General features: G+C 47.6%; 1 protein-coding gene across 1 annotated transcript; it reads left to right on the plus strand.

The window, feature by feature from the left end:
• Positions 1-41,013: 41,013 nt before the first annotated feature.
• On the plus strand, positions 41,014-121,608 carry RAB31 (RAB31, member RAS oncogene family). The gene is made up of 7 exons (XM_072949262.1): positions 41,014-41,267; positions 72,055-72,134; positions 76,607-76,688; positions 90,185-90,256; positions 91,302-91,408; positions 111,124-111,233; positions 121,192-121,608. The coding sequence occupies exons 1-7, from the start codon at positions 41,229-41,231 to the stop codon at positions 121,287-121,289; spliced, it is 588 nt and encodes a 195-aa protein (XP_072805363.1). The 5' UTR covers positions 41,014-41,228; the 3' UTR covers positions 121,290-121,608.
• The last annotated feature ends 288 nt before the right edge of the window (positions 121,609-121,896 follow it).

The following is a 121,896-nucleotide window of genomic DNA, read 5'->3' on the forward strand; positions in this document are numbered from 1 at the left end:
GTGGCTGGATCACTCAGGAGTCAGAGAAGGGACCTTCGGCCTGGCTCCTATCAATGCCAAGTTGATAGAAGAGGCTCACCATGTAATTCAAGGTCAGAGTGGAACCAACACTCTTCCCTCAGAGTGAACTCACACAAGCCAGCAGGGGTTGGGATGGAGATTTGGGTCCATACGAAAACCAAAAAGGGCAATGATAAACAAATCAAATCTTGCAGTGTGAGCTATGTGTAATTTTTAAAAACCTATCTATCGATCGATCGATCTATCTATCTACCCAAACTACATCTGGAAAGTGGACAATCAGCCCAGCCCCTGCCTCCTGCCCCATCTAACTTTGGGTCCTGTTTCTGTACCTCTCCTCTATTCAGCAGCAGATACAGGCAGAGATGAGAAGAGCTTTGATTTACAACTCCAGGAGGGATCTGGGAAAAGTTCTAAGATGCCAGAATAGGTTTGAGATCTGATTACATCTGCAGGGGGTGGGGGGAATATGGTGCTACCAAGAAATGGAGGAGGCAGGAATTTGGGGAGAAGAGAAGGAATTAAAAAGACCAATGGCATTGGGAGAGGAAAACATGGTGCTCAGGAGAAGAAAGTGTGTTCACCAGATGAACCTCTACTGGGGGCACTCTGGGCAGTGAGGCTGGGCTTTCTAGGACAACACAGAGGTGCACTAGTGACAGCAGAAAGCCTGAAAGGCTGGCTTTACCACTCCCTCCCCAGTGCCTCCAAACTCTGCACCCTGTGGGGTGGGATGCTGGGACCTTGAGTCACTAGTCTGGCTGGTGTGTGCGATGCACAGACGCCCACCCTCCCCTGTTCCCAAACCCGGGGCACTGACGAAGCCGCCTGCGGGGACACAGGTATGCACAGCTCATCAAGGGGGCTTTGTGGGAAGCCTAGCTCTCGGAATGTTATGGCTTCTCACTGGGTTATAGGACGTGTTTAGACGGTATCTAAGCTGTGAGTACGTGAATTCCATTCAGATCTGTCCAGAGATTCTAGTTTGGGAAAAGTTATAAATAGTGTTCTCATGAACACTTATGAGGAAAAAACACACAAGGGAAAACATAGCCATTGGCTAAGACTCTGCAGACAGATCTGAACAAACACTTCTTGGTTGGCACAAAATACACTGGAATCTTTTGAAATAAGCCTCACGCCTGCTTGGCAAAACATGAATGCTGACTGTGTGTTAAACAGGCATATTATCCTCACTTGGCAACACACACACAAAGTGTGCTTCCTGGACAGTAACATTCTGACCTTAACTCTTCTTTTCTCATTTACATTATTTGGTTTAATTAAGAACTGCAATCGTAAGCTTTCCTCGGTGGTCTGGCAGTAACATGGGCATCCGTATCGGACACGAAGCTCTGTGTGGTGCTGGGGCCCAGTTACCAGTCACTCACGTATGCCCAGAGTTTCTTGGAAAGTGAAGGAGGCTCAGTGCTCTTCTTAAACATGGTGACCTACTGGGCTGGGCTGAAGGAAGCAGAGGCGGGATTTGGCCAAGACTCTTCTTGGACGAGGGGAGAACCCTTGAAAAGCGCATGCAGAGGGAGGAAATTGTTGAGCGCGCCGGAAATCATTTCCGGGGGTGGTTTCAGCAGCAGTCTCGTTACAGCTGCAGAATATGGTGAGAACACAGCCTCCATTAAAAACACAACGGAGGCTTTGCGTGTGAGGGTGGGGGCGGGGGGAGTCAACAAGCGGTGTCGACTCTCCTGTTTCATTCAAATTCTTCACTGAAATGAATTCATTAGAGTTAAAAGTTAAGAATAAAAGCAGCAACCGGAAGAAGACTGGAAGGAAACAGAACTGAGTATTAATCAAACCTTAAAAGGGCTTTTTAAGTTTAGAAGAAATCACATAGAAAAAATAAAAATGTGAAAGTATGACATTTTGAAATTTAGTATCTGCAAATAACAAAAAAAAAGTGAAAAAGAGAAGAAAGAGACTGGGAAATACTATCACAGGTCAAGGAGAAACAAGTGATTAATCATTGCCTTCGATCAGGTTCCCTGGCAACAGACCCAGAGGAAGCTTTGTTATTCAAGACGTTATTGGCTCTCAGGGTTTGCTGAGGGAGGGCAGATCAAAGGAGTGTGACAGACGTCACTTATGACCACATGGATGGACTCTGAGGGCATCGTGTGAAGTGAAACAAGCCAGATAGAGAAAGAGAAATACTGCATGACCTCATATATGGGTGGAATTAAAAAAAAAAGTCAAACTCATAGAAACAGAGGAGAAACTGGTTGCCAGGGGCTGGGAGTGGGGAAGTAGGGAGAAGTGGGTAAACTTTCAGCTACAGGAGGAATGTGGTCTGAGGCTCTAACATATAACTTGGTGCCTACAGCTGACAACACTGTGCTGTACAGTGAAATTCACCAAAAAAAAAGAAAAGAAAAGAAAGGTAAATATGAGGTGATGGACGTGCTACTTAATTGGATGAGGAATCCTTCCACAATGTATGCGTACATGAAATCATCATGTTGTACACCTCAGAGCTCAGACAATGTTATTTGTCAGTTATACCTTGATAAAGCTGAAAATAAGAAGTTTACTGGGGAGGGTTCTAGAAACAGCACCCATGAGGGAGTGAGGGCCGCAGAGCTGGGCAGAGGCCTCAGATGGCCATTCAGTGCTGTCTCAGCAGGGGCACGGGGGCTAGTGTCCCCTGGGCTTGTCTTGGGTACCCCCAGGAGGGGGCCTAACCCCAGGCAAGGCCCTCCCACCCCTGAAGACAATCACAAAAGACGGAAGCAGTAGGGGAGAGTCAGCAGCTCTCCTGTCAGGCAGTGGGGTTGAGGGGAGACCCCCGCCTTCAAGGGGGCTCCGGGGGCAGCCATGGAAATGACGGAAAAGAGTTAAACACTACAGAACTCACAACGGCTCTAATGCATCAATTAATAAACGTTGTGAACAGACAGCCCGCTATTTGTAAATGGGAAAACATCCAATGTCACCAGTAATCAAAGAAGGACAAGTCAAACAAACAAAGACCAGAACTGTCGATTACAATATACAGACTATCGCAGGCCCTCGCAGAGGAACCGTGGTGCTTTCTGTATACTTTACTGGTGGGCGTGTAAACTGTCCCAGCCTTTCTGGAAAGCAGTGTGGCATTCTGCCTCAACCCCCTAAAAACGCCCCTACTTCTCTGACCCAGTAATTTCTACCTCAGAAAAATTACCCTAGAGAGATAGTCCATTACTTGAATAGATCATATGCACGAAGATATCTGTCCCAGCATTAAGTGTGAAAAAAGACGATAAAACTAAAATGTGCAACAGAGACAACATTTAAGTAAATAAAAGTATGAAGCTATGTAGCTACAGAGAAAAAGGTTTTAAATATGCTATTTAAAAAGATAATGAAGTTCTATATAGACATGACCTCATTTTAACTCGGTTACCTTTGTGAAGACCCTGTTTCAGGCCCGGTCACATTCTGAGGTCTGGGGGTTAGGACTTCAGCATCTTCTTGAGCGGACACATTTGAAACTGAGGATAGTCATCAGTTAGACCCATTAATCTACAACTTGCTTAATAAATGATAAACTGTAACCTGCCTTCGAGGATCAAGCTTGCTTTTATTGTTTTTACAAGAACTTGCATGTCCTCCAAGAATCACATCACCTAAATAAGTCATAAGACCCCTTCGCCGCCCTGTGGATGGCGTCTCTGATGTAGGAGTTTTAGGATGTTTGTCCAGGTTTTTCAGGAACCTGGAGTCAGCTGTTGTCCAGGTCAAGATCGAGTCAGCTGAGACTGGCTGGGACCACCGACCCTCCCACTGGGCACGAACGATCGGTGACCTTTTGAGGTCAGAGGACCCAAAACTCCACCCTCAGATGGTGCTAACGCCAGGATTTTCTCAACATGCACCCTATAAAGAAGCATGTAGCTAAAGTGCACCAGTGCATAGCGACAACTACCTCATCTTTTTTTGGTTTCCAATCACCTTTGCCAAAGACACTCTCCAGGCCTCCGACCACCCTGCTTATCCCAAAAGCATCCCAAGCCCCTCACATTTGGGGAGGCAGGTTTGAGATCTGTTCTCCCATCTCCTCACTCAGCTGCCTCCTGAATAAACCCTCCTCTGCTGCAAACCTTGACATCTCAGCATTTGGCTTGCTGCGCATCAGGCAAGCAAACCTGGCTCGGTAACACGTTCAACCTACGACACCAGTCCAACCTCGTAACCAGCTGCAGAAAAATAAACAAAGTGCTTCCATGTTATTGCTTATTGCAGAGTGAACTAACTACAACCCTTTCCTTTTTAAAAGAAGTCACCACACTTTGTGCTCTTCCTTTTCCTTCCTCTGCCTGATAACTGGGTGTGATGCTGCTGCCTGAGTGTCCTAACGTCTCCGATGCAGAGCACTGACACAGGGTCTCTGCGGAGCTAGAGGCTCGCAGGCCGGCCAGGATCCCGGCCCTGCGTAATGACTTTCGGGGGCAGCTGCTGAGTCTAACGTGGGGTGACCTCCTCTTGGGGAAAGAAGCTCTCAGATGATAGTTCAGCTGTGTTCGACTGGGGCATCTCTAACGGACGGGGCGGGGAGTGTCTGTGAAACACAGAAGACTCCTCCTCAAGGGCTTTTCCCAGAGGCCATGTCTGAGCTAAGCGATTCTGTATAAACTGGACTAATCAGTTTCTGTTTCTTGTATAATTTTAAGTTTGAAAACGGAGACACCCAATGTATAGTGAAGAATTAATCTTACTCAAAGAGAGGTCTGGCCTTTGCCCTTGGCTACTGGGAGGTGGTCTCCTGCCCCTGCAGTGTCCTGCCTGGTGAGAGCATCTTTGTTTTCCTGGCAGCTCTGACAGCTGGACAGTCTTACAGAGCGATTCATGATGGGGCTTTGGGCTTCATGGTATCATTTTGCCTCTGGAGGGGACTGGAGAGAACAGGTTTCTGCCCAACCTCCAGGAGGGGCTCGAGACTAAAGGCTGGCCGCGAGGTCACACCAAAGGCCCTGGTCAGCTTCCCTGGGTGGCAGTATCCAGCCAGGCGTGACATCACATCGTGTACAGGACATGGATGCCCAGACTGAGGCTCCATGTTGGACTCTCCTGGACTCTGCCCCAGATGTCCCTGCCCTAGCTCATTTTCACTGTTTCTTTTCTCTGTAATAAACCATAACCATCAGTATTATAAAAACTGCAGTTGGTGTTAGAAGGAAAGGCAGTCTCCTGTGGGAGCCGTTCTAACTGGACACGAGGCTCAACTCCTGCACCTGGGCTCTGGGCTTCCATGTCGCTGCATCTCTAAGGAGAACGCCCACGACCGCCTGTTGCTGAGGTGATCCGGGCTGGCCTGACTCCTTTCTGGGGTTAGTTCTTCCTTTGATTCTGTAATAACTAGTATCTTTCCAATAAATTATGTGGTTTTTTTCTTAAGCTTTTCCAAGCTGGGTTCCATTATTTGTAACCAAAAGAATTTTCATCACCTATAGAAGTAGTAAATGCTACGAAGGCATAAGGTGGGGGATGTGACCCACAGACTTCTCCCAGGAGCTCCTCTAAAGGATAAATATAAGTTGACTCAGTGAGGGGACAGGAAGTGGGCTGGCCCCAAGTCTGATATGGCGCTGGTTTGTTCTTTCCAAGGTACAACATAAAGGGGAAGGGCCAAGCATTTCTCCTGCCCCTCCGATGGGTCATGTTTCAGAGTAAACAACAGTTGAAGGGGGAATTTCTTTATAGAAGGATGACTGTGATGACTGTGGGGGGAAAGACAGAATTAGAAAATCACCACGTGTCTCCCCTAGTGAAGCAACAGATGCAGGAAGAGAAGAATGGCTTCTAACACCAGTGGGTGAACAGTTGATGGGGAACATTCTGCTGGATGGTCAGACTGGCCACACCTGAACCACTGATCAGTCTTGACATGACTAAAACTCAGATAATCAGACCTGAGGGCTCCTGCTCATGAGATGCAATAGGAAATGGACAGACCCACCTCTGATGCACATTTGCTCCCAATCAGACTGAGCCTGAATATCAACAAACTTCTGCATCTGAGCGTCAGCTGACAGGGAATACGGGGCATATTAAACGACCAACAGGGACTCAATCAACCAAAATCAGATTGTGAGAAATTCGATAGAAAAACTGTCCCAATATCTTCAACAAATACATGACAGGAATAAAAAGGAGAAGAGAGGTAAATTGTTAAAGACTACAGGAGACTTGAAACTTATCAATCAAGTGCATTGTCTGGACCTAGTCTGAATCCCAATTTCAACAAACTGATTGTAAAAAAAATCTGTAAACAATCAGGGAAATTTAAACCTGACTCTGTATTTGATACTACTAAAGCACTTTAAAGAAAAAAAAAGAGAGAGAGATAATAAGTATATTGTAATTATGTTAAAAAAAGAGGAGAATTTTCATCTGTTAAGAGTATATCCCAAAGTATTTCTGGTGAAATGTTATGTTTCCCAGAGTGGCTAGAAAATAGGTGAGTTGAGGGGGATGGATGAAACAAGCTTGTTCAAATGTTTATAACTATTAAAGCCGGGTGACAGGAAGTCATTTTATTCTGCCTGTAAAATCAACTTTTGTGTCCGTCTGAATAGTTTCACAATAAAAACGTCGTAAGGAAAACTGGGTAACACCCCCTCCCATCTTACACTGGGATAAATAAGCCGCGGTTATAAAAACTGAAGCCAGAAGGGCGGCAGCAGCCCTGGGAGAGCCGTCACTGGAGCCTCAAACGCAGCAGGGTTTTCCAAGAACGCCGCCTTTCCGTTAGTCTTCTCACGTGACTGCGCTCCTTTGGTTCATGTTCTATGAATGCTTTGGTCCTATCACAAATGACATTTGGTGGCAGTTTACTTTTCTGCCTGTTTTGTTAGGTTTTCATATTAGAGTGAGGATAAGAATTGTGACATTTTCCGTCTTTTCTGAAGCTTGGGATTAAAGAAATTTTGGGGGAGCTAGTTCTCCAAAAACTTGTTCATTTTTTCCTAGCAGAATCCAGTGAGCCATTGAGGGTTTCTTCCCCGTCTTTCTCTTGCAGTATCATGATGAACTAATGAGTTTCTACATACTCAGTGTTTCAATCTTCCCTTCAAGTTGGTTCTTATACCCTGTGACATTAACCTCGAAGTCTCTGATGGCTTCCTTGCTTTCTGAAATAAGGTACTTGAGGCTTATCTCACACTTTTCCTGCCCTGGACCTGTAAACAGCCATTCCTCCAAGAAACCCTGGTACCTTTCAGTGGAGAATGGTGTCTGCAGAGCACAGAGAGGATGGCAGATGTCCTCACTGCTGCTCTGTTGTCAATGCTTCAGGCCTTTTCAGCTTAGAGCTACGAGAAGTGTATTATTTTTTTTTGAAAGAGAAAAATACATCATATGTTCATACTTATTTTTCAATGCAAATTAAATATCTCATGGACTTAATTTCATGATTTTATGTCCGTATCTTTTCCCTTATATGTTGAATAGCATAAGTCCTAATAAAATTGGCACAATTACTTTATATAGATATATGACATGTGTGTGTGTGTGTGTGTGTGTGTGTGTGTATACAGCGGTTGCTAAATATGTCACAGTGGTTGCTTAATAATACGTCAACTTGCATGATACTATGTATAGAAAACCCTAAAAGGTCCACACAAAAAGTACTAGAGCTAATGAAGAATTTAGCAAGGTAGCAGGTTACAAGATTAACATACAAAAATCAGTTGCATTTCTTTACACTAATGATGAATCAACAGGAAAAAAGGTAAAGAAACAATCCCCTTTAAAATAGCACCCAAAGTAATAAAATACCTAGGAATAAATCTAACCAAGGAAGTGAGAGACTTATACACAGAAAACTATAAAATACTGATTAAGAAAATTAAAGAAGACAAAAAAATGGAAAGATATCCCATGCTCCTGGATTGGAAGAATCAATATTGTCAAAATGGTCATACTGACCAAGGCAATCTACAGATATAATGCAATCCCTATCAAATACCCAGGACATATTTCACAGAACTAGAACAAATCATAATAAAATTTATATGGAACCACAAAAGACCTAGAATTGCCAAAGCATTACTGAAGAAAAAGAAAGAGGCTGGAGAAATAACTCTCCCAGACTTCAGACAATATTACAGAGCTACAGTCATCAAGATAGCATGGTATTGGTACAAAAACAGACATATGGACCAATGGAACAGAACAGAGAGCCCAGAAATGAACCCACAAACTTTTGGTCAACTAATCTTAGACAAAGGAGGCAAGACTATACAATGGAATAAAGACAGTTCCTTCAACAAATGATGTTGGGAAAACTGGACAGCAGCATGTAAATCAATGAAGCTAAAACATTCCCTTACTCCATATACAAAAATAAACTCAAAATGGATCAAAGACTTAAACATAAGACAAGATACAATAAACCTCCTAGAAGAAAACATAGGCAAAACATTATCTCACATACATTTCAAAAATGTTCTCCTAGGACAGTCTACCCAAGCAATAGAAATGAAAGCAAGAATAAACAAATGGGACCTAGTGAAACTTACAAGCTTCTGTACAGCAAAGGAAACCATAAACAAATGACAACCTACAGAATGGGAGAAAATTTTTGCAGATGAAATTGACAAAGGCTTGATCTCCAGAATATATAAGCATCTTATACAACTTAATAAGAAAAAACCAAACAACTCAATCCACAAATGGCCAGAAGACCTAAACAAGCAATTCTCCAAGGAAGAAATACAAATGATCAATAGGCACATGAAAAAATGCTCAATATCACTAACTATCAGAGAAATGCAAATCAAAACTACAATGAGGTATCATCTCACACCAGCCAGAATGGCCATCATTCAAAAATCCACAAATGACCAATGCTGGAGAGGCTGTGGAGAAAAGGGACCCCTCCTACACTGCTGGGGGGAGTTCAGTTTGGTGCAGCCACTGTGGAAAACAGCATGAAGATGCCTCAAAAGACTAGAAATAGACTTACCATATGACCCAGTAATCTGGGTATATATCCAGAAGGAACCCTCCTTCAAAAAGACACCTGCATCCCAATGTTCATAGCAGCACTATTTACAATAGCCAAGACATGGAAATAGCCTAAATGTCCATCAACAGATGACTGGATAAAGAAGATGTGGTACATTTATACAATGGAATACTATTCAGCCACAAAAATGACAACATAACACCATTTGCAGCAACATGGATGTCCCCGGAGAATGTAATTCTTAGTGAAGTAAGCCAGAAAGAGAAAGAAAAATACTATGAGAGATCGCTCATATGTGGAATCAAAAAAAAAAAACCCCAACATAAATACAAAATAGAAACAGACTCATAGACATAGAATACTAACTTGTGGTTTCCAAGGTGGGTGGGAAGGGACAGACTGGGAGTTCGAAATTTGTAGATACTGATAGGCATATGCAGAATAGATAAACAAGATTATACTTTATAGAATAGGGAAGTATATACAAGATCTTGTGGTACCTCACAATGAAAAAGAATGCGACAATGAATATATGTATGTTCATGTAACTGAAAAATTGTGCTCTACACTGGAAATTGACACAATATTGCAAACTGACTATAACTCAATAAAAAAAATGTTAAAAATAAATATGTCAACTTGGCTAAACAGAACTACATTTTCCAGAATTCCCTTCCCAGTAGATCTCATCTTGGGGCTGGACACGAGAAATCTGTCACAGATTTTTTTCCCTTCTTCTTCTTTCTTTTTTAGATTCCATATATAAGGGATACCATATAATATTTGTCTTTGACTTACTTCACTTAATATGATAATCTCTAGGTCCATCCATGTTGCTGCAAATGGCATTATTTCATTCTTTTTTTGTGGCTGAGCAGTATTCCATTGTGTATATATACCACATCTTCTTTATCCAGTCATGTGTCAATGGACATTTAGGTTGCTTCCAAGTCTTGTCTATTGTATATAGTGTTGCTATGAACATTGGGGTGCATGTTTCTTTTCAAATTAGAGTTTTCTCTGGATATAAGCCCAGGAGTGGGATTGCTGGATCATATGGTAAGTCTATTTTTAGCTTTTTAAGGAACCTCCATACTGTCCTCCATAGTGGCTGCACCAATTTACATTCCCACCAGCAGTGTAGGAGGGTTCCCTTTTCTTCACACCCTCTCCAGCATTTATTATTTTGACTTTTGATGACCGCCATTCTGAGGGGGCTGGGTCTGTGGCAGATTCTGAAGCAGCCGCACTGGCTCTCTGACGCCAGGCAGGCCAGGCTGCTGGAGCTCATGCACGTGCTGTGCACCTGCCGCTCGCCTGCTGGTGTAGGTGCAGAGTCCCCCAGTTCCTGCAGGTTCTTGTCCTTCAGCTTCTCCAAATTCTGAGCCAGGGCTGAGAAGAGAGTCGGAGGGGTCCCTGCTGTACCCCATTCCACACATGTCTCTCCTCCCCTGCAGTGGCCCTGTGACTTCAGGCTTAATACCAGGTGAGGAACACAGAGCCGCAGAGAGACTCATAAGCCAGCTCCTACCAGGGAGTAAGGTCAAATCTCTGGACGTGGATCCTTATTCTACATCATTTCTAGTGGTTCTGCCTCTTCAGCTGAGTCCTGACTGGTACATATAGACACATATCACACATACGTACGTATACATGACCATATATATGCACATGTGTATTTACACATACATGCATGCATGTATGTATGTATGCCCTGCTACATATGTAACTAATTTCAAGACAATACTAACATCATTGCTATCAATATCAATCTAGTTTAAGATTTCTTTGTGATTGTTTTTGTACCCAGAATTATATATTGGATAAAATACCTTTCTTCCATGATGTGAAATGCCACTTGCTTCGTACACTAAATTTTCGTTTCTTTGAGTCTTATCTGGACTTGATGACATTCTGGCCCTTTGACGTCTCTATTCAAGTGTCAGTTGCACACAGGTTTACTCTCTGCAGCTGCCTAATATACCTTAATATTTGACATGTCCCGCTCCTCTTATTTTTTATATCTCAGCTTTTTCCTGGTCATGATTGTTTATCTGTCCCATTAAATTTAGAACCAGCTACTTAACTTTTAAATAGTCCTGTTAATATTTTTATTGGTTCTATCAGTTTTGATCATTTAAGTTTTCTTAGAAAATTATTCTATACACATTAAAATTTTTTTCACACAAATCTCACAAGTTAACTGTGCGCTATTCCCCTACTCTTTCCTAATGAGATGGTGTTTAATTACCTTTCTTTTCTTGCTTACATCTGTCCAAGATTGTCTGTTGCTTTCAGAGCTCCGGATTTTTCTATCAAATGTATTATTTTATGTTCTAATTTATTCATTTTTACTTTTGACTCTATGATTTCTTTCCTTTACTCTCCTTAGAGAAAAAGAAATTAAAAGAAAAAGTGATTCTGTATGAGAAAATGTGTTTTCATTGTAAAAGTGTTTTTTTCATCCCTTCACTGAGTAATTTTTGATGTCTGCTATTTTCTGAGGTAGATACTAGACAAGAAGAAAATAAAAATACCCTTTTTATAGGGAAATAGAAATCACTCCAGCATATAAATGCTATCAGATTCACAGGAATACTCTTCTGGAAATTCTAAACCTGCACTGGCAGACCCTGCCTTCTCTCTGGCTCTGTTTATCACCACCTGGTGGCCTCCCCAGCTACGGCCTCTCTATCATCAGTGGAATGACAGAGCTCTCAGAATCGCAGTTAATAATTCACACGCATTGGCCTGAGATGCCTGGGTCACTGCTCTCTCACACTGGCGTCTCCACACCTGCGCTGCCTCTAAAACCACGTCCATGAGGAAAAGGGCCTTAGAGTCAACAGGACATGCAGTTTTCCAGCTCCCAAGAAAAGGTAAGTGTATACTAACAAAAGGAACAGCCCATCCACATGGCACTCCCTGCTTCTACGTTAAGTGTACACTTCCTCAAACAATTTAACCGTCTCTCTTATGGGTGGTAAATGGATGTCAACCAGAAGTAAAACTTCCTCTTGAGACATCATAAAGCAGTAAAAGATGTCCCTTTCATCTCTGAGTTTCTGTAACACAGGTGGTTCCTTTTCACTGCTCAGCACAGCACAGTGGACCGACAAAGGCCTGCTGGTGAGCGTCACTGCCATCTGATGTCAGAGGTTAGAAACCACCCAGGGGCTCTCCGATCCCTCTGGGCCTGGACATGGGGAGTTCAGGGAAGAGAACGGCTCCAGTCCCAGATCCCTTGGCCTCTGCTCCTCTTGAAATATCTCACTTCCTGATCTGAAACACCATGGCAATCATAATATTGGTAGGTACTATTATTGTATTGAGTATTAACGGTGATAACATATGTAAAGTGCTCCATGCTGGACCGGTATATCACATTTAATAAGTGTAAGCTTAAAATTTTAAAACATTTAACAGATACCTGCACACCCAGAATCTTCAACTCTTCTAGGGTCATAGTGTCCCTGGGTTTCTAGAATTAGATGGTAAAGAACACAGAGCAGTTTTGGATCACAGAATTTTAGGTGCTTTAAACTTATCTCATGAAACCAGTGGGGCTGCAGCATTCTACCTAAGCAGTGTTTACAGGTAATCAGAGTAATGAAATCAGAATTTTGAAAATTCTTTATATAAGCTATCTGCAAGTCATTTATCAGTTACATGATTATAAATATTTTCTCCCAGTCTGTGGCTTATCTTTTCATTTGCTTAACAATGTCTTTTGAAGTGTGGAAGTTTTTAATTCTGCAAAAATCTAATTTATCAATTTTTTCTTTAGAAAGACATGACTCAGACGTTGTATCAAAAAAATCTTTACATTAACTCAAAGTTACAAAAGTTTTATTCTATTTGTTCCTAGAAGTTTAGTAATTTTAGGTTTTACATTTAGGCCTATGACCCATCTTGAGTAAATTCTTATATATGGTGTGAAGTATGAAATGAAGTTCTTTTTTTAATGTGGGTATCCAATTGTTTCAATATCATTTGTTGAAAAGATCATTTTCTTCTCTGAATTGCCATTGTATCTTTGTCAAAAATCAGTTGTTCATATACATATTTCGGTCTATTTCTGGACTCTTTTGTTTTACTGAACTGTTTGTCTATTTTTATGCCAATTCTTTGCTGCTTTCATTGCAGTAGTTATAAAAGAAGTCTTCAAATCAAGTAGCGTTAAGACCTCCAATTTTCTTTTCTTCTTTAAAGTTGTTTTGGCTACATACGTTCTTTGTATCTCCATGTAAAGTTTAGAATCAGCTTCTCAATTTCTACCAAAAAAATGTGTTGGGATTTTGATTGGGATTACGCTGAATCTGAGATAAATCTGCGGAGGACTGACATCTTACCAACACTGAGTCTTCCAGCAAATGAACAAAATATACCTCGCATTTGTTTCAGTCGTAATTAATTTCTCTCAATGTTTTGTAGTTCACAGGTCTTGCACATCTTTTGTCAAATTTATCCTTAAGAATTTCATAATTTTCGATGTTATTGTAAACTGTATTTAAAATTTTCAGTTTCTACTTGTTGCTGGTACACAGAAATACAACTGACTTTTAAATATTGATCTTGCCTCTTGCAACTCGCTAAACTTACTCAGTAGTTTTAGCAGATTCCTTCTGATTGTCTACAGAGATAATCAAGTTACCTGTAAAGAAAGAGTTTTACTTGTTTCCTTCCAATCTGGCTATGTTTATTTTTATTTTATATTTTTCCTTTATCACACTGGCTGGAATATCAATATGCTTATTGAATAGAAGTTGTAAAAGCATAAATCCTTGTTTTACCCTAACCTTCGGGAGAAAGACTTTAGTCTTTCACTATTATGTATGTTAGGCTAAGGACATTTTCTTATGGCCTTAGTCTACCAAGAGTTTTTAAAATCAGGAATGGATGTGATATATTACTTCTTGAAGGTGAACTGTGGTAAGCTGAGTATGTCAGTTGGTTCACTGTGTTTTTCAAATCTTCTGCAAACTTACTGATTTTTTGGTCTACTTTTTCTACCAATTATTGAGAGAGGGTTGTTGGAATCTCTGGCTATAATTTGTCTATTTCTCTTTGTAATTCTATCAGTTTTTATTTCAGTTTTCAACTCTGTAATTATGTGCCTCAACATTTAATATTATTCTGTCCTCTTTGTGAACTGACCCTTTATCATCATGAAATAAACTTTTTCTCTGGTAGTAGTCTTCGCTCTGAAATTTACTTTGTCCAATATTAATATAGCTGCTCAATCTTTCTTTTGACTAGCACAGCATATCTTTTCCCATTATTTTACTCTTAACACTTTGTGTTTTTAAAGTGTTTGTTATAGGCAGCATATAGTTGAATCTTGGTTTTTGTTTTCTTTTAATCCAATCTGAAATTTCTGCTTTTGAATTAGGGTGTTTAGATCATTTATATTTAATGTGATTACCAAAATATTTGGTTAAATTTATCATCTATTTTGTTTTCTATTTGACTTATTGTTTTCTTTGTTCCTTCTTCTTTCTCTTCTGCCTTCTTTTGGATTAACTGAATAATTTTTATTTTTGTGGGGGTTTTTTGGCGGAGGATTAGTTTTTTAAAAATTTTATTTATTTAGTTATTTTAATGATGGTACTGGGGGTTGAACCCAGGACCTGGTGCATGCTAAGCATGTGCTCTACTACTGAGCTATATCCTCCCCGCTAACTGGGTAATTTTTATGATTCCATTCTATCTCCTTTGTTGGCTTATTACCTGTAATTCTTGTATTATTTAAGTAGTTGCTTTAGGGTTTATAGTACTCAACTTTAACTTATCACAATCCACCTTCAAGTGCTATCACACCGCTGCGCGGACAGTACTGCAGTAGTACATGTCTCTCTCTCCCCTTCAGGTGCCATTATACGGCTGTATGCATATACATCTATCTCTCCCCTCAAACTGTGTGTCCTTGTCATCATACATTTTGCTTTTATGTGTTATATTTCCTGCAATACATTGTTCTCATTTTTGTTTAAAGACCCAATTATCTTTAAAATATATTTAAAGAAAAAATACATACTTATTCATGAAATAAACCATATCTGGTGCTGTCTATTCCTTTGTGTAGATTCAAATTTCTACCTGGTATCATTTTTTTTAACCTAAAAAAACACTTTTTATTATGGAAAATTTCAGAGTATGCAAAAGAGAATGGTATAGTGAACCTCCATGTATCCATTACTCAGTTTCAATGATTACCAACAGTTTTGTGCCATTTTTGTTTTCTAGCATGTGCATGTGTTATATGTTAAAACAAATAAATACAATTACAAAAATAGCCATACTACAGAACTATGGAGACAAAATCTTTGGTCGGAGGCCCAGGAATCTGCATGCTAACAAACTTCTTGCCCAGCTGGTATCATTTTCCTTTTGTTTGAAGGGCTTCCTTTATGATTTCTGGTGCTGTAAATGCACTCGTGATGCTGTCTTTCAGCTTTTGTATGTCTGAAGATGTCTGTATTTCACCTTCATTTTTAAGAGATACTATCACCGAGTATAGAATTCTGGGTTGGTAACTTTTTCTTTCAGTGTTCTCAAGAGCCTTCTTAAGTTTAAACTTCCCCACACTGTGTTCCAAATAAAGTCAGTTCCTTCGGGGAGTTTCAGAGCCCTCGGTCCTTATGGCCTGACTATTCCAATGATCAGAGTCTCTGAGTCCCTGCTCCAGAGCTGGGGGCAGGGACAATGGTTGCTTTATGAACAGGTTGTGGACAGGGGTGGTAGCCTCTGGTCTTCCCAGCTTGCCCCTCGACATCAAACCTCTGTCCTATGAGCATACAAAGGCAAGGCAGGGGCTCTAGTGTTCTCAGCCTGCCATGCATAGGGTAGAGTCTCCATCCTATGAGTTGGGTGGCGGGGAGTAAGGAAGCCCCTGACCTCTTGCTGCGCTCACCGGGAACTCTGCCTTTGGAACATGGTGCTGGGGTAGGAGATGAGAAATGCTGGCAACTTTCCCCTCCCAGAGAGATGCCATAGCCCCTGACCTGGAGCTCCTCGGCCACAGCTGCTCAGAAAGAAGCTCCCACTCTGCTGAGCTGAGGGGAGGGAGGGAACAGCTCTGGCTCCAGTGCCACAAGCTCTCACTGTTCTTGCTGAGATTGAGTGGGTTTTCTGGAATAAATGCTTCTTAATTTGCTGCATGCCCTTAAGACAATTTCCAGAAACTTTAAAGGGTCATTGAAAAGATCAATTTTCCCTAGTTATGGTTGTTCCAGTAGAAAATGGATCCATGGAGTCCCCATGTCACCTTTCTGGGAGTCAACCCACTCTGTTCATGTTTAAAAATTCTTTTCCTCTGGGTTTCATTTTTGATCATTTCTCTTACTATGTCTTCAAGTTCAGTAATATTTTCCTGTGTGATGTCTAATCTGCCTTTAACCTCACTCAGTGAATTTTTTGCTTCAGACATAGCAATTTTCATCTGTATAAGCTTTATTTGGGTCTTTTTGGTATCTTCCTTGACTCTACTACTCAATTATTTGAATATATATAGCACAGTTGTAATAATTTTAATGTAAATAATTTAAATAATTATTTTAATGTCCTTATCTCCTAATTTTAACATCTGGGTCACTTTTAATTGATGGATTTTTCTCCTCATTATAAGTTTTATTTTCCTGGGTTTTTTGTTTGTTTGTTTAACTAGTAATTTTTTATTGGATGTCAGACTTTGGGTGCTGACTACTTTTGTATTCCCATAAAGATTTTTCAGCTTTGTTCTGGAACACAGTTAAGTTACTCAGAAACAACTTAGTTCTCTCAGGTCTTGCTTTCTGGGTTAATCTGGCAGGACCAGACTAGTGTTCAGTCCCCTGAACAAGGAATCCACCAGGCTTTGCCTATATTCCCTCCTCTGCACCGTCGTCTGGAAACAGTCTGTTTCCACAGAATGGGACACTCATAGGACTCATCTAATTTGTTTCTCATCTCTTAGGGGTCACTGTCCTTTATTGCCTGAGTGTCTTGAAACATTTTTTAAAAATCCAGTTTCTTTTTTTTGGTGGTGGCGGGTTAGGGGGCTGTTTTAGACAGGAACATAAATCTGGTCCCTGTTACTTCATCTTGGCCAGAAGCAGAAATCTAGAACTCCTTTGTTAATTTCTACATTTCTCTCTGAATCCAGTAAATGAAACCATATTAAATCTACATGCTAATAACAAAATTAAAAAGTATACATTGTAAGGTTCTTTTATGTATAAACGAGAAAAGCATCTGGATACACACATTATTTACAGACATTAAAAATCAAACGCAATAGCTGCTCCAGATAAATTCTAACTTCTCCCAGTAGTTTGCCCTTTGCGGAAAGATCTCCAAAGCCAAAGGAAGAAAAAGGATACAGTGATCACTTAGAACATTCAAGAAAAACAAGCATGTCTGTCCCAAACTTCCTCCTCATTTGTGGTGCCATCTCTAGCCCTCTCTCTCACTCTCCTTCTTTCCTTTCCTCCCTTGAAAACTGCAGTATCTAAACTGGCTTTAGAACAAAAAGGAAGACTAGTTGAAGTGTTTATGCTAGTAGCGGAAAATTTGGTTTTACTTAAAGAGGTACCATTTAAGTAAAATTATACTGAAAAAATAACACATTCAGTATTTCAAAATGTTCCTGTTTCAAAACCCAAACAAAAGCCTTTGAATACTCAGCTTTCATAGTTCTGTTTTTACCAGACGCTGGAAAACATTGAAACCAAACCAATCCCTCAGAAATGTGTTCCTAACCACAACTCCATGTAGGCAGACAGACAGAGTTTATGTCAGTTCCCGGAAAAGACCGGCTTAGGAGCTACATTTAACTCTTTCACCTCCTTTGTTCCTTGGTTCCTGGTCTGCACCTCTTCTTCAGAGGGAGTGAGAGCCAGTGTCACACACATCCCTTCTCTTCCCGCCTCTGTTCTGATTGTGCTTGGGGTTCTCCAGGGTCTGCCCTGACTCGTCCCTTCCCAACTCTGTCCAGAAAACTCGGGTCTCCCTGGGTTCTCTCCATGGCGACCTGACTCAAGCTGAGGCAGAGGCTGAGCAGGCAAACTGTGCCCTCTGTGCTCTACTCCGGGGCTCCTCTCATTGTCCCCGGCCCTCAGTGCTCTGTCCAGGGGATGCCTCCTCATCATGGCCAGGCTGCGGTGAGAGGAGGCTGAGATCCAGCCTCTCCATTTGTGTGTGGTTATCACCGAAGCAGGTATATTTCAGGGGTGCTGGGCTGGTCCAGTCCTGCTGTGCCGATGGGGCAGGCAGAGAGGCCCAGCCCGCAGATAGAAAGGAGAACAAAGCAGATGTGCCAACAGAAGCAAGAAGGAAGGTCCAGCTGACTTTGTTCCTTTCACGTCCAGTCCCTTCCTGAGTCCCATGTGTCCCCACGTCCACATTATGCGACATCCCTGAAGCTGTTCAGTCAACATCTCCCCGTAGCTACCAGTTTTCTCTGACTTGAGGCAGCTCCCAAGTTGGTTCCTATTATGCAACACAAAACTGCTCCAAGATCTGCTTCATTTCAATGTGATCTTGGATTATTAAAAAAAAAAAAATCCATGAAAATTGCTGGAGGAATCTTACTGATGTAGTAATTTTTATATTTTGACAGTTGTGTGTTAAGAGAAGTGCTGTCCAATACAGATATAATGTGAAGTACATATGCCATTTTAAATTACCTAGTAATTCCCCTTAAAAAAGTAAAAACAGGTTCAATTCATTTTAATAATGTTAGGTATTATATATACTATAGCTCATTTCAACATGTAATCAATAAAAAATTAAAAGATTTCTAATTCTTTTTTTCTTACTAAGTCTTCAAGATCTTGTGTATTTCATACAGTTTATCTCAGTTTGGACTAGCCACATCTCACATGTTCAGCAGCCACGCATGATCAGAGGCTACTGGGCAGGAGGATTCTGGTGGCTTTAACTGACAGGAATGACTTTCATAGTGTGCATCTAAGAACACTAATGAATTCATCTACAAAGCAAACAGACTCACAGACACAGTAAACAATCTTATGGTTACTGGGGAAAGAGGGTGGGAAGGGATAAATTTGATTTGCAAATGTTAGCCACTATACATAAAAATAAATAAAAAAACAAATTTCTTCTGTATAATACGGGGAACTATGTTCACTATCTTGTAATAACTTTAACGAAAAAAATATGAAAATGAATACGTGCATGTATATGCATGACTGGGACATTGTGTTGTACACCAGAAATCGACACATTGTAACTGACTATACTTCATTAAAAATCAATCAATCAATGAAATAAAATAACATAAAACAAAATGCCATAGCAAACTGACAGACATTATTTTAGGGGAAGTGGGGCCCATGGTGACCTTCATGTGATACCATAACGCAGAGGAAGGCACCTCTACTCCTTCATAAAGTAGACCCTCTACCGAGAGGGGACTTACCCAAAACTAAGAAGACGACGGAGGATAGCAATGAGGGCATTCATTATTGGTTCAAAAGAGTATCAATTGTATGTCTATTACCTAGGATTATGCTGGGAGTTAAAGTTATATAAATAAAAACATTTTCCACATTCATGGACATTACCATTTCTGGAGGGAGAGAAATACTTATCAGAACCACACAAATAAATGTGCTAAATGCACTGGAGGAAAGGCAGGCAGAACAATGAGAGCAGACCGTGGGACTGGAGCTGGTCTGGAGTTTGGGAAAGCTCCGCTGGGGTGAGGAGATTTGAGCTTAAATATGAAAAGATATGAGAATGCTTAGAAGCAAAAAGGAGGACACCCCAGGATAGGGACCATGTGCCAGGGTTAATAGGAGACAGGGCACACCCAGGCACCTGGGAGACTGAGGTGTGGATGTGAGAAGGGGTCCAGCCCAGGGCAAGGGCCAGGTCACACCCAAGGTGTTAGACCACGTGACACATGTTGGTCTTTATCCCAAGAGCACTGGGAAACCAGTGTTGGGTTTGAAGCAAGGGGCACCATGTAATCAGGTTTCAGTTTTGAAAAATCGTCCTGATTACAGTGCAGAAAGCATCCTGAGCAGGGCAAGAGGTGTCTGAGGGGAGACTGGTCAGGATGCCAGTGCCATAACCTCAACAGGAGATCGTGGTGGCGCTGCCACATGGTGGCAGGAGAGGTGGAGAAGATGACGACTTTGAGAAACGTTGGGAAGGGAAAACAGACAGCTCTTTGTCAAGGCGGGCAGTGCACGGTTCCAATCCTTGCACTAGAATGAGAGTAAGACCGCACTTGGAGAGAAAGATCATGTAGTTTTAGGGGCCCAAGAGACAAGCCAGGCGGCACTGCTGGGTAGGTAGGTAGACATGAGTCTGGAGCTCAGAGGAAATGTCAAAACTGAAGACGACTTTGAAATCATCTGTGTGCACCCCATCCTCCAGCCTCCTGCCTCAGAGAGTCAAGCTCAAGTGGTTCTGCACACGTCTTCATCTCCCCAGTCCTTCTCCCTCTCCCCTTTGCCTAGGGACTCCCTAACTTTTCCTTTAGATTCCAGACCATCTGTCACTTCCTCAGGGTTACCTTTCCTCACCCCCATGCCTTTTGTAGACCCTTACAGCACCATATAGCTCACCTACGTGGTACTTGGAGCAATTACCAACTGCAGTTTCACCTTTATTTGCATCCTCACTTGATTAACAACTGTCTTTGTCACTAGAAGATAAGAACAGGACCAAGGACCAAGTCTTTTTTTTTTTTAATTAGATGGACTTATACTTTAGAGAAGTTTTACGTTCACAGAAAAAGTGAGCAGGAAATACATAAAGTTCCCATGTCCACCAAACACGATCTTCTTCACCGTCAACATTCTGTACCCAAGTGGCACATTTGTTACAATCAGCAAATCAACAATAAAACATCATTATCACCCAGAGAATGCAGTTTACATTAGAGTTCACTCTTGGTGTTATATTTTTGGGTTTTGACAAATGTATGACATGTATCCAGCATTACAGTTTCATACAAAATAGTTTCATTGCCTTAAAATCCCCTGTGGTCTGCCTAATCCCTGGAAACCACTGATCTTTTTAAGGTCTCCATAGGTTAGCATTTTCCAGAATGTCATGCAGTTGGAATCAGACACTATCATCTTTTCAGATTGACTTCTTTCACTGAGTAATATGCATTTATGTTTCCTTCATGTCTCTTCACGGCTTGATACCTCATTTCTTTTTACCGCTGAATAATATTCCACTGTCTGGATGGACCATGGTTTATTTATTCATTTGCCTACTGAAGGACATCTTGGTTGTTTCCAAGATTTGGCAATTATGAATAACGCTGCTATAGACACCCATGTGCAGATTTTTGTGTGGATGTAAGTTTCCAGCTTCTCTGGGTAAATATCAAGGAGTGTGATTACTGGGATCATATGGTAGGATTGTGTCTAGTTTTGTAAGGAAACCATTAAACTGTCTTCCAAAGTGCACCATTTTGCACTCCCACCAGCAGTGAATGAGGATTCCTGTTGTTCCACATCTTCAACAGCATGTGCTGTTGACAGTGTTTTGGATTTTACTGTTCTAATAGGTGTGTGGTGGTATCTTGTTTCAATGTGCAATTCCCTGAAATGTATGATGTTGAGCATCTTTTCATACACCTATTTGCCATCTGTCTATCTTCTTTGGTGAGATGTCTGTTCAGATCTCTTACTCACTATTAAAATGGATGATTTTTTTTTTTACTGTTGAGTGTTAAGGATTCTTCATATATTCCAAGTTTGTTTTTGTTCACCATTGTGTACCAGTGCCTAGGATTATAGCTGAGCTGAAGATAGCAGTACACTAAGTGAATGAAGCAAAATGGCAGATAATTCAAGCTGTGGATAAAGATTAATTATTGAAATAGAGATAAAAGTGAGATGAGAAGAGAATATTAGGACTAAGATTTTGTGGATTTCCCTCATTTAAATGCTGGATAGAAGAGAATATCCATATGGCCACAGAACATAGGGAAAGAGACTCAACCTCCTTAGTCACTGAAGAAATGCAGACTATAACCACAATGAAATCCTACTACACACCCACCAGAAAGGTTAAAATTCTTGAAAAGGATGGAAATACCAAGTGTTGATAAAGACGTGGAGCAGATGGAATGATCTGACTGTACTTGGAGAACTGTGAATTCATGCAACCAACTTGGAAAACTTTGGTGGCAATAATTAAAGCTGAATGTATTTATATTTTATGACCCAGCAATTCCATGATTAGGTATATATCCAACAGACTGATTCAAAGACTTCATGGTCCTATTTATAAAAAATTCTAAAGCAGGCAAAATGAATTTGCTGCATTAAAAGCCAGAATAGTCACTACCTTTAGAGAACAGAAGTAATTTGGAGGAGGGTCAAGGTGAAGATGAGTCTAAGGTTCTGGTATTTCCTGATCTGGGTGTTGGTTATATGAGTGTGTCCAACTTGTGATGATTCATTAAGCTATTCTCTTTATGATTTTTGAGCCTTACTGCATACTTGTTTATACATTAATTACAAATTTAAAGAGAACAAGATAAATCTGTTTGGAGTCCTCCAAAAGAAAGTAGTAAAGGTTTTTTCTCATCCCTTCAGTACCCAAAAGTCTGTGAGTATAAGAGCAAAGGAACCTGTTTATAAAAATTTATCACACATTTTAAATGTTGGTGCTTTAACTTGCAACCTAATACTATGTCAAGAAGAGACTTACTTGATGGTGATGGTTGATAAAAATATTTCGCAAACGGTCTAGAATACTTAATGGGTCATGAGAGAAAACATTTGGGCCTCCAAACTGTGTTCTGCTATTGGTTCTTATCAACATAAATTTGTTTAGCTAAGACAATTATAACATATAAATGAAATGATCTGTTTGCCCGGGTGCTTGCTCTGGTCTTTGTAAATCCATTGTTGTTGATGAGCATTAGAGTCATGAGCTGCTCTCAGCTGAGCTTTAGGTAATTGCTGCGAAATGCTGGGTTAGTTTCCATCCCTAAAACAGGGTTGAATATGGAAAGCTGTCCGTAAAGTTGGGTGGATTCTCGTAAGCTCTCTCTTCCACTTCCTGAACAGAGGCCACTAGGTGATTGTTAGTGCCTTGAATTGTGGAATTGGGGTAAAACAATCAAATTCCATACAGGAAAAAGGGATTCAGGAGAACAGAAGAGCACCAGAATTCTAGTCAGAAGAAACCGCGTGTACCCTAGTCCTGCCCCTTACTGTGTGGCTCTGGGTAATGACTAAGGTTTCTCTGTGCCTCTGTGCCCTCATCTACAACATGGGGAAGATTCACTGGCTTGCTGGGTGGGACAATGACCTCACATATCTGAAAGCATTTAGCAGGTGTTAGGCGCTCAATAAACATTCTCCTTGTTCCTTTCATAACTGAGAAATGAGAAAAAAACACGTGTTATAGTCAATGTTTTTTCAGAAAACATAAACAACTCTATTTTTGTAGAGTTGTTGAATATATAGCTTATCCAATGGTGTCATCTAGTGAAAAGTGCTTCAGCCTCAGGGGACCTTGGTTCAAACCTTGCCTGTCATTTGCTAAATTTTTGACCTTAAATAAGTTATTTAAGGTATCTTAAATTTAGTTTTGGGTTTTTTTTTTTTATCACAAAACAGCAAAATGTTACTAGTTTTTCCACAGGCTATTTGAGGGTTAAGAGTAATGCATATGCTAGTCACGGGTCTTTGTTTGCAAGTGAAACTCAATCTCACCTAGTCTAACTCATAAGAGGGGATGTATTGGCTCTTGCTGCCAAATTTAGGCACGGGCAGAGGAAATCTGGTCTTGGGGATGGCTGTTACCTGGCATCCAGACACTTTAGGTCCATCTGTCTCTTGGATCCCTGTCTCTTGGATCTGTTCTTCTAAAACAGATACCAAGAAAGGGGCTCAAGCTAGGTTCTCCAGGCTTAACATTGTTATTATAAACGCTGTCTCCTTTGGGAGTTTGCCTGGTCAAGTTCAAGTTTGCTCCCCAAGTTAGAGTTTGCGACCCTGAGCCATTTACCTTTCTTCTACTGCAGACATTTACCTTTCTTCTACTGCAGACATCCTCACAGCTCTTTCCCAACTGTCTGAAATGGGGGAAACTGAAGCAACCTTGAGCCTTCTTGGGCTGACTTGGACACATCAATTCTTTCCCGTGAATTCTTTTCCAACAGATACACTGCTGGGAGATTAAGATAATGGGTACCTTTTGGGGGTCTTGGTATTGGGAGACTGGCCTTCAACCCCAATGCATTTAGTCATGCTCTCTCTCTTATAAGGATAAATCCAAATCAACTTGTTCACTTTTCTTTATGCAGATGAGAAATATATATTTACATTGTATATATTTATTTTACATTATTTATAAATGTATACTGCATAGTTTTTCTACAGACTCATTAAAATCCCTGAAACTCTGATTAATCCTTATTAACTGTTATTATTTCTTGAAGTATATCACAGTATTTAAAAGCACATGCTTTGATCTGGGAAGAATGCGACTTTCAATCTTGGTTTCATCCCGACCAGCTCACATTTTAGGCTAGCCTCTCTCTCAGGCTTGGTTTTCCTACCAAATAATCTCCTGTACAGTCTGATTTGCATCAACAGTCCTATGAGGCGTTAATAACCACAACTTATGCAGAGACATCTGATGCACATATGCTCGCCTACTGTTTTTGTTATTTATTTGTATGTTCATTCTAGCCAGGACCCTGACCTTCCAGAAGTGGATGTCTCAAATACAGTTCCCATTTTCAAATACAGTTACGTTGGGGTTAGGGCTTCAACATATGAATTTTGCGGGGGGAGCACAATTCAGTCCATAGCACAAAACAAAACAAAATGGCCTAAAACTGAATATAAACAAAAAGAAAGGAAACTACTGTACACCAAGTAATTACATAACCACACAAAGAAAATAAAAATAATTCAAATTAACTTTTGAACCAAGTATTCTAATTGCATACCCTTAGCAGACAGGAGGAGAAAAAAGAACTGCAGAGAAATCATGAATTTCCTAGTTTTGTTGTATTGATTTAGTGATATTGGAACTATTTTACGAATATTGAGGGATAGACATGTCATGTGTTGTTGGGAACCAGGGGAGAGGGAAATGCAAATAAGTCACGAAGAGGGTGGCAGGGGAGGTGAGAAAGGAGAGCTCTAGTTCTCTTAGCATGAAATCATGTTTATTTGTTTAATCCAGCCCACTGAAAGGATCTACATGCCCTTTCTGATATCACTTAAACACCCAGCACCAAAATCTTGGTGTCTAAATGCTATTCCGTATTAAAAGGAATCAGGGCTCCTTAGAGAAATAGCTGACTGCAGGTCTAGGGCAGGAAGCAAAAGGTGAATCTGAAATCTTTATTGGGTCAGACGAGTTATTAAAATACAAAGGGAAAAGATGCCTTTACAATGAAGACATCCGGTGGACACCACCTGTACAGAGTTAGCATCACCAGTAATGGATAAATTTACATCTGTGCCCTCTGCTATGACGCAATGGGAAGCATGCAACGTCATCTTTGTAGTTTTCTTCCCAAAATGTTTAACCTGAATCTACTTAGGAGGAAAGAATCATTCACATCCATATTGTGGAAGATATTCTACAGGACCACTGGTTCTTCAAAAATATCAAAAATCTCGAAAGACAGAAGGAGACAGGAAAATGTGGACTGTATAGTAGAGATTAATTAACATAAAATTAATTATGATTACTAATGTGATAATCAGTATTATTAATAATTGTTCATCCATGTTAAACACCTCAGGGATGATAATGTTACTGCAGTTTTATGTAAGAATGTCTCTGCTCTTGGGAGATACAGGCTGAAGTACTTAGGGGTGAAATGTGATGATTACTCTAATTTACTTTCAAATGGTTCAGCAAAAAAAATATGGTAAGTGTTTTATACACATACCTACATATATACATATATATGGGTTAGTACTTCCAGACTCTTGGATTTCATGGGCCAAAATAAATTAAAAAATAAAAACATACACACACATACAGAACAAAACAAAAAAATGAGGGAACTGATATAAAGTTGCTAGCTCTGTATTATGTCTAATAAAGACTGATATTAAAGAAGAAAACATAGATAAAACATTCTCTGACATAAATCTCTGCCATGTTCTCCTAGGGCAGTCCCAGGCAACAGAAATAAAAGCAAAAATACACAAATGGGACCTAATTAAACTTATAAGCTCTTGCACAGCAAAGGAAACCACAAGCAAGACAAAAAGACAACCTTCGGAATAGGAGAAAATATTTGCAAATGATACAACTGACAAGGGTTTAATTTCCATAATATATAAACAGTTCATACCATTTAATAACAGAAAACAAACAACCCAATCCAAAAATGGGCAGAAAATCTAAACAAACAGTTTTGCAATGAAGACATACAAATGACCAATAGGCACATGAAAAAATGCTCAATATCACTAATTATCAGAGAAATACAAATCAAAACTACAATGATGTATCACCTCACACCAGTCAGAATGTCCATCATTAAAAAGTCCACAAACAATAAATGCTGGAGAGGGTGTGGAGAAAAGGGAACCCTCTAAAACTGCTGGTGGGAATGTAGTTTGGTGCAGCCATTATGGAAAACAGTATGGAGATTCTTCAAAAAATTAAAAATAAATTTACCACATGATCCAGCAATTCCAGTCCTGGGGATATCTCTGAAGGGAACCTTAATTCAAAAAGATAAATGCACCCCAATGTTCATAGCAGCACTATTTACAATAGCCAAGCCATGGAATTTCAACAACCTAAGTGTCCATCGACAGATGACTGGATAAAGAAGATGTGGTATATTTATACAATGGAATACTACTCAGCAAAAAAATATAAATTAATGCCATTTGCAGCAATATGGATGGACCAGGATGTTGTCATTATAAGTGAAGTAAGCCAGAAAGAGAAAGAAAAATACCTCATGAGATCGCTCATATGTGGAATCTAAAAAAAAAAACCATAAATACAGAAAGAGAAATATGATATATCGCTTATATATAGAATCTAAAAAAAAAAAAAAGACGAACTTATTTACAAAACAGAAACAGACTCACAGACATAGAAAATAAATTTATGGTAACGGGACGGGGATAAAGGGGTAGGAAGGGATAAAACTGGGATTCGAGATTTGCAGATACCAACTACTATACATCAAATAGATAAACAACAAGTTTCTACTGTATAGCACAGGGAACTATATTCAGTATCTTGTATTTATGATGAAAAAGAATTCATGAAAGGGAATATATGTATGTATATGCATGACTGAAACATTATGTTGTACACCAGAAACTGACACAACATTGTAAAATGATTATACTTCAATAAAAAAACTAATCTATTATTTCATCTGTTATCAAACTGATGTCATTAAAAATATCATTTTAATGAAATAATGATCTCAAAGAAAAAGGCAATCTATTATCTCAGGGCGAGAGTTGTTTCAACCAGCTGCATTCATCTGTGTGAACACACACTGTTCTTGTTCACTGTGGACCGGTCAGAATGGTGGCAGCTGGTGTGAGTCACTGGACAGGCACTGGGGACCACTACGGGGTCTAAGGGTCCTCCTGCATGGCCCTGCTTCCAGACTCCAGAAGAGAGAGGAGGAGTGAAATCCTCGCTGCAGAACCCCGTGTCCCTGAACAGCGCTATGTAAGAGTGTCCCCTTCAGGTGAGCTGAAACGGACCGCTGTCCCCCAACTCTGTTACTGTGCCATCTGAAGTACCTCGGAATTTAGCCAGTTCAGTTTTTCCCCTTGTATAGGTAAGATATGAATCCAGAAGAGACAAACTGGGAACCCATCTTTCTCTCTCTTATGAATATGCTTGAAGGGTGCTGTCATGTTTTCCTTAATTGTCTCTGGTCTAACACATCAGTCTTTCAAATATCCTTCTCAAGCTCTGGGTTGGTTACTTGATTTTTCTCCCCCACGATCAAGCTTTCTTTATATAGCACTAAAAAGATAATCACTCCATATGTAATTTCTCAAAGTTCAGACTTTATTTACTTTAAAAATTTAATTAATTAATTAAAGTACAGTCAGGTACGGTGTTTCAGTTTCAGGTGTACAGCACAATGTCCCAGTCCTGCATATACATACATATATTCATTTTCATATTCTTTTCCATTAAAGGTTATTACAAGATATTGAACATATAGTTCCTTGTGCTATACAGCAGAAACTATTTTTAAATCTATTTTTATGTATAATGGCTAACATTTGTAAATCTCTAACTCCCAAATCTATCCCTTCCCACCCCCTTTCCCCAGTAACCATAACATTGTTTACTATGTATAAAGTTCAGACTTCAAGAGCACTCAGCAGTTGTGCCCACAGCTCCACTTAGTGTGTGTGCCTGCGCACGTGTGTGCTAGTCAAATCCCACAGCTGGAAAGCAGGTTTGCTTTCCCTGAAAATGCTCTATGTCATGCCTGCTGGAGACCCTCATCTGCTCAGCACTGGGCCTTCCCCATTTTACATGTCTCTTTCTCTTTGTCAGCTAAGCATTTTGACCTCTGAGCGGTGGCTCTGAAATACTTCCAACAGGCTCTGACATCTGGCAGGGGAGAGCAGCTCTGAAGTTGACTGCAGCCCAGCTATGGCTCCTGAACTGTGCAGACGTCAGGTTCCAGAGTGACGCTGCCAAACCCCCTCTGGCTGAGTTTCTCCTGAGCCCACTATCTTTATGGGCCAGTGGTTCCCAGAAAGAGCAGTAAAATGAGAGTATCTTCTATCTGGTAAGACTTGTAAAAAAGAAAAACAAACTAGAAAATCCAAGCATCCCCCCATTACTACCACCATTCATAAAAGAAAGAATACCTTAATACCCACGAAGTAGCAGAGTCACAATCTCAGGATAACTGGGGAGCCAGGCTTTAAGCCGTGACACAGGAGGGAAGACACAAGAAAGCATCAGATCGCCCTGGGTGCTCGTGCCCAGAATCAGCCAGAGACAACCTTCAGTGTCATCCTGTCCAACTTCCTTTTCAGATGAAATAAATTACACAACTGACGTCTAATAATGGAGATACGACCATGACACTGTAAAAAGTGAGAGGTTCTCTCGAGGAAGTAGGACCACGTCTAATGGGAGGCAAGAGGAGAGAAAGCAGCAAGGTTCAAGGGTGCAGCACAAGCTAGGAGTAATGCGACTTAGACCATGGTTCTCACGTTAGTGCACATATGCATCACCCAGAGGGCTTGTAGAAACACAGCATCCAGACTGACTGAGTAGTCTGGGGAGGGGCCTGAGAACTTGCATTTAGGAAATTTCCCAGGTGATGCTGATGCTGCTGGTCTGGAGACCAGGTGTATAAAGATGCAGAAATTGGGGCTTAGGCAAAAGTGCAGAGGTAAGAAAACAGAGTGGGGTGGCGCAGGTAAGAAGGGCAGGCAGGATGTCGTGGGTCAGTGAGTGCATGTGAGAGAGCTCGGACTTTATCCCAGTAGCACTGGGGACCCTTCCAAGACCCGAGCCAAGGAGTAGAATTTAAAACAGTATCACATAAAAAGGAATGAAGTGCTGATGCATGCTACAACACGGACGGACCTTGAAAACATTATGCTAAGTCACAAGAAAGAAGTCAGTCACAAAAGACCACATATCTCATGATTCCACTTACGGGAAGTATCCAGAGTCAGCAAATCCAGAGAGACAGAAAGCAGATTAGTGGGTGCCAGGGGCTGGGGAGAGGAGGGGTGGGGAATGACTGTTGTGTGGGAACGAGGTTTCCTTTTGAGGTGATGAAAATGTTCTGGAACTAGACAGTGATGACAGTCACAACACTGTGAATGTACTAAATGTCACCAATGATAAATTTTATGCTACGTGTGTTTTTACCAAAATTGTAAAAAAACACCCAGCATATTTCCTACAAAATTAGGTTACATCACAATCAAATACCCTGGATACAATTCTAACAGATAAAACATGCCATTTTATACACAAAGAATGGCTGTAACCATTTCAGGAGACAACTCTATATACAGAAAAAAGATCAGAAATAATTTACTTTGGGAGTATGCACGTGTGTTTTGGATGATGAAAATAATGTGATGTTTCTCTGGCTAGAGATTTTTTTAAATTTTCAGTAACTGTCTAGATATTACTTACCTAATTAAAACATACTTTAAAGGAGGAGAAAAGGGGGTCTCAGACTGGGACTGGAGAAGTCACATGGACATGGGACTCGGGAGGGCACCGGCAGGAGGAAATGAGCTGGCCCGAACAGAAGTGGTGACTGTCTACCACCCACAGGAGCACCATGGTGTCCTCCAGAGCCCTCCTCCTTGGTACCCAGCCCTCCCTCTCGTACTCCCCTCGGGGTTTCCTCACTTGAGCTGTCGGCGTGTCCCAGGGATGTCGCTGGTTCATCCACTCACTTTCTCAGCAAATATTTACTGAGCGTCTACCCCGTGCCCCCCAGTGCTTTATTCACGGAGCCAGGCTGTAAGCACCCGGTCCTGCTAGCCTGGCCAGCTGGGGCTGGTTTGACACGCCAGGGTTTTATATTCTCTCTCTCTTTCATTTTCTAAACACAAGTATTTTCTATTCTTGGTCTCAGCTGCAGCCCTCTCTCTCAATTCCCCTAGATGGTGAGGAAGTAATGCCTTGTTTGTTTCACTTCTCTAGATGGTGCCTTTGGGTCGGGCTGGACACTGCGGCCCAGACAAGTTCTGGACAGCCTGGTGGTGCCCTCTCCTCCCGGTGTCCACATCCACACGGCAGCCTGGCTGTTTCACTCTGAACAACTGATTTCAGCTCTGACTCGTCTCCGTTTCTCCACCAGCCCCTTCTTTCCAGTTCCGACACGTCTTGGTCACTGGCTTCAACCTTACAGAACACGTCTTTTCTGCTTTGGACCTGGATCTGTTATCTCCAATTTTTATTTTTATGTCATTGTTGCCCTCTCCTCACAACATCAATGTGGCCCAACCTGAACGTACGCTCATGAACTCTCACACTCTGGCCACGGCTGTGGAGGTTTGGGAAACAGTCTGTTTTTCCAGAAGGTCAGAGATGAGTTCAGACTGCAGCTTCCTGGTGCCGGGGCTTCCTGGCTGGCCTTCTGCATCTCTAGCTCCTGGGCTCACGTCTGGCGCATGGTGGGTGCCCGATTAGTATCTGGAGAAACTGAGTCAGGACCAGTATGTTTGCACACTGGGTGGCAGATTCAGGGCAAAGAAAAGAAATCAGTTGAGTTTTGTATTAGTTAGGATTCTCTAGAGAAACAGAATCAACAAAATGTGTAAATGTAGAGATTTATTTTAAGAAATCTGTAGGGTGAGCCAGCAGGCTGGAGACTCAGGGCAGAGTTACACACAAGTCTGAAGGCTGTCTGTTGGCAGAATTTGCTCTTCCTCAAGATCAGTCTTTCTCTGTTAAGGTCTCCAACTGACTGGATGAATCCCACCCAAATTATGGTGGGTAATTTGCTTTACTCAAAGTTTACTGATTTAAGGGTTCTTCTCATTTAAAAATACCTTCACAGAAGCATTGATAATAATTTTTTAAAATTTATTTTTAAGGTAACTGGTTTATAACATTATATAAGTTTCATATCTACAACATTATAGTTCTACTTCTGCATACAACATGCTCACCACTAGAATAATGTTTGACAAACATCTGGGTATCATGGCCCAGCCAACCTGACACGTAAAATTTAACTATCCTGAATATTATTGTTGAGTTTATTGTCTGCTCTTTAGGTTAAGAGCTCCAGGGCAGGAAGAATAAGATGCTAAGTGGGAAATTTTGGGTTTCACAGACATGATCTCATGTGTTCAACAAATACTTGTATTATTTTCACTCTTTGGGAGAGACTGCTCAGCCCTACAGAGAGTACCAAGATGCTCCAGATGCTGTCCTGGTCCCCTCGGGGCTGCCAGTCAACAGGCAGTGTGCACGAGGACGCCAGCTGGCATCCAGTCTCTGGTCTTTGCAACTAACTCCTGACTCTCTATGTGCATTCTGCTCATATTTTTGTAGCAGTACCGTATAATCTAGCAGTTACATTCTTTGGTATTCACCCAAAGTAGTTGAAAACTTACATCCACACAAAAACCTGCACACAGATGTTTACAGCAGCTTTATTCATAACTGCCACAACTTGGAAGCAACCGAGGCATCCTTCAGTAGACCATTAGATAGATCAACTGTGGTTCATCCAGAGAATGAAATATTATTTAACACTGAAAAGAAATGAGCTAACATGAGCTCTCATTGTTCTAATTTGCAATTCCCTATTGACATATGATATTAGCACCTTTTCATATGCTTATTTTCCATCTGTATATCTTCTTTGGTGAGGTGTCTTGTTAAGGTCTTTGGCTCATTTTTTTTTATGACTGTGTTCTTATCATTGAGTTTTAAGAGTTCTTTGTATATTTTGCTTAGTTGTCCTTTATCAGAAGTCTTTTGCAAATATTTTCTCCCAGTCTGTGGCTTGTCTTCTAATTCTCTTGACATTGTCTTCCACAGAGCACAAGTTTTAAGTTTTAATGAAGTCCAGCTTATCAGTTATTTCTTCATGGATCATGCCTTTAGGTTGTGTTTAAAAAGTCATCACCATATCCCAGGTCATCTAGATTTCCTCCTGTTATCTTCAGGAGTTTTATAGTTTTGCATTTTACATTTAGGTCTGTGATCCACTCTGAATTAATTTTGTGATGGGTGCAAGGTCTGTGTTTAGATTCTCTTTTGTGCATATGGATTTCCAGTTGTTTCAGCACCATTTCTTGAAAAGACTGTCTTTGCTCCATTGTACTGCCTTTGCTCCTTCATCAAAATCAGTTTATTACATTTATGGGGCTTATTTCCAGGCTATTTGTTTCACTAATCTATTTGCCTATTGGTGAAATAATACCATAATGTCTTGATTACTACAGCTTTATAGTAGCCTTGGAGTCGAATAATGTTAGTCCTCCAGCTTTGTTCTTTTCCTTCAATATTGTATTGGCTATTCTGGGTCTTGTGCCTCTCCATAAAAACTTTAGAATTAGTTTGTCATCATCCACAAAATAACTTGCTGGGATTTTCACTGGAATTGTGTTGAATCAATACACAGATCAAGTTAAGAAGAACTGATATCTTGACAATATTGATATCTCCTATCCATGAACATGAAATAGCCCTCCATTTATTTAGTTCTTTGATTTTGTTCATCAGACTTCTGTAGTTTTTCTCAAATAGTTCTTATAGTTTTTGTTTTAGATTTATACCCAAGTACTTCATTTTGGGTGGGGTGCTAAAAAGTAAATGGTGTTGTGTTTTGAATTTCAAATTCCACCTCTTCATTGTTGGTATATAGGAAAGTGATTGACTTTTGTATATTAACTTTTATCCTGCAACCTTGCTATAATTGCTTATTAGTTTCAGAGTTGGTTTTTTTTTTTTTGGCAATTCTTTCAGATTTTCCACGTAGACAATTGTGTCATCTGCCAACAAAGCCAGTTTTATGTCTTCTTTCCCAATCTGTATACCCTTTTACTTCCTTTTCCTGTTTTATTGTGTCAGCAAAGACTTCCGGTTTGATGTTGAAAAGCAGCAGTGAGAGGGGACATTCTTACTTCATACCTGATTTTAGTGGGACTGTCTTCTCATTTTACCTAATGAGGTCTTAGTTTCTGTTCTTTTTTAATAAATAATAAGATTAATAAATCCTTTCTATATTAAGATAATCAACTGAATCATATTTATTCCAAGTATTCTTCTAGATTGAAATTAAAGGTGTTCATAATATTTTCATAATATTTATAATAAAGTAGGTGTTAACTGTTTGCATTGATCAGTCTTTCTCCTTGTGATTTGTGAAAGTAAGTCTGCATTGTCCTTTCTCCATTTAGGAGAAACAGAGCCAGAGCCCCTTCATCCTCAGCCCCTCCACAGCACACCACTGGATAATACTGGCATACCACTTTAGAACAACTATTGACAGTAGAACCAAGAGAGATCTCATAGTCTGAAATTCAAGGAGCCACATGTGGGCTAAGGGAATGATTGTATGGAGAAAGGTCAACTTCCCAGAATATTTAGGCAAGAAAAGATTCTGCCTTAAAATCCCCTCTACCAGAGGTACAATGTGTTGGTTCTGAGGGTTTCAGTTCAGCAGGAGAATATAACATGGGACACGTGTGGGGAAGGGGTTAGGTGGGGATCAGGAATGAGAATGAGAATGAAGGTTAGAGTGAATTGTGAGCCACCAAAAAGGGGAAGGGGCCTCACCAGAAGGCTGGGAAACTAAGCAATCTTTCCTTATTTCCTGTTTCTTTTTTAAAACCTGGCATGTTATTCAGTGAAATAGTTGTTATTTAGCAGAAGTTATAATCTGCATATTAAAGCCTTTCATGTGGACTGAGTGTAAGATGGAGAGAGAACATAGGTAATTTATATGTTTACAGCTCTGTGTAAGGTAGTGGTGCTGTTTTTTTTTTTTAAAGTCTAGAGTCTTTTCTACGTTCAGAGCTGAAAAACTGAGAAAGTAAGTAAGGATGTTTGGAAATTAACATTTCCCTTCTAAGGGACAGTAGCAACCTAGAAACAGGCTTAAGGAAGGGAATAGCCCACTAATGCGGCTTATCCAGGTCAGACAGGTTTCCAGGATGCGGGACTTTCAGTATTAAAACCTGGACAGTCCCAGGCAAACTGGGAGAGTTAGTCATCTAGGTTTGCTAGTCACTCACATACACACCAAATGTAATTCTCCCCACAAATAATGCAACAGCCTTTTTATGTCCATCTTTGACAGAGTATGAAATTAAAGGGCATTCAGGAACTTTCTTAATTCATGCAAACTAGGATGAATGAGTCTAGATTTAAACTTTGCTCTGATGTCAAAGTAGTCTTTCTACCAACTTGAGACAACCTTTTGTGCTCACACCCTCACTGTCTCATCCACTCACCGACATGTTCAGATGCCAAGTGCACGCTGTGCTAAGGATGGGGCTGCAGATGACTTACAGTGGGCTCTGTCACACAGGTAGATCAAACAAGCCAACGAGTGGCAAAGAAAGTAATAGTTCAGTAAAATAACCACAACGATAGAAACAAAATTTGATTGTTTTGTCTTTTTTGTATGTGTGTGTTTTTCACTGGGGGAGATAATTAGGTTTACTTATTTATTCTTAGAGGAAGTATTGTTTGGTTGTTTTGTCTTTTTTGTGTGTGTGTGTTTTTCACTGGGGGAGATAATTAGGTTTACTTATTTATTCTTAGAGGAAGTATTGGGGATTGAATCCAGGACCTCATGCATCCTACCACTTAAACTATGCCCTCTCTCTGAAACAAAATTTGAAAGAGTTCTGATGTAACTGGAACCTTAAGGCAACTCGGTTAAATCTTAAACTAGGTATTTGGAGCTTTGGAGTAGCATTGGAATTGGAGGATAGTTAGCACTGGGCTATTGCTAGTCTACAGCAGTACTGGGAATTCAGACAGAACAAAGATCTCCGTGTCTCTGTCTGTTTGTCTGTCTATGTCTCTCTGTTTCTCTCTCATTCACACAAACACACAAACACACATATCTCATGGCTGACTAAGTTCAGTCTCTAACCATCTTGATCATCCTCTCCCTTACTTGGGGGCTGCTGTGTATTGCATTGACTCTGGAAGTCATGCCCATTTTTTAAACTGGAAGAGTAAGAAACAGAAACCCAATACAGTACGGCTCAGATATTCACCAGCATGTTGTAGCTGCCTGCTTATCTGTCTGCCTGCTTCCACCACGCCGGCAGTATACTCTATCCCGTTTGGTCTCATGCCCGGTGTCTAGCACACAGTCAGCATTTACTGTTTGCTGAATGGGCTTGTAAATGATTAAAAACAGAAATTCCTGAAGGTATGAGAATTGTTTCCAACATCTATACTCAGTTTTCTAGTTTGGCAATAAATAATATTAAAGCACAAAAAAATGTTAAACTTTTCTAAAGAAAGAAATATACTGTCTTGAACTCCATAGTGTTACTCTAAGCAGTTGCAGTGACATGCCCATGCCTAGCAGAGAGAACAACCTATTGATAAGCTATGAAATGAGGCTGGGTTGGGATAACTCTGGGTTGTATCACTGCAATTTCACTTCCCAGTCTTACAAGTAAGCTAGGCACACGAACAAGACTGACTGGGGAATATATGGTGTCTGGGTTTGGCAAAGTGGTCTCCCAGCTGAATCCATCCACTTAACGTTTTGTGGGAGGTGTTAATACGTATCTTGTACCTTCCTTTAACTCAACCCTTTCAGCTCAACCAGGGATTGGAAAGACTGCAGAGGTTTATGGGCAGGAGTGTCCAGGAAGAGGTCAGTTAGATGAGGAGGCCGGCTTGGTGCCCAGTGCTGAGACTCAGGAAGGTGTGTCTGGAAAATCTAAAAATTATCACCTGACATCAATCCTTTGTGAGAGCCCAACAGAAGCCTCTCTTGTTTTAAGTGAGGGTGCCCTGATTGTTTTCAAACACTTCTGAGTACTTGCATTCAGATGGTGATGGAGAAAATGAAGATGGCAGTCCTCGCCCTCCTCTGTTTCTGTCCTGACAGCTCACTGCCTTCTCTGGCTGCTAATCCTGAGCTTCGGAGAGATGTCACTGTCTTTTCTACACAAAGATGAAGGCAACCAGAGTGGCCAAGAGCATGGTCATTCACAAAGGGACTGGGTCCACTTACCCACCCTCCACCAGGCTGCCCCACTCTCCTCACATGAAGTCCTCCCCTGTTCTCAGGCGTCCCCAGCAACTTGGAATCCCTTATATGCTGCTGTCTCTTTCTCCAGGTCTGTGGGTGAGTTGTGGGGTCCATTCACCTCTGTCTTCCTAAACCCCTCAAGTTCCTCTCTTAACCTGTTGTGTATAGGATCTAGTTCCTCAAAACTTGTTAAAGGGTCTGTGCTACAAACAAGAGAAGGCAACAGATGCTAGTTAGAGGGTGTCTGAAACTTAAGGAAGACAAGAGGGAAGGGAGAGAGAGAGGAAGCAGGTATTCAGAAAACGAGAAATACTAAAAGGCTGTTTAACTAATACTGCATATGCTAAAATCCTATAATAATTAAAAACAAGGTTTTTCCTTGACTGGCCCTTGAGTTGACCAGATGACTCACCACGGGTCTGAGGAGTTGTAGGAAATTGGTATGGCTTAACAGGTAACATGCAGACCCAAGTTTGTGTCGTACTATACTCACAGAAACCTACCTACTACGAACTTCTCTCTAGATCAGCCTCATGTACACATTTCACACAGTACCTAAGTGACAATGACCACTGTGCACCACTAAATACAGCCTCGCAAAGACACCAGTCAGTTTGCTTGTCATCCCCGGACGCGCAGACTCCAGTCTCTCCCCCCTTTCATGCCGCGATCAACGCGGCCGCACGCCTCCATCTCAGCAGAGCCGACTTTTTGTGTCTTTAAGATACCGCTTTGTTTCTTTGTGTCCATGTGTGTTTGTGCAAGAACAGGCAGGTTTATAGTTGCTCACTTTTCTGCGTCTGCTTCTACGCTACTGCCCAAGAGAGGATCTGCTGGATTAAAAATCGTGGCCAGTTTTATGGCTGTTACTGGCTTCTGCTGGATTTAAAGACGGAAGGGGTGGCTTCTCCGGTCACGCGGTAGGCTGTCACTAAACACAGTGAACTGCTCCTTGCAGAAGGAACACCAAGGCCGGGGGGCGCCTCCCGGTCACCGCCCGGCCCGTCGGGAGGACCACCGACCGCGGACCCCAGGCCGACCGGCCCGGGGCGCGAGTCTGGGCCCACAGCCCGAGAGGGAAACGTCCGAGGTGGGCTGAGGTAAAACGGGCCGGTGCTAGCCATTCTTTCTTTTTTCTTTTTAAAAGAGATTTCTAGTCGTTTGAAAACTCTGGTGCCTCAGAGACGATCCTCACTCCATCTCTGGGCACCTCTCACACACACAGGAAACTACGGGGGTCAGCTCCGCCCCCGCCCCGCCCCGAAAGCGACTAAGTGGCTGATTACGCCTGTCACCAGCAAAGCCCATGAACAGTGCCCAGGACATAAACAGAACCTGGGTGATAAAATAAAGTCTGACCTTTCCTCCTCTGCGCCGCACCAGGCTCGCGTCGCTCCAGGGCTCCGCGTCCAGGGCCTCGCACCCGGCGCCTCAGACAAGAGTTCCGCGCCGGACGCCCGCGCACGTGCACTCCTCGTCTGGGCCGTGTGTAGCAGCCCCGCCCACGACCCCCCAGTTCAAGATGGCGGAGGGGGGCTGTGTGCAGAAGCCCCCTCCACAGCGCCGCAGTTCAAGATGGCGGCAGGTCGTGAGCGGGAGCCCCACCCTTGACACCCTATTCAAGATGGCGGAGGGGGTAATGTACAGAGACGCTGTGCCGGGCACTGCGACCTGGAGCATGCGCGGCGAATACCCTGTGCCCAGCCCCGCCCCCGCCTGCTGCCCGGTCCGGACAAAGCTGCCCGGCCCGGCTTGCCTGGGAGCTTGTTCTCTGGAGCTGAGCCCCCACCTTCCCATCCTCTGATCAGAGGATGAAGCTTCCTTGGCTTCTCAACCCAACTCGCTTTCATTTTATAGGCTTAAACGACAAAAAGCAAGAGGACAGGGCCCTTTTGGGGGAACCAGACGGTTGGTGACTTGCTGAGTCAGTCCTAAGAGAAGTGTGAGAAGAGCACGTGCAAGCTCAGGGGAGTGCTTACTGCGGAGGTGGAACTGGAGCAGGTCTGTGAAGGATGATGGGGTTTAAACAGGTGGGCAGAGAAGAGGCTGGCTTGGGCAGGTATTGCAAGGTGTGCTGAAGACTCCGGTTTCATCTTGTATGGTGCTATTAAGGACTTAAAGTTGCAGAAAAGCGTAAGTCTGAATTAGTACAATGACCTTTTGCTTTACAGAATTCTCGTGAGAAAAACTTACATGTTCCAGTTAAAAAATGATAAATTCTCAGTTATGTGCCATAGGATTTTTATCCTTGCTTAAGTTGTACTAGAATCTCTTCCTACTTGCAGAACATTCCAGAGGAGTTGGGATGGGCCCTTGGTATAGTAGTCACAGAGTATACTGACCAAACTCCTAGGGAGCATTATACCTGTAACAAGCTGAGGTCTACCCAGGATATGACTCCCCAAGTACATTTCAGAGCAGCCATCTCCCTCCTTCCCTGGTGAACCTTGTGCGACATGTTGGGGTGGTCACAGGGACCGGATTTCTTGTCAGGCCAGTTTTTAAGCCACCAAGGGTGACCTGGCTAAGGAGGGGTGTAAACCCACGAAGGTGGTCCAGGTGACTGAATAGCATTGGCAGTTTGTGACGCACGTGGCCTGGTCAGAATGAGACACAAGTGATGTGATTGTAATGCAGTAGGTGGGGGGAGAATGAACAGATGGGAGATTCTCAGGGGGGACAGCCTGGATACATGACTATTTCAGGAGAGCCAGGGAACCACACAAGCTTGGTGGACACCTCGGAGGGTGGAGAGCAGAGTGGAAGAGGAAGAATCATGAAGAGAGTCAAGGAACAGGGGAGGAAGTCTCACAGCCCACTCTTGTCTGGGAATGGCCCTCCCCTCATGACCCACTGCAAGTTTAAAGGCCAAGGCTCCCACTCTGGTTTGGCCGACTTTGGGGAAGTGAGAAGAAAGGGGAGGAGAAGCACTCCTACATGGCGATTCAAGTTGTCTGTCCAGGACCGTGCAATGTTCTGGAAGGCCGTCAGAGGAGGCCGGGCCAAGAGCTGCTTGACCACTGTGTGTCTCTGCAGCTGTGCTGCCGTTGCTCCCTGCTCAGCAAGTCAGGACAGTGAGGTCCTGGGACCAAGGCTGGGTGACCCTGGGCCAGCCTCTTTTCATCCTGCCCACACAAAGGACTGTCCTCACTTTAGATACTAAACCAAGGACAGGTACCAATATAATAATCTCCATGCTGAACAGGACCTGTATTTTGTCCGGGGCTACATTTTGAACAATGTAGTCCAGATTTGTGGGCAATCTTCCACAGCCTGCCCAAGCCAGAGGAAGCCCCACTGCCCTGGGGAATTAATTGACAATTGTCAGGGTTTTATTGTGGGGGGGCACAGCTATTTTGATTCCAGCCTTTTAGGGTTTTTCTCTCTATAGGCCTTGATTCCAAAGTCCCCATTGTAGGGGGCGACTTGGGTGCTGGTGGGTGATCCACTGAGGGACCAGAAATGTAATTGATCAAAATTGGCAAGTTAGGACAGCGGCCTGAGAGTTTGGGATAAGGGCTGAAGTTTAAAGAAAAACACTCTTTCCATCTGAAATGCCAGAAATAACTCAGGTACAGGTGTTCAAAAGGCTGACATTTCTCTGGGAGTAACAAATGAGGGGACCTGAGAGGATGAGATCTGTGGGCCACTGTGGAGAAGGGAGGGCAGTCCCCAAGCCTCCCTTGACTGTCTCATGCCGGAGCCTCTCTGTCTCCCGGGTAAGGAAGGAAGCAGACGCTGGGCCTCCAGCTCCGTATTTCTGGCTGTCCTTCTCAGGGCTGGGTGTCTGCCCAGGCAAGTTGTAGCATTTTCTGTGCTGAGCAAGGCAGCTTCCTCTCTAGAACGTGGTTCCCTTTTCAGGCGGGGACACTCCTGTTTTGGAGGGAGGGATAGACCATAGCTTCTAGAACCGTTGTCAGTTACATATAGAAAAACGAGGTAGGAGCGGAGAGTGACCGGCTACGTGGGGATAAACCGAAGCCGCCCCCGACTCCCGCCCCCGTGGTGTTAGGAACTGCGGTGGAGGGTGGGCTGCACAGTCAGACCCTGCTCCCGGTCCTCACAGCTCTCTGTTAAGTGCCACTGAATGGTGGGACTGTCGGTGGACTTCAGAGCAGTCCCTGTAGGTTACCTGGCCTGAGAGCATCACTTTTCCGAGGAGGGTGTAATCTGTGACGCTGCCAGTCGTGGGGACCTGTCCTCCTTGCACCCCACGGGCCTTGCAGCCGGCGGGCCGGAGGGATTCTGCAGAGCGGGATCCGTGGCCGGGCGTGCCCGAGGGAGGAGCCGCGTGCCAGGACGCCGCAGGCCCGCGGTGGCTGACGCCGTCGGGGGCGTTCCTGGGAGCCGGCCGGCGGGGTTAGTCCGGCAGCCCCGGGAGGAGCCGGCAGCGGCCACGTGACCCACGGGCGGCGCGGCCGGCGGCCCAGAAATAGCAGCGGCGGCGGATCCGCCCGCGGGCGGCGCGAGGAGAAGGCGGGGACCCGCGGACGCCGGCTGGCGGGGCGCAGCGCGGCCCCGGAGGATGCTGAGCCCCTGCCCGGCCCCGAGCTCATGATGGCCATCCGGGAGCTCAAAGTCTGTCTCCTCGGGGTGAGTCCTGCGCCGCCGTCCGCCGGGCCCCCGGTCCGTGCGCGCCCCCGTCCGTGCGCCCTCTTAGGACCGCTCTTCCCTGCGCCCCCTCGTCCCCCTCCCCCCCGCATCCTCCCCGCCCTTGCGCCCCCCGCCCCCGGGCCCGGGTCCCAGCCTCCGCGGGAGCCTTCCCACTCGTTTCGCCGCCGCCGCCGGCCCGCGTCCCCAGAGCCGCTCGGGCCTCGCCGTGCCCGGGCCGGGCGCCCGGGACCCTCCGCAGGGCCGGGAGTCCCTGCCCCCGCCTCCGAGCGCTTTCTCCTTCGCCTTTAATAATTTCCTTCCGCCGGAAACTTTAAGTAACTCAGCCGAGGCGCTCTCCTTTTGCCTCCGGGGGCAGTTGGTTTATTTACTTTTTTAAAAGCCCAAATCAGGGCGAAAAGACGCCGGGGACTGAGCGGGCGCGAAGGTGAAGAAAGGACGTGTGGTGGAAAACTGCGCCCAGAAAACTTCAGAGCGTCGGGTAAAGGCAGGTTGAGAAAATCCTCCTCCGTCCCCCCCCCCGACCCCAAGCCGGGTCCTTCTGAGCTTGAAGAAACGTGGAAGAAGCCAGCAACAAAGCCAGAAACAAACACCCGAGTGGTGCGGACCTGTCCGGCGCCGCCGGGCAGCCGCTCTGGGACCGCCCGCGGTCACTTCCCTTTGGGTGCCCACATCACATTCCAGAATCACTTCTTTGGAAAGAGCTGGTTTGAAGCCGTATTTTCAGCAGCGCTTGGCATCGATCCCTAGTGTTTAGTCCTTGGCAGAGCTGGTCTCCCAAGAAAACAATTTCCGAAAAAAAGCAGGGAAACGCTGGACCTATTCTGTTTGTCTCAAAGCAGTGCTAACTGGTCTGTCAAGGCTGAGGTACAGAAGCAGACGGAGAAGTGGTTCTAGGTTAGGATTGGATTGTTCTGGACCCAGGGGCTGTCTGGACTCCCTCTAAGCTCTTCTGGAACCCGGGGCCGGTTCGTGTTCTTGACTGTCTCCCCTCACTGTCCTTTGCTGTAACTCCCATTTGCACTAGGCAGTCGGGTTCATCTAGAATTCGGGGAATCGGGCAAAGGCCCTCCCTTCCCTGTGATCCTGGCACAAGCCCTCAAGCGTTCCTGCTGCCTCCTCGCTCAGCCAGGGCTGGGGTCTGGATAGGGTGCTGTTCTGGTCTTCCTCTGTGGACCTTTATCAGCGTCGCAGGGGTTTCGGTGTCTGCTGGACTCTAACGTAGTCCAGACTTAAATTCCAGGAATCCCACGTTTTCCCTGTGAAGAGTCATTTCAGCCTCAAGGAAGCCCTTCAAAGACTCAGAAGGAAGGTCAGATCCCAAGGAATCCAGGGGCACCTTTGACGTGTGTTGTGTGTCTGGGTTGGCCTGGGGAATAAATGAAGTTGGTAGTGATTCCCACCCCTAGCCCCCAATGTTTTCTCCTTTGTCCTTTACTCAGGTGGTGCAGGCCCTGCCCCATCGCATGAGCTGGTTTCCATTTCGCTGCTCAGGGATGAGTCTGTCTCCTTCTGCAAGGACCAGATCAGGTGGAAAGAGCCTTGCGCGGGGAGGTGGCAAACCCAGGTTCTTGTTCTTCCCCATTCCCTGGCTGTGCCATTTTGGACAAGTACTTTAGTCGCCTCTTATGTAAAATGGACATCGTAATGTTTTTTCCTTTTAAGGCAGAGGACTATAGCAGATAATCTCCTAAGATACTTTCTGCTATCCTGTGATTCCAGTTAGCAAGCCTGGGAGATGAGAAAGCTGAAAGGAATTCCTTTACTTCTTTCCCTTATCTCTAAAAATGGAACCCACTCCTGTCCCATTTTAGTGGCTTCCTGGAGACAGCACCTCCCCTCATTTGCTGGCCCCCTACAGTGGCTCGGCTGGTGGAGTTGAGCTTGGAAGGGGAGCACAGCGTCGAACCAGTGCAGGAAGGTGTTTCTGGGCATACGGACACCTTGAAGCTTCAGTCATTTCACACCGTATCTGTGGCCTTGTTTTGAGAGTGGTTCTAGGTTTCAGTCTTGTTTAGGCCAGAAAACATCTTATTTGAAAGATTGGAAGAGCCGGTGACCTTAATATCACACTGAGTCATATTTAGGTCCTCCCGGGTCTGGCTGGTCCTCTCCTGGGCGAGATGTGTGTGACATGCTCTGTTCTTAGCTGCTCATCCAAGCACGGCGATTCTCTGGGTGAGAGGGCGTTTGGGTGAGGCCAAAGCCGCTGTAACTGCTGGGTTTACTCTCTTGAGTGAAGAGAGAGCCCTGTGGGTCTGTGGCTGGAGGAGGCAGTCAGTGCCAAGTCCAGAATCCTCTCAAGGTTTTGACAGGAGCCCTGGCTGTCTCCTTTGTTTGTGTTTGTTTGTGATTTGAGAGGCCCATCCCTTCTGGGTTAAGTCTTGCACGCAGCTATCACTCAACTTCCTATTTTTTTGGCCCCTGCCACACCTTCCTGAAATCTCGGTTAGACCCTGACCCTAGCAGCCACACCCCGGAAAGAGCCACTTCCTGTTGGGCCCCTTGAAAAGGAGATAGGAATGCAGACCATTTAGCTGAAGTCTTGCTCACTCCTTAGAGAGGCTGAGGGGCAGGCCCTTTTGTGCCTGGTCGATTGTCTCTGTTGCTCAGCGATTGCCTGGGGACGTGTTTCCCATGTAAGGGGCATGATTGTCTCTGACGTGGGCAGAACAGCCTTCTGTCCCTCTGAGCTGCAGTGTCTGGCTCCCTGTGTGGGTGGAGGTGCCCGACAGGAGGGTCGTTCGCAGCAGGTGGCAGTTCCAGCAGGCCCCCTGACGTGGCCTCTACCTGTAGCGGTGCCTTTCCGCACCCTGTTAGGCATGTCTCAGCCTCTTTTGTTGGGGGAGCGCCCCCAGCCTGTGGAACACTCCCTGAATGCTTTGTGTGCTTGGAAACACCATGGACTCAAGCGCTTTGGGTTCATTCAGGTCACCTGTTAGAGATGCTCGGCTCTCCTTGTTTTCAGGGGTGGCCTTTGCTGTGTTTGTCTCGAGCCTTTGTCAGCGCCCTTTCCTGGGCTGAGCTGGGCTGTCGTGGAAGTACGCCGCGCAGGAGGGTGTTGACAGGGGTCCACACTGGACACTTAGGATCCACGAGTCTCATTCTTGCCAGTGAAGTGCCAATTGCCCTGCTTTTTGTAAAGCCCCGCTTATATTATGAAACATGTAGCTTAGAAAACAACTCTGTTAAAAACAGCAAAGTATGTTTTAAAAAAAGCTAACAAAAACAATATTGAGGCAGCAGCTGTTCCAGCCCCAGAGGTGGAAAGCTTCCCAGTGTGCATTTTTAACACACATCACCACGTGGCAAAGGGGGGGTGAGGGGGAGAGAAGGGGGACAGGAGAGGATCTTTCTTTTATTTTATTATTTCCTCTGGGTGTGTACACGTCAAGACTGCTTCCGGATGGGATCCCAGAGAGATTTATATTTGAACTTCGGTTGTCTTGACGACAGTTGAGTGATTTCTGCCGCTTCCTCAGCAGCGGAGCGGCTCGGGTGAAAGGCAGCAAGTAGTACGCGGCTCGGTGAAGTCGCTGCTCGTGGCCTTTGTTAGAGTCTGGATGGGGGCTTGTCTCACAGCAGCCGAACACCTGGAATTCGCTGTGACATCTGGGCAGTGGGGACGTCAGATGTGGACAGGGCCTTCAAAGCCAGGGCTGTGTGACCCCTGGGAGCGCTCACAGCCACGCAGCTCTGTCCAGGCTGTGGGCCCTGTCTTTAGCAAGGGTGAACGTGGGTTCCTGAATCTGTTTGTTTCTTAGTGGTTCCTCTATTAGATTGGAAGCCCTGTGGATGGTGTGGGTCAGCGTCAGGGATTCTGGGGTGTGAGTGAATAGCAGGGTGCAGTGGGGTGTCCCCGGCTGCGCCAGCATGGAGTGGCACTGAGCACCTGGGCCGGGCTGCTGGGACCCACCAGGCCCTCGTGGGCCTCAGCGTGGCCGCAGCCTGCAGTCTCTTGTGTGGCATCAGGACCACTCGTGGGCATTTTCAGACTCCTCATGGTCCCTCCCCACCCCTCGTCTGCAGCTCTCCCGCCCTTGGCCTCACCTCTGACCCGGCTCAGTGTCCCTGTTTCGGTGAGTGTTTTATCCCTCAGATCCACTCCAAGGACGTAGCCATTGGAAAATAGAAAACTGCATCTTAAGGTGCCAGGACGGGAAAAGGTTCCGAGCTCACGCATTAGAAGAGGTCCGGGTCCAGTTGCGTCCAGCAGGTTGGACTAATTTCAGTGCTCGTGTGCCTGCACACGTTACCCTTTCATTTGCTTTGGTTTTTATAATTTGTAATGTGTGTTTGAAAATGGGACAGGCTTCCTTCACTCAGTCATTCACCAATTACCGAGTGCTTCTTCCATGCCGGGAGCTGTAGGCGGCTGCGGGTGGACAGGACGGCCACCATCCCTGCCTTCAAAGCCCTCTGCCTTTCCCGGAAGAGGACATGATGACACGATGACCTAAATGACGTCACCTGTATTCCAGTGCCAGCACTCACCACGGAGCCATGCACAACAGAAGTGACAGAATGATGATAAATATTGGCTGTCATCCGTCTGTTATTAGATGTGAGGACAGGTGAGGGGCAGAGGGTTTTTGCTCAGGGTCTGTTTTGTGAACCTGCTGTGGATGAGGAGCTGTGTTAGCTCTGCAGGAGGTGGAAAGTAGGCAGGGCGGGATCTGGTCCCGGCTTGCGGCTCCTGGTTGGACTGGTGCACAGGTGCCAGCGTAAGTGGCCACGGCGATGGGGGGGATGCTGCAGGGGTCACGTGGTGCAGGGGAGGCCCGGAAGTTACGCTGAAGACAGTGAGGGCTGGGAGCCGAGCTGCCCAGAAGGTCTCTCAGAGTGGGAGGGATCTGCACAGGGCCTTGGAGGTCTGTGAGAGCTTTGATGGGAAAGGAAAGGTGGGCGTGGACCCCAGGCATGCCCTGAATCTCGCGGTTATTTTCTGGAAGGTTGAGGTGGTTGGAGGATGCAGGAAGGTAAAGAACGTCGCCTCCCACCCCAGGCTGATGGCTATCCCGTTGACCCCGTTGTCTCTAGCAGGGGGTCTTTTATTTTAACTCCCTTTCCTGTTTTATTTGGGAAAATACCAAGCTTACAGAACAGTTGAAAGAGCAGTACAACGAATGTCCGCGGAGTCAGTAGGGATAACTCCTTGCCTCTCTCGCCTCTCTGTCTCTCATGCATGCAAACAGTACAGAATTTTTTTCCTGAACCACTCTGAAAGTCAACTGCTGACCCTATGACACTCCACCCCTGCAGACTGCAGTTGTATCTTTGAGGGAAAAGGACGTTCTCCTGCGCACCTGTAAAGCCATCATCTCACCCCCAGTGTTGAACACAGCCAGGGAGTCGAGCATGGGGTTCGCACCCAGGGTGCAGGCAGAGGTCGTGTGTCATATTTGCTGCTCCGTCTCTCATCTAAAACAGTTGCTCTCTTTCTCTTTTTCTCCCCACCACAACATCGGTGTTTTGAAGAATCCAGGCCAGTTGTCTTGTGAGAAGTCCCAGGATCTCAGTTTGTCTGTCTGTTTCCTCGTTGCTTTTCCAGGGTTGAGTGGTGGGAAGACAACATAGGTGATGCTGAATGGTCTGATTTTTTTATGTGCTCACGTATAATATGGGAATAGTCTTTCCACTTACTTCTATGGCCCTCATTCAAAAAACACTCCTAGTTTCTACCAGCGCCGGGCAGTGGTGTGTCTGAACGAAACCAAGGGCTGTGACTCTGTGGACCTCGCGCCTTAGATGGGGCGGATGGGCGGGTCGTGCTCAAAAAACCCCGAACACCCCGTAGTTTTCAGGGAAGAGCTTTTATTGGCAGAATTTGGGGTGAGGGCTGCAGGGTGTGGCTTGCTTCTGACTGGCTGGTGGGGAGGGCCTGGGCAGGCCTGGGAATGCTGTGCTCAGCCTGAAGTCGCCACCCTTCCCCTGGGTAGGGGCTCAGTTCCTGCAGAAGAGCTCGGAGAGAGTGTTCTGTACTTTCCTTGAGGGGGAGCCGGGACCTGCCCCATCACTGCACTGTGGTTTCCTGACTGCCTCGCCTTGTTTCTGTGTTCCCTCACCTCCCTAATTAGCAACTTTGAATCTGCCTCTTGGAACTCAGGATAGGTCTAGGAGACTGAAGTTTTTTTCCTGCAAACAAGAAATGGGGAATAGAAAGGGTTTTGTACCCGGGCGGGCCCCACAGGGTCCTGCTCAGTTTCAGTTCCGTGAGCTCCGGGTGGAAGGTGACAGGCTTCCTGCCTTTGTGCCTCACAGGTCACAGAATGTCATTTCTGACACATTGTGCAGATCAAGCGAGTCACTGAGGCCAGCCCAGAAGCAGAGGGAGGGGAGTGGGATTCCCCTCTTCGTGGGAGGAGCAGCGGGAGTCCGTGGTGTCTTCAGCCCGACTGACAAGTGCGCCGCACACAGCCCGGCGTCAGAGGGCGCGTCAGGGTGATCTCTGTTAGCCTCCACCCGCGGTGGGGGAGCCGGCGCTCAGAGGGTCAGCTCGCAGCACAGAGACTCCCTGCGAATAAAGGACGATTACAGCCAGGGCTGTGCGGCTCCGGAGCTGGTACACAGAGCCCCTTTGCTGGGCAGCGTACTTTGTCAGCCACGGATTTCTTGTTCAGACCAGCATGTAGCAGGGAGAACACCGCGGGGTCAGTGGAATGGGGTCAATAAAAAGATAAAAAGGTCTGTGTTTAAAAAATGATAATTCAACAATTCAAACCAGGTTTGGAGTACTCCCCTGGAAGAAGAAAGCTAATACCCACAGCGTCGGGGTCCTGGCTGGGTGTGGGCCGGCGTCGCCCGTGAAGGGGCAAAGTGCCTTGTCAGCAGGGAGGCTGGATGCAGCCGCGACACCACCACGCACAGCGACAGTGACATCAGTCACACCCTGCGTCTGCTTAGCACGTCACGGAGGCAGCGTGCAGTCTGTGCGTTGTGTCATTTGGTCCTCGGACAGCCCTGTGTAGCGCGCCCCCGTCCCTGGTTTGTGGTGTGACACCAGGCCTGGCAGGTCCAGCGTGTCCCTCAACATCACAAGGCCACGCGAGGGGAGTGGCTGTGAACCCGGCTTGAGCTGTTGCCCATTGTCCAGCTGGTGACCAGGAAGCCCTTTGCTTCCTTTGCTCCCTCAGGGGATACGTGTTAAGCACCGTAACTGGGTTCAGGAAATGTCAGTTTGCAAACTGTAATCAGTCAGTTGGGATGGCCCACCTGCTGGATGGAGTGTCTCTGTCTGCAGTTGGCCTATCACTGTGGCTGGACAGGCCTCCTGCCAGCGGAGCACAGGGGACCATGGTTCAGCCTTGGGCCACAGACGTGGGTGCTGGCTTGACCGCTTGCTGGCGCAATTCCTCTGGCCAGACGTGTAACTTTTGGGCCCGGTGACTCCTTGGTAAAATGCTGCCAAGTTGCACTGACAACCCCGTTAACCCCCTGGCATGTCATGTTGGAAATTTCTCTTACCTCCCTTACCTCCTCCCCCTCAAACCGTTTTACACCCTGATAATCTCCAGGCTTAGGAGAGTTTAAATAGATGCATTCCACAAGAATGCTCTCCAATTCAGAAGTTTTCTTCAATCTGCTTTGCTGTGGAATCTGGCAAGGTGCTAAGTAATAGCTTTTGATTTACTGTGTGATGCTGTAGACCATCCTTTTCATGACTTTGACCACGTTTGTAACATACTCTTCCAGAAGTTTTTATAAATTTGACATTAACATTGTATAAGTTTAAGGTGTGGGCGTGTTACTTTGATACATGTGTAGGATTCAGTGTAGGTGGTGTTTGTCACATCACGCAATCAGTATGGTTTTGCCTGTATTGGTTATACTGTGCCTTAGATCTCTGTAGCTTACTTACTGCCATTTCAGGTTTGTACCCTTAGTGATGTCAGTTTCATCCACCCCCATTCTCTCGTCTGCTTTCCACAGGTTTAGCTTTTTTGGACTCCACATGTAAGTGGTGTCATACAGCACTCCCTTCCTCTGTCGGACTTACCTCACTCGCCATCCTGTGCTCAAGGTCCATCCATGTCACGGGTGGGAGGCTGCCTGCCTTTCTCGTGGCTGAATGCTTCTCCATTGTGTGTATGTGCCGCGTCTTTCTTATCCATTCCTTTGTCCGTGAGCGTTTGGTTTGTTTCCATGTCGGGCTATTGTGAATCATGCTGTGGTGAACGTGGGTGTGCAGATATCTCATTCAGATCCTGTTTTCATTTCCTTTGGGTATATACCCAGAAATGGAATTGCTAGGTCATATGGTAGATCTGTTTTTATTTTTTTTGCCGAACCTCAATATTATTTTCCAGTTTGTTGTGCCGATTTACATTTCCAGCCCAGAGCACGAGAGTTCCCTTTTCACTGCCGTCTCGCCAGCACCTGTTGTCTCTTGTCTTCTTGGTGATGGCCGTTCTAACAGCTGTGAGGTGACAGCTCACAGTGGTGTAACATATTCTTTAAATTTTTGTATTAAAATATAATATTCATACAAAAAAGTGCACAAATCTTAACATAGTCCACAATGGATTTTTACAAATGGAGCAGACCTGCATAAATGCCCAGATCAGGAAACAGAATATTACCAGCCTCCCGGAAGCCCACCCTGTTCCTCCTTCTAGGCATTACATTATCCTTCAAAAAGAAAGGAAGAAAGCGATCCGCTTTCTTGACTTCAAATATTAGAAAATTATTTTTGCTTGTTTTCAAATTGTAGTGCATATACTTCCTGTAGGATCTTCACTATTTTGAAGTCCTTACACTGAAGAGGTCTTGTTTAACAGAAGTTCCAAGGACAGAAGCCACCCGACTAGTGGACCGAGAGCCACCATTGGGTCATGGAGTCCAGACATCAGATGTTGGCCTTGGCACACGGGGCTGGAAGGCATCGGCCATCTGTGCTCACTTGCCCAGTGCCATACAAATCACGTCCTTTTCTGTGACTGCTGGGAGGTGGAGAAGGTTGGAAAGCAGTGTCCTAGGAAGTCTGTTACAATCAGTTACCTGAAATGAGATGCCTTTTAATTGTAGATGAATATTAAGCCTTTTTAGAGTGCTCAAGGGTGTTTGCAAACTATTCTCCCCAATATTCAAAGTATTGTTTCCATTTTTAATGAAGAAAACCTTGCCAAGATCGGTCTTTCTTGAAGTCCTTCTTAATGACCAGACAGTATATACTTGCAAAGAGTGAAGTGGTGCAGAAAGGTCCAAAATGAAAAGCAAGGCTGTCCTCCTCCTCAGTCTCTCGTGTTTCTTATGTTTTTTCTGGATATGGTCCATACGCCAGTGTTATTTTCTTGCCTTTTTACCTGAAGGTGAACCTTGAGTATCTTTCTGTGTCAGTACGTATTGATCCACCTCATTTATTTTAAAAGTCGCATGATGTTCAATCACAGCGATGTGTCACGATTTACTTCATTGGTGCCTTCGTGATAAATTTTTAGATGGTTTTTGTTTCTGGCCATTACAAACAATTCTGCACTAAAAATCCTTGTGCCTGAACATGTGCATGCAGTGTCTCCGTAGGATACTTTCTAGAACAGAATGCTGGGTCAGAGACATATGGAAATTTATATCCTTAAAAAGATAATGCAGAATTAATCTTCCAAAATATTGTACAGTTTACATTCCCGATAAGTATCTGCGATATGATTTTCTGCACCTTTACTCACACTGAATATCATCAAAACTTTTTATCTTCGCTAACATTGTAGATTAAAAATGATAACCTGATTTGATTTCTTGCATCAGTGAATGACAGAGCATCTTTTCATATGTTTTTGACTAACTACAATTTTTCTTACCTACACATTCATAGCATTTACCTGTTTTTCATTGGGTTGTTTTTCTTACTGATTTGTGAGAACTCTTTGTATGTTAAGGAACAAAAGCTTTTGTCATTCGTATTGCATGTACTTTTCTTTAGTTTGTTGTTTTCTAGAAAGTTTCCTTTGTTTCCTGCACTTAGAAAATCATACCAGTATTTAAAAATCTTTGTTAGTCAAATATATCAGTCTTTCCCTTTGTGGTTTTAGTGTTTTATGTCTTGCTTTTGGAAGTCTTTCCACATTCTAATATTAAAAGAAATGTTTGTTGTGTTTTTATTTTACTCTAGTACTTTCATGTGGGATTTATTTCAGTACAAAGAGAGCCAGGTTGTGATTCTGGTTTTTTTTTTACTCAAAATCTCTAGGTAGTTGTTTTAATGCTGTTTGTCCATTAATTTATCATTATTTACTGATCTGGTACGGTATTTTTATCATAATGGAATCCCCATGTGTATGTGCGTCTGTTTCTGGGTTGTATATTGTTCTATTAAAAAATCCATTGATTTCTGAGTCCGTCAGATTCGGGCAGATTTAGAAATGACAGAGAAGTTGGCTTTTGGGGGCCAGATGGTGCAGGGGGCCTGAACACCCGGGGCTGCGAGGTGAAGCTGGTTAAGTGGTTTGCTCAGGGAGCACACGTTTGTGGAGCCCCTGTTAGCACGCACGAGTGCTGAGTGTATTTTGAGTTTTGGTCTTCTGTGGCAGTGTTCATCTTGTGAGAATAATAATCTGGAACGTTGCATGTATTGAATTCATTCAGTGAATGAGAAATTTGAGGGTGGTTGAAAGGAAAGAGTGGTGATGTGAACTGAGCCCTAGCTGGGTGGTACCTGGCTTGGAAGTGCTATGGTTTGTGTGTTTGGACCAATTTTGGAAAAGTAAGCGAGCGGAGTGATGAGTTACAGCCCCACCACCTGCAGCACCTGCGTGTTTTCCGTGCTGTAAATCTTAATTTTTTCCCCCTTCAGTGTGAATGGGATCACTTCCATTGGAGAGTCCAGAAATTGCTACGTCAGTGGGACTTGGGAGTCTAAAAGTTAGGGCTAAATTGAACTTAGCATGTAACATAGTCCATTTGAAATGATCCTGGAGCCTAAGTTCTTCATGTGTGCTGAAGAGCGAGCAGGGCTAGAATCCTCCTTCGAGACAGCTTCAAGCCCTCTGATGCCTGTGGTGATGGACTGTAGGGCGTACGCTCCGGTAAGTGAACGACGGCCCCAGACGACAGCGGGCACGTCAGCCTGGAGTCCAGCCCCACCCAAGCCCCATCCTATTTTCTTGGGCCTTCATCACTTCCAGGAGTCACCCAAGGTGGGAGTGGACAGAACTCCTGGGGCCCCAGGCTGCTGCCTGCCCCCTGGCTCCCAGCCTCTGTCCCTGCTCCGTGGGGCGGGTCCACGTGCCCTCCTGCAGCTGGCCTCCCCTCCCGTCTTCAGACTCACCCTCCCGCACGTGGATCCACACATGGGGATCCGCGCACACGAACACCACCGGTGAAACTGCATGTACGGGAAGCGGGCTCATCGCTCTGACTGACAACCCACTTTGGCTGGAACGTTGTGGCTTTGTGCTCCGTCCTCCTCGAACATCACGGCATGGAAGACACTCTTGGCTTAGTTTCCAGATCTGATGTAGGGAACGCCTCTCACAGCACCTGAGAAGGAGGAGAGAGCCGTGCCCCCTGTGAACTAGGCTGAGCTCGGTCTGCAGTCGAGAGCGGCGCCCGGTCTGAGCTGTCTAAGCCACGACATTAGACGAACGGGATGTGGTAGCTGTTGTCCTTCATTTTAGGAAATTCCTTCGAGCGTTGATTTTGGAGGGAGGCAGATCCTGCCTTCTGAATGAGAGTGAAAAAGGCCAGATACCCCTCTGGCAGCTCAGGGACAGGCATGTGACCCAGTTCGACCAGCCCGAGGCCATTGCCTGGGGGCCAGGATGCGCAGTGACCAAGGGGGGCTGTGCCCGGTGGCCTGACCTGGCCAGCCTGGGGTCGTGGCGTGGTCTTGGCTGTGACCACGACTCTCCAGTTCCCTGACAATCCTGCACGTTGCCCAGTGTGCCTTACAGCCCCCCCAACCCCACGTGTGTTCTCTGGGTGCTGAGGGCTCCGTGGAGCGTCCTCCCTCAGTGCTGGTCTCGTCCCAGGCCCATGTCCATCCTCCCTCCTGCTTTTTAGCTCTAATCAGTTCACCTTCTCTGGCCTTCAACCCATCTCCATTTTGTCTGTGGAGCCTTTTTATCTCTGTGCCGAAATGTTTTCAGTAGATCTCTTTTTGCTTGAATGCCCCACAGGGACCTCCAGCCATGCCTGCAGGCGCGGTGAGGTGGTCGGGCTGGGAGCGGGGCAGGCAGCCTGCAGGTGTGGAGGAGGGAATCCCTCAAGTGCAGGTCACGAGCAGGGGAAAGAGAGGCAGTGATGGGGAAGGGCCCCCAGGGAAGGTGTACAAAAAGGGCCCAGAGAGCCGTCCCCACGGAGGAGACGTTTGCAGAAGTCCTGACTGCACGGCACCTCCCTGGCCTTGCCCCCAGTGGTTCTGTGCGCCCAACCAGGCCCCGTAGGGATGAGGGGTGAGAGGGCACCCAGGTGACCACAGGAATGGCTCAGGGCCTGGAGGCCAGAGAGCAGACCCGGCCTCCATGGTCGACACAGAGAGGCAGTGCACACAGCCGTGGGATGACAGCAGGGGCCTGGGGAGATCCCTGAGGGGCGGCTGCTCTGCGTTGTTCGGCTCTGGGACCCAGGCACTGCGCAGGGATGGACCTGCCATGTGACGGAGGGCCTGTCTCCTGGACCTCCACATCACATGCCTGGCTTGTGTGTGATTCTATTCTCCTTTTTAAAAGGGCGCTTTTTCTCAGTCGTTACCTTCTTGACGTGGAAAGTAAATAGTATCTTCTTGGCTGTTACTGAAACATTTTACTTTAAAACCTGGACCTGAATCTCTAGGACCTCGCCGCCCACCGTTCACTGTTGTGACCACCCTTTCTCCCGCTGGTCCGGGGCCTCCGCGGAGGTGATGCTCAGAGGCACTGCGAGGAGGCGGGCTTCCCTCCTGTTCGCTTGCTGGCTGTTGAAACTCCCCAGTGTCTGTGAGCTTGTTTGTTCATTTAGAAACTCCTTGACAGTGCGGAACATGAGAATCGCGGCACCGTCCTGGGAATTTCTGGTAAATGTTTGCCGGTTGTGTTGGTGTGATATCAAGTATCCAAAGCCGATTTGGTAGATGTTTACTAATAATTAGATTTGCCGAAGGCTCGAGAAGTCCTCATGGGTTAGGCTTTCCTTTTCTGAAAAGCCTTCAGACTGTGGTGATAAATTTGCTTGAAAATGGTGCATGATGTGTGCTGGAACACACAGAGCTATTTTAAAAGCGCTTTACTCTTTTATGTGAATTTCCAAGTCTTCCCCGAAGACTGAAATGCAGTGTTTGGGGTGTTGGATGAGAGGAACAAGGGCTTGTTATTTTTGTTTTTAAATCTGTGTTATCTCTGGTCTGCTTTTTCAAATGTCTATTAAAACTTACTACCCGTTTACACTCATGAAGGTTTTATATGCCAATTGTAAGAATAGGTCAGTGGATTTATGTGTCCAGCAGAGATCGGCTAATTGGCTTTGAACAGTGCGCCAAGGTGACACTGTCGGTACTGTGGCTCTTCGTAGATGATGAATTCAGCTCCTGTGACAAAGTCAAACACATCAAAGATGCCAGCCAAACGCCATAAAAAGCACAGGTCCATATGTCAGTCTAATTCTGTAGCAGTCTTTTTGTAGCATAGCTGGTAATTCCATCTGTTTCAATTTAAGATGCTTCCCAGTCTTGCCTGTGTAGCACACACGCAGATTCCCAACACAGGGAGCATGCTAAAAGTAAGTAGCACCTATAACACAGATGTGTATTGTCTGTGATTTAAATCTGCACTACATTCGGTTGCAGTGGAGTTGCAGGGGGTGGCAGAGTGTAGCTTCCAGAGTTCAGGATGGAGACGGTGATGCTGGCTTCTCTTGGCGGCAGCCTGTCATCCCCGAACTGCGTGGTGCTGGGTCTGCTGCAACTCTCCACCAGAAATGCAGTGGCCGAGGTGGATTGCTTCTGTTTGTTATTCTGGCCACGGGACCCAGCAGGAGTCACGGCAGATCAATCTCAGATTGGTAATAGGTTGTTGAGAAGGCAGAAGGCAGAAGGCGGCAGGCTGGAACAAACTGACCCATGCCTGTCATTTCATCTCAGGTAATGACGGCTGGTTGTGCGCAGTGCAGCTGAAATACATAGCCGGAGGCCCCCAAGCCGGCGGTCTCTAAATAGATCAGAGGGTTCCAACAGACACCCCACCCCCTTCCGCTTCTTGTAAGGGCTCTTCTTGCGGAACGGTCATAAAAAGAGTTTTGTCTGCCCTCTCGCTAACCAGCAAGACAGGATTACCAACAACTTGGTCCTGGCAGGCGGCCAGCCTGCCAGCGTTTAAAGGATGCTCGCTGCCGTGGCAACCCCACTGGGCCTGAGGTGTGTGAAAGTAGATGCAGCTGCTGAAGACCAAGAGCCGCCGGGCAGGGCAGGGCAGAGCACACGGCCCGGTTCAGGTGACATCATGCCAGCCTGGACCACCGGCAAACACGGGCGGCGGCCAGACCACCTGCCCAATGGCTAAATGTGGGTGAGTGGCATTTTCCAAAGAAGGACACTGGGAAGAACAGGGGCTTTAAGAAATGGGATTGTGTCCTCCTATACGAGTGACTGTCATAAATTAGGATTTGGAAATTGGGAGACTTCAAGCTGGGATGATTGTAAACAAATGAGGGATAAGCAGATGATCAGGCTCAACAAGCCGTAAGGGTAATTCTCGGCCTGTTCAGAGGCATGGACAGAGTTTGACGTTTCTTCGATGTGCTGCCTTGATTCGGGTGCAGGCCAAGCTGCTGAACAGAAGGTCCCACAGGACCATGACTTACGTGGGACAGAATCGTCTCTTTCCTCTTGATCAGTCCTGGTCGCTGGCTCAGGGCCACCAGGGGTCTGTGGGGTCAGGACACTTCCTCTACTTCCATCCTGTTTGCCGGAACCCCGTCCCCTGACCACCTCTACCAGCACGGGTGATGGAGTGCCCGGCCAAATCTCAGGGCTCTTTTTCTAACAGATGAACGGGTGGGTGGGGATCTTGGAGCAACGATAGTTTCTCCCACAAGCACCTTTTATGTTCCAACAAGGTCACGGCCGGAATATGAATTTGAAGACTTTGAGTTCGTGGCTGGGCTGGAGCTTTAAATCGATTCATCTCCTAGACGCTGGACTCTGAGGAGAGAGGAGCAAGGCTGAAGTCTGCTTGCTGAGTCCCCAGACTCAGACCCCCCACGTGTAAAGCGTGGATGAGTGTCCGTCTGTCTCAGGGAGCTGTAACAGTGACACACACAAGCGACGTAGGAATGCCCAGGCCCTCCCTGTCGTGTGGTGACTTCCCAGTGGGGGTGAGCCTGTTCTTCCTCTGAGAAGGCTGGCAGCGCTCATCTGCTTCCTCATCGCTTCTCGAAAAACAAGGTGAGGTGCTCAGAAGTTAATTTCATTTACAAGATTGCGCCAGGATTACCCCACTTTACAGTAAAAGTATTTTTACTTCTCCAAATGCACCTTCTGAAGTTCTGTGATGAGCCCAGAGGCACCTCGCAGCCTCATGACGCATCTCCTGGCCCCACTGCACCAGCGCTAGAATGAAGGGATAACAATAAAGGAGGTTTCCTGGGAAATGACGTACGCACGCTGCCTCCCAGGCGTTTGCCGTGGCCTCGAAGGAGGCTTTGAGTGTTGGTGAGCGGCAGTCCTCACAGCAACGCAGATGTGCTCCTCCTGGTCTGTCGCCTGCTGTCCCTGGGGCTCTAACCCAGATCCAGTCAGGCAAGCTCAGGACCCAGGGCAAGACCCCGGCAGGTGCTGCTTTGAGGCCAGTGAAACTCCTGTGGGGACATCGTGTGCTGTGAAGTGTGACGTGGCCGATGGCTCCCCTGGAATGTGGCAGATGAGGTCCTTGGATAGACGGCTGTGGAACTGGTGGCAGCGCTAAGTGACAAAGATGCATCCCAGGGACTGGTGTGACGGGGCCGGGATTCATGAGGCTTCGCTGGGAGCCACCAGCTGTTTGGGAAGCTGTGTTCTTTCCCATCACTGCCTCCCCACTGGGCTCCCACGGGCAGGTGCCCAGGCGGCAATCCTGGCGTTCTAGGGGCTGCAGGAGGACGCAGGCGCCGTGCCTCCCGGCCTGGGTTTCCCGCCACAGTGCTGCGTGGTTTCTTGAAGTCTCTGTCTGCCTCCCTGCCCTGTGGCAGCCCCTCCTGCTGGCCCAGCCTTGGGAAGCCCCCCTCCCCCGGACGCGGTTGCTTTGCACGGGAGCCGTGATCGCTGTTTGTGGCAGGGTGGGGGTACTGCAGTGGGAAATTCTCCCCTTGCCTTCCCCGTGGATGAACTGGTGCTGTGCCCACGGCTCCTGCCACTGCCGGGGGCCCTGCAGTCGGGCGGGGGGAGTCGATGGCGCTGTGCCTGGACCTCACCAGTGGCCTGTCGCTAAGACCGTCAGGTACCCTGCTGACCACATGGCAGAGCTGCGTTGACAGCATCCGTGGAGGGAGACGGTCAGTGAGAGTTAAGTGTGACTGAAGGAGGCCTTTCCAGCAGGAGGGTGGTTGGCCTTCGGCGAGACTCACATCCCGATGCAGGATGGGTGGAAATGGCAAGGTTTGGAGGGTCTCCCAGACTCCTGGGGCGCTAACTGCTGCACGCTTCCAGGGAGTCCCCGTCGCAAACAGTCACCCTGTTTGTCCACCCCCTTTGTCAGGCAGGGAGAATAAAGAAGTGCTAATACAGCAGGGGAGCAGCCAAGTCCTGCTGAGTGGCAGGGAGAGGGTGTGGGCCTTTGCGTTGCAGCCAGCACGCAGGGACGATCTCAGTGTTTCCCTCACGGCCCTTTGTCCTTGTCTTCGTCGTCGTCTTCCTCTTCCTCTCCTTCTCCCCCTCTCTCCCTTTGCTTTTTTGGGGGGAGGGGTAATTAGGTTTATTTATTCTTGAAGGAGGTCCTGGGGATGGAACCCAGGACCTCGTGCACACTGAGCACATGCTCTCCCACCGAGCTGTCCCCTCCCCCCCCGTGAGGTTTTGGTTTGACTCATACAAGTAGATGGGAAGATGCCCATTTAAAGAGGTGTGTAAACAAGCTCCCAAGACCAGTGATGATGCTTTAATAAGTCAGCCCCGAGACCTGCTTTTGATGGAAGTGGTTTTGCTTAAAAATAATTTATCTTCCTTGAATTCTGCGACTTTCTCAGTTCTGTGCGACAACGTTCCCTGTACAGGCATCACCAGCACATGAGGAAGAATGACTAGCAGATGCGCAAATAATTTTCACGTGCTTGAAGCTATCAAACCATACATTCGTTACCAAAAATAAACACGGTGGGTATAATATCTGAGCCCATGTGTGTATCTCAATCACTTAGAAAAGAAGTCTTGGCGTAAAGTCAGGTGATAACACCTGCGTGGAGGTTTGTGTAACACCAGTCTGCGATGGTCTGGGTTCCGGAAGGGCTGGTTCTCACGAGGACTTTCCCGAGCCGAGGCCCCATCGGGCCCCCGGGCAGATGCCAGGGTGGGTCTGGGAGGACCCCTGGGTCTCTCCTGCTCACGTGTGCCCCCTGCTGCCGGGCTGCAGGGAGCCTCCTCCTCCGCACAAGCAAACCCAGCTCTGTCTGTCTCCCCCAACGCCCCCCGCATCCTCACGCCCCTGGAGCCGCAGTGACAGACCTGGGCGCCGGCCACCTCAGCACCAGCTTTTGCTGTCTTACAACCCAGATCAGTAAGTGTGTGTGATTTGGGTGACGGTCATTTGAAATGTGGCTAATACGAAGGAATGTGGGGGGAAAACAGCGTGGAAAGTTACGTTTACACAGAGAAGCTGAAGGAAGGACAATTTGTACCCTGCCCCGTCTACCTGGATAACGTCTGTTCATCCTTAGATACGGGATTACAAACCTCAGACGCTACAGGAAGGCACAGGATAAAAAGCCAGGGCTCCCCACCTTGGTGACCCCTGTTCCAGTGTCCTTGCCATTTTTTTTAAAGGCATTGTTTCAGTCTTGTGAGCTTGTGCTCATGCACGTGGATTTTTTTTTTCTAATAAAGGAGTCGTTGCAGATTTGTAAATGGATTTTTTCAATCAGCGTGTCGTAGAATGCGTCCCATGAATACCGGCACCTGCGGATGGGCGGGGTTGTTTTGAGTGGCCTCCCAGTCGCCGTGATGACAGCCGGCAGTTACGGATGTCTGCGGTCCGCCGGCACGGTCCTCCGCGCTGCGGGCACGTGGGCTCGTCCAGCCCTCACGGCAATCCCAGCAGGCCGGCCCTGCTCTTGTGCCTGTCTTACAGAGGAGGGGCGGAAGCACACAGACGACTAGTAAGAAAGGTAACCTTCATACGTCTGATCCCAAACCCACACTCAGCCCCACGGAGTCCTGCTCCCGTCCGCACTTAGTCTGTGGGAGAGCTGGGGGTTATAGCTTACAGGCTCCCTGCGTTCCACTCCGTGACCGATGCTTCCTGTTCCTCCCTTGTCACCGTGTTCCCTCCAGTGTGTGCCCGTGTGTCTCACACTCCAGGCTGTGGCCTCCAGGGGCCTTCGTTTTAGTGGAGTTCCCTTCGTGGTGTTCTCCAGTTAGGAGAGACAGGGAATAACTCAAAATAGTAAAACAGCTATGATCAAAGTTTGCAGAATTACTCCCAAGAATGGCTATCACATCCCTTAGCCCAGAAAAGAGAGTGTGCATTATTTATTTTTATTAATTTTTCAATTGAAGTATAGTCGATTTGCAGTGTTGTGTTAGTTTCTGGTGTTCAGCATAGTGATTCAGCTATACACACACTCACGTATATATGTTCCCTTTCCTATTCTTTTTCATTGTAGGCTATTTCAAGGTATAGGATGTAGTTCCCTGTGCTCTGCAGCAGGACCCTGTTGTCATCTGTTTTATATGTCGTCGTTAGTATCTGGGTTAGCCCTACCTGTGCGTGATTTCTGTAGCTTGGCGTGCGTGCAAAAAGCCATCTCAGAGTCGTCTTCTCCTCACGGGAGGCAGGTCCTGGTGGTCCCTCTGGGATGCCACGCGGCTGAGGAACACGCTGACACTTGGTGAGGTGTCCCCTGCCACGCAGCACGTGGTCCCGGGATTGAAGGTGGGGCTGTGGAAGCCCCTAAGCCTTGGTCCGTGCTGTTTATTGCTTCCTCTTTTCGCACCAGGTCTCTGTGTTTCCCCAGCTGAGCTTCAGATTGAAACATGTCGGGTATCCCAGCCCGCAGTCAGAGGGTGGGTGCTGGGATGCGTTGTGAATCGGTCGCGTCCTCACGGAGGGGTTCTCGGGTGGGGGGAGATCGCAGAGACGGGTGTGGGCGAGAACGCTTTGTGCCGGGGAATGGTGTTTTGGCTTTGGCAGGGGAGGGAGGGAACAGAGCACCGTGAAGGCCGCCAGCCTTGTGGCTGCTGTTCTGAGGAAGCATAAGCCGCTAGCTGGTTTGGATCTAGAGTCAAGATGGAACGTAACAGAAAACTCAAGCCCCAGATAATTCTCCTTGGGTCAGCGGAACGGCAGACGTGCTGACCCCGGGCTCCTGGCCGCCACAGATAGTCTGCCGTTCAGATCCGCTTAGCAGAAGATGCTCCCATCTTGCATAACCGCAGGCTTGGCACTCGCTGGGACTCCGGGAGTTCTTTCTTAAATATCCCAGTCGTCTTCTGGGAGAGAGGCAGGCACAGAAAACGGGGGACTGTGCGGGCAGGTTTACCGGCGTGTTTTCAGATGAGTCAGACACTTGGGAAAATCTCGTTGGTGCCAGTTTGGGTCAGACGCCAGATTTTCATGGGTAGGAGCCAAAGTCTGAGATGAGGTGCCCAGGTCCCATGGTCAGATCCCTGTGGAGAGGGAGCTCGTGCTCTGAGGTCCGCGGAGGCCTGCAGTAGCACTCCTGACCCTGAAGACGTCCAGACCACGCAGCGAAGAAGCATGCTTTCTTTGGTTCTTCTGAGAAAATTACTGTCCGTACACTTCTGGCCCGCTGGCCTCCGTCTTCCGCCGTCTTCCTGCCCGCTTGTTCGCTGGGGGGCCGGGGGGGGCGGGGGGGCCGGGGCAACGTGTCATTACTCCCCGGAGTCAGAACATGAGCCTACGGAAGGGTGCGCGTGGAAACCAGAAGGATGATTTCACTCCTGGAAGAAGTAATCGTCTTTCCTAGTGTGTCTGGTGCTGGTTGTCTGTCATTTTTTGTTTGTTAGTTTTCTAAGTCAATTGGTTGTGTTTTTGGAAAGCTAAAATATAGAAATGGACGTCCTCTGACAAGTTAGAGGCTGCACATGGCTTTCTATGACTGAGACTCTGAGTGCATGGGTAACAATGCCTTTATTTTTTATTATGTTTTAAGTGGAGGTACTGGGGATTGAACCCAGGACCTTGGCTGTGCTAAGTATGCGTTCTACAGGTGAGCTATACACCCCCCCTCCTTGTGATGCCTGTAAACCATGACCATGAAGCATGCCCCAGGATAGCCAGTGGCCCAGGAGGTGATCCTGATGCTTCGGCTGCAGGCAGCCGAGCTTGCTGTCAGCTAGGCGCAGATGCCAGGCAGTGGCGATCTTCCCAGGCTGTTTGGATGTTTCCTTCTCCAACCAGTGGTAGTGCAGCATGGTATGTAGTTACAGTTTGGATGTCAAACTGCCTGAAAAAAACAGTGAATGTGATGGTGTGATGGCAAAGTCCAGGGAGGAAGGAAAGGGGCCGTGGGATGGTGTGATCTGATGGGGGTCAGCCGTCGAAACCTTACGAAACCTTCCTCCTGGGACCAGGCCTTGGACACGCAGCCCCCGCTGTGCTGCTGGTGGACGTCAGCTGGTTCTAGCATGCCCTGAGACCCAGTTTGAAAATAAAAAAGACTGTAATGTCCCACAGAACCCAGAACAGGAATGCAGCTGGGCCTCGGGAGGCAGGGAGGTTCCAGGAACACTAGGCCCGGGCTCCTAGACTTACGTTCTCCTTGCACAACTGCCGCCCTTTCCTGCTTGCAGGGCGTTGGCTACCTCCAGCCTCTGCTTCACATGGGGCGGTCCTCGCCTCAGGGGGCGTCGTCTCTGTTTCCCCACCTCCGAGTGGAGTGACTCTAAGCCTGCCTGACAGTGTGGGGCTCCTTGTCTGAGCAGGCACATGGAGTCCGGGGCGTGGGGGCCAGGGCGGCTCGGCATCCAGGGGTTTCTGTACTTGGCGGCACAGGGTTGAGCAGATCCTGCTGACAGATCACTCTTCTGAACTTCCTGTTTCTGATCACGTCTGACACGTTGTGGGATATCTCAGCACCGTGCGGCACCTGTGCGATTGTCGATACATACGCTCCGACCAGAGGGCGCACACACGCCTCTGCCGTCAGGCACGTGCGGGAGGCTCGTGCTTCACGGGGTGTCCACATCCGTATAGGATGTCTCCCCACAGCTCCAGAATGTTCAGTGATTCATGCAAGGGACACTTCCTGTCTTGAGAAGCATACACTATGCATTTTCTTTCCTGATCCTAAAATAAACTTCTTAAAGGGATGTACACCCACAGATCTTGAAATACCCACAGACAGAATTTCACGGTGTTTGTACACGAAGTTCAAATGGGTACTGATACCGCGGTGTCAGCGTGAAGAGGAGGGTGGCCAGGACGGTGGGCTTTTTATCAACCTATCTGCATCTGTTTGCATAAAATTAAGTTCTGGTATAAAAATTAACCAAAGTTGTTCATTTATAGGAAACAACTGCCTGTTATTTCACTTTTAGATTTCTTAACTCTGAATTTTTTTCCTCCCTAGCTTTTTTTTTTTTTTGGAAAGAATTCTATTTTTATTTTGTGTGTATTCTAGTTAAGTTAAATTATCTGTACTAACGTGAAATAAATCTTACATTTTGTTCAAGCTTTTTAAAAATTGTAAATTATTAGGTTAATGCAGCATACATTTGCATAATACAAGCATTTTTATGACTGTGAAACCCTTACCAAGTTCTTTTCTTTGCTTCAATCTTTTTCTTTTTTGAGCTATACTTGACGTATGACGTTGTATAGTTTCAGGAGCACAGCATAATGATTTGGTATTTGTGTACGTCATGACATGAGCGCCACGGTAAGTCTAGTTAGCGTCCGTCACTGCGCATAGTTACAGATTTTTTTCTTGTGACAGGATCTTTTAAGGTCTGCTCTCTTAAAACTGGTAAATGTACAATGAGTCTTGTTAACTGTGGTCACATGCTGTACATTCCGTCCCCAGGACTTCTTTATCTTCTAACTGGAAGTTTGTACCTTTTGACCCCCTCCACCATTTTGCTTTTGAGGGTCCTTCTGGTCCCGCACGCTGAGGTTCTGTGAGGTTCTGTCGACTTCGTAGGACTGAGAATCGTTCAGTGTTGAGGAGAGAACGTCTTGGGAGATGGAGGCCTGGAGTTGTCCTGACCCCCTTTCTGCGAGCTGTACTGGGAATTGTATCAGGCCTCAAGATCTCCGTCTTTACAATGGGAACAGCAGCCCCCCAAGGTCACCGTGAAGACCAGAGGCAGTAATGACCGTGAGCGTGTCCTGTGAGCCATAGAGCCTTTAGACCCCGGGTTGAGGTAGAGAAAGGCCATTGCTTTCCTTCCTCACGGACTTCTGATAAAGGCCGTGTTCTTCCTAGCACATCACCATCAGGGGATTGTGATGCCAGGGGAATCCTGCGGGGGGCCTGAGCCGTTGCACCCCAGGATGGGGGCCTGCTGCCCCTGGTCACCGCTGCGCCTTGGGGTCACGAGGAGGAAACCCCAGCTCCCCGGGCCGTTGGGACCTTGAGGCCTGGCCCTGTATCTTGTTCCTGTGTGTGTCTGTGTGTTTACAGGAGAGGATGCATCCCTTTGAATCTCCAGTCCCGAACACAGCGCTGGCGGTGTCTCGGGCACAAGGAAGTGTTGGTGAGCGGAAGGGAAGCGTGTGGTACCCGTGTGCATCCCCGGGCTCGTCACGGGATGGGGAGCCCAGCTGGTGCTTGTCGGGAGGGGGTAGGTACAGGATGAGGTCAAGAGCTGGAGCATCTGAGGCACAGACCGGGGTCACCTGCTGGCCCCCTGGGGCCGTTTTCCTGCTGTGAGGGGTACTCATAGCTTGCCTTTCAGAGGCCTGTGTGGAAGGTTAAATAAAATGACACAAGTTAGCATGGAGTCTGACTCAACGAGGCGTCAGCCCCCACCGTCACCGTCCCGCGAGTACACGATCGGTGGTGCTACTAGCTCGCTGACCATCGAGATTCAGAACCTGGACGCCCAGAAGCCCTGTTGGCCCTGAGGTCCTCCCTGCTCTTTGCTTCTCCCCGAGTCACCGCTTTTGTTGCCATTTCGACTCAACTGGGCACCTGCAGTTACGTTTTAGTCCAAGTTCACTTCCGTGCCCTTGCCCTCACCCCTGTCGGCAGGTGCCGCCCCTCTCGGGTGAGGTTTCAGAACTTTCCATGCTGGAGGGGAGGCAGGTGCTTTTCAGACCAGAGCTGTGCCTTGGCATTAATGATGTGAGGTCGGCTCAGCATCCAGCCAGCGTTGGAGAGCAGACCTGCTGGCGCTTGCTTGCTTCCTCGGTGTCCTTCCGCTGGCCTCTGGCTGGGGGGAAGTTGAGGACACTGTCCGGGGGTCAGAGCTATTTCCCTGGTGCTTCTGCTGATTGTCGGCAGTGCCCCCTTCACGCCGTTCCTGGGGAATGCGTCCACATGAGTCTGTCTTCGCCTCAAGTCCAGAAGCCACATCTATTTTCTCTCCTTTGGACAATGAAGGAATGAGTGTGCCTCACCTTTGACCCCAAGGTTGGGTGATGGGAGCCAGCAGGGGCGTCTGCTGGGCTCTGCTCGGGGCTGCGCCGTGGGGGCTTCTGGCAGCTGTGATGCTGGCAGCCTGTGTGTCCTGCTCAGGTCTCTTAAACGACGTGTGATGCTTTAGCATTTACTTCCAAAGGAAGGGCCGCAGTAATTTCCCTCGAGTTGGAAACTCACTGCTGACTTTTATTTGGGTTTTGTAAAGTCTCCGAAACACTTGCAGAAGTGCTGGCTGGCCGTGGGAACTAAACTGTGAGAAAGTCACACCAGCATGATCGTTTCGGGGACAGTTGCTCTCACGCCCGGTGGGCCCAGCCTTTCCCGCCAATACCCTTCCCCCAGTCCTGCAAGCTCCTTTCCTGACACCAGTGTGGGAATCAAGTCTAGGGCTGGGTACCGCTGACTGTCATACACCAGGACGGTCCTGGCGGGTCTTGGGTCAGAAGCTCCTGACCTACTGGGGACAGCCACAGAGTCAGGAAGGTGGGGAAGTTGTGAGCAGCCTGGTATCCCCGGCTTGTGAATGATGTGAAGGGGTGTGATTATTTGCTCGGGTTTACAGTTGACAGGGGTGCAGGCACATCCATATAACCTAGTGTCTTGACTGAGGATCACAGCAGTCAGCTGTCTGCATCACACAGGATCTCGGCTGAGGGTCAGCAAAGCGTTGAGCGTTCATTCATTTGAGCGAGTGGGCTGAGGACACCGACTTTCATGCTTGTCGGAGTCAGGATGTACAGACAGTTCCTTTTGTCCACCGGGCAGAACTGAGCACAATCACCAACCAAGCTCTTGATGCAGAGTCTCAGCTCTGACCCAGGAGTCTCTGGCCGCCACCATCTGTGAAAATGCCTGGCACATTGTAGGTGCTCAGTAGAAATGCAGCCGATGAGACAGCAGCCTCCGAAGTGCCCGTTTCCTGTTTCAGTTTCCTTGCTGCCTTTCAAGTTCCATACCCGGGGGATCTCCTTCGTTCCCATTGCCCTCTGGACGAAGTCCAGACTCCAAAGGCTGGTGAGAAGAGAAAGCAGAGGGCAGTGTCCGCCATCCGAGTCCAGAGCTCGGCGAGTCCACACCCCACCTTTCCCTTGAATGGCGGGTTTATGACGTGGCTGTGCCGTCAGGCACCAAGGAGGGGAAGGCACCCTGAATGACCTTTGGATGCATGGCCCGGATGTGTCTGTCACTAGGACTGTGTTGTCTTCAGGACCCCCTTGGTGGAGGGCTCGGGGCTTGGTGAGAAAGGGGAGCATCAGCACGGTGGTCCCGGACAGACATTTGCAGGGGTGTTAGGGCAGAAAACTGGGGGACGGGTGTTTGCCTCGCCTTTCATCTGAGGCTTTGCTTCTACACATCTCCTCCACAGAGATTCGGGATCTTAATGAGCGGTTCTTTAGAATGGTCTCCAGAGGTGGGTTCATAGGATTATCTGAAGCTGAGAGACGGGGAAACATGCCTGGGCTGTGTCCTCCACACTTCCTTTCTCCCGGCATCTCGCAGCCAAGCATCCGCGGTCACAGGCGCCAGGCACTCCGAGTGTGTGGGGGGAGGAGGTGCGGTAGGAGGACCCCTGGCGCTGGAGTCCCTGAGACCCCTGTGTGGGAAAACGACTCCAAACGAGGGAGGATGTTCCCAGCGAGAGGAGATGGTGCTTAATACAAGGGCACAGGGAGCTGGGGAGCGCTGCAGTGTCTGTAATGGAGATCTTGAGAGCACGCTCTACACCATGGGTCAGTTTCTGGTGCACAGCATCGTGTTCCAGTCATACACATACATATATTCGTTTTCATACTCTTTCTCATTATCAGTTACTACAAGATATCGAATATAGTTCCCTGTGGTATTGTAACTGAGTGTTTGAGTATACTTCAAAAAATTGTGTAAAAATAAAAAAGTATTCTAAAGAAAGGAAAAATTAAGGGGGAAAAAAAGCTCGTTCTGAACTCCCCAGTCCTCTCCTTTCTGCTTGTGGAAGCTGTGGCGTCTCCCCCGAGCTTCACGCCTGAGATGAGTTCCTGCACCCGCAGTCGCTTCACCTGCTGACTTCAGGTCTGTCCTCGCTGCTGACATCTCTCTGCCTTGGTTTTGTCATTTAAAGTCAGGTAGTATCTTTCCTTTCCCGCGGCTCCAGGAGGAGTATTCAGAATTGCTGCTCTCAGAGCAGAGCCTTGTAAGTCCTGTACAACTTTTTTTTTTAATCGAAATTTAGTTGATTTACAGTGTTGTCTTCGTTTCTGATATACAGCATTGTGATTCAGTTACACATATATGTATTCTTTCTCATATACTTTTTCACTATAGGCTGTTACAAGGTGTTGAATGTAGTTCGCTGTGCTACCACAGGTCCTTGTTGTTTATGTATTTTGTATGTAGTGATTTGTATCTGCTAATCCCAAACTCCTAATTTATCCCTCCCCTCCCTCTCCTCCCTGGTAACCATAAGTTTGTTTCTATGTCTGTGAGTCTGTTTCTGTTGTGTAAATAAGTTCATTTTAGATTCTACATATAAGTGATAGCATATGGTGTTTGCCTTTCTCTGTCTGACTTACTTCACTTAGTATGATCATCTCCAGGTCCATCCATTTGGCTGCAAATGGCATTAGTCCTTTACGGCTTTGCCCTCATCCTCCATCAGGGGCCAACCTCTCATGCTCCTGCCCTGCCCTCAACTTTAACTTCCTCCTCTGCAAAATGGGGCTAACCCTACCTCACCAGTGTTGCTGCATGGATTAAATAAAATTGATTCAGAGCCAGTGCTTATTAAACGTTGCCCACTACCTCTGTATTGGTTATCCATGGCTGTGTAACAAGTTGCCCCCACATTTAATGGCTTAGAATCATTATGCTGTACACCTGCAACTGAGGATGTTGTATGTCAGTTATATCTCAGTTTAAAAAATTTAATGGTTAAAAGCAGCCTACATGGAGTATCTCTGGGTTTTGTGTGTCAGGAATCTGGGCGCAGCTTAGGGGGCCTCTAGAATCAGGTGTTGCTGCACAGTGGGTCTGGGGCAGGGTCTGCTTGCAGGCTCCCTTGTGGCTGCTGGCAGGAGGCCGTTGCTGGGGTTCTGCCCAGACGTGCTCAGAGGCCTTTGTGGCTCCTGGCCAGAGCCCCTTGGTCCTCACCGTGTGGTCCCCCACCCACGGTGGCTCCTTCAGCAGAGCCTACAGGTGGGAGGACACATGTCAGCATTTTCTAACCTAACTTTGGGCGTGACAGCCATCGCTTTTGCCACCCTTTTTCTATTTTTTAGGAGCAAATCGTTGGGTCCAGGCCACGCACAGGAGGCAGGGATCACTGGGAGCCACTTTAGAAGCTGCCTGCTGCAATGATGACCATTCTTTATCCTTATTTGTTAGGTCTGCAACTGGAGAACAGTGAATATTGAGTGTTTTGTAAAAGCGTTACAGAATACGACAATGAAATCCAGCGTTGGTGCCTGCAGCCTATGCAGGGCACAGATTCTGTGGAACCAGTGGGCCCCCCGCTAGGAAGAGGGGGCCGTGTCTCTGCTGTTTGTCCAGTAATCCGCCTTGCCCAATCACCAGCCCACGTGTGTGTTTTGCTTGTGAGGGAAGGAAGGTGACAAAAGAACGGTTGGTTCCTTTGGCAGGAAGTGAGATTTAAGTAAAACACTGGTTTTAAAAAACTTTTAAACAGTTAAGGTCACACCTTCCAAGACGCGCTAGATAAACTGAAGTTTTTGCTTAGCTGCGCAGAGTTTGTCCATGGGGACAAACTGCTCTCTGGAAAAGCCGAGCAGCGGTGGGGTGGGGGTGGGGGGCTGCTGTAAGAATAACGGAAGTTGGGGGGTGATGAAACCCATCCGTCCCCATTTGGGAAGTGTCTTCCTCCTCCTTCTTCAACGTTTCTGAGGAATGAGGCCGGAGGAGACATGGTGACCTTGAGGACTCCTTTCCGAGCTTGGGTGGGGAGGGCTGGGCCCTGAGGGCCTGGAGTCCCCTGGAACTCCTAGGACATGCCGTGGCCACCAGCAGGAAGGAGAAGCCACCCCCCCACTCTGGGGCCAGAGCACCGGGGGCTGGGCTGAGAGGCTGCCGAGCTTCAGAGCCCACCAGGTCTGCCCCCTCTGGGATAATGAGCAGCAACTAAATCGAACGACAGTAGAAAGGGACAGTATTTCATGGTCTGACGCTCCAGCCAGCTGTGTGACCTCAAGGAAGCCACGCAGCTTCCTCCTTTTGCAGGGCCAGGAGACTGGACAGGAGGGGCTGCGACGGTCTCACCATCTGAGGAAAGGGAAGGAGCTTCCTTCCACGGTGTCAGGTCCACCAGGAGGAAAGGGGCCCTGGAGAGCCGCCAGCAGCCCGGTCCACCCATCCTTTCTCCTCCTCCACCCAGGATTTCCTGCATCAGACCTTTGTGTTTTCCTGTGGGATGGTCATGACTGCTGTGTGTGGGTGTGTGTCACGGTCTGAACGAGGTCCTGCGCGAAGAGGAAGTCCCCGCGCTGGGTGATTCACGAGAGTGCCCGGCATCCTGCTTGCTCTCCTGTGCGGCCGTGAGCAGGGCCTTCCCCCTGTGGCCAGCGGGGGAACAGCAGCCTGGGAGGAGGAGGCCCCGCTCAGCACGAAGCCACTGGCCACAGGACATGATTAGGTCGTGCTTTGTAAGAACATTGTCCTTGTGGAGACAAACAAAAGGGAAACTTTGCCTGTTTTTTTTGTCCTGTTATTTCCTCCCTGTCCAATGCAGAAAAGAAAGATGTTGGGAGTTAAATTGTAAAGGGAAAAGAAACACCAAGCATATTTGGCAGAAGAATTAACTGTTAAATCTAAGTTCGAGCAGGCTTGCCGCTCTGACTCCTCAGAAAAGGCATGTTCTAGCCTGAGATACCTGTGGAAGGCAGTGAGCAGAAATGAATCATTTTCAAGATGGCTTTTGAGTTTTTCATCCTCAAGGGTATTTTAAGGGGCGGCCTTGCAGGACCCTTGGGCTCTTTTGAGGATCTGGAGCCAGTTTGGAGCAGAGCCCTCGGGTACAGCAAATGGACAGACTCCTGAATGTGTGCCCTGCAGCCGAGTCCTGACTGCGAGGACACGGTCTGGCTGGAGCCCTGGACGCGAGCGCCCTGGCAGGGGGGCTGTCAGAGGGCGGTTGTCTCAGCTAGGGAGAGGGGGGCCTGGGTGTGAACCGAAAGGACCCCAAGGGAGGCCACAGGGGAACAGCGCCTGGAAGGGAGGGTTCAGGTCCTGGGCTCTGCGTGCTGCAGAGGAACAAGGGTGGCTCGGGCCCAGGGCGGGCTGCTGGCCCCGGGATGTGAGCCCTGCACAGTGCTGTTCTGATGAGTGTCACGAGCCAGTGGCCTGCCCCGGATTTGCTGGAACTGTCCCCTCAACCTGGGAGCGACGGGTGCACGTAACTTGGGTTGTCAGTAGTGTTTCAAATCTCACTTCGTATTTCAGCGTCACCTTTGTCTGAGTTTCAGCTTTTTTTCCTTGATCTTTAGGCTTTTAAAGTTATACTGTTACCGCTAGAGAAGCACGCGTGTCGCTGCTCTTTCCTTCTTGGGCTGAATGTGTCCCGTTTCCCTTTCACGTATCGATCCCAGGGCTCAGTGGTCCCTCGGGGGAGGTGACGAGGACTTCCCTGAGCCCTGCACCTCCTTGCCTTGCCGTGGCTCTCGGAAGGGCAGCGGCTGCGACTTCACCTTGTCCCTCCTCCTTTGACGTGTCCGTTTCCACCACTGTGTTTTTAATTTCTGAGGGGTCAGCCTTGCTTTCTGAATAATCGTTCAAAGCCGCATCCTGCTCTTTTTGTGTGTGTGTAAATGGTTACTTCTTAGCTAAGCATGTCTTTTTAAAAGATTAAAATGCATCTCTGGTTAGTAGGGAGGGTATATAGCTCAGTAGTAGGGCAGGTGCCTATCGTGCATGAGGTCCTGGGTTCAATCCCCAGTCCCTCCTCTAAAAATAATAATAACTTGCTAAAAATTTAAAAATGCATCCTTAAAGCTCTGTTTGCACTGCGGGCTTGTCGGTGGTGCAGACGCGGCTGTGGTTGGGGACCTTCGCGTATCCTGCAGGGTTGTCTTCCCTCCTCCCTAGAGGGGCGCCCTTCCCTCTTCCGCACAGGGCAGGGGTGGGGGTGGGAGTACCACCAGGCTCCTGAGCTGTGTCTGGAGTCCCGAGCCAGCCCTGTTTGAAACAGGTTTCTTAGAGCCTCAGCCTCCCGCGTCCTCCCAGAACATCCCTCTGGTCACGTGCCTGGGGCCCAGGGTAGGATTCTGGTTCCGGGGCTGCCCTCCAGCTCTCGGGCGCCCCGGGAGTCGGGCCTGAGCTTAGTGCTCCTCCAGTGCTCCTCCTTGCAGGGCCTGGGCTCCAGCTTCCCTCTAGACAACTCCCCCCCCCGCCCCTCCTTCCCCTTGTCATCACTCGTCTGCTGCTGTCTCTGCTCCTAACTCTTTGACCTTGGGAGCTCGTGTTTTTTATTCCTTGAACCATTTGACAGGGGTTTTGAAGGGAGTGGAGGAAAAAACGCAGGTGTCCTGTGTCCAGCGTGTAACTGGACGCCCCTCCTCGGCAGCTTTAAACAGTTACTTAACAGAGAAGGCGCTGAGACCTTTATGTAACTGAGCGAAACTGGAGTTTATTCCGCAGCCGTCAGATTCCAGAGGGAAAATGTTAGAAATGCAATAATTAGAATTCATTGGTCTTAACAGCGTGATACCTAGAAAAATGGATTACGTGTGTTCAAAGTGCTGAGGTTTTGAACAGTCAGTTCTGTTTCTACCGAAACAGTGCAGTGCGTAACCCTGCTTCGTAGACCCCTCCAAAAATTTTCCAAGTTTCTGGAAATACATGTAGTGGGAACATGCCATTTCCAGCTTAATTACTGTATACGGATGGGACATGTTTCTAAAACTGATTTTTACCATACTGCGTTTTCTGTGAAAGCAGCATGATTACATTGTCGAAAACGCTGATACGAAATAAAAGAACGTCCCCCCTTCCCCCCACCGGAAATGAGCTCTCGCGTCCTGGGTTCGGTTTGTACTCGCTCGGAAGTGGCTCCCCTGGTCCTCACGGCTGTGTCCTCCTCTTCCAGGACACCGGCGTCGGGAAGTCAAGCATCGTGTGTCGGTTTGTCCAGGATCACTTTGACCACAACATCAGCCCGACCATTGGGTAAGTCCTCGCGGGTTCTTCCTTTCACGGCGCTCGGAGAGGCCAGGTCGTGCCTGAGCCTGCAAGCAGTTCTCATCCCAGCCGATAGAATCAGTCCCCGCTGTAAAGACTGGCAGAAATTCAGGAACTTCTAGGCAGAATGTCCCTGTCACCCCCCCCCCCCCCCGCCGCCAACCGTCCCCCTGCCGCAGCCCAGGGTCGCTTCCTTCGTCTCCGTGGCATCATTCTGCGCATCATGCCGGCTTAATTTCCAGATGGAAGACGAGCCTTGGGACAAATCCCTGAAGGCTCTGCTTTAAGACGCCCACCAGGAAACCTGGAAGCGCCTCGGCTCGCCCAGAGCTGTGTGTGCAGCCTGAGGGCGGATTGATTTTCCCTTCCTGCATTAATCGACAGCATCTCCATTCTAATGCGTGGGGGGGGGTTGCTCACCCCAGACCCCGACCTTGGACCGCAGGAGCACTCTCCTGTTCCGTCTCCCCCTTTGCTACAGATGCCTTCTCCAGATGGGCTTTGCTGTGCTGTTTTGCAGGTACTTGGGTTTTGCTGTCCTAGTACCTGGCCTCACTGATTTCTCTCCCTGAAGACAGCATGCTGTCTGCAGAGAGCAAGTTTGTGTTTCCTCAGCAGGGAAACAATGTGTGTATAAATGTGGGCAACCGGGTAGGATTGATGAGGACAGAGCGATGGTGTCCATCAGCAGTAAGTGGAGAAAATTCACGGGGAGGCGTCGGTGGCTGCTCAGCTGGGTAGGCCAGTGGTTGGAGCTGTGGAGGTGAGAAAATCCAACACGTTTGTAGCTAAAATAATGACTTGAAACGTGTTCACAGAAATATGCTCAAGAAATGAGCGGGGTCTGCAGCCTAACGAGTCTACGGTGCTCGCAGAAGATACTTGAGTCCTGAGTCCGAGGCGGGGGAATCACAGTAGCCAGACGACTGTCACTTTGCACTGGTTCCTGAGCCCCAGTTTCCTGAAGGTGATGTGAGGCAGGTCCTATGGCACCCCACGTACAAATCTTTTACAACGGGCAGTAAGCGTGCCTGTGCTTTGCTCAGAAGACCTTCTCTTTGCTATATTATTGGCTTAACAAACATCCTTGAAAATACTGTCTGGGAAGAAGATGGGCCTCTGCCCGCAAGATGTGCATCACCTCCCAGCGCAGGCACTTCTGTAGGTTGGGGACAAATTCACAGAGGAAATTCTTTTCACTCTCCTCTGTAATGGACTTTTCCCTCCTTAATTTGCCACTTTGTGATTCTTGATAAGAACCCATGAGAGTGGTCGACTCTGAAATGTCATTCTGGAAGTTGGAAGGGAACTTTGTCTACTTTTTGAACTTCAAAAAAAGTTTTAGTAACAACTCTGTATTCCTTTTGTAACGATTAAAAAAAAATCGAAACGTAATGCATGCCCCTGCCATAAATTATGGTAAGTACGTAAGAGTGTTCGTTGTAACCTGTTGCTCATAGGTATTAGCATCATTATGCCTAGAACAGGTTTGTCATTTTGGTCCCAGTCTCTTGTCAAAGCAAGTCAAGATGCCAGCCCAAATGCAAGGGAGGGGAAGCAAGCCCCACTTCATGGTGTGGAAATGCATCGTGGTGGTTTGGGGATTCTTAAAAATAATGTATTATATGGAAACTGCCTATAGTTTTGGCTCAGTTTTTCTGTAAACCTACTCTAAAAAATAGTCTATTGGGTTTAAAAATTATGTATTTTTTCTTTAAATTATAATGCTCATCGTGAAAAGTTCAGACGATACATAAATATATAAAATAAAAAGTGAGGTCAGAGGATTACTAGCTCTCCAGTCCCGTTTCTTCAGTTTCTTTTGCCAGTATTTAGAGTCCAAAGTGCATGTTTCATGTATTTTAAGTGTTTTCTGTGTATAAGCAAGCAAACAAACACATAACTTTCAAAAACAGAAACAGCTTCGTGCTCTGCCTGATATGCCAGAGGACCCCTTCTCCGTCTTGGTAGGTTTTCCTGACTCTTTGCCATGAATACAGATTTCTCGAAAGATGCCATGAACGGAGTATTTTAAGTGCTATCTGTGCATTTCCGTGACAGAGTCCAAGATTAAAGTCTAATTTTTCTGGTTATACAAGTTCAAGTCCACTCTAAAAAACCCTAAAAAGGACAGAATTTATCAGAATAGGAGTCCTGTTTTTTATCCTGTTTCCTGCTTCATCCCTACTTTGAATATTTTCTTATATCACGTAATCTCCAAAAACATGATCAAAGTATTTTTCTGACTGTAACTTTTACATACTCATCATAAAAAATTGAAAATGAAGAAAATCATGAGGAAAAGTGCAGACATTACCCGTCATCTCTCTCTCTCTAAAGTGCAGGAGGAGCAAAGTTTATGTGCAGTGTCATCAATTTGGGGGATCAAAGTTGCATAGTAATCATTCGGAAGGACGTGTACCAGCGCACTGGCAATGATGGCTGCGCAGTGCTGGAGTTACAGTTGATTTTAATTTCCTTCTTTTCTTTTTTCTGTGAAGTACATATATTGCTTTTATAATGAGAAAAGTAATAAAGACGTTTTCATTTCTGGAATGTATTTGCTCTTTTACCATAGTCTGGGATGTGTGGTTTAAGCACTCGTAAAGAAATGAAGTGTCATGGGCCAGGTGTGGTTTTGAGACTACTGGGTCATGTTGCTTAGAAAAATGCTTGGAGTTTCCGTGTGTGCTCTGGCACGTTGGCAGGTAGAGCTCTAACTGGTGACCCTGGTGTGTGTGCGTGTTGTGGGGACAGTGGGGGAGCCGTGGGGCTTGCTCTCTCCTTGGGACTCTGTGCTTTACCTCTTAGTCTGGGGGAAAGTAGCAGAAATTGAGGAAATAGTCCTGGGCTGTGTGCAGCGTGAGCGCAGGGCTGGACTCTGCACTGAACTCGGAGGGCGGCGGGAACCATGAAAGAGGGGAAGAAGTCTGACACTTCGTCCCTAAAGACTGTAGTTCATGCATGTCGTAAGAGGAAGGTACTGAGGGCACCATCATCGTACCGACACAGCTGATAGGACTCAGTGATGATATCTGCCGTAGCGTCTAAATTTAAGTTTCTCCAGTTGTCCTTAGAATGTCTTCTAAAGCTCTTTCCCTCCTAATCCCAGGTCCAGCCAAGGCCCAAGATTGTTTTAAGTCTTTCCTCTCTCTTAATCTAGATCCTAGAACAATCCGCCTGCCTTCTGTTTCGTTTGCTTTTCATGATGTTGATTTATTTCAGGCATTCAGGCCCGTTGCCTTGCAGAATGTGCCCCATTCCAGATTTGCCCGATTGCTTCCTTGTGCTCAAAATCGGGTTAGACGGTCGTGGCCGGAATGCTGCGCGGGTGACCCGTGTTCTGACCCCATCACCTCAGGAGGCTCACTGTGTGTGCTTATCCCACAGCCGGCGATGATTGCTATTTTTTTCTTTTTTTGTGTGTGGTGGGGAGGAGGTAATTAGGTTTGTTTGTTAGTTTACTTTTTCTGATGGAGGTGCTGGGGGTGGAACCCAGGACCTCGAGCATGCCAAGCATGTGCTCTACCCCTGAGCTGCGCCCCCCCCCCAACGCTTGCTGTATTTAGTGAATGGGAAGCTTTATCTCATGGGGGAAAAATAGTCGAGGGTATTAAATTTCCATTGTATTAGATTTTTTTTCATCTTTCATGAGCACAAAGAAGAGGCTTATTAAGAAGAACTATGCAAGAGAGAAAGCATCAAATGTTCCATTTTCTACTGAGAATTTCAAATCCTTCCTTTTTCACAGAGAAAACAAATACTGTGAAGCTACTGATCTGTGTCCCTGCGCTGATGGAGGGCGGACGGGGCTTAGATGCGGCGCTCCCGCTGCTGGGTTCAGAGCAGCGGGCGTGAGCCGCTGTTCATGGGCTGCAAGGCCCACATGGGGACTCACCCGGGCACCAGCGGCCCTTTGCCCTCTTAACTGTGGTGGTGGTATGTTTTTAAAATCTAAGTTTGTTTGTTTGTTTATTTTTATTTTTTTCTTGGTTTTTAGAAATATTTTAGTTACTTATTATTGTATTATTTATTTTATTTTGGTGGTGGGGGGGAGTTAATTACGTTTTTTTTAAGAGGAGGCCCTAGGGATGGAACCCAGGACCTCATGCATGCTAAGCGTGCACTCTACCACTGAGCTGTACCCTCCCCCTAACCCCCCAAATCTAAGGTTTTATTTTCTTTTTTGATTTCAGGCATAATGTCTTAGAACAACTGAAGATAAATGTTTTAGAAACAGAGCTTTTGAAGGCAGACTTTGCCTTTTCCCCCTGAGACCTCCAGTTGGACTCACTGAAAATGCAGTGTTTTCTCTTGGGTGAGGGGTGTCTCCTTTCCTCTCGGCGGCCCCGAGGGGGCAGCTTCTGGGTCCTGCGGAGACGCCACCTTCGCCTGTTTGAAGCTGGAGTCTTAGTGAAGGTTCTAGGGATAATTGGTAACGTGGAGACTCTCTCTTTCAGGGCGTCTTTTATGACCAAAACTGTGCCTTGTGGAAATGAACTTCACAAGTTCCTGATCTGGGACACGGCTGGCCAGGAACGGGTAAGGACATGCTGTTGTTGGCTCTCCCGAGAAAGTACTGGCTTTTCTAGCGGGAAAAAACCCCACCAGATACCGACAGTCTCTGTATTTGGCGAGACTGTTGGTTGCAGATGGTGGAAACCCAGCTTGAAATGACTGAAGCAGAAAAAGGAAATGTTCTTTTCTTCGGCTGTGAGAAAAATAAGGGGGTGCCTGTCTTTTTTTATTTTAGTAAATTTTTTAAAATTGAAGTAGGGTCGGTGTACAGGGTTGGGTTAGCTCGGGGTGCCTGTCTCAGGGCGGGGCTGAGCCCAGCCCTCCCCAAGGGCTGTCCCCAGCCGCTGTGTCTATTCCATTTCCTTTGCTTGCTTACCTTTAAACTGACTTCATTTTTAGGCCCACCCACTGGCGTCCCTGCCCCGGGGTGGCCAAGGTAGCCTCAGCAGCAGCTCCAGGCCATCATTCTGCCGCCTTGGCAACCCCAGGAAGCAGGGCACCTCTGCTCAGACCCGCGCCCCCCGCCCGGCCCTGAGGACCCTCATCCACCTGGTCTGGGTCCTGTGCTCGCTCCTTGGCGCTGTACTGAGTTTGGGGGAGGGGGCTGGCCCTCCTGCTCGCGGGGCCAGGCTTCCCCCTTGGGCGGTGGCTGCTCTCAGCTCCCCCTGAACCACTGGGCGTCTGGCAGGCTCTGCTCCTCGACGGAAGTCCGGGCTCTCTTCCTAGGAAATGGGGGAGTGGGCGTCGGGTTCCCAGGAAACAGCTGATGACTGCTCTCTTACTCCTCATTCTTCTTATTTGCTGGAAATATTTATGGAGAAGGTGATGCAAGGAGCCCCTGTCTTTAGATTTTAGAAAGTGGAATAACGAACACCAACAGACTGTGTGCAGCAGGGGATTTGTGTAATAACCAGAGTGTGTATCGTCCGAGCTGAGGGGTGACCAGGATACAGGCAGCACAGGGGTAACCGTCACCTCCTCTCAGCTGAGCGCTTCCAGCCAGATCACAGTGCTCATCAGAGCTGATCGTCGTGGAGGGACGTAGGCTGAACTTCTGCTTATCTGATCCCAGCTCAGGTGCCTCCTTCTCTGCCCCCCCAACCCCCCAGCTTCACCCGCTGCATTTTTCTCTGTAACTCTTACCACCTTCTAATGTACCTCCTAATTCACTTACTGATTCTGTTGATCACCTCCCTCTCAGAGAGACTCCAGGGTTCAGGGTCCTGCATCGTTTTCATTGTCACCTCCTAACAAAGTGAGTGTGTAAATGTGATTTTCGCTTTCTGCAAATCCCCTCAAAGTGAACATCCCAGCGTCTGTCAATTAAGGTGTCTCCAAGATTTCTTTCTCTTTAATCAGAACGAACCTTCTGGCCCACAAATGCTGACCCCGTTAGAATGTCTTCTGTTCTGCTGCTAAATCGGGAGCAGAGATTTGCACGCGTGGGGCTGCCACCTTTCCCTCCTGTGCACGCTGACTCCCGCAACTGGGCCCAGATCCGAGGGGACCTGCCTGCCCGGGACCTCTTCTCTGTGCACTGGTGTGTCTCTGCCATCAGTCTGCTAGGTTCTTTGTCTTGGTGTTTGGGGGGGTTGTTATTTAAACCTAAGCAATGAGGTTTTCTTGCTCCGCTTTTTACTTTTTGGCCCTGAAAGGGTTGCTTTTTCAGCTGGTTTTACTGAGCGCAGTAAGGTCAGTTTCACACGGAGGTGGCTTGCCCTGCCCCAACACTGGTCTGAGCGCCTTCTGTGCCCTAACACGTTTAGCCCGCTCACAGCACTCAGAAGTACTGTCTTATCCCCATTTACAGGTGAGGTCACTCAGGCACAGAGAGGTTAAGTAACTTTCCCAAGATCACACAGCTAAGACGGTATAAAGCTGAAATTTAAATCCAGCTCTCTGGTTCCTTTATAGCTTTGTGATGATAGAAAAATCACCCCAAAACCCTGCAGTTGAAAGGAAAATTGTCCGAAATCCCACTGCCCACGTATTTCCATTCCTAGGATTAGGTGGCCATTCTTCAGAGACCTCACGATGTAAGTTGGTAATTTCACATCAGTGGGATCATGATTCTTCATAACCTGCTGTTTTCACTTGCTAGTAGTGTTCCAAAGGGGAGATTTCTGTGTGGTCTAAACAGAGCGCTTGACATTTACTCTCCTATTCTAATGTAATAGTCCAGGGATCGACGACTTTGGATAAAATCTGGTTCTGAAGTGACTGTTGAAGTTTGGAGTTTGGACCACTTAGCATCTCAGAGCAAAATAGCAGTACTTTTTTTTTTCATATGGCAGTATTTCTAATTATTCCAATTGCTTTTCTAAAATGTGACCCTTAGAGGTCATAGGTCCCTGCAACTGCACTGCTGTGTCTAATTTGAAATGCATGAATGTCACCGTACAAGTCACGACGCGGTAGCAGTGATCCCCTTTGTGCGTCAGGGAGGAGGGCTTTGGGGTGGTCATTTCAGGCGCATCCAGGTTTGTGAGGACGGAGCGGGCAGTGTGCATGCGGTTGTCCAGCCCCGCTGACCCTCGGAGGCCCGGGGTGTCACCCCTGGGGTGACCTTGCCTGCCCTGCCTCCCTGCGGTCCCGCGTCTCTCCAGTGACGGCAGTTTCTCGGTCGTTCGGCAGCTTGTCCCTGGGCTTGGTCGTGCTTGTAATGACGTTGCCCAGGGTTTGAGCTAAAAATAAACCCCCTGCTGCTGCCGGTGCGGCTGCCTTGCGTTCCGTCCCGTCAGTTGCTGGAGTCCACGCGCCCATCCTCCCCGCCTCATCCCTGCGGAAATCGGCTGCTGTTCTCCTTTGTTTTCACCGTAATCAACGAACAAGACCTCTTTGGGTTTATGATTTGACAACATAAGGACGCCAACTTCTGTGTCCTCAAGGAGGCAGGGTGCTCAGCTCAGTGTTACTTCCTCCTATTAGTTTGTTTGTGGAACCATCGGACCAAGTTCTGCCTGGCATGCCCAGCCCTGCGGTCACTGCCCTGCTTACCGCCCCGTGCTAATCCCATGTTATATGTGTGGGAGAAATTCATCTTCTCTCCTCTGAGCACTGAACATGTCAGAAGATCCTGGTCCTCCTCCGTCTCTGTGTGGGAGAGCATCTGTTCTTCGACAGCTTGCCTTAATTCTGCTTTTAGTTCAGCTGAATGTGACTGGCATCCTGTGATCCTTTCAACACAGTCCAGAGGGTGACTCTTTTTTTTCCACTTTTTTTTATTGAGTTATAGTCATTTTATAATGTTGTGTCAAATTCCAGTGTAGAGCACAACTTTTCAGTTACACAGGAACGCATATATATTCATTGTCACATCAAAGGTGACTCTTAAAAAAATGGTTTAAGAAGGTGTCTAGTTGCTTGTTGAATGCAACTTGTTAAAAGCTGACCGTTTTCAGGATTTGTGCGTTTAGTTTGCCACCCTCCCCCAGAGGGGCGTGGGGAGGGAAGGTGTCCGTGTTGGGGTGTGGGATGGGCTTTTGGGATTTCCATCCTGCCCTCTTTGACGGGTTGTCGTGCTGGTTTCTGCTTCGTGTCGGGGTCACCAGGGCCTCTGGAAGGATGTACACAGCCCGCAGCTCAGAGACGGCCCCTGGGAGAGAAGGGACTTACCTGCCCAGCTCTGTTCTCCCGTCTCCCTCCGTCAGGATTTGTAGGGGTAGATGAGACTTCGTTCCCAAGGTGTCAATATGTCATTCCTTCCCATTGAGTTTCTTTGATTTCCTTCTTTGTTTGTCTCCTTAAACTGGGGACCAGAACATCCTAACTGCTATTAAATATCACAGTGTGAGCTGCAACCTGCCCGTCCTAGATGTGTGCTTCCAGATCATTCTGCGCCTGCGGTAAACACAGTCACAGTCCATAGAATAACTCCACTAGAAATGTCAGTATCTTGGAAAACTTTCAGGCTTCATTCTCTTGGTCTGATCCTTCCGAGAAGCCTTATTTTCAGAATCTAATGTGAAAAAATACTGACATCATCATATTCTTTAGTTTCGTTTGGTTAAAGCCCGTGTCATAGCTGTCTCTTTCCTAATGGACTGCCTGAGTCGTATTTATAGGATTTTGGTTTCAAATGAACCACAGTCGCAAATTCCACAAAGGCGAACTGATGGTTCCATTATTAGTATGAAAGCTCTCCGTTCCCCTGCAGACACATCTGAAGTTGGGAAGATTGGCTTCTGAAATCAAGCTCATTGTTCTATGCTTTTTGAAGATGAAACTGAAGAGCACGCACAGAGACCGAAAAACAGCCTCCCTCTAAATCCCCCAATGCTAGGCTAATTTCAGTCTCTAGATTTTCCTAACGTGGACATTGCAATTAAATGGAGCCACGCAATCTGTGGCTCTTGTGACCGGCTCCCTTTACTTAGCACAGTGTTTTCAGGGTTCACCACCTTGTAGCAGGTTTCAGCGGGTGATTTTTATTCCGTTGTATGGATTACTACATGGTGTTTAACCACTGACCAGCCGATGGACGTTTGGGTGGTTTCCACTTCTTGGCTCTTATGAATAATGATGCTGTGAACATTCACGTGCAGAGTTTTGTGCAGATGCTTTTTTCAAAAAAAATCTCGAGTACGTATCTAGGAATGAAATAGGTGGGTCATATGGTGACTCTAAGTTTAGTACTTTGAGGACCTGCCAAGCCATTTTCAAAGGGGCTGCACTATTTTACATCCCTGCCAGCAATGTGTGGGGTTCCAGCTTCTCCACATCGTGACCAACACTTGTCTTTGCCCAACTCAAGGTCCCACAGATTTACCCCTGTACGTTCTTCTAAGAGTTTTCTCATTTCAGTTCCTACATTTAGATCTGGGATCCGTTTGTTGTTACTCTTTGTGCATCTTGGTAAGAAAGGAATTCAGCCTCATTCTTCGTATGTCAGTATCATACAAAATCAGTTGTCCTGACACAGTGGAAAAGACTATTCTTTGTCTTGGCACCTTTGTTAAACGTCAGTTGGCCACACATGTGAGAGTTTAGTTCCAGACTCTCTGTCCTGTTCCTTTGATCTAAATAAAATTTTATCCTCACACCAATACCATGGTGCCGTGATTCCTGGAGCTCTGTCGTAAGCTCTGAAACAGGGAAACGTGAGTCCTTCAACTTTGTTTTTCTTTTTCGGTATAGTTCTTGACTATTTTGAGTCCCCTGCATTTCCATGAATTTTGGAATCACTTCATACATGCTTATCAAAAAGCCCAGCTAGGATTTTGGGAAGGATGAACCTGGAGGTGAATTTGGGGTTGCCTACTCCTAAACCTTTGTAAGTGATGAGCAAGTGTCACACTGGCTTTCATCTCTTTGGAGATTCCTTGTGATTTGGAAACGCAGCCTTGACCTCAGAGTCGTACCTAAATTAAAAATGTTGAATAAAGTATTAAATCTCAGTGTTGCAGTGTGGTCCTTGTAGTAAATTCATACAGAACCACAGGCAAGGTTATGTTTGTGAAATTATCAGTTGCAATGTACCAGACCATTGTTAGACTTGAAATGTGTAATATTTGACTGCATTGTTTTGTTAAGAGAAGGAATCTATCTTCAAAATAGTATTATTTGCAGCTGATTGAGTTTTATTTCAGCAATATTCTCTAACCCAAGGCCAGACGTTGACTTAAGCCATACTGCTAGAGGTGATCATATTCTGAAACCCACTGATTCAAAACAATTACAGTCACTTCGGTAGTGAGTGTGCAGACTTTTTTCCCAATAGTGAGAGACTTCACATACTCCAGAAAATAATATAATAAATATCTCCATTTGCACCAGCCAGCTGTGTGCAATCGTAACTTGTTCCTGCTGTCAGAAGTTTTCCTTGAGCCCTGGGTGCCTGAGAAGGAAAAGTCACCTACGCGCCCCGGAACTGAGGGTTTCAGGGACGCGATCAGGAACCCTGGGTGCCGGGCTGGTGGGCCGTCCTGCCTGCTGACCTCCTTGGCCTGCATTCTGCCAGTGCCTGCCCGTCTGCCATCCTTGCGAAGCTTGGGTGACTGGAGGGCAGGCTCGGGGATGCGGCTGAGAAAGCCAGGGCCTCGGGTCTGGGTCTGAATGGGTCATTGAGAAGGAAGAGAGACATGAAGAGGGCCGCTGTCCGAGGGCAAGTTCAGGCTCCTTACAGACGTCAAAAGGAACTTCTCTCCTCCCGTCTCTCTCTGGGGCCTGGAGTCTGTGGTCAGGAAAGTCATTCTCTATTCATAGGCTGCAGCTGAAGTCAGAGTGCATTTTGACCTTCGGGAGTCCTTGAAGAAAGGGGCCTCTTACAGGCTCCGAATGAGCTGCTCTTTGTTCTGTCTTCCATTCGCCCTGCAGCCCCGGCGGGCGGGGGTTACCCAGCTCCCAGCATCCCAGCACCCAGCACCCGGCTCGCAGCGCGTACCCTGTGTCGGCTCCCCGGAGCTGCTGGGGGTCTTCACCCCGGGCGCCTCCTCACAAAGCCGCTAGGGAAGTGTTTCCGGGGAGGGTTCTCCCTTCAGCGGGAGGAGGTAGAGCAGATACACGTCCCTCCTGTCTCGGAGAACAGTGCTTTCACAGTGCAACTTGAGGTCCTAATAAGGGAAGTGCCCCCCCATCACCCCCACCCCGAGGATGCTCTCAGCAAGGACAACTGAATGCAGACTTGGTGCTGGGGGACAGCTCAGAGACTTGCGGACGGAATGTGTGCTATTAAAATGAGATAAACTGCAGTCGATGGAGGGGACCACCTGGATCTTTTAGAAGAAGCCCCAGGAGTCGCCTTTAGCTCAGAGTGGTGCATGAAGACCCCACAGCACACGGGATGGGTAGGTTAGACAGATTTTGAACAGGAAAGTGACACAGTCTGACTTACATTTGAAGGAAAAGTCGCTCTGCTTTACAGTTAACATAGTGTGATGTTGGGTGTCTGCTGCAGAGGGTGGACGGGGAGGGCGGTGAGGAGGGGATCAGGATGCAGGGCTGGTGTCTAAGGGACGTTGAGGCTAGGGGGCGAGCCCTCTGGTGCGTTACACGATGCTCCCTCCTTGTGTGCACGTGTGAAAATTTCCACAAGAAAAAGTTAGAATGAGACTGGATGGTAATGTAAATAAATAGCCTAATCCAGCTGTTAAACCTCGGGTCCTCCTGGCTGCTGTGGGGCCAGCGTGGAGGCCACTCCAACATCTAGATGCGCTGATGGAAGCTTCCAGACTGCCAGTCAAGGGAGGATGACCTGGGCTCGGGAGGGAGGGGGGCCGAGGCAGGGTCCTGGGCCGGGTCTGCAGGCGGCTGGCCCTGGAGACGGTGCAGAGACCTGGGCGCCTGGCGGGTGGGGTGTGTTTTCTGTGGTTGGTGCGGTCACAGGTAGGGCGTCCAAGTGGCTGCAGCGAGGGCAGGCTTTGTGGGTACCCAGGCGGAGGTGGCAGAGCATCTGGGAGCTCAGGCACCGTCCCGGATGATGGGACGTTGGTGAACAGAGGACCAAGGATGTGGAGACAGGAAGAAAGCGCGGAGAGACGTGGCTCCTTCCTGGCGTCTCCTCCAGGAGCAGGAAACAGGTGCTCCGGGTGACAAAAGGCCCTGACTTAGGGGCAGGCGGGGCACACATCAGTCTGGACTTTCAGGAACCCCACCCCCCACTGGTGCTAGCAAGCAGGACTGAGAGCTGAGGTCCACTGTGGTTGGGTTTTTCACAGATAGGAAAAACATGAATTTCTGCAGCATCTCCAAACCTTGACTTCTGTCTTCTCCGTTATCCTAGAGATCAGATTACGCCAGGTGGTTACCTTGTCTTTCCAAAGGCACTGATGGGGGAGGGTGTAGCTCAGTGGCAGAGTGCACGCCTTGCACGCACAGGTCCTGGGTTCCATCCCCAGTGCCTCTGTCTTAAAAAATAACCAAGTCAGTAAACCCAAAATGATGTATGTATGCATAAAGGCACCGACCCACACCCCACACGCTGACACTGTCTTTTTGTGGAAAGACATTTGGGTTTGGCCCTGTCATTTTCTGCTGTAGAAGGTGTGCACGCACCTCGTCAGGGAGTCGGGGGCTTCCTGGTGGGGCTTCTGCTTTAACCCTTTGGACCCTGAACGCTGAGGAAGCCCTTGGATGTCAGCACAGTGAAAAAGAAAGAAAGCAGAGGGGGAAAAATCCCCTCCCATTGCAGAAGTAACGTATCCTGTTAAGATGGTTTCATAATGAGGAAATAGTGCAAACACGTGGTGGGCTGCCCGTCACGGCACTGAGACGTAAGCCTTGTTAACGGGGGTTCTGTGCCGCTCTGCACACTGGTAGGTTTTAGGACATCTGAGTAGGCTCATTAAGTAGGTCTCTGCTTTTCTGTGGAGAGAGAAGTTTCCTTCTTCTGAATGACGCCCAAAGAGCAGGCAGGGATGGTTTTTCCACTCAGCTTCGCCAGCTGAGAATGTGGGAATGTCAGGAATGTTCCTCAGGCTTCCCTCTTTGTTTGAATCCTGCTGGGCCTTGGAGGTGTTTTGGCTTCTGCCCTGGACTGTCCGGGCCCTGGTGTTCTGAGAATTTCTGACGGGGCGCTGGCCCGGAGGCTGCCTCGGAGCGTCTCCCCAGGGACGGTGTCTCTGAAAGTCACACCCAACCCCTGAAGTTCCAGGCCCCCACGCCAGAGCCCTCTGCTGGGCTGTCTCCTTGGGGAGGCAGAGCCCAGCTGAGGCCTGTCCTTGTTTGGAAACTTCATGTATTTTCCACCACTGCTCATTCTTGACATGCAGAATTTTGCTGCTGTGGAATTTATGATGCCAAAAACCTAAGTTTAAGGAATTTTGCCTGAAGCCGACTGGGTGGCCTAGAGGATTAGACGGTTTACTGGAATAACACCCTTCACTGTGTGCTGAGTTGGGTGTGTGTGTGTAGGATGGGAGGTTTGTGATGCAGGAAGGCACTCGGAAGAAGCAAGAGGTTCCATCCAGAGCCGACTTACCTCAGCCATGAGTGTCGTCGCAGAGCTGGGAAAACCTTAGCTGTCACCACCGACCCACCCCTACGGCTGCCCGCGCTTTACGAAATACGAAAACCAGTAAAGAGCCAGTCACAGGGCAGCAGACTGTCTTGCGTCTAGAAGTCTTCACGCTGTACCCCTAAGATGGGTTCTCAGTGTCCCATCTAGGTCCCTAGATGTTAATAAATGTTACGAGAAAAAAGGTTAAAAAATAAATGAAGAATTCTGAGTAAAACCAAAACCAGTAGTTTTCTTTACTCTGGAAAATTTCGGAGCCTTTAAAAATTACTCTGTAAACCTCCAGGGGATTGTTAAAATATGTAGCATTTCTCAAACTTAATTAGCCAAGAAACCTTTTTTCTGAACAACACTTCAAGGGCACAGGGTCCTGCAGAAGACCTTGGGAAACACCCAGCCCTCTGGCCTCACGTGCCGTTTCATCCTGTTCAGAACGAGTTTGACCCCTGCGCAGGACTCCCTGTGACAGCTAAGCCAAAGTCACGTTTCCAGTCCCCGATGGTTAGACAGGGAGGTTGGTTCCAGTTTGTCAGGGTTACTGATGAATCTAGAATGAATTCTGCTTTCCTCGAGGCCACACCTCTGATCGTTCCCCCTAGAAGTGGAATTGTTGAGGCAAAGTGCGTGAACGTTTCCAGGCTCTCTAAATACATTGTCCAGAAGTTTCCCAGAAGGGTCAGGCCCCCTCATCCTGCCGGTTGCTGGAAGCAGTTTCCATCTGTGACAGCTGAGGGTCTTAGAAACTCAGAGAAGGCCTTGCCCTGGCCCTCGTCCTGCAGACATCCAGCAATTAAACACCAGCAGCCACACGCACACCCGGACAGAAACAGCCATTTCTTTTGAGGGGACAGATTGGCTTTTCACAATTCCTTGTGCTTCTTCTAGACAAATGTCACTGGAGAGCTACCTGAACACTTTAATCTGGTTTTCTAGACATTTTGTTGGGTACTTAGGGAAGAAGGGATTTTGAACTGGCGTCTACTGTGCTCATTTTCCAATAACCTTCCAAGGTGAGATTAAACGAGATAGTTCTGTCAACCTTGCTTGATGGTGAACTTTGCGTCTAGAAGAGTCGTTTATGAGAGGGTCTCCTCGGTCTTCATTCCGACCCCACGGGAGTGCAGGGATGTCATGCTGAGTGCTGAGGCTGGCAGCGGTGCTTTTGTTTTATATTTTGTAAGAAGGAAAGTCTCACGTTGTAGCTAGAGGTGATTTATCTTTTTGTCCTCCACAAATATTACCCTCTGGTCAACGCATTGCTGGGTTTTGGACCTGAGACATGAACTTTAACTCATTAAACCCCCCCGTCCTCTGTAATGTAGTCATTTAAGTGGTTTCACCAACAGATTTATTTCAAAATGATTCCATTTGGAGGAAGGAAGGAACAAGCAATGCGTCGTATGCAACGATCTAGTCAGTATTTCATGAGCCCGCACCCCAGGGACCGTCTCAGATTCAGTTCTTGGTTTTATAGCTTGAAATGGACTCTGTCTGAGAAAACGTGCACAGCTCGCTTCTCTTTGTGCTCGAGTCCACAAGTATCTTGATTTTTGAGAGACATATTTTGTACCAGCTCTCCTACCTCGAGTGTGCAAGTGGGTCATTCTCATATGGAAGCGATTTGGGAAAAATGAGCGTTTTATATAACTGGGCTGAAAGGACACTTGATATGCATTCTCTTCGATTAGCAAAGCAGGGATGTTTAAAAAATACACGGCTTTTTCCTCCTTTATGGCAGGGGTTCTGATTTTGTGTTCTGCCTCTGGAGTGGGTTGCCAAAGGAAGGACTGAGAATAGATTTATTGATGCTTACGAGGACAGTAGACACACAGAGCTGGGCTGTGAGCAATTGTGAACGGCCCTGTCCTCAGTGAGTCCTGGTGAGCAAGGGGCCAGGCCCTCCAGCTGGGAACTCCGGGGTCCATTCTGAGCCCCATCCAGTCTGGTCCCTTTTCCGAAAACCCCCAGGCACCAGGGAATTTTCTCATTGGGGTGGAGACTTGCTCAAGGGCTGTGGGGCTGGGGACCTCACCTCTGGTGAGGCCGCGCTAGCCTTCTGCAGGAAGAGGGAAACCTCGGGGACTGACATGCTTCCAAGTTTCAAACGGGATCCCAGTCTGGCCAGTGCTTATTCAGCGAAGTGTACTGCACGGGAGGTCAGCATGAATGATGGCTTTGTTGTTTGCCAGAGAGAAGCTTCAGAACCCATCCTTCTTTCCCCACAGTTCCCCCAGCCCACTCCCCAGTAAACACGGCTGCTTTTTTTCAGTTTAAAAATCACTGTACAAATTTGTACAAAGCAGACACTTGTAAGGAAAACTTACACATCACAAGAAATCCCGCTGGTAACGTCTAGAGAAGCACCGTGTCGTACCTGCACGCACGGGCACACCCACACGCGTTTTACCGCAGGTCTGTGTGCTGCGTACGCTGCTCTGAGACTTTTTTTTCACTTAACAGTATGTCAAGGATCTCTTCCTGTAAATAAAAATCCTCATCATCATCCTAATGCTTGTAAATATTCCACTATGTACGTACACCGTTAATGAATTCTCTGTGCTGAGCCTTTAGGTTGCTTTGAATGTCTCCTCTTACCAGGCAGGGGTGAGAGTCCTTGTGTGAGGTGGGGGACGGGTCACAGAGGTGGGATCTCCAGGTCAAACGATGTGCACATTCCAACTTTTAATATATTAACCGACAGCAGCTTTGAAAGAAGGCCTCTTTTCTAAAATAAAGATTATGTATGTTTCAAGTGTGCAGCATGATTTCATGTATGTAGACATAGCAAAATGACCATTAACGAGCAGATTTTCTCATATGCTAATTAGCTATTAGTCAAGCTAATTAGCATATTTTCTCTGACCTTTTTTTAAATGATGAGAACATGTGAAATCTATTCTCTTGGCAGATTTCCAGGCTCACGTATTATTGACCACAGTCAGCAAGCTGTCCATCTACCCTCTTAGCCACTGTCAAACATACATATGTTACTGTTAACTGTGGAGCCTCGGCTGCATGCTGCATCCCCAGGACTTACTTATTTTTATAACTTTGACCCCCTGCATTCATTTCCCCCACCCCCACCCCTGCCTCTGGCAGCCTCCACTCTGTTCTCTGTATCTGTGAGTTCAGTTTTTGCTTTTAGAGTCCATATATACATGAGACCTTATGACATTTGTCTTTCTCTGTCTGACTTATTTCGCTTAGCATGATGCCCTCAAGTTCCACCCAAGATGTCACAAATGGCGAGATTTCATTCTTTTTAATGGCTGAATAGTATTCCTCTGTGTGTGTGTGTGTAGTATCTTACTGATCCATTTATCTGTTGATGAACACTTAGGCTGTTTCCTTGTCTTGGGTATTGTAAACAGCACTGTACATGAGAGTGAGTGTATCTTTTCAAGTTAGTATTTTTCAGGTAAATATCCAGAAGAGGGGAGTTGCTGGGTAGTATGACAGCTCTATTTTCGCTTTCTTGAGGACCCTCCATACTGTTTTTTGTGGTGGCTGCACCAGTTCACGTTGCCAGCAGCAGTGCACAGGGCTCCCTTTTCTCCACACCCACTCCAGCATTTACTATTCGCAGACTTTTTGATGCTGGCCATTCTGACAGGTGTGAGGTGGTATCTCGTGGTTTTGGTTTGCTTTTCCCTGCTGATTAACAATGTTGAGCATCTTTCCATAAGTAGCTCTTAAAATGCATCCCTGTGGAGCACGTGAGAGTGCCTCTCTCCCCAAACCCACACCAACACTGGATGTGATAAATCTTTTTAATATTCAATAAGTTAATACCTACCCCATCGTTGCTTCTGTTTTCATTTCTCTTATTTCGGTTGGACATGTTTTAAGATATTCATTGGCAATTTATAACTCTTCTCCTGTGATTTATCTCTCTCTAGAGAGCCTTTGTTCATTTTCCTATTGAGCTGAGTTATCTCTTTCTTAGTATCTTTCACAGCCCCTCTGTGATCTAGTCTTAAAATATGTTCAAAGATACTCAGATACAGTCTTCAGAATACATCTAAAACCTGTGTGTATCCTCAGGATAAGTCTGTCCTGCTCGGGGATAAGTGACACTTGCTCTGTTCACCTTTGGAACGAGGTGTTTGCAGGTTGGCCGCCGTCCAGACCACAGGGTGAGTGGAGCTGCCCTTCCTGCGCATTCCTCCCTGGAGGTCGGCTGGGGTCTTGTGATCCGGGCCAGCCTCCTCTCTTCGTCCGCCTGGCAAACATCTTCATCTTGCCACTGTACCACACTAATGACGGTGCCCCGGGGCCATCATTTTAGACAAGTGATGAGCTGTAGAGAAAAGAAAATTCGGAGGACAGCAACATTTTCAAAAAACACTTGTTTTCGGCTTTGCCCCGGCATGAATTCATGGTCTGTAAACCACAGGCGTCTGTGCGGTTGGGGAGGGAAAATGATCTGATGTGAATCCTGGGGAGCTTCTGGGGGGACCCAGGACCCTACAGGAATGATGCAGGATACTGGCTCTCTGTTTGCTGTGGGGCTGCGTGACATGTGCTCACCGTGGCCTCAAACCACTCGCTGTTCCTTCCTCTACAGTTCCACTCGCTGGCTCCCATGTACTACCGCGGGTCCGCTGCCGCCGTCATCGTGTATGACATCACCAAGCAGGTAAGAATGTCCCCTCTAGAATTTAGGTGACGTTTTTGGTGACTCTCTGTCTGAAACGACCACAGCAGAGACCTCACTGCCCGAGTCTTGCCTGGAATGAGAGTCCGTAAAATGGTGGTGGGAGATGATGATCACTGGATACTGAGTTTTAGTATCTGGTAGCTCAGTGAAATAAACGATGAACATTTTCTAAATTGTCTGTTTGCAGAGGCAAGGTCACGCCTGCTAATCCCATTCTCCAGAATGTCAGCGTTTTAGGAAGAGGAAAATTCTTTTTAGGTTTCGCATGTTTTAGAATTAAAGATCCTTATTTTCTCTTGGTGTTTCAATCATACAACTTAAAACGCCCAGGATAACGTCCACGTCAGCGTGGTGGCTTTGCGTGCACATGAGATGGGCGTATTTTTAGTTTTCACATTGAGGCTCCAGGATGTCCGCCAACCAACCAATAACGTCAGTGGTCTGCTGGCATCCCCCCACCCTGCTCCCGCCCCGGCCCCCGGGAGTGCTGACTCAGCGTTCAGGGCTGCTGCTTCAGTGACTCATCGCTGAGCCCATCGGGAGCTCCTGACCGCTCACCTCCATGGAGTGGCTCCCTGGACTGTTTCCTGGAGGTCGGTTATGCGTGACGAACAGAGAGGAAAACAGGACTCTAAAATGTGTGTGTGCGCATGCGCGCACGCATGTGTTTATTTTCTTTTTCTTTTCTGATTAAGTGTGAACATTGTGAGTCCTGTGACTGCACCCTTGTTCATGCCGAGCCAAGGCTGTAAGTTACAAGTAATGCTATTTATAGAAGAAAATTATGAATATGATTATCTTAACCTCATCAAGTTTCAGTGTTAGAAAAGGAACCTTTTGCAGCCGATGTGTGGATACCTTCACTAACACTAAATTTTGCCCTGCGAGAAGGCTAGTACATTAATCTTCATGTGCCTCCTGAAAATGTTTTTCTTCGTTCATTCACGCTGGGTGTGTGTTTCTACATGGTTGAAATACTCTGTGAATGAGTCTGTTCTAAGATTGATTTACACTTTTGATTTAGGATTCATTTCATACCTTGAAGAAATGGGTGAAAGAATTAAAAGAACACGGTCCGGAAAACATCGTCATGGCTATTGCTGGAAACAAGTGTGACCTCTCAGACATCAGGTAAGAATCATCGAAAAAACTTGCTGTGTGGTAAGTGCCCTCCACCCCTGAACGTCTGTGTGGTTAGGTCTGTTGTCGGCGTCATCATTTAACTGGTGTCATTCACTTGTGGGGGTCGAGGTTGTGTTGGTTCAACCCGAGTAGAATTAAGGGACAATTCTAGGGAAAGGCAGCTTTGATGGAGCGCCGAGGTAGGAATGGATATTAAAGTCAAATCTCCACGCAGCACAGTCATCCCTGATGCTAGAGGTCTTTGGGCTGAGTGGTTTTGTTATTTTTATTGCTACCTTTTCTGTTACTCTTGTCATCATCACTCCCATGACCATTTTGGTAGGCAGCACGTTCACGTGGTCAGGAGACTTCGAATTCTTGACATGTTCCATAGCATCCCCGTTTGTCTGAGTTCTAGACTTTAACTTAAGGATGTAGTCAAGTCTATGCAATCTCACTGTTTTGTTCTAAGATCTGAATACGATGCATCACGTGTGAACACTTTGTGTGTGTGTGTGTGAACAGCGGGAGACACGAGATGTTGAACTTCCTCTTTTTGAAGAGAGGTTTGTAGGGACCTAGTCCGCATAGACTAGGCCTTTGACAGGAGTTTTGTCTAGCCTGATACGCTAACTATTTTTACTAAATAAAACTGAAATAAAAAAGGAGACTGAATTTGCGTTGTCTCCATCCCCTGGTTAATTTGATTCCCAGCCATTTGAGTGGTTGACTTTCCTAAAGACAGTGACATCATGCTTGCTGATCCAAAGATGACGACATCGGAGTTCAGCAAACAATCAAAATAGAGCTTGCAAAGCTCTTCACGTGGCCTTTGACAAACGGCTCCACTTCTTTGGGATTTCAGAAGCTTTGTATCACGCTGCATCAAGCTGGTTTATAATAACAGCTATAAACACCGCTTAACTGTTCGTTTCTCTGGGGGCCGGGCAAATCTTAAAACACCCGGACTTAGCTCAGAAGTCTGCCTGCTTTACTGTGCTCCTGAGACCGCCTGCGCGTCTTGAATTCCCCGCCAAGTCCCTGTAACGTGTCATGGGAAAGAGGCAGGGTGTGGAGACGGCCTCTGCTGAGAGTCATTGCTGTCACCCCACACCATCGAACTGCGGAGGAGGTGTGACTTTAAGAGGAACGAAGCCTTGTGTGTTCTGGGAGAACTGATGGGTGAGAATTTAAGCAGAAAACAGTTTAAGTGTGAATGGAATTAGTTAGGACTCTTGGTTACATGGAACTGAAACTCAATTGAAATTAATTTCAGGAAAAATGGGAATTTATTGGAAGGTACTGGTGTCCACATGGTGAAAAACGGGTGCTTTATTAGCCCTGGTATTTGGTATGTTCCGTCTTCGGTCTCTAGAAAGCCTGGCGCTCTCTTGTTTTTACATTGCTGTGGGTGGATTGCCCTGCATCATGACAAAGCATTTGTGGCCAAAGGAGGGGATGTGAGTAGTCCAGATGATTTTTCCCACCATAACCATGAGAATGGGAGAGCGGGTGGTTTTGAAGCAGGCCAGTTCCTAGAGAAGTGCAGCCCGGGCTCTGTGAGCTTGGCCACCGGCACCTAAAGCCACACCATTTCTCAGGGTAAGTTCACTGTTTGTGCCCTGGTACAGCGTTCTCTTTGAGTTTCTCCATACACAGTTTTCAACATGTCCCACTCACATAACCCTTCTGTCTCACTTCCAACCACAGAGTCACTCACAGCTGCTCCACCCCAACCAGGAGACAGTCCGAAACCACTTCCAGCTCCAACAGCCAGTGTGACTTCATGGGGCCCCTGTCACATGAGTCCACGTCCCCTGGGTGATACCATCTGCCCTCTGGCTTGGCCTCAGGGAGGTCTGAATGTAGCTTCTCCAGCCTCTATCATTGTGGTTTGAAGGGTCAAATAAGTATCTTCTGTTACACGCAAAATTATCTTAGTTACTTCTTGTTGTTGAATCAAGGAATTAATTCCCTTTGTAAGTCTCCTTCAAACCTCTGACTAAGTCAACAAGAAAGGCTGGTTTGATGCTAGTAAATTGAAACTTTTTAAACATTTACTGTATTTTACTGCAATTGTTTACAAATCATAAAATCCATCTTTTTAAAGTATACAGTTCAGTGAATTTTAATCTATTTATAGAGTTGTGTAGTCATCATCACATCTAATTTTAGAACATTTCCACTCTGCAAAGAAACATCACACCCACTTACAGTCATTCCCGATGTCTGCCTCCTTCCAGCCTCTGGCAACTGCTAGTCTACCTTTCTGTCTTTATAAATTTGCCTTTTCTGGACATTTTATGTAAATGGAATCATACAATATGTGGTCTTCAGTGACTGGCTTCTTTCACTTAGTGTAATGTTTTCAAGATCCATCCATGTTGTATGTAGCATGTACCAATACTTCATTTGTTTTCATGGCTGGGTAATATTCCTTTGTATGGATATACCACTTTTATTTTCTCACTCACAGCTGACATTCAAGTCGTTTCCACTTTTTGGCTATTATAAAAAGTGCCTCTTAGAATAATCATGTACAAATTTTGTATGGATATATGTTTTCATTTCTTTTGGGTCTATATGAGGAGTAGAATTTTGGAGTCATTTGATAGCAGTGTGTCTAACAATTTGAGGCACTGCCAAACTTTTCCAAAGCGGCTACACCATTTTTACATCCCTACCAGCAACGTATGAGGTTCCAGTTTCTCCACGTTCTCACCAGCACTTGTGATTACCTGTGTTTTGGTTACAGCCATCCCAATGGTTGGGAAGTTGTTTCACTGTGGTTTGGTTTTATATTTTTATACGACTAATGGTGTTAAACATCTTTTCATATGTTTATTGACATATGTATACCTTCTTTGGAGAAACATCTCTTTAGATTTTTCCTCCAATTTTTAGTTGGGTTAATTGTCTTTTTGTGACTGAGTTGTGAGGGTTCTTTATATATTCTGAACACATATGATTTGTAAATGTTTTCTCTCATTCTGTGACTTGTCTCTTTTTAATCTTTATTTTGCCTCTTGAAGTGCAAAAGCTTAACATCCAATTTATGGTATTTTTCCTTTTTGTGTCTTGTGCTCAAGTGATTGTCTAATTGAAGACCACAAAGGTTAACCCTTACGTTTTCTTCCAAGTGTTTTATGGTGTTAGTGCCTGGGTTGAGATCTGTCCTCCATTTTAAGTACTGAGTGGTGTGAGTTAGGTGGTCCACATGAATCTTTTTCCATGTGGGTATTTAATTGTCCCAGGACCATTGGTTGAATAGATAATTTTTTTCCCATTGAATTTTCTTGGCATTTTTGTCAAAAATTTGTTGACCATAAATGTAAAGTCTTATTTAGGGGTTCTTAATTCCATTCAGTTGACGTATACGTCTCCTCTTACGCATTACAATATTATTTAAATTGTTGTCGTGTTTTAGGAAGTTTGAAATTAGGAATGGTAAGTCCTCCAATTTTATCCTTCTTTTTCAAGATTGTTTGACTATTCTGGAGGACCCAGAAAAAACGAATTGCATTTCCATAAGAATTTGAGGATCCACCCCTCAACTTCTGCAAAAAGGGCAGCTGGAATTTGAATAGGAATTAAACTGAATCTAGAGATTCAGTGTGTTGAATCTCAAGAACAATTTAGGGGTATTACCATCTTAATATTTTCTTCCAATCTGTGAATAGGAGATGTCTTTCCATTTTATTTAGGTTTTCTGTAATTTCTTTTAGCAATGTTCTGTGGTTTTCAGTGTATAAGTTGTGCGTTTCTTTTGTTGTATTTATTCCTAAGTATTTTATGTTTTGGATGCTATTGTGAATGGGGGGGGTTGTTAATTTCATTTACGGCACATTCCTCGCTATGATGCAGGGTTATGGTGTCGGTGAATAGAGACAATTTTACTTCCTCCTTTCCAGTCTGGGTGCCTTTTATTTCTTTTTCTTGTCTCAGTACCCTGTGTAGACACTCTAATACAATGCTGAGTAGCAGTGACAAAAAGTGGACATTCTTGTCTTCTTCCTGATCTTAGGGGCAAAGGATTTAGTCGTCTGTTAAGTATGATGTTAGCTGTAGGTTTCGTGTGGATCTTCTTCATCAGCTTGAGGGCGTTCCTTTCTATTCCTAGTTTGTTGAGGCTGTTTTTTTCTCATCATGAGTGTTGGGCTTTGTTACATGCTGTTTCTGTATCTTTTGAGATGGTCGTGTGTTTTTTTTTCCTTTATTCTGTTAATATAATGTATTTTTATTAACCAATTATTGGACTAGCTGTGCATCCTTGGAATAAATCCCACATATCTGGGGTGAGCAAATCCTTCATGTGTTTCTGGATTGGCTTTGCTGGCACTTTGTTGGGGGTTTAGGTCTATAGTCATGAGGGATGTTGGTCCGTAGTTTGTTTTTGGTCCTGTCTGTTGGGTGTTGGTATCAGGGCAGTAGACCTTGTAGAATGGGCTTAGAAGTGTTCCCTCCTTCTCTGTTTTCTAGAAGAGTTTGTGAAGGATAGGTGCTCATTCTTCTTCGGGTATTTGATGAAATCACCAGTGAAGCCAGTGGACCTAGGCTTTGTCCTGGAAAGATTTTTAATTACGAATCCAATTTCTTCACTTGCTATAGGCATGCTCAAGTTTTCTAGTATTTCTTGAGTTAGTTTGACTAGTCCATGTGTTTTTAGGAAGTTGTCCACTTATCTAAGCTATCGAATTTGTTTTCTTATTTCATGGCAGTCTCCCATCACCCTTTCCATTTTTATAAGGTTAGTAGTGATGTCTGTGCTTTTAGAACTGATTTTAGAATTTTAGTCTGCTCTCTTTTCTCGTTTGGTCTAGCGGATAGTTTGTCAGTTTTGTTGATACGTCAAAAAACTTGCACATGAATATTCATAGAAGGCTTATTTGTAACAGCTTCAAAGCTGAATCAGCCCAGGTGTCCTTCAGCAAGCACCGTGTGTGCAGCCATGCCATGGAATACTACTCAGCAGTGAAAAGGAACCAGACACTTAAACTAGCAGCCTGGACGAACCTCCAGGGAAAGATGCTGGAAAAATTTCGATTAACAGAAGTTGGATTTAGATCAGAATAATAAGGAAATATTATTAGGACAGTGGTGTGTGTGGATAGACATGAATGTTGTATATATTATATGTGATTAACTGAAGTTTTGTAAACATATGTGGCCAAATGATGAATTTAACCGCCCTCACCCCAACACACACACTCACTGTACAGGAGAAAATCAGGGTGGCTATATTAAAACCCAGCTCAGGAGGGCGGGGCAGGGGAAGCCTGATGGGTTGGCCTTGCCCAGAGGGTGCACTGTCTCCCGCTAGACAGAAATAGTCTGGTAAACGACGGGGCTGCGGGCCTCTCCGGCACCTGCTGCTGACACCCGCCCCTGGCGGTGGAATCCCGTTCTTGGGCAGCCAATCCCGCTGCTCCAGATTCTGCCTGCTGGTCCGATTTTTCTGGGGTGCTAGCCAAGCCTCTGCACCCTGGACCTTATTTAGAACCTGGCCTTCTTGTACTCTCAGCTAAAACTCTGTGCTCTTCTGTAATTGCCAGAAGACTGTGCGTTATTTTTCACCGGGGATTGAAGAGAAGTCTGTAGATTTGGCACGTGCATGTGTGTGTAGGTGGAACCAGGCTCACCTAACAGACTACGTTGTGTAAGCTTGTAAATCCTTGAGTGGAGCTGTGCCTGGCGTATTCTGAGCGTGCGCTGAATTTAAACGCGATTCACTCCCCAAACTTGGCTGAGCCCACTGGAGGCATTTGTGTGCAGGAGTGCCTCTCGGGGTGGGGGTGCCGATCACGGGGTCAGTGGGGTTCATACCCACACATGTCCCAGAGGTAGAGCAGTCTGGCCACACCCCAGGGGGAAAGGTGTTCCGGGGCACCTGGTCCAGAGAACTCGGTTTCCAGTTGGAATTTGTGTTTCCACTCGTGATCTCTGTACGAGGTTTCCCTGAGTGCCGTGAAGAATGCTAGACAGAACCTCCTGGTGCTCAGATTATTGTGAAATTGGAGTCACGTGTAGTCTCTGAGTCAGAGGCCACGAAGCAAAGCAGAACTGGCCACGCTGTCCGTGAGAAGACTGTCCCAGCTGGCGCACAGCAGGTGCTGCGGGGGCGTCACTTCTCTCCTCTTCTGCCCTCCCCCCATGTCTCCCTCCCCAGAGAGGGCGGCCTCAGAGAGAAGCTCTGGTAACAGCTCCCAGAGGAGCGTGTGGCTCCTGATGGGGCCTGTGGGACGGGCCGCCCCCTTCTCCCTGCCATCTGCTCGTGGGGGACATTTTAGGGACACACAGGGTTGAAGAAGGTCAGAGAACCTGGGCTGAGCTGACTGTGCGGGCCCCGCGGGGCAGGAGGAGCAGGGACAGGCGGAGCAGAGAGCCGGACGGTGCAGGAGGGGTGGACACGCATGCTGAGCTTCTGCACAAGTCACCAGAGGCCTTGGGATAATTCCAGGCGACTCTGTGGACGGCACACTTGTCCTGGGGTCTAGACAGAAAAGAAACCTTCTCAGAAAGTCTGGGGGGCCTACAGGAGACTGCATGGCCTTGTCCTGGGCCTGCTGGAAAAATTAGGGCAAAGAAACCTGGAAAAGAAAAAAAGAAATAGGTCACCTCGCTTCGGGAGTTTGAACATAAGACGCGTGGGGCACGTGTCAGAGTTCAGATTCCAGGACCCAGTTCCCCAGATTCTCATTCGATTAGCAAGAGCAGGCTGGGGACAGATGCATTTTTTAATTAATTTTTTTTTATTGAAGTGTAGTTGATTTACAGTGTTAGTTTTAGGTGTACAGCAGAGTTATTCAGTTGTACGTATACATACGTACGTACGTGTATGTTCAGATTCTTGCTCATTATAGGTTCCTACAAGACACTGGATGCAGCTCCCTGTGCTGTGCAGCAGTCCTTGTTGTTTCTCTGCTTTGTGTATAGTGCTTTGTGTCTGCGGTTTATCCCTCCCTTCCCCGCTCCTTGGTAAGCGATTCTTTTACACGTAAGTGGCCCGAGGCCTCGGGAAAGCATGGCTTTAGGTGATTGGAGTGATGGGAGGGAAGAAGGAGGAGGCCCCGGGACCTCGCTGGGCATCTGACCGCCGGCCGCACCTGCCTGGGCCTCCCTGCCGCCCCTCGGACCTCACGGAGAACAGAAACAGTGGCCAGTTGTCACTCCGGGCCCGGAAGGAGCACCGCGGACCCAGAGTCTCGTGCCTTCCGAGGCAGCCCCAGTCCTCTTCTCCCTCTTTCGCGTTTCACATTGGTGGTTGTCGGGAGGAAAGATGTGATGGGCTGATTTGCCTCCATCTAGTAACATCAGACTGCCCCTGGACCAGCGCCCCGTGCCAGCCACCCCCAGATGGTGGGGCCCCTCAGGCCCAACCTGTGCTCAGTTGCCTTGGCTTGCGCCAGGGGTTAGGATCACCTGGCCGTGGTGCCTTCATGAGGGAGGCAGCAGGTATCTTCGGGACCATCTGCTTTAATCAGCGATCGGGGAAGGGTCCAGCAGGTGTCCAGGTTAGAGGAAGAAGAGGATATCTTGTCCTACCCCAACCATTCAACCAGAATTACCCCCTTGGCGTTCCCCATCAGCCATGCAAGCACGCCGTGGTCTGCAGCCATTGTAATAAGTGATTTACTGGAGAAACTCCTCGCACCACACCTTCCCTCAGAGCAGGCTCCGTTCTGTCTGCTTTGCCTCATCTGCTCTTCCTGACTGTGCAACCTCGACTGCACAAACCTCCTTTGACCTCTCCAGATGAGGAGCCCTTCCTGCCTTTCTTGACCACTTAGACATTGGCCTGCCTCGAATGGATTCTTTTTTTTTTTTAATTTTTAAAATTTCTTTTCTTTTTTTTTTTAATGAAAGTATTGGGGATTGGACCCAGGACCTCGTACATGCTAAGCAGGCACTCTACCACTGCGCTGTCCCACCCCACAGTGATTCTAATTTGACCTGCTCTTCAAGCTCAGGGGTCTCCTGTTGACCTTGCCTTGGAATCCCACCCATCACTAGCATGTTTAGGGCTGCGAGTGAGTTGGAGAGGCTGAAGGAGTGATTGTGCAGAGGTGCTGATAGGAGAAGGCTCCTTGGCCCTAATTTATTTTATTTTGCAAATGGTAGCAGTGGGAAGTTACCCACCCCAAGTGGTGGTGGTGACTGGGGGTGGGAGCGGCGGGGGTGATGGCCCAGGGATGGCTCCTCTATCCCGGATCCTCTTTGCCCAGGGTTCCACCCACCTCCTTACATACAGCCCTGGAGATAATCAGGAATGGAACCCTGACTCTGCGACCTCAGACCAACACTTCTCGTATCTCTAAGAGAAACATGGAGAGAGAGTGGTCGGGAGGCTGCCTGTGAGTCAAGAATTTTTTCCCAGATTAGAGGTTGTGCTCCAGGAGGGGAGCAGCTGGGGGTAGGAGTGAACCCAGGCTGGGGTAGGAGGAGGATAATTTATCCTCCCAGTTATTCCATCAGCCCATGAGGTTTGGTGGTCCTTTTGTGTGGCACAGATTACTATGGGAAATACATGAAAAGAGAAGAAAATATATCCTTAGAGCTATTGACTCTGACTTGGGGGAGCCAAGAGTAGTGTACATATAAATTTATAAAGAATGGAAAGCAGTCTTTAAAGTACACCTGAAACACTTGCGTGTTTTCAAGAACAATATGAATTTTAAAGAGTAAAATGAACAGCTGTGTACCTATGAGTGACCTCCCTCCCCAGTCCCATCTCTCCATCCAGAAGCAGCCGCTGCCTGACTTCCATGATAATCACCTCATTCTTTCTTTCTTTCTTTCTACTTTGCCGCCCTTGTTTGCACTTCTAAAGCGTAGATCTTGGCTTGCGGATTTGGGGACTTTGCATAAATGGACTAACCCCGCGGGTGTCACATGAGGGTTGGGGGACTCATCCTGACACAGGTGCGCTGACGAGGACCACGCGGCTTAGCTGTCCATCCTGCAGCCGATGGTTTTGGAGTTGCTTCCGGCTTCTTGTCGTGCACACTGCTCCCCAGCATTCTTGCATGTCGCGTAGTGCCAGGTGCAAGCGTTCCTCTCGGTGCGTGGGTCTGAGTCTCACTGCCGAGTCTCGGGGTGGGTGCCTGCTCGGGTTTACTCGGTGACGCCGGGGCTTTCCGCCGTGGGCACGGTGGCGTGGAGACTGCCTGCTGCTCCCCGCCCGCGCATGGCTGGGTACTCTGAGACTCAGGCTGCGGGGACCTGATGAGAATTTCAGTTTGCATGTCCCCGGTTACCAGCGACGCTGGGTGTTTTTATGTGCTTACTGGCCATTCACGTCTCCCCTTGTATGAAGAGCCTGTTCAGGTCTTTGCCACTTTTTCTATTGGGTTATTTGCCTTAATCCTGTTTATTCAATGTGTGCACATATGCATATAATTACTCACAGAATTTGCATATGTGTAAATGCATATATATTTGATGGTATGTGTCAAAATAGCTTCTTCAAATTTATGCCTGTCTTCCCACTCTCTTTACATTGCCTTTGCACCATCAGAAGCCCGTCATTCCTATGTAAGAGGATTTATCCATTTTCTCCTTTATGCTTTTTTGGGGGGAGGGGGGAGGGAGGAAGGGTGAGTCTTATTTAAGAAATCTTTCCAAACCCCTAAGAGCATACAGATGTTCCCTTATGTTGACTGCCTTTTCAACCGTTACGGTTCTGATTTCTGTCCGACTGTGAGTCACACGGCATTGGTTTGTGTATCTGCTGCTTGGTTTCTCCTGGGGAGGCATCCAGCGGAGTCGGCGGCGGTGGTGGCGAGGCCCGCTCTCTCCCCCCGATGCGGTGCGGTCCCCGCGCGGGTGCCCGGCGCGCACGGCCGTGTCCAGGGCGCTCTGCTCTGCCCCCTGGCTGCCTCGCCCGCCTCAGGCCTGTGCTGCATGGACTGCACCACCACAGCTTTGTCGTCTGGATAGACGGTTTTGGACTTTCAATCTGGGATCCCTCTAGCCAATATCGGTTGGGCCCAGAGAAGGTTTCGGGAGAGTGCATGGGGTGGATGTGTGTGCTGTGGTCCAGTGGAGATTAGGAGAGTGTGGGGCCCAAGTCTACATGTGGGGAAGGTGTGCGTGTTGGGGAATGTTTATTTTTATGGCCAATTTTGAAAATATTTAAATAAACTTTATTTTAGAATAGTTTGCTATTTACAGAAAAGTTGCAAAGATGGTGCAGAATTCCCACATGCCCCCATCCAGTTTCCCCTGTTGCTAACATCTCACGTTAACAACTGTGGCACATTTATCACAACTAACGAGCAACGTTGATACTTTATTATTAACTGCAGCCCATGCTTTACGCAGTCTTGTTACTTTTCCCCTCGACGTCCCTCTTTGTTCTGGGACCCCATCCAGAACAGCGTAGTGGATTCAGTCGTCATAGCTTTTTATTTTTTTAATTTTGTGCGGAGGTAATTAGGGTTATTTACTTATTTTTAGAGGAGGGACTGGGGATTGGACCCAGGACCTCGTGCGTGCTGAGCACGTACTTTCCCACTGAGCTGTGCCCTCCACTCTCATATCTTGTTAGGACCCTTTGGGCAGTGACAGTTCCTCAGACTCCTTTGTTCTCCGTGACCTTGACAGTGTTCAGTCCTAGTCAGACAGTTTGGAGACTCCGTCTCAGCTGGGGTTTGTGGAATCCGTTCCTGACTATTAGACTCGGGGTATGTGGTTTGGAGAGAGAGACCACAGTGGGGACATGCTACTTTCACCGCTTGGTTATTAATTAAACATCGCAGGGTTCACGTTATCAGCGTGACTCGTCATCCCTGATGGTGCTGACCTTGACCCCCGGCTGAGGGAGCGGCCGTCAGGTTTCTCTGCTGTGCAGCCCCCCGCTTCCTTCCTGTGCACTTTGTTCCTGTGCACAGCCCTCACTCGGCGCCACTGCCTCCGGGGAGGAGTACCTGCATCAGTTATTTGTAATAATTAATCTTCTGCAGCTGAAATTTGTGTCCCCCCCCCATTGATTTATTCAGTCATTCATTTTTATCAGTGTGGACTCATGGATATTTATTTTGTACTTTAAGTTATAATGCAATATTGTGTCATTTAATTTTTGCTCAAATTGCTCCAACTTTGGCCACAGGAGACCTTTCTGTTGGCTCCTGTGTCCCTTTAACATAGGCCCATTGTTTTCGTTTTGGGGCACTTCCCTACTTTTTGCCAAAATTAGGTGTTCCAGGCTTGTCTTGTATGTTTTAGGCACAGCCCATGACTCAGCGATTTCTCCAAGCAGCCCTCATTCCTTTTATTGACGGAGGATATTTAGAAACCAAGATCTGGGCTGGGTGTGCTCATTGCTGCTAGGGTGTCCTTGAGTCTAGGCCGTCTTAGTGAGCAGAGCTAGGAAGCGTATGTATGCGTGCTAGCTAACTTGAGTTTGTACACTTATCTGTAATTATTTCTGTAGGTATCAATCTGCATCTGCGTTAAGAGAAACACACGCTTGTGTTGATGCCTCTGACTCGAATCCAGAACTGCAGGGCTCACGCTAAATTTCTCTAGGGGGTCAGGGAGGGATGTTCGAAAAAGTCATCCACTGATGTGTGATTAGGCAGAGGGGTAAGCTTTTGTTCCTGGGGATTTTCTTAGAAGATACAATATTCTTTCCCCTTTCACTTTCCGCATTGCCCAGAGCTTTCAGAGCTCAAAATGTAACTTCTGTGAAGAATTTCAGCCATGTCAGGGGCACGGTATTTGTTTATCTTTATTTACTATTCACTTAGGCAGTGAACTGAAAACCAGTTAACCCTCGTCATCCTCATCCTGGTCCACCTGAATTCAGTGCTCACTACGCACTGCGTAGTCTGTGTTCATCCCAGCCCTGTGAGAGATACACGCATTCTCCCATCTTACCGTAAGGACGCGGAGGCGCGGAGCTGGGGAGCTGGCCCGAGTCCTGTGGCTCAGAGGCGTGGGCCCAGCTTCAGACCCAGGGAGTCCGTCCCAGAGCTGACATTTAAATTCGTCTTGTAAGAAGTGCAAGCAGGATCCATGAGGGAAAATCATTTCTGAACCACCAGGCAGCTGATTTGATTCTGCTCAGAGAATTTGCGCTAACAGTTTTTTCCCGTGTTCCTCTCTGACCTCAAGGCACTAGCCAAAATTTCTGTCTGGAGAAGAGGTGTTAAGAGGGAATGAATGGCCAGCCCCTCCTTGGGAACCCGTGTTTTCTGCTCAGCCCTCGTTTGATTCAAATTCTGACCTTTTCCATGAGAAACAGTCCCTCTGAGTCTGCGGCAGGAACCTGACACTGCTTGTTTGAACTTGACACCAGGAATGTGGCCGCAGGTGAACAGCCTTTATGGACAGCAGGCATGGCCCCCTGGGACAGACATTCTTCCCAGGGGACACACGTCAGCTGCTTTAACTGTGAGTGCTTGGGTCGTTGTAAAGTGTGATCGTCCAATGAGGTACTTATGGCGAAGGTAGTAATTCTTATCTTGTAAAGTTCATTTAAGTTTTAGTTCCACCTCACAGGTAAGGAGTGTCGAGAAGAACTGGCATTTTGAACAGAGATTTTGCTGCTTTAATTACTGCTAAAATGATTGCCTCCTCCGGGCGTTACCCAGATATCTTGGATGTTGAGAGGTGACAGGAGGTGATGGGGGCACAGCAAGCCCCGAGTAGCCGCTTTAGCGGCTGTGGAGGGAGTGGGGGAGACCGAGGGCACTGGCGGCGTGTGGCAGCCTCTGCAGACAGCCTGCAACCGTCGTCCGCTGGGCTTTGGTGAAACATGGTGAACGATTTCCATGGCTTTCGGCTAGGATGCCTTAGACACGTGGGAACAATTCCAGCAGGCGTTCAACCGCTGTCTCCGCTCACGGCTGCCTTGCTGTGCGCTCATGGCCCTCTGGGTTGGCTGTTCAGGCTTTGAAGGTCTTGGAAGGTCGGGGAGAGAGTGAAAACACGGAGCAGGCATTTTTTAATGACATGGTAACTGTTGCATCCCTGGAGTCTGGCAGAATATAAAACGCTTGGTTATGGCCGGTGTGGTATTTTAGAAATGTAATATGCACGCCAGAACACACCAGGAGCACCAGAACGTGTCTTTGGGGGAGAGCTCGTGCGGCCACTGTCCCTTTATTTTACCCCTTGTAACATGGTGCCTGATAAATGTATCTTATTATATCCTAGGTGTAGGCATCTCGATACAGATTTCCACACTCTGGACTTTGCAGTGTCAGATGATGAATTGGACAGGCTGCAAAAATATCAGTCAGTGTTTTACAGCCTACCTTCTAGAGGAGTTATTCTCAAGCTATAGGAAACGTAAGAAGCTGCCAGGAAGTGGCTGAAATGCCTATGTCTGGCACTTGCCCAGAAGACATTCTGGTTCAGTAGGTCTGGGGACGGGGTCCCCATTTCTGACGAGCGCCAAGTAGTCACGGGCTGGGTGGTCTGTAGAACACACCTGAGACTGATTCCCCGAAAGAGCTGAGGGGCCCCCTGGGGGCGTCCACGGAAGGCTGAGAGATGACTGCTGGGTGACCGAGAGGAGTGAGAGCTCTTGGATGTTTGTTCTCATTTCCTGTTTCTAGAAACTGAGAGATCTGCTTTTTAACTTACATGTTTAATTTCCTGGGAAAGTGAGGACTTTTGTGCACCTGCTCTAAGATACCAGAAAACTCCTGAGAAGATGTGGTGCTTCTGCAGTTAACCACAAACTCTTAGGAATCGCATGGTGGTCCTGCCAGCAGTGTTTCAGCCTCCCTCTCTCTGTGCACGCTAACGCTGCAGAGGCGTGAATCTGATGCATGAGTCACATGACCCTCATTTTCATGTGCGCTCCTTTAAGTGTGAGCACAACTATCTACTAAAAAGCTATTCTTCACCTGTATACAAATAATAATCAATTAGAAAATCAAAGGGAAGGTAGAACTCCCTTTATAATAGCAGTATAAATCTGAGGAATAGGCTTTTTTGATGTGTACGTGTCATTTTTAAAATTTGAAATACTGTGATTCCTAGAAATGAATTTAGCAAGAAGCGAGCAGAGGCCTGTGTAGATAAACGTGGCAGCTGTAAGGTAAGACAGTGAAGAAGACTCTAACAAGTGAAAATAGGTACGTACTCCTGGGATAGGAAAACTGAGCAGTATTGTAAAGATGTCAGCTGGCTCTAACTTAAATCACAAATTCACTGGGACGCCAGGCAGGTTAATTGGAATCATTTAAAATAACACTTTAAAAGAGATTTTACAAAATGATCCTAAAACTCACCTAGAAAAACAAACAGGCAGAAGTAGTATTGGAGGGACTGACCCCAGCAGATACTGAAAAATATTTTAATGATTCAGTAATAAATCAGCACAGCGTTGTCACGGACCTAGACAGAAAATCAGTGCACAGACTGCAGCGTCAAGAAGCAGAGTGAAATACGTAGCAATATTTAGTATGTGATAAAGGTGACATTTAAAAAAGAGCAAAAAAGGGATAGTTTATAGTTTGGGGGATAATTAGCTGGTCAGGAAAAATAAGAGAAAATTCAAAATGGATCGAGGATTTAAGTGTAAAGTAACAAAGCCATAAAAATTGGAGAACACAGTTGAATTTTAAAAATAATTCTGGAGTTGAAACAAACTGTTCAATCATGATACAAACCCCAGAAGCCATAGAAGAAAATCACCAGTAAGTCTGCCTACATAGAAACTACTGTGTGGCAGAAATGCCACAAGCAACATCTGAATACAAATGATAAGCTGAAAAACATGTGGAAAATATATTCTGAAGGGCTAGGTTCCTTTATATGCAAAGAGCACTTGCAAGTAAATAAGAAGAAAATCTAAACAGTCCAAACCAAAATGTGCAGAGAACACGCACAAGAATGTGGCAGAACAAGAAATTCCCATAGCTGGTGAAAAGCTGTGCTCCATCTCTGAATAAAAGTTACTCAGAATTAATGTCAGACTTTTCTCATGGAGAAAGGACTTTACACTGAGATGTAATCTTACTCCTGGAGTGATTTATGGAAGTGAATGTGTTTATGAGTTGGCTGAAATAGCCCGTGTTCCCTCCTCCTTTTGTGGAGTGGTGATGACTGCGCTGGCAGCCCCCTGCGCCGCGAGATGGGGGGCTTGAGCCAGATAAACTCAGGGTCTTTTGAGCCTCCCACTTACTTGTTTCCTCCATTTGCTTGGTTTCCTCAGTCCTTCTGGCATTCTGTTAGAAAACAGTGCCGTCTTTGTAAAGATTTATCAAGTAAACACTGGTGATGCATCACTTTCTACGTGCCGGCTATAGTTTTGAGCACCTTATGATATCAAGTTATGCTCCATTTAAAACGGTGAAGCGTTTACCCGATCTGGAAGAGACGGGAGCTAAGACCCGAGGGAGGGCGACCTGAAGGGGCCGTTTCCTGAAGGAGGACGTGATTTTACTTCTGTGAGCAGCACGCTTGAGCTGCCTTCCTCACCTTAGGTACCCACGAGGCCACCTGTGAAAGGTTCTGAACTCGGGCTCCTCTGCACAGGCAGCCCAGGGCAAGTCCTCTAGCTCCACCGCCTTTCGGGGGGGACACGAGGCACTTGCCCGTGAACCCCTGGGGACGGAGCATTATTCTGCCCTCCTCGGGGCGGGGGGTGGGCAGGAGCTCCTTCCTGGGATGCTGACCCCCTCTCCCCTTGCCGACCTCAGAGGAGGATCACCAGGAATTAAATAGCCTAGCTGCCCTGTTGCCGGGTTACACCAACAACAAAACAAGGACCCTTGCTGGGCAGCGCAGCCTGGGGACTGGCCGGAACCGCAAGAATGTTGTTTCCTGCCGTCCTCCCCACGGAGCACCTCCCAGCGCTGCAGCGCTGGGCCAGCCCAGGCTTCCGCCTGTGTCCCAAGACAAGGCAGGCTGAAATGCAACATCTGATTCCCATCAGAGTCTGGGTCTGGGAGGAGACGCCCCCCTTCTGTGTGTTTTCAGCCCTCAGCCCCCCTCCCGGCCCTTGTGGAAGGCTGGGTGAGTCTCCACCCTCATCCCCGGGACTTTTCCCGTTGCACTTCCTCTGAAGTCCGCACAGCCCCCTACCTGCGTCCTCCTGCACCCTGACGGGGGAATCTTGTCACTCAGTTGTTCAGCAGGTACTTAGCGATCACCCCCAGGTGCCAGCCCCCTGACACACAGCCCCCTGAGGGTCAGAGATCCACCGCACGTCAGGGGGACAGGCATCCCCTGGGATGGGGGCACGAAGAGGGTGCACGCAGGCTGCGGGGGCGGGCGGGGGCCCACTCTAGGAGGAGCGGTGCTGGACCCCGCTCTCCCGGAGGCCACATGTGGACCCCTGCCAAGTGCCGGGGAGGGCCGGGCAGGAGCAGGTGCAGGGCCCAGAAGCAGACACAAGCACAGCAAGTCCCCAGGACGGCTGCCCACTGGGAGCGGCTGTGTCTCGGGGCCCGGGGCCAGAGGCAGCGGCTGGAGAGTCTGGTCCTGCCAAGGCGCTGGGCTTCAGCCCACCTGAGGCTGTGGCCCGACATCAGTGAAGTCTGTTCACGGGACCATCTGATGGATTTGCAGTTTTGAAAGATCCCCACAGTGAGCACGCGGGTGATGGTTGGAGCCTGGAGGGCCAGGTAGTGGCCGTTGCAGAAGTCTGTGCGACAGGTGACAAGGGCCTGACCAGGGAGAGTGAGCGGACTTCATCACTTAGCACTGAGAGGAGACGGGGGGCCTTCTACGATGCCTCTGTGGTTCCTGGCCTGGGAGGCAGCAGGTTTACAGGAAGAGCAGAAGGGCAGTCAGTATAAACAGAGCAGCTGTATTTTCAAAGCCCACGGCTGTTGACGTAGCGATGAGCCTCTGCGGCTGGCACCACACCCCGCGCAGCTAACCCTGCTGGAGGTCGTCACCCATCCCGGTCCTGGCCCGTGCCGCTTTCTCTCCCCACCACCCAGCTCTGCAGCCTGGTGCTGACTCCGGTCTCTTCCTGTGGTCCCTTGACGTCAGTATCTTCTCCCGTGGTCTCCAGGGTGATTTCGGGGAGTCCTGACTTCCTGTCGGGAGCTTGATCTACAAAGTCTGAAAATAATCTTTCCCATCAAAATTGACTGGCTGTGTGTTTGTGCCTCGGCTTGGGTGAACTCGTTTCAGTTTACCTGTTTTAAGGCCTCACACAGTGCCCAGCCTACGGCAGACGCTTGGTAAATATTTATGGGAAGAAACGGACAGAAGTCACTGATGCCAGGGTGTCCTGTGGTCACGATGACAGAAGGCCAGTCAGCAACGGTGGCCTTCCACCGTCACCAGGCTGTGCATGGCCTCTTCTGAGACACAGCTGGAGGGGTTCCCAAGGTCACCCGATGGTCACATGTCTGCCAGATGCTCCAAGGAAGCCCATGCTCCCCTTTCTGGGGGCCTTCTTTCAGATCGTAGCTGTACCATTTGTTCCAACAATTTTCTGACACCAGCCGGGTGTCCTGCAGTTCCACCTGTTTCTGACGGTCACTACCCAGAGTGAGCGCAGACCCCTCCGAATGGAGAACTCAGTGCCACAAGACTGCCCCCACTCCAGGCGCCAGCTCAGGTCTGGGGTGTCCCCAAGTTACCCACACTCCTGCCCAACAGACTGCCGATCTCGGGGGGATGGTCCCCTGGCCCACCCCCACCAGGGTCAGTAACTCACTGGAGCAGACTCACAGAACTCAAGGACACACTAGACTTAACGACTGGTTTCCCTGCAAAGGATACAGGTTAGGAGCTGGCCAACGGAAGGGCACACAGGACGAGGTCCAGGGGTGGGTTGCGAGCTGCTCCCCTGCCCCCTCCCGGGACTCCGCCCTCCCAGCCTTGGGGTCTCGGCAGCTTCCTTGGTTGACAAGTGTGCCCTCCCCGCTCAGAGATTAGCAGACATGGCCTTCTTATCTGCCCCACCTTTGGGCCAGACTGAGCCCAGAAGAGCCCTTTCCTGGAATATTTCAGTGTACAGTTCATCCCACAAAAAACTGAAGACTTTTTTAAATAACCGAGAGGCCTGGGGCTGGTCTGTTAGAAACAAGAAGGAGGGTAAATTCTGGGGTAATTTCTTCCCCGTGTGTCTCTGGTGAGAAAGACAACATGCATGCAGATTCTGCACGGACTCCACTCAGGAGGCTGCTTCTCTGGTGGAGGTGCTGGGCCCACATCTCCAGTGCGGTGGGGGGGCCCCTTCCCCCCAGTGCCTGAAAATTCCTCCTCTCTTGTGATTTGGGGGCTGGAAAGAATTTAAAAGTCAGGTAGAATTTTCCCAGTAACTTTATAAACTGGTTGAAACCACTGATGAGGCATGTTGGGGGGGCGAGGGAAGGGACTGGGGTGGGGGTCTACCCTGTCTCCCAGTGCTGCTTTCCCCCCGTCTGCCCTCCTCTCTCACCCGCAGCACCGGAGGACCCCCCAACCCTTCTCTTCACTCTCCTCTTTAGGCCCCTTTGTGCACCATTTTCCCCTAGAATGTGGAGCTGAGCCTGTCACTGTCCCTCCATGGCCACGAGGTGCCCTCCTGGTCCCCCGCCCAGATACCACATCCTTCATTGTCAATCCTCTGTTGTCAATCCACCCAAGGTAGTGCTGGATGAGGAGTGGACTTAGGCTGTGCTGGGTGCGGGGTGGACCTGGGCAGTGCTGGGTGCGGGGTGGACCTGGGCAGTGCTGGGTGCGGAGTGGACCTGGGCAGTGCTGGGTGCGGGGTGGACCTGGGCAGTGCTGGGCACGGAGTGGACCCGGATAGTGCTGGGCGCGGAGTGGACTTTCAGCAGTACCTGGGGTGGGGAGATGGGAGGATGGGGGCCTTTGTCAGGCCTTTGCATCACAGGCCCTCATCCCATTTTTGCTGCTTCTCAAGGCCACACTTCGGTGACCTCCTCCATGGCGCCCACCTGGGTTCTGTTGGTAGAGCATCACTTTCTGCCCCTCAGCTCTTGAAGCACTTTGTTGTCCACGTAACGCACATGCTACAGTGCTTTGGCTTCCCGTGACCGTGGACGTGCGTGTCTTCGCTCTCAAGGGCAGGATCCAGAAGGCAAGGACTAGGGATTTCTCTGTACCTACGAGAGGGGCTGGCAGACTGCAGCGCTCTCTGAACAGTTGTTAAATAAATGAATGAGCTGCCAGAGGATAGGCACTGTGTCTTTTTTTAATCTTTGGATCCACCACAGTATCTTCAGATTAAAAGTAGATTGGTAAATGTCTGTTTAGATTATTCATCTGTATAGAGTTCGTGTCCTAAAAGCCTGTTGGAGGTGAAAGTCCAGGTAAGCCGCTGCAGCCGTAAGCGTGTCATTTCCTAACTTCCAGATCAGGTCACGTGTTTCCTCTGATTTGTGAGAGTCTCACAGAAGCACGTTTGCACGCGTGTGCACATACACGTGTGATTTTTAAAAAACATTGTCATTGTCATGGGGAAAAATTTTGCAGTCAGCCCGAACACCAGAAGCGGGGCTGGGTCCCTCCTTGCTCGCTCAGGATGCCTCTTCCTGCTGTTCTGGAATTCCTTCCTTCAGCAGGACCGTGGGCTGTGTTCCATGCTTGCACGTCTTGTCTCCGTGGGGCCAGAGACCACGTTTTAAACTTTATGAAGGCTCAGCCACCCGAGGCTATTAATACGTGGCTGAGCAGCCGAGTCGTTGTTCTGCAGGAACACGAGGGAGCTGATTCTACATGAGCCTCTTCTTCAGCCTGTTGGGTTATTTATTCTTTACAGACAAGCACTCATCTCTGTCTGGGTCTGACCTGTTTTCCAGGGAGGTTCCCCTGAAGGACGCTAGGGAGTACGCAGAGTCCATCGGAGCCGTCGTGGTTGAAACAAGCGCCAAAAACGCTATCAACGTCGAGGAGCTCTTCCAGGGGATCAGTGAGTACCCGATCTGCGCTTTCAGCCCAGCTTGCATGTTCACGCCTCGTGGAGTCAGAGGAGAGGAGAGCTTTTCCAGTGTGAACTTGCTGGATGCCTCCCAGTTCTGTCCCCGCCATCCTGTGCTTTAACGTGCTGGGTCTGTGTTCTGTGAATCAAGAGGAAGTAACCCCACTGAAAAAAAAATTATTTTAATCAAAGAATGATGTTCCCTGTAGCATTTTACATTAGTATGTAGAGGGGAGGAGACATAAAATAGAGTGATAAGGTGTGGAAAACCAAAGTCACCCCTTAAACCGAATGACTCTAGGCAAACAAAACAAGAGAAGCTTTGAGTAATTTCTTTCACCTGGTGACGTCAACAGGCGGTCGTGTCTGTGTCCCACATGCCTTGAGACTGGAAACTGGGTGGAGAGTCGGCGTGTAAAGGTTTTCCTCATTTCTGGTCGGTTATTAACAGGAGGTGCAGGCTTCCCTCTTCGTCTCCAGTCCTGGGTCCTGTTTGCTTCCATTTCTTTATGTTGGTCCCACAAAGAAGCCTCATCTTGGGCTGTTTCCCAGCCGATGGCCATAGTGCACCTTCACAGCCTCTCTGGTAACAGCGCTGTGTCGTGGGTCCCCTCAGAGAGCGACCTGCCAGCAGCCGTCTTGGGACATCGTGTCTTTAGATGCCCACAGGGCACATGCTTAGTGAGGTGCCAGGACTCAAAGTCCTGGGCTTCCCATCCCAGGAAAAGTCAAACCCCAGAACAGTTGGCAGTTGCTGTCAAGTATCTTGTCTGCAGATGATTCCACAAGGGAATGCAGAGGGAAATGGGTGGCTGGATCTCCCTCTGGCCTGAAGTCATTGTCGGCGATGCTTTCCAGGCCAGAGGGGCCGTGGCTTCCCACAACAGATTCAGTTTCCTTTGGACTGGCTTGGTTTATTACTTCAGACACTGAGAACCCTCAGCAGGAAATGTTTCGCCTGAGTCTCGGCTGGAAGGAAAGTCAGCTGGAGATGGGCCCTGGGCTCCTCACCAGACCCAGAGAGGTGCAGAAGGCAGCCAGGTGTCTACAGCCCTGGCCCCGCTTGTCTCCTGGGGTCCTTGCCACCTTCCCCCCTTCCTCCTTCAGAAGAATGCATTTTCCTGCTGGTATTTCACACTCTCAACAGAATAGTGTTCTCCAGGCTCGTGGGCCTGAACGCTGGAGACCTCACACCCCCAGACTCCGGCTCCTTCCCATGGTTGCAGCGTGGGCGCCAGGCTCTGCTGTGTGTCTGGGTGACAGCTCACTGGGTTTGGCCTGAGCTCATTCCATTCACCTCACGTGTCCTTAGGCCAAACTCGGTCCTTTCTGGGGACGTTCAGCTTTTCTGGTACCTCGGGCTAGTTGTAGTAAACATCTCGTTTCCGTTAACGGTTTGACTTCGTGAAGCAGGGCAGCTCCTGATAGTGTGACCTTCACTCCTGTCCCACGTCCAGCTCCTGACAGTTTCCCGGGCCCTCTTCCCAGCCCTGGTGTGGCTCCGCGTACCAGAGATTCAGCTTGGCATTTCTGCACAAGCCAGGGGATTGTCTGAGGTTTATGCAAAGTCATTCTTTCAGTAAAAAAAAAAAATGACAGAAGGACCTCAAAGAAGAAAACGAGCCTAAGGCTGCAGACCCAGCTGGCAGTCAGCCTCCCCCACCCGCCCCAGGAGCCCCGGTGCCTCCGTGGGCCTCCTGTTCCTTCAGGTGGACGTCTTCAGAGCGGGCTGTGGGTGCCTGCTTGCAGGACCGAGCACTCCTGGCTACGTCGCAGCAGGCCCCCTCGTTTGCTTTTCTGTCCCCTCCCCAACTTGAGTTACGCCTGCTCCTCCCTGAGCTCAGAGCAGGACGAGCTGTCGCTGAGCCCCGCGCCCCCGCGGGGCAGGGCTGCTGAGACCACACGCTGGGAGAGAAGAGGCCACCGACAGCCAAGCGCAGGGACGGGGACGAAAAGCACGGCTTTGAAGAGCTGTGCTTGAGCAAAAGGAATTCCCGTCGACTCGGACCAAGAGACACATTTTCTCGTCACCTTTCCCGAGTGTTCAGAAGCCAGAAATGGGACGACTGTGATTTTGGAACGTGAGTTAGTGTCTTCCCTAACAGGAATGTTTAGCAGAATCCTGTCTGTTTCCAGGCCGAAGCTACCTCTGAAGGACGTAGGTGCTGCCTCTTCGGGGTGGTCTGGCCGCAGTCCTCAACTCAAACTCCCGCCCCTTGAGAAAACAAGTCTCTCCCTGAGGGCAAGAAGAGGTGGGGCTGCAGGCTCGCCAGGAAAAACGTCTGGACCGGGGCTGCGCTTCTGCTCCGCTCCCGTGCGCGCCGACCGTGCAGAAGGAGCGGGGTCCTGAAAGCCACATCTGGAGACACTGCACTAGGGGTTTTGTTTGTGTGCTGTGGGTCTGAGAACAAGGTGAGAAGTGATTGCTTTTTAAAAGGGAATGTAATTAGAGGTACAGGCATATGTGTTTGGAGAAATTAGAATAGGGTGTTAATGTGAAAGACAGGAAGCTAAGCCTTGTGGGCGGCAGTCACGTCTGTCTGTTGCCATCCGTCGCTGCGAAGAGTGTTGGAGTTTTGGAGTTTCCTCGGTAGTCATTTTTGGTTTGGAACAGGTTAAAAAGTTTGAGAACGAAACAAAACGTCTGCACATTTTATAACACAGTACAGCAAGCTGTCAAACGAAGGTCAGTTGAGCCACCAAGGCCCAAGGAAAAGATGGCGGTAAAGCTGGTCACGTCCTTATCCCCCCAGAACTCACTTTAGCAAGTGCGTGTAAGAGAGCTCGCCCCAGCGAAATCACGCAGTTTCAGAAACAGGCACGTTGGGTATCAGAAGCCCCAAACTCTCCTGTCTTTTGTCCCAGGGAGTCTAAGGCAGAAATTGATCAAGCGTGCAAAGTATGGTCATCTTATGTTTACCTTACAGTGAGTTCTCACCCTGGGCCATTGTTGCAGTTGCTTGGCTTATGTTAACTCGTTACTGCAAGCTTCATCTCACGAAATGGGCCCCGTTGTCGGCCCTGTTTTACGTCAGAGGAGGTTGAGGCTTGGAGAGGTTTGCACGCTGCTCTGGGTCACCGCTGAGCGAGAGGCCAGGATTAAACAAGGCCGGCGGCAGGGCCCCCGAGCCCACGCTCTCAGCTGCTGGTCTGTGTCACTCCTCACTGGCAGTTTATGGTAGCATTATTCATGATGGTGAAAAACAGGAAACGACTCCCCCATCCAAACCTGGGGAAATAATTCTTAAGAAGTCATAGTACAGCAGTATAAACCAGTGATTAAAAATGAGGATGTAAATCCTTCTTTGCTGACGTTAAATTGTGGAGTGTGAAACAAACGTTGCAGAGCAGTTGTGTAATATCCTGATTTTATAAAATGTGAAGCAGATAATATGTAATAGCAGACATATTTTTCTGGGTAAAGACTGGAAGGGGGCACACACATTAAAATGTTAGCAGTGATGAGATTGCAGGGAACTTAAAAAAAAAAAGAAGACTTTATTACGGGGATATTTAAACATATACACCAGTAAACTGAATAACGTAGTGAACCATCACGTGCAGTTGTCCCTCAGTGTCCTTGGAGGACTGCTTCCGGGACCCCGCGGGTACCAACATCCCAGGATGCTCAAGTTCCGTGTGTAAAAGGCTGTAATACTTGCATGTAGCCACGCACGTCCTCCCGTATACTTCACATCACCTCCAGTTTACATGTGATACCTAAGACTACGTAAATGCTATAGTTCTAAATGCTATTCAGATAGTTACCAGTGTGGCAAATTCTAGTTTTGCTCTTTGGAACTTTCTGGAATGTTTTTTCCCTGACTGTTCTCAGTCTGCAGTGCATTGAATCCTCAGATACAGAACCTGGGGAGATGGAGGGCAGACTGTCCTCATGGCCACCTGGTTTCATCTCTGGCCCACATTCCCCCCCGCCCCCAGCCACGACTTTCCACCTGTATTATTTTGAAGAGAACCCCAGATACCATATCGTCTGTAAATATTTTCAGTCTGTAATCTTCTTTAGCTTAATGACAATACATGATCACATCAATAGTCACAATGCTGTTACATATTAACATCATCAAATATCTAGCGTCAGATTTTCAGGTAGCTCATTATTGTCAAGCATGGTTTCTGTGTTTGCGTTTCACAGTTTGTTTGGATCTGGATACAAATAAGCTCCACACAGGGATAGAATTAGCTGGCGTGTCTTTTCGCCTCATAAGGAGTCAGTTCCCTCTCCATCTTTCTCCCTTTTCCCTCCATGCAGTTTCTTCATTCAAGCAGTTTTGTCATTGTCCTACAGAGTTTTAACACAACGTGGATGTTCCTGAGTTCCATTTAATTGCTGAGTGGTGCCCCACTGCGTAAAAATCTGTCAATTCGTTCCCAGAAACCTTTGGGTTGTTATCAGGTTTTGGCAATTGTGGGCAAGGCTGCTGTGAGCACCCACGCACAAGTCTTTGTGGGTGAATACCCAGGGGCGCGTGTCTGGCTTACCTAGGAGGCAGTGGTTCGCTGTCCAAGGGGCGGCCGAACCACTCCCCGAGGTGGCCTCAGCACCAGTGGATGAAGCTCCAGTAGCCCCGCATCCTCACCAGCACGGGAACGGCCCGCTGATAGATTCCAGTCGTTCAAACGGGAGTATGGTGGTCTCTCCTGTGTATTTTGTTTTTTGGGGTTTTTTTGGTAGAGGGAGGTAATTAGGTTTATCTATTTTAATTTTTTTTTTAGTGGAGGTATGGGGGATTGAATCTGGGGCCTCGGGCATGCTAAGCACGTGCGCTACCACTGAGCTACACCCTCCGCCTCGCCCTGTGGTCTTAAGCCCGCCTTCCTAGTTACAGTAACACGGAGCGCCTTTTCCTGTGCCCACTCGCAGTCTTCTGTGAAGCCTCGGTTCCAGCTTTGCCCATTTTGTATTGAGTTGTTTGCTTATGGTCAGGTCCTAAAGATGATTTCTAGATTTTGGATACATGCTCTTTGTCAGATGTTTGTTTTTTAAATATGTTTGCCCAGACTGTGGCTTGTCTTTTCATACATTTAAAAAAAGTTTTTAATTGAAATATAGTTGATTTACAATGTTAGTTTCAGGTGTACAGCAAAGCGATTCAGTTATACATACGCACACAGGTATATTTTCTTTCTTCAGATTCTCTTCCATTATATGTTATTACAAGAAATTGAATATACTTCCCTGTGTCTTTTCATTTTCTTCACAGTGTCTTTGGAGGAGCAGGAGTTTTTCACTTTGATGAAGTCTAGCTTGTTAGATTTGTTCTGTGTGGCTTGTGTTTTTTTTTTTGTGCACGTCTCATAAGTTTTAAGTGGTAAAATGAAAAGTAAAAGTGTAGATCCATGCAATAGAATATTATCCATCCATAAGGGGAAATGAGCTAACAGGCCATGGAAACGCACGAGAGACCCTTAAATGCATATTTACCAGGTGAAAAGGCTACCTGCTGTGTGATTCCAACTGTGTGGCATTCTGGAAAAGGCAAAACCACGGAGACAGTGCGAAGATCAGCGGTTGCGGGGGGCTGGGGGGCGACGGGGTGGAGCAGCAGAGTTTTAGGGCTGTGAACTATTCTCTGTGACGCTGTAATGGTGGTCAGTGTACATTTATCAGCACCCACAGAATGTGCAGCACGGAGAGCCCTGCTGTACACCATGGACGTCACTCACTTGCTGATTAGCGATGGCTAGTTTTGATAACTGTTCCCGACTCCTGCAAGATGTTGGAATGGAGGAAGCTGAGGAGGCGGGGGAGGCGTGTGTGCGAACTCCCTGTACTTTATGCTCAATTTTTTCTATAAACCTAAAACTGCTCCCCCCCCAAATAGTGGTCTATTAATTAAAAAATAAACTATAAGGAAATGATGCCTTTGAATGGTAGGGAGGCCTGATGACCTTAGAGGAACTCCAGCCCCTCCATGTTGAAGACGTTTGGCACTTGGGACCCTTGGCGGGGTGGCCACCCCCTACCCTCCTCTGCTGGGCGTCACCCTTCCTTCAGCTCCTAGGCTTTGACGTCCTATCTCTGCGTCCCTCCTCACCCACCCACTTCCCACCAGTTGGCACCTGCTCCACTTCTCTTTTCATCTTTGTTTTCTGCTTCCCCCACTGCCCCCAAATTAAGCCTCTCGCCACCCCTGGCCTGGACTTGTGCCAGGCCCTGGCTCGACTCACTCCCTGACCCTAAGGGGTTCTGGTCCTAGGCCTAGACTCTTTAATATTCCGGGTCATCTGTCTTCTTTACGGCAGCAAAAGGACGGTTCAGAGGATGCCCTCAGGTGTCCTGCGTGTGCTTCCCCAGGGGGACGTTCCGTGATTGTCAGCCACGGCACTGTTCCCTAGAGACCCCCCCCTTCTAAATAAAGGAAGAGGCTTGGAGCTCATCGCCAAGAGTGACCGCTGCCAAGTCCTAGTAAAGTTGGTCGGTGCACTAAGCTGCATGATTTAGAAAACCAGGATCAAGAAATGGAAGTGACTGGGCAACACCAACACCTCTAACACCCAGCGAAACAAAATGGAGCTTGTGGACCCTGGGACTGGAATGAGAGGCGGGGGGTCCCAGGCCTGCGCGGGAAGTGGCCGGCCCGCCACACGGGGAGGGGCAGCTGCAGCGAGCCCGCTGTTTTATTTCTGTCGTGTGTCAGAGCTTTGCAGCCCCAGGCCAGAGCCGTGACGATGTAGTTTATCGCTTGGAATTGGGTCTCGCCCATCTTGCGTCCTTGAGGAATCATTTATAGAACCTGCTTTTTCTCTAGGGTGTCAACTTTCAGGAAAACGGAACTCAAAAAAAAAAAGTCTTAAGTTTTTCCAAGCAGAATCTTACACAATCCAAACCTTATTAAAATAAACACCCTGCCCTGAGATTTATACACCAGGATGACTTGTCTGGAGAATGTGTACTCAGAGGACGTTTTGTAAGAGCAGGAACACACAGTCATGCTCAGAGCCTTTTCCGATGTTTGTGTATATAGTTTTGTCCTAGTCTGTGCCCGTGTACGAAACACTGAGTCAGCGGTGTTCCAAGGTGATCACCTTGGTACCAAACGCCACGGTCATTTTCCAGAACTGCTCCATTGTGTAAGCGCATTTAACCTTTCAGCAGGTTCCAGATAACTCAGATCACAAGATGTAAGGTCTTGGTGTGCTTTCACAGCGCTGCTGGCTTCCTCCTCCTTTGGAGGTGCTTGCCTCATTGGAAGCACTTCCTTTCTCCTTGCTGTTTGAAGTTGGACTGTGTGGACCCCTCCCAGGTCGAGTGTTCTGTTAAAGAACAGGTTGGCCCCAATCCTGGTCACCAAACCCCAGGTTTCCACTGCGGTGAGCCGGGAACACGGGGTGTCTCCCTGCTCAGACCTCACCCGAGCTGCGGCTGGAGCCTGGGACGGCTGGGGACCCGTCCACTGTTGCCAGGTCCTGCCATGACAGCAACCGCACGTGGCTGTGGTGTGTCGTCCCCACACTACTTCCCGTATCTTTTTTCTAGGTGGGGAAAGGCAGTCACAGAGATATCAGAGAACGTGTCCAGATTCACTCAGCTGGGACACTTACTCTCAGATCTCTAAACTCTTTCTGCCAGATAAGAAGATCCAAGTCTAAGGAAACTGCAGTAATTTCGTCTTGGAGAAGTATTTGGTCCTGTTAAGTGAGATTCGGGATATTTTGAAGATGAATAGACTCTGGCATCTCTCAGAAGTCAGGTCACTGATTCAAAAACGTTGCTCACAGTTTAAAGCAAATAAGAGGGGACCATTTTTTGTGACTTTAATGAATGTCTTATGGATGAGCTTCTTAACTATTTGCAGTACTTTTCGTAGGAAAAAACTTACGAAAATGTATGGCACGAGGCATTGCAGACGAAGTTGTGTACAGGAAGGCTGGAGGTCTAACGCTCTTTCGCTCACTTTAGGGCTGACATTTTAAGAACACCATGAAGTTGCTGTTAGCACAGGACATGGATTTTCGTATCATCAAAAACGCTGATCAGTGAGCAGTACTTGTCCGTTAACTAGGGCAACAGTGTGCACCGATCAGAATTACCGTTTTGTCCGAAAATATTTATGACCCAAAAGTCCCTATTGCAGCTCCTAACACCCTCAAGAGGCACGTGGATTTTTTTGCAGGGGTGGGGTTAGGTTTATGTGTTTTGGTGGAGGCACTGGGGATGGAACCCAGGACCTTGTGCATGCCAGGCACACACTCCACCACTGAGCTATATCCTCCCGCCCGGAAACGTTGTTCATTTAAACAGTTTAAGGAATGCTGTAACTGAGGACGACCAGCCCTCCAACACACACGCCTTTCTCTGGAGGAGTCTGGGACGCGGGGCTGGGAAGCTCTGAGCTCAGGAAGCCCGAGCGCCGGTGGTCACGGGGCCCTCCGCTCTGCTCACCACGTGGGGCTGGGAGAGCAGGAGCGCGCTGCTTGCTTCCTTCGGCGATGACTAAGAAGACAAGCACAGCGTGTCCAGAGGGAAAGTACGTGCTCACTTGCTTCTGGATGAGGACAGAGCTGTTTTGAGAATGGCCTGCAAAGCTTTGTCAGGGATACAGATGGCAGAGCATGGCCATGGCCATCACTACAACCTTCCCGTCTGCTCTGTAAGTGGGTGAGGATTTGGGGTGCTTGTCAGTGACCTCATCTGTTTGGTGAGCTTTGAGGAATGGCCGTACCACCCAAACTACAAGATGCATTAATCCCTTGGAAGCTGACGATGTCCGCCCTTGCGAGAACGCACCTCTCCCAGGCTGTGTGACTCTCTCTGGACCTTGTGCAGCACCCACTTGCGGGAAGGGCTTTGTCTTTGGAACTAACTTCCCTTCCATTTCTAATTACTGCTTACCTGGTAATCTGATATCCTAGTTAGCTGATGTTTTAAAATCCCTGTTTCAAGCTCATTTTTCATGCCTTTTTCATGGGGGATAGAGCGCTGGCGTGGCCGAGGGGAGGACACAGACTTTGGGGCCCCTCGGAAAATCAAGATGCCACCTGATAATGACATGACCTTCTGTGTGTGACCTGCGTTCTTGGGTTAGTCATAAAACGGTGATCGTTAACAGCCATTCCACCAGCCTCACAGGACCCACTGAAGATGTGCCTCTGAAAAAATCTCCTAAAACTGTGAGCTTTTAAACAAATATTTATTTCCAGATTCCACTGCCTTTTAAAAAACAGCTTTATGTGAGCTAAAACTCACATACTCTACATTTCACCAATTTAAAATGTACAGTTGAGTGTTTTTTATGGGCACCATCAGCGCAGGTCTAGAATATCTTTATTGTCACAAAGGAAAACAAAACCCAACCAACAAACACAAAGCGCATACTCCTGGGCTGCTACCTCCCCGCCCCCTCCAGCTCCTGCTTACTTTTAGTTTGAGTGCATTAACAGAGGCTCTAGGATAATCTTTAAAATTAAAATAAAATTACTTGTGGTCAACTGTTCCCTGCGAAGAATGTCTCTGAGGGCTTTCTGGTCACGCTCCAAGCACAGTGGCAGGACTTGGGATGGGAGCTTAGTGTTAATGAAGGGTGTTACCGGGAAGGGCACGACTCCCACGCCAGTTCTGTTTTGAGAAGTGCAGAGACGAGCCCTCACTGTTGCAGCTGGAGCCCTGGGCCCGGCCCGGAAGCAGCTCGTTCTGGTGGATGGGCCCACGGGGAGACTGGGAGCGGCCCGTGGGCTGATGTCAGTGCAGAGAAGGTGGCTGTTTGCTCAGGAGCAGGGGTTCCGAATCCAGGGAGTTCTGTGTTGTCAGAAAGCTGCTTCTGCCTTTCCTGAACTTTCTAAACACGAGTTTGACCTGATACAGCCGAGGGAGGGCAGGGTAAGACCTCCCCCCGTGGCCCCCGCTACCTTGTGAGCAGCCCAGCCATAGTCTGCATGAGGGTTCAGCTGGGAAAAGGTACTCAGCCTTGGCCTCCTTCCGTTGCAGGTCGCCAGATCCCACCCTTGGACCCGCATGAAAATGGAAACAATGGAACAATCAGAATTGGGAAGCCATCATCGCAGGCCGGCCGGCGGTGCTGCTGACCCGGGCCGGGCTCTGCTGTGCTTGAGGAAGCCAGAGCCCACCCGCCCGCGCTCTGCTGGAGGGCGTCCCGCTCTCGGGGGGCCGGCACCTCACTCAGAGAGCGCGAGCTCGCCAGCTGGGCATCCTGGAAGACCTGCAGGGAGCGGGGCAGGGAGTGGCCCTGGAGAAGGATTTCCAAAAACTGGGAAAACCCAGAACATGGCCGCAAAAAGGCTTTTAGTGCATGAAATGCACTCAGAGGAGACGGATATTAGGTATTAAGTATAGTTGAGTTTTTTGTTAAAAACCTTGAAATACTCCTAAATTTGTACAAAAGTCTTCCTGGCTTACTACGTGTGTGATTCCAAAGTGGTGGTCCACTCTGATTTCCCGTGTTTTCTAACCAAATTTCAGGAACTTCTTCAGTGCCGTTTGCCTTAGTTACGTACACAGCCTTCACTGAAAGGTTAATCTAAGGTGGCTCACCTTTCAGTGGAGTGTGATTGGACCATCACTCGAGCTGTTAAGAAAGTGGAGAAGGGGGTACTAAAAACCCTTGCCTACATCTCGGACTTTGATTTGAACCTTTCTCTAAGTTTTGGTCTTAAAAGCAAAGAAACCAGTCTG

Source organism: Vicugna pacos, chromosome 24 (assembly GCF_048564905.1).
Source record: "Vicugna pacos chromosome 24, VicPac4, whole genome shotgun sequence".
Taxonomy (NCBI): domain Eukaryota; kingdom Metazoa; phylum Chordata; class Mammalia; order Artiodactyla; family Camelidae; genus Vicugna; species Vicugna pacos.

Excerpts from the sequence above, each read along its gene's own strand:
- RAB31 (XM_072949262.1), top strand. The coding sequence starts at position 41,229 with ATGATGGCCATCCGGGAGCTCAAAGTCTGTCTCCTCGGG. Across the intron at positions 72,135-76,606 it reads AACATCAGCCCGACCATTGG|GGCGTCTTTTATGACCAAAA; the intron begins GTAAGTCCTCGC and ends TCTCTCTTTCAG. Across the intron at positions 76,689-90,184 it reads ACACGGCTGGCCAGGAACGG|TTCCACTCGCTGGCTCCCAT; the intron begins GTAAGGACATGC and ends CTTCCTCTACAG.